The 144179-nt window shown below is 38.7% G+C and overlaps 2 protein-coding genes across 2 annotated transcripts; both read left to right on the top strand.

Annotated features, from left to right (window-relative positions):
- The first annotated feature begins 32684 nt into the window (after positions 1-32684).
- On the top strand, positions 32685-43193 carry ARGLU1 (arginine and glutamate rich 1). The gene is made up of 4 exons (XM_066545163.1): positions 32685-33276; positions 37255-37480; positions 39824-39907; positions 41161-43193. The coding sequence occupies exons 1-4, from the start codon at positions 32921-32923 to the stop codon at positions 41323-41325; spliced, it is 831 nt and encodes a 276-aa protein (XP_066401260.1). The 5' UTR covers positions 32685-32920; the 3' UTR covers positions 41326-43193.
- Positions 43194-49122: 5929 nt separating this feature from the next.
- On the top strand, positions 49123-98233 carry EFNB2 (ephrin B2). Its single transcript, XM_066545162.1, has 5 exons — positions 49123-50240; positions 71452-71735; positions 88147-88239; positions 88995-89108; positions 90709-98233. The coding sequence occupies exons 1-5, from the start codon at positions 50113-50115 to the stop codon at positions 91089-91091; spliced, it is 1002 nt and encodes a 333-aa protein (XP_066401259.1). The 5' UTR covers positions 49123-50112; the 3' UTR covers positions 91092-98233.
- The last annotated feature ends 45946 nt before the right edge of the window (positions 98234-144179 follow it).

Genomic DNA, 144179 nt, shown 5'->3' with positions numbered 1-144179 from the left:
CCGTGGTTCTCCTTTTCTGCATAAGCCATGATTTTTTTAAGTACAAAATTGTCTGCTAAATTGTCCCCAGGTTACACAACATAAAACAGCATTTATGTATAATAAGGCATTACCTCCACCTGCTATAGACAGTGTTTATTCTGCACATTTTGTTTTCTCTGTTGGATTGCAGCCAGTGAACTCAATAGTTTGTTGGAAAGCAACGGATCTTACATGTCAAATTGCCTGATTTATTTTACATAAGTTTAATCATCTGTCAGCCTTTTTTCAAAGGAATAGAAGGGAAGTTCTTCCATGCTTTTTAAGAGATATTTCTCCAGTGAGGTTTTTCCATGCTTTTAAATGGATATTTCTCCAGTGAAAAAGTCATTTTTAATATCTTTGTCATATTCTAACTCACACATGTGTGTGTTTAAATCAGGCCACAGGGTGTGAGCTGATTTAGGCATTGAGCTACAGGACTGCTGCACTCACATTAATCACACACTTGAAAATACTCATCAGTTGTGCCAAACACCTGCTCATTCTGATTTATACAATGTCTTCTAGACAACTTGGATTACACCTATGCCCATCCTTATGCTTACAGCTGTATGCCTCAGGGCATCACAGCTCCTTGGACCAGTGGATCAGCCTAATCAAGAGAACTTTATCACACAGAAGCTAAATCTTTTGACTGACTGTCCATTTGGATCAGTCAGTTGCGAACAAAGCAGTAAGTGACATAACATTTTTTTCTCTTCTGTGCAGGAGAGAACTGTGCTTAATAAGGCATTTAAGAGTGACTTCACTTCTATAGTTCCTACCACATGTTATTTTCAAGCAGCTCAATGATCTGAAACACCAATTAGTTTCAATTCACACCTATTATCCTCCTTTAGTGCACTGTTAATTCAAAGTCCAAATTCCCATCCTTGTCAAAAAGTGGTAATTTTCTCTCTTTGTAAGTGTTTCCTCTGAAGTTCTGAAACATATAGTGCCAAATGCCATTACTTAAAACTTCACACGGAGGCCTTATACCACTTGCCAAGTTTCCAGTTTTCATGTTTTTTGGGCCCAGCATATTCTCTTGCTGTCTCTCCAATGATGAACATATTGTTTCAACTCCCTAGAAACATTCTCTCTTCAAAATTTTTCCTTCTAAACCAGTTATGGATTTTAGAGGACAACAGTGGTATTGCCAAAGACTATTAAAATGACTGCAGTCTCATAAAGCACTGCAAACAAACGTAATATATGATAGAAAGGTTGAAACATAAGGGCTTCATCCTTTTCACATATCACACCCCATTCTGCAGTAACATCAGAAAAACATTCAATGCTTAATTAAAAAAAAAAAAAAAACCCAGATGCTTTCAGGTAAGAATGCCTAAAAAAGAAAAATGTCCATTATTTACCAATCAGTTTTCAGATCAGTCATTTTCACCAGGCCATAGTCCAAAGAGAGGAAAATTCTTAGCCATGTTTTTACCATATATGATTACAAGCCTGTACAATCAGTGATCCCTACAGCTCTATGGGCATAGCTGATAGTAGTCCCTTATTTGTTCCAAATATTTCTATTTACATAGCAGATGAAAGAAATGGGGGGAATAACTTATTGCATAAATATGGCTTTTGTTTGAATATCTTCAATGCAACTTAATTCAGGTCATGCTTAGAAGAAGAATCAGAAAAAAAAAATTACCAAGTATCAAAATAAGCACTTAAAAAATGCATTTGTTACTTTACCTTTTCCTTTAGAAAACTGATGCTCAGAAATGCTGATGACTGATTCTATTAATTGCCCTTATTAATTTTTGAATAACAATAATAATTTTTAAGGTGTTCCTTAATTTTGAGTGCTTATTTTGAATTTTGGGAGAAAAATAAGAGGTGGGATAACATTTCCAATCTCCTGCTTATATGTTGACAGTACAGGATTACCCATCAATATGTAATAACTTTCCTTCCATATAGAAAGTTACTTACCTGTGCACCTGCTGATGTTCTTTCATGCATGCTGTCTTAACAAATTAGCATGTTTCACAAACTGCTTCCAGCTACTACAAGCCAAAATATCAGTTACACATTAATGTTTTCAGTTAAGCTGCCAATGTTGCTCAAAATCTGTTGGAGTGCTTTGTCAGTCCAGCCTACCATCAAATATCTGGACATTTCACATCTATCTGACTAGTTTTACATGTGATCCTTTTAATTTTGGTGGCAGATTGCATAAAAATTTATTGTGTTTGTAGGTAAGAAAAAAAAGCCAAAACCTTTTTTTCCCCAAAAGCTGGAGAGACAGATCTAGACTTCTTGATTGCATTTTCAGAAAAAATATGATGTAAATCCATATTTACAATGATGTAAATCCATTGGTTTGGATGGAAATCTGGAATTACCTCTGATATGAACTATGGGCATGTTTTATTTCAACACAAATGTAAATCTCAGTTTATATATATGCATGGTATATGCTACTGCCAGAAAAATCTCTGAACTCAATTTTGTACACTTCAACTCAAATGTACATATGAAAACGACTCAAAGAAAAAAAAAAAAGTTTCCCTCATATCAGCAGCTAAGAGATCTAGCATATGTACAAGGGTCAAAATTTGCAGCTAGCTGTATTAGAGACCCAAGTAACCACAATGCCAGACAAAATGTAAAAGCCAGACTAGAATGCATCCAAAAGAGACTATTCACTCGAGACCATTTTCATTTAGATTCATAGAACCACCTTCTCATACTCAAAATGAAAAGGCTAGACAGCACAGAGCACCAGAAAAACATTCAACTCCCCAAAAAAATGTTAAACAAGTCTTTCTCTGCATGTAAATTTGTACAGACCCTCCACAGAGTTTGAAGACATCATAACAAAGCGAGGACAAATCTCATCCACAAATGTAATTAAAAACCTTCAAATTTGTCTAAAGATGGTGAGCAAGGATTAACAAAAAAAAAGCAAAGCACAACTATGTGTCATAATTATTTCTCCAAACCAACAAGGAACATAACTGCACTTTCTTTGCCAAGGGTTAATTCTGGATAGCTCAATAGCACATTTTCTAGAGATTTTTGTTCCAGATTGCAGTTAAATCTGGCCAGAGATTCAGACTCTCAAACTTGAGGATGTTCAACCTCTAAACAGTCACAAATGCTCAGCTTTTCATCTACAGTTCCTATCAAATATAGAAACATCTTTCAAATGTTTAGTTTTTACACAGATTTCAGTACTCTTCAAACTTATTTTAAACCATTCCATTGCTATCCTTCCTGCCTGTTAAACACATCAAGTGCTTCAGTGCCAGCTGGTGTCAGAAAAGAAAGTCTAAAAACAAAAACCATACTGCTGGCTGTCTTCTACCCTTGCTGGCACCCACTGCTTGAAGGGAGATTATAACACTACTTGTAGCTCTTCCAGCTTTCCACAGACACCAGAATTTTATAGTGGGAGAGGCAATTAACAATACTGCTGTCCTGCAAGGGGCATTTTCTGAGTTCTTTTCCTTAGTTCCTTTATGACCTTCTATTTTGAACCCCTTTTGTTTGAAAAACAGCTTTCTAAAAAAATAAAAAAAAAACAAACCACACAACTAGAGAGAGAAATGCAAGGTAACTCTCATTTTTTTAAATTCTATTCTAGTGTGACCAGTGAACAGAGGGGAAAAAAAGCCATTGTATTGTGTGTATTCAAAACTTTCAGGAGATTTATGCATTCAATCCATAATGTCTTCACCTTCCCTTTCAGCTCCCTCACACTGTTCCCTCACAAAAAAGAGGCTCCAACCACCTTATTTTCCTCTGTGCTCACCTTAAGCTTTGGAAGAGATGCTAAACTACACCACCACATCAGATGAGACAGAGCCATACAGCTCCACATGTTCAAGAGTACAATAACATTGAAAAAAAAAAGGAAGATTGTATAAATCTTTTCAGACTAACAGGCTTGAGTTATGCCCTACTTTGGCATTTAGTTAAAAAGATAACTAGGAGATGTCTCATTTACTCCATACATTGTTCCTGGTTTCTTTGCAAAACCATAACTTTTTCGAGTCAGTGTGACAATTTTCCTACAAGCAGGAAGGTTTTGTACATACAAACATTTTGAAAACACACAGATTTGCAGTTCTTTTGGCTTTAATCAGCCCCATGTTGTGGAGCATCTTTAAGTGAAGATTATACATTTTCAAATAAACTCTTACAGGACCAAATTCTTATGCAGCAATTGTAGGAAGCTTTAATAAAGCAATTGCTTAATATTTTCAGTTATTATTTTAATGAGACAATTTATTATTTAAAACCATATAAAAATTAGATGGCAAGTGTATAACAGCTCTTTCACCATTAGAAATTTTTAAAAATACCTGCAATGCTAGTCTGATTAGAAGAACAAAGTCGAATTCAGTCAATGTTAATCAAGTTTGTGGAAAAATATCAACATATTAGAAATTACAGTATGTGAGTCTCCTAATTTTACCTCCTAGTAGTAAAATTGAAAGATCTGCATCTAATGTAGTCCTTTTTTCAATATAAGTAATGTGCACTTTTCTTCCAATAAAATGTTTTCTATCTTGATTAAAATATTTTTATCCCTATTGCTGCTACTTGTCATAGACTCATGGAATCATTAAGGCAGGAAAAGATCTCCCAGATAATCTGGTCCAACCTTTGACTGAACACCCCCACAACAACGAAAACAGCACAAACTGCCATGTCCTGCTGTTTCTTGTAACACAATACCTAACCTTTTTTACCAAATGCACTGAAAATAAGTGTATAAATAAACTGGTTAAAGTAGCTGCAACTGAATAGAAACATCACTTCATATAACTTTGGTTTTCATGACTACTACTTTTATGAGACACAAAAGCCTTTTTTACCTATAAATAGATGTTTTAAATGAAAAATTCAACCCAAAGCATTATTAAAAGTTTAAATCCAATGTCTTTGGTTATTATTCATTGCTGGAACAAAAAGAAACAATAGTAAAAACTTCCATTAGCTATGCCCATTTTGGCAGACAGATTATGAATCAAATTAATAACTCCTTTGTAAGTATAACTTTTGAACTTGCAAAATAATAGAGATTTTGGCACTATTCTAGATGTTCTGATAGAATTGCATTTGCTTCCAATCTCCAAATATCTAGATAAAGCAGAATAAACTTTATGGCTCAGTTCCACCTGAAGACAGCTAATTCTAAATAAACTGTCCAAATCAGGACAGAAAGTATAATTGTCTTATGGACATACTTCAGCCAGACTAACTTACCTCTCAGAGAAAATACCTGTTCCAGTATTTCTATAGTACAATTTACTGCCCTTTGTAGACAAAACTAAGAGTGAGGACCATGGGAGGATGCAGGCGCCTAAGGCAAAATATGGGCCAATGCAAAGGCCTGTGTACAAAAATGCCAGTTTCATATTGGAGGTGCTTACCAACAGCCCAGCAACAGGCAATAGAGAATAAAGGTTTTTAAATATATCACTGTACTCCCTGTTTTCCAGTTCACAGCTCTGTAAAACCCCTGGAAAGCCATGCCTTCTCTCAATGGCTATGTTTAAACAACCAAACTGAGAATTCCCAAGAACCAAAGCCCACTTACACTCAAAGTCATCTTTCATCCTTTTCCTTTCTCTCATTGCCAGGGATGGAAACCCTATTGCATAACCACAGTTACCTTCCTAAGGAACTTGAATCTCCCTGCACGTTGTATCGGAATATGAGGGGTCCAATTCTGGCACCTGAAATGGGGAGAGTTTCAGTGCCTAAATCTCAGTAGTGGACCTGTATCTGCAACTGGTTATATTACATATATAGTTATATGTATAGTTGCAGCCAACTGCACAATCCAATTGCATCTAAAAGAAACACTATAAATGTGCCACACTCTATAAAAATAATCAGCCTGAATGCCAATCTCAATCTGGTCTTGTAAACAAAGATTAGAGTGCCTATTTCTGAGTCAGTTAAAATAAAGCAAAGGGGCACTCTACAGTTACAGAATAAGATAACATTAGTCCTGTAAATACAATTCAGGAGTTTAAACTCAAATTGATTTAGTTAAAACTAAAACTAAACTTAAATCTGATTTAGCTTCCAAAAATCATTATTAGTAAGTGTAGAAATTTTAAAAGAAATATTTTAAATTAACAGATTAAGAATGCTCAAGAACATCTCAATTGAAGTGACACTGTCAAACTTTTGTGTGGTGTCAAAGTACAAAGCTAAGACATTCCAAACCAGAATGATGTACTGATTCCTGCTCCCTCCTCCCTCTTTTCATGTAACCCTTTCAACACTTAAAAAAGGAAAACACTTCTTATTGCAATAGTTGCTGATGGTTACTTACATCTGCTGTTTCTAAAAATATCCAACTTTGACAGAATAACTTGGACACAATGTCAGATGCTGATGTATTTTGAAGTAATCTTAAGGAAAACAAAAATATTTCATCCCAAAATATTCAAGCAATTTACAAACATGGTTCCTAGGTGATTACTTATGGCCTTGATATTACTTGCTATACCAATAAAAACAGTAACTCAAGACTTCAAACCTTTTTGAAACTGGTCCAAAAACACTTATGAAACTTTTTGAAAGAGAGGTCCAAACCCAAAAACATTAATCTTCAAAAGTATTATATAGATTTAATATAAAACCTAGACATGTACTCATATTCAGGTTGATGTTTAGCAAAATCACTTTTATAACAATAAATACTTGCAATAGTTCCAAATTGACTATTTCTTACAGTCCTCACTTAGAAATCATATTATTCTGGGATTTGCTATTGCTGTTTTGTGAGGACGGAGAAACTTTCTCTCTTCTATACTGTTTATTATTTTTTCACTGGTTTTAAATGTTAAGATTCCTCTTTCACAAAGGATTTTAGGTAAAGTTCTAGAAAATTATATTTAATTTCATTACTAACTCTTAAGTTCCAGCTTTTCAGAGACTGTTCATGTATAGACTATATGTAAAAATAACATAACCCAGACAGATTTAAAAACAAAACAAAGTCACTCAACTTCTGTGAACCAGACTAATGACATAGGTCTGTGATGTTTTTGTCCCTGTTTCTAGGCACTCTGTGGTGCCAAAAAGAATATATTTTATGCCAATCTTCATATGGCCATGGGAAAGAAACTGCCAAAGATATATAGCCAGAACTGTTTACGAGATAAACAAAAAGTTTACTGCTTCCCACATACTAGGGAAACAGTTGGATTACGCATCAGCATCTGGTTGCTCCAGACAATACTACCAGGAAGTTAATGAAATTGGAACAAGGAAATTACTATGACTCGGCACTCCATAAAAAAGTGTAATTTATCATCAGTAAAAAAACAATGGGAGCTTTGCTGATAAATTAACAAAAGAAAATAAAAAGGCTGTATTGCTGTAAAACAATAAATCAATTTTTTTTCTGGATATGTTAGTTCAGTTCCAAAAGCTGATGTCACCTAATATTAGAAAAAGGGCAACCTCGTTCTGATGAGAACTGGTGACCTTTTTGGGTTACAAGTAAGATGTTTATCTGAAGTTTCAAGATATTAATGACATGATATTCAAATAAAAACTCTCTTTGTTCTATTCTAAAGGGGTTTGATTCCAGCAAGATGAGGAAACCAGAATACATTCAGTATTTAGGAAAGCTTGTTCCTCTCACTATAGGCAAAATAAGTTTTTAAATTAAAAGACTCATTTCCCAGGAATTAAATTTGAGCTGGCAGTTTGGTCACCTGACAGGAAAAATATTCTGAAACTCTGGCATTTCATCGCCTGAAATTTCTCTACTTTAATTTTTCAACCTTTACTCAATCCACATTGGCTGTGGAGTACTACAAAATGTCCTGTATGAAAGTTCCTAAGAAATAGTTTCCTTCAGAGCCAGGAAATTTCTCTGTTGGGAATGTACCTTTCATTCTCTTTGGCCGTTTCCACAGCAGATTTATTCCTGAATAAGATCTCAGTTATGGCACTACAATGGAGAGGACTATTTCCACTTCAGGCTCTTAAGTGTGTCTTCAGATGACTGTGGGCAGAGCACACCTATGTCAGTACACCCTGAAGGACAGCACTTATCCACTAGCTCTGGCCCAGCAAGATTTTCTCAGGCTGGTCCATCCCCTCTCCTGCATCTGCGTGCCAGCAAGCTGGCATACCCATGGCCTACACAAAATCCCCTGTCTGACTTACATCAGCAACTGGCAGCACTTCTCAACAAAAGGAGGAAACTTCAGCCCTGGTCTGGGTTCCTTACTCATAAGGCTTATTTGTCCATGTGCCAACACAGGAGCAGGCAGCAAGAAGTCACCCTACAGGCTCAGTCTTCTCCCATTAGCAAATTCATTATTTAAAGACAGCCCGAAGAGGATGGTGTGCCTTCTCCACTGATTTCTCATGCACAGGCCTAAGAACATAAGTGCCCCATATCAGGTCAAAACCCTCCTTTGGATCAGTATGAGCAGATAACAGCAGCAGGCAGAAACACAGCTCTTTATTCTATCCCTTTATTCTGGAGGGAATAAGGGATAGCACCACACATATGCATGCTGGGGGCAGAAAATTGAGTTAATGGTGGAGAATCACAGTTCTCTAGGAGTTTCTATTACAACACAAGTATAAAATGAAATGTTACTCCCTTCAACTTAATAAGAATAATAATTAAAAATCCTATTGTCTTTGTTTGGTTGGGGTTTTTTTTTGAGCAAAAACATTGCTTCTCCTATTCTGGTAACTCCTGAGGAACAGGCATCGCTGCTAGCCCCCAAACTACATCTTCATGTAGTTATCTTGAAAACCTATAGCAGCAGACAGGATAGCCTCTTCCTCTGAGCAACCTTTACTCTAAAATAATGCCCACCTAGAGTCAGGCCTGTGTTCTTTTGCACTACACCAGTTAGAAAAGCCTGGCAATGTTACAAAATGCCTCTTTTTAAAAGACCCTCCAAAGATATTCTGAAAAGCAAAGATGTTGTAGCACCTACAGTCCTTGATTCCAAGCAGTACAGAACTGTACTAAAGACTCAACACGTGTCCCTTGGGCCTGCCTTCAAATCAAGATGAATGAGGCCTCTTTTCCTGATTATCCAACTGCCCAAAGTAAGTGATTTCACTCTACAAGGGAAATTCCAGTGGGAAAATGGCACTCTCAAAGACTTGTGGTTCGCCTCTACTTACATCCAGCATGTCTGTGTTCACCAAAACTGAGCCCAGGGACTCTTGGGAGAAGGTGGGCTGGGGGGAGGTTTGCTTCAGAGAGATGGCATAGTTTGTCAGAGCTCTTTTCTCAGACAGTTGTCAGTATGGAAAGTAAGCTGTCATCAGATCCTTTTGCAAGCCAATGTATTTTACTAATCTGGCAGAAAAATACAGCAGCAGAAAACCTGACTAGCTTCCTGCCAGACTAGTAAGACGAATTTGTCTTACTGCAAAAGCTGACACAGGGGAAGGGGTGGAACCATATGGCTAGAAATCGGAGTAGGGGTACAAACAAATATGGGGAAAAGATTACCCAGTTTTCTTGGCAACAACTACGTCAGCCACTTACCCACAGTCTGGGTACTCACACAGTTCACAGCACAAGATGGTAAGAGCTTTACAGAATGTGCAGTTGATGGATGGCAAAGGGCAGGAAGATGCAGCAGCATTTCAATGAGACACTAAGGTTCAGGGACTTGGCCCTGGCCCCCCTCAAGTCAGTGGAACAACTACAGTGATCTCCATCTGGCTAGGCTTACTATCTGTCTGTCCCATCAAAAACCCACTGCAGTGTTTCCAAAACAATAGCCACTCAGAGGAGTACTCATATATTGGATAAAAATACATGCAACTGCAGACAAAGGAGAAAAAAACCACAGTAGGATAGAAGTGCCTCTAGCATTTGAAGCTAGAGTGCTCAAGAAATATATTGCCTTGTTATGAAAAATACTGCTTATTGGCAAACTTTTACCAACATTTTGTCACTCCATAAAATTAGTACGCTGTGACTGTTCCCACCAAAACGGCAAAAAATTTCCACTGTATAAAAGTCACTGTATAAGTCATTACACGATTTAAGCCACAGATATGAAACTCTACAGTCTGGAAAATACAAACAGTAGCATTGTAACAACCCAGGAACTGTACTAAAAGTTAAACAATGCCTTTGGACATTAAAGATAAGACATAGAATAGGCTAACAAACTACACAGCTGATGAAAACAGTAATGAATTGAAGACTTGAACAAAAAGCATGAAAAGGAAGAACATCTGCAATTCTTAACTACTGGAGGAAACAAAGGACAAATATTCCTGTTTCTTTAGCTGCAATCTATATCCCCACAACAGTTAAGTTAAAATTGAATGTATCTAGGAGGTAGCACAGCCCAGCAGGAGAAGTGTACAGAAGCCAAGGATAACCAAATGCAGTTTTATAACCCCACAGGCAAAACACTAATTCTATAGCTATGTGAAAGAGAACAGATCAGTTTGAGATTCAGAATTTTTCAGAGAAAAATATAAAGTATCCTTATTATTGAGAATGCTTTGTGTTGTTACACACATGCACACACGCACTCTAAGCAGGAAGGACCACGCCATTTAATTGACTGATTTCTTGCATAAATTATGAAAATTTCTTAACAGCTCTATTTTCAACAAATTCCTAATTTCTAGAAACTGCCAAGAAGGTCATCCATATTGTAAAGCCTTCAAGGAATGGAAGTATACTATTAAATAAAGGTGAGCTAGGAGGGGGTCCAGGCATTAGATCTGATTTGTTGCTTAATTGTTATTCCAGTCCCTGGCTCTCTTTAGGGATTCTGCAACTAGTCATGTCCAGTACCATACTCCAAAATCCATAAATAATGGATTTTGGAGTATGGTACTGGACTTATTGCAATGACCGCTTATTGCAGCTTATTGCAATGACCGCTCCCAAAAACAAAATAGGGGCAGAAAAGCTGAGAAAAGCATGTCAGAATTCAAGTAAATTCTTTTTGCCATCAAAACCAAAGAAATATTAATACAGCAAACATTATTTCAAAAATGACAATTTTGTACGGTAGCTTTTAGTGAAATTTGAAGATCCTGACTCAAAATAACATGAGGAGGAAAAACTTCTGATTAGAAGACAAATTGATAGTGGGTGATTAGGTACTCAAGGTAGGTAGGAAGTTAGTAGGTACTGAAGAGTTTTTAAAGAAAGTGCTGCTGAATGTTGCATGCCACATAAAATCATCTTAAATCCTGATAAAAACCACAGGACATATATTCTCCCTATTAATGCAAAAGAAATGGACTAAAATTAAAAGAAACTCCAAGCCTCATAAATTCTGAGAACTTATGAGTAAAGAACTGTTAAGCTCTTTAAAATGTCTCTTTGTGAGACATTTTAAAAGGTCATAGAGAAATGGGCTGTGATCAAATTAATTATTAATGGTGGGCAGAGCCCAAATACTAAAGAGATTGAAACAGATATTAGACAGATGAAAATAAAGGCAGCCTACACCTGTATTGCTACCTAAGGAAGGCTCTACAATGTATATTTATATATAGATGATGTTAAAGTAATGTGAAGCTTAGAGAAGGATGTTGCAAGTCCAACATCTCAATCTTGAATACTGCATACTCTAAAGCCTAAGATAAAGGTTGGAAAGCCTAAGACTCCAATCCCTAAGTTAGTTCATTTGGCTAACACAGGATTAATACAGGGCACTGTTTGCTGATCACCATAATAAAATTGCTCCACATGGGATGCTGAGCCAAGGTAATTAATAAACTTAAGAATTTCTGGACCATGAATACTAGTGAGACATTTGACTCATGAGCACTTTTTTTCTTAAAAGGTTTTAGAGGAATGCAGATTTAGATGCGTCTACATACTGTATAAAAGACCAGTGCACTCAGGTGGATAATTAATCTGTAATTAGATCAATAAGGCTAAACAGACAGATAAACCAGGAATGCTGTTACATGTCCTGTATTACTTAACCAAGCTATTGCATTTTCATCTTTATTAAATTAAAGGATTACTGCTATAGAAGGCATGCAGATATTGGAACGGGGGAAAAAGATCATTTTCCCTGATAATGATGTGAAAGTCTTTCTTAAGGATTTGTAAAAGGTCTGCCTAAGGAAGGAATTGCTCAGGATTGTTGTAGTACAATGTGAAGCATGCTAAATCTGAAAAAAACAAAAAAAGGACAAGCAGCAGCGTAATTTGTCCAGTGCCATTAGAAGGGAATGAAGTAAGGAAAAAAAAATCAGACCAAAAAACCACTTAGAGATTTGTCATTCACTTTCTATCACTCTATTAATGCTGAACTTTTGACCAATAAAATATTTTGTGATCTGATAAAACAGTATTCAGTCTTACATAAAAATGTGAGCTGTTTTAGGTAGACATATGGATATGTGAGGGTGAAAAAAAATGTTTACATCTATTTACCAAATTTCACTGAGACTTTTGCATATCTGAACATGCATAGACTTACAAGTGTTTCAAATGACACATAAAATATTTTAAGTTACAAAAAGGATGCAAAAAATTGCAGCATCACCAAACCTAATTCAGATGGAGAAAACTAAAAAAAAAAATCATAGTGGGTTTAGATCCATAATATTTTACAGCTTGCTATCTCTCCCACTCTGTGCACAACAAGCAGAAATTCTTGTGAAACCTCTGATAATATTCGCACATATTTATCATGTAGACTGAATCTTTTTCCACAATCAGCAACCATTCCATAAACTCTGCAATTAACTGGGAAGCATTTTCCCTCAATGGGAAAAGATAATTATTTGAAAAGAATTTTCCCTCCAAATTTAGGATCTCAGAGGCACAGTAGCTTCCCTGTTTACTTGTACAGAATGGAAAAATGACCTGACAACACTTCTCCCCAAGTAAACAAGACTGTAACTAAAATTTGGAAGAACAAAATGTCACACCATGTAATTGTTCTTTGTTGTCAGTTGCACTAAAAGATTTTATTTGGAATGTGGCCTACAAGTAAAGTGTGAGAAGTGGTATCTCTGAAATAAAGCATATATTCCAGTGATGAGAACTGCACCTCCTGGGTGCAGGTAACAGTAACCTACTTTGTACAAAAGGCACAGAAGACTATAAGGAGTCACAAATTATATATTATTACATACCTAAATGTAAATGAATTACATAATTACTTTTACATTTGTAGTAAGATAGATTTTGTCTTCAGAACATAATGTGTTTGTTAATGTAACAAACCTCAAAGTCCTCTGCAGTAAATGCTTTTATGTACAGCAAGAAACAAATGTGAGATACTTCAAATGACAGCCTGAATGCTGCTTTAGTACCAGGGATAATTTAGTGGCCTCCCTCTGATTCAGTTGTTGTTTAGATCAGCGGAAGTTGTGAATCCCTTAACTGAGAACTGTGATCAAATGAAGTATAATTTTCTAATAAAAGCTAAGTTGTTGCAAAGCTATATTTTATGTACTAATTCCATCCAGCAGTTAAAACTCGGGTCCCTGAACAATAAAAAGCGTTTTGCTGAGCACAGTCCTTCCAGCTCCTAAGTTGCTCCTTCCCCCACTGTCTTCTATGTAACCAGGCGAATACAAAAGAGACCAATCAAACAAGATTTCTGTTTACCTTTCACTGGGAGATAGAAAGTGGCGAGCCTGCATATCCTCCTTTGTCCACAGAGGACATACACTAGATTTTGTTTGATACACATTTTTAAAGTTCCTTTTAAGTTTTCACTTCTTAGAGAATGGTTGTGTTGCTATAGTTTTTGGCCCCTTGCTAGCAGCAGCTTTTTCCCCCTCACCAGAATTTGAAGCTTTTGATCTCTTTTATCTGCTGCTTGCTCATAGCCTAAGAATTGCATCTGTGGCAAAGCTTGCTCTCTTAAGAGTCCATTGACTTATTGCTGGAAAACAAGGAAATAGCTTTCTTTTCACTCAAGTCTCTGTTGAGATAATACATTCTAAGAAACACAGCCTGTGTGGAGTAATCAGAGCTATTGTTCATCAGTGTTTGAAATGCTGCTGGGGAGATGTGGGGGGAAGGTGGAAATCCAAGAGGGCTTCTACCTAAGAAAAATAGAGAGATGGCAACCCTAAGAAGGCTTTTCTTAAATATCACACACCAGGCTATTCTACAACTTGGACATAGCAAATATTGAACATAAACAGAGCAAAAAAGCTAATAAATACATATATTTTATTTCATTTCTGTGCCACAGGGAAGGCAAGGCACTCATCTTTCCAATTCAGAACAAAATACAGTTCAGAAGACCATCTCATGGTAAGACTGGACCATGCTTTCAGGACGATTTTCTAAACACTGGTGACTCTCCATAACATCCCTACCAAGAAAAGAAAAAACAGTGCTGGCCTCCACTGTACTACTATGCCCAGAATTCACAGCAGCTTGGCCAGAGGGCTGACATTTCCCAGCCTCAGCTGGGAAAAAGTTCTTCACTTCCATACCACATTGTTGTACACTGCAAAGCAAGCAGCGGGACAGCTATCACCAGTGAAACAATGGTAGTGCTCCAAATGGTCAAGACTGAACACCTTCCTACCAAAATCCAGGCACAAAGATGCTCTAAATGTGACCTACTGACTCCCAGTCAGGGCTTCACTGCACAAGATCTGTGATGGTATGAAATGCTTTTGATACTGCCAGCTTATTGCACCACGAGAGTGGAACTATGCTCATGCAGCTCCTTATTCTGCTGCTTTCTTCTAAGGAAAGGGTTTTCCCAGAACAATTTCTTTATTTCCACTCAATAAGAGAGAAAAAGTGGGTTGAAACTATATTTATAGAGCTTCTCAGCTGTGATGTTCATTCCTTGCAACTGCAAATTTTATTTTTAAAAATCTTTGTGTAGAATTACACCCTACAAAAGCAGGCTATCATTATTTTAAGAGTGTTTTTTTTAAACTTCCTTTTCACTTGTTTACAGTGCTGTAAAGACTGTATAAACACCTAATGGAAAGAAATTTTTATATATCACTACTAAATTCTTAATTTAATCCATTAGCATGTAAAGGAAGCCCACACAATCATGTCTCAATTATTGAGTGGAAATTGTGTGTGTGTGTTTATATTTAACACTTTCTTTTTTTATTTTCTGCAAACGAGTTCATTTTCATTCAGGGGAACAGCACATTTCAACCTTGGAAGTAGAGAAACCCTCTGCAAAATTCTGCAAATGCAACTTCTACATTCTAGAAAATGAAATATTACAGGATAAAAATCATTAATTTTATTTGTTTCTGAGTTTGGCAAAAAGAGGATATGAAAGCATATTAAGTCATTAACTTCATGTTCTACATACAGTGGCATAAGGGAATGAAGATTTAAAAGTTAGCGGAGCAAGAAAGACGACAGCAGTGTTAAACCAAAAAAAAAAAAAAATCAGCAATCGTGCCGTCTTCAGAAAAAAATAAAAATTAGCGTAGCATGACCCTACCAAATGAGTTCTTCACACTTTACATAAAAAAACTGTAAAAAAGGTGCTTCTGGTCTTCTATTCCTTCCCAATTTATTGTCAAAAGCCATTTTTCTGCCTAAGGAAACTATACAAAGAATAGTCATTTGGCCCAGGGTTTTTTGTTTTGTTTTGTTTTGTTTTGTTTTTTACAGCACGTGATGTTATTTGACTTTATTTCACTTGCCAACTCTCTTTTCATAGTTCAAGACATCAAGCACTAAGGTCATTGGTGAAAAAAAATTAAGAAAAAAATGGCAGAGATATAAAACATTTGAACTCAGATTGCCCTTTCCCCTTGCAATTTCTACAGGACAAAATTTATTAGGTCCTGCATGAAAATTTTCTTACAAAGATTTGCCTCTGGAAATACATAATTTTGAGGAAAATTCCTCAGAGCAGTCCCATATCTACTTGAACTTTCATGGTTCCTTCAAGTGAAGCCATGCCACACGTATTCCCACCCTGGAGGGCTGTTACTCCAGTATCCACCGAAGAAATCAACGACAAATTCAACGTTGCCTGAAGTTGCATCGATCCGCAACAGGAACACTAAACATTTCCTCTACCAGCTCCCATCATAACTGAGAGAAAACTGACACAGCGAGGTAGCTTGTGCCACAGCTTTCCACAAGAATAGAGGGAATGGGGAAAAGCCATTATGGTAAGGAGGTGAGATGAAGCTCTATGCCCTGCAGGTTGTTTCCTACAGAGAAGTTAACCTAGACTAGACCTTCAGCTGCAGTGACAACAACAAGTGAGAATTTTGCTGCTTTTTTGTTTTGTTTTGTTTTGTTTGTAAAGAATTAGCTTTTCTAAGACATGCACTTAAAATAATGTCATCAATTACAAATTAATTTTGTAAAATATAGTTCAGCAACTATGATATAAATTCTCAGCAGTAGTACTGAATATCTCTTCACAATACTTTTGAAGTCCAAAAACACCCTCAGTAATTTTTTCAGCCAGGCCTTCAGGCTGCATATCAGTTGCTGTTTTGAATACTATATTGCAAATGTATTAAATGCATTTATTTATTGCCTAATTCCCTTTAGATTCTGTTATGTATGGACAACAATTTTATACAGCAATTCTGACAAAAGCTTTAAATAAACTTAATTTGTAACATTATAGCTCTACTAAGCTTTTCAAGATTGCAAAACAAATAGTTTCCAGGCTTAACACAAGGCTTAATCAAGAAAAAAAATATCCCAAATCAACCATTAAACAAATAAAAATCTTATCATATAAAGTCCGTTTCTGTTTCCACAAGAGATCTTTTCTTGCATAGTCAGCTGCAAAAAAAAAAAAAAAAAAGTCCAGCTTCCCTTGAACTTAATAAGGTCTGCAATGATGTGTTACTACCAGCAATGAGAACACCACCAGTATCAGTAAGAATGATACCAGTGAGGAAAAAAATAATCACAGTTACATGATCAATCAAAAAGCTGTTTCTGCCTACCAGTATGGGCAGTCTTCACAATTTCCTCTTGGTACATGGAGTATTTAATATCTTTTTCTTGAAAGTGTAGTCCCAATGTTTGTGATGATACTGCAGCCATCAATTTTAATTTTTAAAAGTTTCTATCCCATGAAACTTTTAATAAACATTTAAAAACTAAACTCCATGCAATCAGAGGAAAACAAACAAAAACAAAAAAGCAACAAAAAAATAATCAAACAACCTAAGCAATTTAAACAAAAACCCAGAGGTAATATTTCTTTTTTGTTTGTTTGTTTGGTTTTTTATCTTCACTTTTAAACTTTCTCCCAGATTCTGTACATTTGGAAAGGGATTCAAACATCAGCTTAAGATCCTGCTCACTGTAGACACCAGTTGCCCACAGTAGCCCTTGCAGACAAAAGAAAGACAGGCACCTGCCAGGGATAAGGGACTGCCATACATTTGCTAAAATAGGAGTGAGCAGGTCTCCTTCACTTCTCATCAGCTATTTAGGGGGACTTTAGGGTTGATCCCTAAAGTTAGATGAGAATTCTTTCACTCCAAGTTCTAAACTAAGCTATGCATTGATTAACTAATATTAAAAAAGAGATCAAAGTTCAGAAATATTTGAATTCTTAGGGACATATTTAGTTCTATTAAATGTAGGGTACAAGGATACTCATGTAGGATATAAGCATTACAATATATCCCAATAAAACAAACCCAAATAATTAATCTTTGACACTAAATCAGGGCTATGAAATCAATATAATTTTCTCTTACTATAAAACCAAAATGATTTCAGGAAAAATGCTACATCATCTTTTCACCACCAGTGGTCCAAGGGTAGCTACAACAACCAAACCACAGAAAGGTTTAATTTCTTGTGCAGGTTATCATATGGCAATAAACATCTCTGATATGTCAGCCTCAGAAACAACAAATTCCCTAAACTGAGATGACTGCCAAGAACCAAGTTCTGTGTAATGAGCTTGCCCGTTCTCTGATGTATCATATGTTCTTCTTTTTACTTCATATCAGGAGAAATCAGCATGACTTTAATACAGGCTTTTTAAAAAGTTATATGCTTTATGTTATGATTGTTTTTAAAGGAGATCAGTGCATAAAATATTTAATATCTCCAGTCACATTGTATTATACTAAGTTTTGTTTTTACAAACGAGGGAGTCATTTTACTGGAATAATTCTTTTCCACTAGGGTTTGCCGGTTCAGAGATAACTACTGTAAGGTTACCCAAGAAGATCTTAAATCCCTGTGGCTTGACACAAGTAACACAGTCAGAAAGTCTCACCCCTCACAGAGCTCTATTATTATACATGTTTGTAGTCCAGCAGGGAAGGATGACAGTGAGTCAGCCACAGCCAGTGCCCCAGGGAGATGATCCCTTCTTGATGTCAATCACAGTGAAGATTCTCTCCCTCTTTCACTTGCAGAAAGGCTGTGATGGCCAAGAGAGGGTTCAGGAATGCAGTTAGGAATTCAGGTTAGCACTGAGCCACAAGAGGTTCTGCTCAAACGTGCTCATTTAGGGCTTAAATGCTATTAGAATGATGCTATTGAGACAATGTTTTACTAACCCAAACATTTCACTTAAAGGAAAATTTTACTAAGCTTTATAGAAGACCAAGGACAAGTAGGACAAGTAGATTCCCCTTCTGCTGCTACACAAAACATATTCTTTGAGTCTGAATTAGTGAAAGCAGCCTCTGCCTTTCCTAAACCCAAGACAGTTGGCTTCATTTTTTACTATGGTAGCTTAAACTAATTACATACACAAGAACAAAAAGGGTGGTTGGAGGAACATAAGAGGAAACATTGATGCCTTCAGCCATGGAATAACACAGATTTTCATCTGCAACATCTTCCCCAGAACTGTCAGGATTACTCAGTCTGAGGCCTTATTTTGAACTCTTCATAATGATGATGATTCTAATAGTAATAATGTGTTTGGAACAGGCAAATGCATCCAAAGAAGTAATGCTGGAGTCAAAATTAAACTTACTGTGTGTTCCTGACATTAGACCATTAGCAGGATTACCAGGGATTGCTGGTACACTTTGGTTTCTCCAAAAATCTGCTCAGTAGGGGCATACAAAATGCTGCTCCCATAGGTATTTGTACCAGTAGAGCTTATTAACATCAGCTAAAAAGACAGGCACACAGCAAAGCATCTTACATGGCTTTTTCAGACCCATCCTTTGTTGAAGTTCCCCAATTTCACAAGGATTCAGGTGCATTAAAAACACATATATAAAACAGAGTATCATTCTTCATTTGTTCACTGAATACACTTGCTTTCCCAAGTTTTTGGTTAGTGAGACATCGTATTTTTATTAAGATCCATTATTACTTTCATTGTCATTGCTGTTACCATTATCACTCATTAGTAAAATGAAGCACAGAAATTGGATGAGCAAAGAAAACACTCTGATCAGAGAAAAAGTGCCAATTTTAAATATGCAGTTGCATTTACAGACTTACTTGATGTTACAAATGCACTTTGTTTCTATAAATTGAAAACTAATTTTAACCAGTGATGAAGTTATTTCTTCATCAAGGAAGTTAATATGCTTTTCAGAGAATTGTGGATTATATTGTGTGGACAATGAAGGGAAAAGAACTTACTGCTGTGAATTGTAAACTTGCTGGTGGTTCTGCTCTAACATTAATGCTCTGCAGGTATTGCTTACAAGGAGGTTTATGGTACAAAGAACATATATTGAAATATATAATATATATTGAAAACTTTGCTTTTAATGAAAAATTCATTTTTAACTAATTAAACTTACAGGAATACAGTAAGGCACCTGAAGCCATAAAAACATTTATGATCTCCTATAGAACTTAATAATGGACAAATTGATTTGTCTCACAAAAATAACTGGACTGAGAAGTTACATGCCAGGTTTCCACTTTAAAAAAATAAATAGTGATTCCTGCTACTACAAAATATTGAAAATGAAGGTTCATAATGGAAATGCTGACCAACTATTTACTTCACCCATGCTAGCTAGACATATAAATGCTCTCAGACATTGTAAAAATCTGAAGCTTTCTTTGATAAAATTCTGCTTCCATAAGCAAAAATGCAAAACCACCTTTCCCAGCTTTTCAGATCAGTACAGATATAAGCACAGAAATTCCTATCTTGCAAGTTTCCTGACTTCCCAGAATACTCTGGAAGCAGGAATTACTGTAAGACATCAGTGAAGATGTATTATAAGAAGCACTACAAAAAACATTAATTACACCTTTTTTTTTCTTTTTTTTTTGTTTTGTTTTGTTTTGTTTGTTTGTTCAAGACACCATCCTATGAAGAGGTCACCAAAGCCAAAATATAACTGCAAAGTTAATATTCTCTTTTCAGGGCAAATTGAAGGAATTTGTTTCAGATTATCTGTCCCATAAAAGCTGGGGAAATAGCAATCTAATCAAATCAAGCATGGTTTCTATTACAGTTCAGCAAAAGACACTGTATCTGACACTTCCAGAAATGAATCAGATATCTGGGTACAGTAATTTCTGATCAGCAGTAGACCAAGGCCAAACATGAAATGAAACTCATCACTAATGTAAAATCCTTTAGCCTATGCTTCTCTTGAGTCTTTTTCACTAGATCCTTTCAACAGGAAATCAAACAGCTTATTTGTGATTCATGTTTTTGCCTTTTCTGGGAGCAGTTCCCAGTATAATAATCTTTGCCAACGGGACCAAATCACAGACTTCAGGAGCATGTTCCAGATTTAGCCCTGTGATTCAAGCTCCCACCTGCTTTTAAAGGGGAAAACCCTTCTCTGTGGAACTATTAACCTGACAGGTTCTCCAGTCTAGACTAATAATTATGTTAAGAATTGAGTGAGTCCATTATCCACATGGAATGGGTGGAGGTTTTGATAAACCAGTAATAATAGGCGTCAGACTAGTCACCAAGGATTGTTCTTACTTGCCTTCCTATAAAAGGGAACTTTAGGCTCATTCAAGAATTCTGCTTCCATTGGGACTGACAAACACTGTGTTTATTTCCATCAAAGGCAAGGGACTGCCCTGTAGTGCCTATAAAATGGGAAATGGAATATTGTTCAACAAAGGTTGACCTGCTCATGTAGATTTTTGTCAACATTGCTTTTGTTCAAAATGGGAAGCCGTGTTCCTCTAATTGTACCATTCCAATTCTTCCCATTGCGCTATTCTAACGGATTAATTAATTTAATATATTATATGCTTTGGGGAGAAAAAAAAATGCACAAGCAAGTGTTGAGAATGGGAAAGAAACTGGTCATCCTCAGTATAAAAAAAAGTAATGTAGAGTTCACAGGGCGACAGTTGTGAAAAACGCAAGTTGCCCAGGCCCCATTTCAGCAGCGGGCCGGGCTGAGTTTTCACCAGGCAAAGCAGGGAAGGAGTTTCAGTTCTGGCAGGAATCGGCGGAGTGGGGGCGGCGCCCTCGGGTGCCCTCTACTGGCAGCGGGAGCGCGCACTGCGGGTACCATCGCGCCGTCAGCAACGCGCGCAGCTTGCCCACTGCCCGATACCCACGAGCATCAGCGCAAATCCTTCTGCCAGCCTCCCTCAGTCTATCCGGAGCCCCTAAAATGGTTTTTCCAAATGAAGAGTGTTAACCAAAGTATCTAGCTATACAGAAAACTCTTTATCCCCTTTTGAAACAGGTTAGAAGCACTCTTCAAGACAAAGGAAAATAAACTACATAGAGGACTATTATAAAATATTTTGAATTATTTTCTTGCATTTTCCTTTCAAATATCTCAAAGATTTGCAAGGAGATTGAGACGCGTTGTTAAAAACAAATGAGGAAACTAAAATGCGGCTGTTTTATTTCTTACAAGCAATGCTGTACACTAAAAAGGTAAATAAAATATTTCAGGAATTCTCACTTCTACATGCTGTTTTTCATATCACTCTTAAAAATAGGGTATTTGAACTGATTGCTTTCATATTAATTCAGGAGTTTGACATTTTTAAATAGCTGCACACAAATGTCTAATGAAAGATAAATGTATGACCTCTTTGAAAAAATATTGCTGATATCTAGCTTTGCAGAGTTATGTCAGAAGTTAGAACAGTTACTTTCATTTAGAGTATAAATTCCTTTCATAAATGAGCACCACAGAATGAAGCACAGTCAGTTTCACACACAGACATATACAAAGGTCCCAGCATAATGACCACTCAACAACTATTAGTCTTCAGCTATCATGGTAGTTTCAGGTTTGGCTTTCTTTCAATAAAAAAATATATATTTAACATAAAGCTTCAGCCTACTTTAAAAAAAAAAATATATATGATTAGAAACAGAAATTTGCATGGTATGTTTCAACCAATCAGGAAAGAAGATCTAGCCACAGGGCTTTGTTTTCCTGCAGATGAGAAGCAGTGTGCTACAGTCCCTATAGAAGTGCACTTATTGGTGTGTTGGGAACATCCAACCCATCCATTCTCCAGCCCAGAGAACTCAGTATTTGTTACACAATCTAACCCTTCCCAGCAGCATTAGCCTGGACTCTTTCTGGAGTAGTGCCTCTCAGTCACTTCCAGCATTGCACTGAGGTTTGAGAAAGGGATACTTGCCATAGCACGTTTTTTTTATGTAAGCTCTGGTGATCGAGGAACAAACCTTCCCACAAATCACTGCTCATAAAGATAAGATCACTGAGAATGCAGAACAACTGCTTGCAGCGTGACAGAGCTAAACTAGATGGTGTCATTCAGCGAGGTTACCTCTGAGGAAGGGCAGAGTAAGAGCTGTAGCCACATTGTCAGGCAGGCTGGGAACATGACCAGAGCACTGCACAGCCTCCTTTTGTCAAGCTCATCATACACCTATCTGTTAACAAAAAACAATGGCTGTTACGATTTGGCTTTAACAGGCTTTGCCAGTTTTAACTTCAAATGAAATTGCATTCCTTTTAAACAGAGTCTTGCTGCAATGCAAACAGACATTTCATTATTAACGTATTTTTCAAGGCTATATGGATCTCCTATTGAAATTGCTGAAGTGATGATTTGAGGATTTTTTTAAATTTTCATTTTCAATAGCATGCTTTGTTCATTTAGTTTCTGGTAGGTAAACTTGACTGCTCAAGAAAAACCATTTTGCTTGCCCTCCCAGTACAAATATTCTACTACTGATTCTGTCACCTCAGAAAGTGAGCAAAGAAAGCTACTGGCCTGTGATTTGCAAAGGCCCTTGCCTGCCATGGGCTGTGCAGCTGCAAGCACTGCTCTCCTGCAGGCTCTGTCGCTCATTTGTGAAGCAGAGATAATAGCTACTCCTTGCTTGCTGCACAATAGCTATGAGAAGTCAAACACAATAAAGCCTCGGGAACACGGTGGTCATAAGAGTAAAGCAGCAAAAGTGAAAAGTCAGGACATATTTATTCTCCTGGCAGAGGACTGCTCTCAGAACAGTAAGGCAAACAGGCAAACGACCCTGGTATAAAAACAGGTAGGGTTGGTTGCAAGTAAGATGCATTTGGCCTGTTGCTTTTAACTGGTATTGTTTCTGTTGCTAGCATTGTAGAACACTGTGATCAAATAATTATTGCTACCTTGGTTGCCAACTATTTTTCTTTTATTAGTAATACCAACCTTTGTTTATTCTTCTTCCTCCCATGGGAAATTTCAACACATCTCCAGAAGGGATGTCGTATGACTCTCAGTTATAATGGGATCCCTCCCTTTCTTCCCAGGCAAGGCTCTCTATTTTTTTCCCCCTCTATATTTGTAGAGAGGAACACCAAGTCAAATCTCTAATGTGTTCACATTCATCTGATCTGAACAAGATGAACAGATCAGCAGTTCTCACACATTTGCCTAGGAGACGTACAGCTGAAGAGAATTCATCTCAGACATCATTCCATTTGAACTGTTTAACATTTATTCTGACATTAGCAACAGACCATAAAGAAAATTAGTGTACATATATGTATGCAGTATATATACATTTTTGTGGGTTTGTTTTCTTCCCTCAATGAGGTAAGTGTTTTCAGGGATTCTGCATCCTTCATTTCTTGCCTCTTTTGCTCTTAATTTCCTATTTGTTCTCCCACCACGTTCTTTCCTGGCTCACCAATGCATGCATTTTACTATCTGTCCCCAATATTGCTTGCTCACAGCCTATATCTTGGTGTTGCTTTGTCTGCTTTAGTTACCCCTCCACCCCCTACCTGATCATCTTCTACGTGGTTGATTTTGCCTTCTTATCATGAACTACTACCCTTTGTCCTAGAAAATTCTTTTCTTTCACTAGGTCATCATGTACTTCTGTCATTCTCATTTGTAGCCCCCAGCTCCACTACTGGCAGCTCCTGCTGATGACAGATGTCTCACAATCAGCTGCAAGCCTGCTCTTGGCTCCAAGCCTGAGGGAAGCTCCAGACTTTTGCTCACAATTTCTCTTTGCAGCAGCACTTTTATACAGATGCAGCAAAGTCACCTTTTCCTGAAGTACAGCTTCTTAGAGAATTCCAGGTCTCTCTGCACCACCAAGACTGAATACCCGTAGAAACAATCTGAGAAAAATTGCAGACAATGCTATCCAGCAGGGTGAGTAAGCATGGATGGCATTTTGCCCTGGAAGTCCTGTTTTGAGCAGTCAGAGCATGTCGGTGCATTATTTCATTGCCTAATATACACAGCAGGACCTCCAGAACTGAGTGTGCAGATGAACCTGCATCATACCAACCCTAGGCTGCATACATCCTCCCCCACCATCTAGTGCAATACTTTCATCTCTTCCCATGACTCCTGTGCCATTCAACCTCAGTATTATTTTCCTCTACTCATTTCTTCTACTTACCTTTGGCAAGCCATAAAGAATACATAATTATCCAACAGGGAGCTAAATGAAGAGAGTCTAGGATGTGCTAAGTCATCAAACAACTAGCAGGAAAGTCTATACACTCAGATTAACTAGATATTCCAATGCTATACACATTTAGATTGGCTTGGTGCCTATCTATCAGGTGCTGGCAGCCAAGTACCACAGTCTTGTAGCCTGTAAAAAAATGTCTTAAGGGGCTACATCTGTACAGATCCAATATATAAAGTAATTGTATCAACTTTTGGCCTTTTTGCCCTATGTGCTCCAAAGCAAAGAAACCAACACCAAAGGACTTGCTAACTCAGCTATACGTGATGTTACCACATTGGCAAGTAGCACTTTGCAATAAAAAGTCTGTTAACTAAGACAGTGGCTGCTGAGAACTGGATGCCCATGTGACCTGCTTTTGGCAAGAGGTTTACTTTCCACTAGTTCCAGACTAGTCCTGCAGACTGCAGCCCCAATAGCAGAGACAGTTCTAGAACACATCATCAGATTTCACAGAAATAGCGGCTGAAAGGGATCTTTGGAGGTCAGCTTGTCCAATCTGCCCTGTTCAAGCAGGGCCACCTAGAGCAGGTTGCCCAGCACCATGCCCAGAATATCTCCAAGTATGAATACTCTAAAACCTTCCATGACAACCTGTGCTGAGTCATCCTCACAGAAAAAAAAGTGTTTATGTTCAAACAGAACATACCATGTTTCAGTTGTTATTTTAGATTTAGTCTTATCCAAAAATAACCCAGTTCACCCAGTTTGAGACCACTCCAAATGAAATTAAATTGATGTGTGAGAGATTTGCTTCAACAGAAAAACTAAGATTTTATTCTAGCTGAAATGTCATTGTATATTTTTTCACTGTTTCATCTATACAACCATGTTCTGCCACTCTTATTCATAACCAGCAGTACCTGCCTTTAAAAAGTGGTGTTTAACACAGTATTTCTTCAAATGTTTTAACATTGTATGGCCAACTTTTTCTTCTTCCCTTAGACGCTTCCTCGTCTCCAAAAAAAAGGACACAAAGCAAAATACAGAGACCTGTCCAAATGCAAATATACCACCACACTACACATTGCAATGATTTCAACAATAGAAGCATATGTTTCATCCATTCAAATGTTGGTAATAATGCAGGTAAGAAATACAGAAGAGATGTGCTTTCCATTCCACATTTACTTTGTTTCCCACATTACCAAGATTATATCCTGAGACTTCTTAAAGCCACAATTAGCATCTGTGATAAAAATGTGAAAACAACTTTACCAAACTTGTATGTCAACACAAAACACTGTCAATGACCAGAAACCACACAGACATTGATGCCAGGTATATCTCTGGAATAGTACATCTAGGCAGTAGATACTCCATGCATTTAGAAGCTGGTTTTGTTCTAACACTGCCATCTTAGACCCAAATCAATCAAACCTGTTGTGAAATCAGTGCCCAGCTGGGCTGACAGCTGATGAAAGAGACTGTGCAGAGACACTACAGAGTGTGTAGCTATGTGCAGTGTGGCAGCACACTATGTAAGCAGTGGGCTGGATGCTACATATGCTGAGGGTGCCCAGTGTTCGGAGCTTTGAAAATCAAGACAGCCCTGTTCCAGTACTGTTGAGGTCACGGTTACAGCTCTGTGGCACATCATCAGCAGGGACAAGTCATCCATATCACTCATGAAAAATATTTTTCAGTTTGACCTGCAGAATTGCTATCATTGCAGTTTAAAAATTATCCAATAATCTGCAAACAACTACTAATGATAGAATTTAGGAATAAAACATAAGGAAGAATACTAGAGGAAAATAACACATGCCACAGTATTTTGGTCTTCCAAAAAGAGTGAAGAGACACACAGATGAAAACTCCCAGAAGAGCAGACTTCAAAATTTCTATCTCCTCCTCAGTATTTTATTACTCTTCAGATCATAGAAAGACTTCTACAAGTACAAGGTCTCAGCTTTTGTCATTCTAGTGAGATTTTTCTCAAAGAGTTTCAAAAGTAAAATTTCTGTTAAAACAAAACTGTACAATAAAATTGCATAATATCCCAAAACTTTATTCCTTCAACCTTTAACCTAACAAGTCAGGGAAATTAATTAACAAATCAACTTGCAAAACAAAGCACTACTTTCATGAATACAGGAGGCAGAAACTGGCACTCAGAAGACTTCCTGCTAGACTAGCTTTCTCATGTCTTATATTTTTTAACTAAGCAGAACTGTTATTTTCTGCCCACTCTAATATGTACAAGTTTTAAAGTTCATCAATTTGCATGGTGAGTAGAAAAAAAAAAAAGGTTTCATCTGACCTTTTTTTGATAAAATTTTAACAGAATAGCCGTAAACATTAAATAATGCTTCAGGGTCAATTCTCATTAATTGTGGTAACACTGATTTAATTTTGAAGTGTAGGTAGGATGCTTTTCCCAAATCTGCAACCCTATTTTTATCATAATATCATAAACAAGTTGCTTCTTGACTACTTAGAGAAAAAAAAAAAAAGTAATCACTCTCAGTCATTTTCATACAAAGAAGTGGTACTACTAGAGATATTAGTGTGTTTAAAGAAATAAGCAGGAAAAAAAAAAAACCCAGGAAAAATCATAGTTGCAGATAAAATATGCAAAACATTCTGGATATAACATTTCCACAGCCAGTATTTAATCCAAATACTTTTTTCAGAATTAAACATAATTTAGGAACTCATCAAATACACATGCTAACTCGGAGACACAAAGCCAAGAGGAAGTGCTGTACAAGGAGGCGTGGCTGTCGCCGTGTCAAAGCTGAAGTGTCTGAGTCAGCACCACAAAGGTGGCATCTTCATCTATTCAGGAGCCAAAAACTGGGAGTCCTCTCCTTAGGGCAGTGCCTACGGTAGCCTTTGAAGAACAGAACACGCTCAGTCCTTTTGAAACGCAGCTGCCGTGGGAGGGGAAATGTTATACAACACCCGAGCAGTCACAGCACCTGCCAAGTTTTGTGATCCAGCTCTCAGGGTTAGCCCTTGTCTCTTTTCTCATGATTATGGAACAAAATTTAAAACTAGTCTGTTGAATAGACTTAAATCCAGAGCAACTCGCTCCCCCACTTCCAGAGTGCCACTGACATTAGGTTACAACATGTTGCCTCTTGCCTCTGAACATTAATTTTCTGTTTTGTGAAATCTGTGAGGACACGGAGGGGAACTTTGCCCCCAGCTCCCTTCTCACCTTCCTCCAGCCTAGACATTGGCCTGGTGATTAACATACGGTCATGGGAAGGAAGAGATATTGATATGAATGAGGACACACCTGAATCCCATTTTCCTGCTTGTCCAACAAGTCTAACCACTATGTTAACCACTGAATCATCAGCAACCTGGTTTTGAATAACAGTGTTCGTTGCTACTCTGGTTTGATTTGTTCGTGGTTTTTGGGTTTTTTTTAAAGGCATTATTCCAGTATTCACATTGGATCAGTCCCTCATGAGGCTTAGATGACACCTCAACTCATTGCTGATTGGCTTAAATCCCTAGTCACACATACCAGAACTATAATTGCTATTAAATCCTTCAGATAAAAAAGAGCATGCCTACAGAGTTAAAGTAGCTCTATGATTGTGCAGCTGCTCAGGAAGGTTGGTTGAACTTCTTTTATTGCCAAACTTTGATGGACCAAGTCATAGGTCCATATATAAATAATTATATGTGACCTTAAATGTGCATACTTCACATGGTATCAATGATATTGAAAAAAAATTCTGAGAAAACGGTGCATGACTATGATTTGCAGATCAGTGTCTCAAGTTGAGATCAGAACTTATGTTCACCACTTCTAATAGCATTCAAGAGCTTTTGTTTAGGACATAAATAGACCAGGCACTGCAAACAAAGCATGCAAATGAACATGCCTTTCCCTTTTACCATGTAGACAGAATAAAAGCAGTCCAAATGTTAAAAAAGTGGTTAGTGGGCTTACATAAAGCAAAAAAAAATTAAATGCCCTCTAACATTGATAATTAATGTAATTTTAAATTCCCACATTGATGATTAATTTTTAAATTCCCACATTGACCTACATTTGGCAATTTTATTTTTTTTCTAAAACTAAATCCACACAGGAAAGAAACCAGATATTGTTTTAAATTAATTTGAATCTCGTATATACACACACTAGTCCTGATTACTCAAGCTGTGCCTTTTTGCATATTCAAATTACAAAACACTTTCAACAGCATTCTGTACAGTATTGCTCATTTCCAAGGACATGATTATCATCTGAACATATGGAAAAGAGGAAAATAGTTATTTTACCTAATAACTATACTTATGTATACAATCTGCTCAACTTTCCTTTATAGGTACCATGTGAAAATTCTTTCCATTTATTTAATTTCTCATTGTACAGCATTTCCTCTACATTCTTTCTGTTAAAGTGATTTTCCCCTTTCTCACAGTCCTTTGAAGCAGAGTTTTGGTGACTTGTACTCTCAAGTTTTAGAAAGAATATTTCTCTTTCTGCCAACTGTTCCATGCTTCTGCCATGCCTTCCTCACAGCTGTTCTGCCAGTCTCCCGGGTGCTTCATCTCCCTACCTCTGCAGCTTAGCAGCTCAGAACTCCACCGAGCTGCTCAAAGAGAAACAAAGCACCTGACAGAAAATGCATAAGCACAAGCAACTCCAGCATTAGGTATAAAAAAATCATTATAAACTGACTAAGTGATACAACTTCTACTCCTGTACAGCTTCTGTGATCTACATGACATGAATCCCAGTGCTGACTCACGTAAAATAAAAAATAAAAATTAAAACCCCTAACCTGTATTCACAGTTTCTGACCTTGTAATAAACTCTGGCTTGAAACAGCTACTTTGAAAGAACCAATACACATTTAAACCACCTTTTCTTCCTTAGCTCTTCTGTGCTACTTCTGCCTACTATTGTGAGGCAGACTATACCAGATGACAGCAAATTACATACCAAACACCTTATCCTATTATGCTCTTACTTTCTTCCCCTGCTTGCCCTCTAGAGTTCTTCTATTTTAGACCTATTGCAAAGATCTCACATCCAGCTGTGCCACACTAGCACAACCCAAAATAATCCACCTTTAATCTCCCAAGATCCCTCTTGACCCAGCTAATGACAGAAGTGGTGGTGCAAGCAGGAGCAGGTACAATTTGGAGATTATGAGAACACAGTATCACCATGGAGCTACCCCCAAATGCCTATGGGTTGAGAGATTTCATGTGATGACAGTAGCCAAGGTAAAGAAGGGTGAGGTGCTTTAATTATGCCACCATTTGGCTGTCAAATAAGGTATTTTCCAACTCCAAGGCAACCATTTTAAGAAGCAAATTATGCATTTTAATATAGTGAGATACATTAAAATGGAAAAAAATGCAAAAACACAAGAGTGCGTGGAAATTCAGTATGTCTTGCAAACTGGGAATAAAACATGCACTTATATGGGATTAAAAACTTCAAAATTCTAATATTATTTAATAAAAAGAAATTGAATTACTTTAATCAAATATTGAAAATTTTGAATGGAAACTGACAAGGGAAATTACCATCTTTTTTAATTAATTGAAAAGAAGAAATTAAACTATGTAATTAAACAAAGCTTTTATATTAAGTATTTACTAAAAAATTCCTTTTGGTACTGTAATTCCATATCAATTGTAATTATATCCAGAAAAAAACACCTAAATATTTATATTTTACTAATATTAAATATTTTACTACTAGTAGGCTAGGAAAAATAAGGTGATATAATTAAAAAAAAAAAAAAGCAGCAATCAAACAACTACCAAACTAAAGAAAAAAGAACTCATAGATAGAAATGTTCTTCTACTAATTTTTCATCTATTAGGAATATTAGGAATCTATTTTTAAGAGGACAAGCAGCTTTTTCCAGAAGAGCTAGAATTTAGTCCTCATAAATAACAAACTAAATAGACTAATGACCTTAAACTATTACAGGTATTAAAAATCTTGTGTTCTTATTAATCTTGAAACTTTAAAAAAAATGAGATGGAACAATGCAATATTGGATTGGAGAAAATTATTGCATTAATCTATATAATTCCTTAATTCTACACAATAGATCATAATGAATTGTTCTCACAAAATATTGCATATTACATTTTCTAGTTCTGATGAGTCAATATCACTAAATAGGAATAAAATAACAATAAACACAGGTCCAGGTTATAGTGACTTACCAAGGAGAAAACTCGGTTTATGAGAAATATTTTTTAAACACATTTATAGTTAGTTATAAGTGACTATAAAACAATTAATTCTGCCCCTTCCTCCCTGCTACATTTCAGGTCAAGTTTAGTACATCCACTATGACATGTAGTACTAAAAACATTATGATCCATTTTACATCCAGAACCTGATGCACCGTGTGAATTTAAAAGCTCCAGTACACACTTGCAGACAAGTTGCTGCAGGAAAGGTGCCAGCTACAAACTCACCTACCTGGTCAGGGGCTAAAAGGTCTGATTATCAACTTCCTTAGTTACCTGTTGCATAAGCTTCCCCCGGGCTAGGGACAAACAAGAGTGCCCAGGGCCTGTGGCACTGGAATTCCTGCCGTGCAGGTTTCACCATGTCCATTACTCCGCTGTTACTTGCACAGTGACCCGTCAGAAAGATGCTTCCATTTGATTCATTTCTGGTACTAGATAGACTGACTTTCAAAATAAGAAAGTCTTCCTTCGAGAAAAAGAAGGCAAGGCAATCAAATGATTAGAAGAAAAGACCTTTTAGTGAGACTGGATTATGTCCAGTGGCTACAGGAATGTTTTGCGAGCTTAGTAAAAGTACTTAGAAAAAATGCAGACCTATTAAAAAAAAAAAAAAAAAGGCATGCAAGTTGTGAAAGATATCAAGGAGCTAAAAGTAAAGAATGAGGTTAACTATCTATAGATTGTACCAGTTTACTGAAATAAAGAATAACACCAGTTCCAAATTTTGTCATCACAGAAACAGCTAACAATTACATGGGAGAACTGGGATAAAAACATCCTACACAGATGCCTATAGAACTCTGAGCTCATACTCTCTGCCTGACCTGGATACCACTGAGTTCATATTCCCCTATGCCTACACACCTGTAGTTAACAATGGACAATAATGTTTACAGGTAAATACATTTAAATGCGACCAAGACAGCCCTTCCCTGCGCCACACTGAAACCACCAGGACACAGACCCCTGGCACCCTGGGCATCTCATCGGCCAGACGGACACAGCTGGACTGACATCCCCTCAGCTGGGTCGATGCTGGAACCAGGACTGACTAACGACCTCTTTTTCATCTTTCTTTCTTTAATTCATTTTCCCCTCTTTAATTCTTCTCTTCCCTTTCACCCTGCTCCTTTATCCAAAACCCACTGCCGTGTGCTTCTACTGTAGGTCAAGGACTAACATACTAATTTTTGTCAAGTGTGTAATTCACTGATAAAACTTTCTGGTTGTTTGCAACCCCTCGGACTTTTGTCGTTCTTTTCTACTAATGACCATTTACGAATCTCAGGCGACTCTTTCCCTTTAAGGGTGGATTTTCACAGTGGTGCAACCGAGAATTCAAAAACTCATTTTCACAATTTAGTGGGGGTTCTAAGTGTTTTTCGCAACTTCCTTCACCTGCAGTGATAATTCTCTCTGTTCCCCGTATCAAAACAAAATAAAAAGAAGATAATCAATGTTTGAGAGACCTTCCAAAGGTAACACAGCAACTCTCTCTGAGGCGACTCCTCGGCCGGCGTGCTCTCCGCCACGGCTGCCGAGGGGCCCGCTCTGAGCGGCACTCGCCATTGGCTGCCGAATATTGCCGAGTGCTCTCGTGCTCCTCCGGCGCGGCGCCGGAGGCGGCGGGGAGGGGAGCGAAGGGCTCGAGCACGGCGCGGTGCATTGTGGGGCGGGAGAGGAGAGTCACTGCTCAGCCAGGGCCGCCATCTTGGCTGCGTCCGGACTCGCTCCCGCTCCCGGGGCCTGTTCCTTTTCCTCGCAGCGCAAAGCGGTGGAAAGGGAGAAGACGAAGGGCCCGCCAGGGCGGTGCTGATGCGCGCAGAGCCTCCTCGCACCTCTCCCAGGCGCCGCTAGCAAAGGGGGCGGGGGTGGTCGAGCGGTGACCGGCGCGGCCTCTTCTCTCCTCTGCCGGGATGGGTCGGTCCCGCAGCCGGAGCTCGTCCCGCTCCAAGCACACCAAGAGCTCCAAGCACAACAAGAAGAACCGGAGCCGATCGCGGTCCCGATCCCGAGAAAAGGAGCGGGCAAGGAAGCGCTCCAAGTCCCGGGAGAGCAAGCGGAACCGGCGCCGGGAGTCCCGCTCCCGCTCGCGCTCTAATACGGCCCCTTCCTCCCGGCGCGACCGGGACCGGGACCGCGACCGCGCCTCCTCCCCCCCCGACCGTATCGACATCTTCGGGCGCACGGTGAGCAAGCGCAGCAGCCTGGATGAGAAACAGAAGCGGGAGGAGGAGGAGAAAAAAGCAGAGTTCGAGCGGCAGCGGAAAATGTGAGCCCCGGGCCTGCGCTGGGGACGAGGGGGTGGTGAGGGGATGGGGGAGGAAGGGAAGCGCTCGGTGCCTCTCTCTCCGCGCCTTGTCTCTGTGAGCTAGGGCCGCCTGCGGCTGGCTGCCGTCGTTTGGGCCTCGCTGAGGCCGGAGCAATGCCTGTTTTCCCGCCATCCGCCCCTCTCTCAAAGCCCGGCTCCCTCAGGTGCGTTAGGAGCCGCCCACTCGGGTGCGAGCCCCCCGCACGCCTCCTCCCTGGGGCCGGCTCTGCCCGCTTCCCGTCCGCTGGCGCTGGTCGCTCCTTGCTGCACTGCTCTTAAACTTCCCTGTGCGGCGGAGGCCTCGGCGCCCCTGAGGCTTTGTGCTGCACTGCCGCACGCCCGCCCCTCCCCTTCGTGGCGTGGAGCTTGTTACGCGTCGAGCGGAGGCATCTGGAGGTGCTTGAGTGAGGGTTTCAAGAAACTCTGCAGCTGCTGTATTAACACTGTGGGATTACTTTCTTGCCAAATGGGACAGTGAGATCCGGTGACTTGTTTCATTTGAAACCTTGCCCTTTTTTCAGTTTATGTTATGTTTATGGGGAGTGTGGTTATTTATTAAGTCTGCAGATGTAAATACTATTTTAATAAACGATGGGGATGCATTAATATGTTTAGCAGCATATAAAGTTATAAAACAGACCTTTATGCAGCAGAGAGAAGAATGGTTTCTAATCAGGTGATTCCGTTTTTTTGAATACTACCCTTGCTCATTGGACCACCTTATCCAGAAAAAGCACTTATTTGTACATATGAAGCCAAGTGGTGCTGTTAATTCTCAGGTGGAGCTTTACTTAAACCATATCGTTCTCAGGAAATACTAGTTGGGCTTGGTGAGCCCAAGCTGTCACTTTCATTTTCCTTTGAAGATAATCACCTTTGCAAACTTCAGAGTTTTGACAATCAAAAACTTCCACAGTAACACAAACATGTGAAAACTGACATATTTTGACATACTGATCCTAGTTTTGTGGTTTAGAATTTCATTCAGTACCCAAATTAAGAAAAACACTGTGTGCATATCTACAGTGAAGAACTGGAATGTGCTTAAAACTTTGAGACTAGAATGAGTAGTTTATTCTAGTACATAGGAGCTGGTTTAATTCATGTGTAAGTAAATTTTTAACGTAAGTTAGCTTTGAAATAATAAAAAGCTCATAAAGTCTCTATAGATAGCATATGATATTTCAGCAGTATTTGCTACAGAATAGTAGACATTTGAGGAAGAACCAGTATTGGGAAAGATTGGGTATGGATCGAATTTTGATACTTCTACAACACATAAAACTAAACTAAAAAAAAAAAAAAACTAAAAAAAACCCCAAAAAACAATAAAACTTAGAGTAGAAAAGTATGGTATTTTAGTAAGCCATCTGTAAATTGTGTTAGGTATGTTAGTATAGATTCATGTTAGATAAGGAAAGAAGTACTTCCTGTCTGACTGAATCCATTAGCGGACATTTCATACATTGGAACTGAGTTTCTTCTTCTCATGTCTTGTTCAAATCTCACTCAGTACACAGCCTAACTTCAGCCCTTTCCTATAGTGCTCATTTCCTTGCCTTGCAAGTACGACTTTTTTCCCCTCAGAAATTTGGTAAAATGTAAGTTGTTTCTTTTCTGCAGATTTCATAGAGTGAGTATTTGAGAAGTAAATGGATCATACGAAAAATAGTTTTTACATTAGTGACTTATTTGTTGCTCTGGTATCATAACTCAGTAGGCCAGGATGATAAAATTATAAAATACTGTAAGTTCGTGTGATTTAAAAAAAAAAAAAATAGTTGGTATGCTACAGAATAAATCACTAAGACTTATATCTATGTTTATAATTTTATTTTCTTAATAAGGTCTAAGCCATTGTAATATCATTGCCTATAAGTCTAAAAATACATTTGATTCATTTAATTAAATTTGAATGGAGTTGGTTGGAGTGAGAAGAATGGAACGTGTGCAGGCACAGTGTTTAATTTTGAGTGCATCATCAATTGCTGAGGATATTTGAAAATCTATTTCAGATATGAATGCAATGGTATTTGTGTAACTATGCACTCTTTATTCAATTAGCTAACTTTTTTCCTAGATTTCCTGATGTTAAATGTAAAGCTATGATAGTTTAATAAAACATGAGAATATGAACTTCGTGACAATTTCTTTCTCTGGAACTCTAGCCTCCAATGTATACTAAGCAGTATTGGTTCAGGATGATGAGAGTACTCGCTGCTGAATAAGAGGGAAGGGAAACCTTTTAAAATAAAATCATATTTATTTGAGTGGGGTTGATGCATTTTTCTGGTACTGGTCTATGTTTTCTGTTTGCCTTACATTGCTTTGGGGTTTTTTCTGAAAAAAAAAAATCACTTCAAGATATTTTGTGTCCATTTTGGAAAAAATTAATGCTGGTCTAATGTGCCCCCAGCTAAATTTGCTATCTCTTGAGGATTGTAAGACTAAAATTGGTGTTCTCTGGCTGAATTATTGAGTTGGGGATTCCAAAACTTTCTACTGAAGGAGATCCACTTAGTTCAGTAAGTGTAGTAGGTCGATGTAGCTCAGTAGTTTAGAAATGATGACACATGACTAGGGGAAACTGGGAGCCTGTCACCTTTATATTTCCCATGGTTATCTAGATAAGTAATCCATACTTCACATCTCTTATTGCATATTTGCAAGTTGTGCCGTGAGTCATCTAAAAGTTGGTAAATTATGTAACTTTTTTTTTAATTAGTTGTTTTTCAAATAAGATAGCTTAGGAAAGATTTTCCAAATGAGATAAGAAAATGCAGTCATTCTGAAAATGACAGGATATTAAGATACTACAACAGTAGTTGTTCTTCTAAATCTTGGATTTGTGTTGCTGGCAGGCCAGAACAGAAGAAAAGTTTCAAAAGACTGTTCTGTACTTAATGGAATATTTGAAATGGAAGTTCAATATCAAGTTTAAAACCAAGAGTCTTCTCCCCAAAACCCATAATAACTCCAGATGAATTGTGCTACATGAAATATAGAGGATTCACTGCTGTTCATCCTTGGATATCTAATTGCCATGTTGCACTTGTGATTACTACCTGGAGTTTTTTCTGTGTGGTAATTAACCTGCAAATTTACCTGATTTTTGTATCATTTTTAATGAAAAATTAAAACAGTGATCAGGCTGAGCGATAACACTGTTTCTCAACTGAAATAAAGACAAGACATTTGAAAATATTTCCAAAATTCTGAACATAGAAAGATGCAGTTTGCAAGGATTTATTTAGTGCTTCGTATTGATATAATTTGGTTTTGATAATTATGGTAGAAACAGAGTCCTGCAATTAAAAAAAAAAGTTAAGATCTGAAGTTATTGAAATTTGTTAAGATAAATGATTGGATAACTAGATTACAGGTATAGCACTTGGAATACTAGGTAAAATCATAAATTTGAAATCACAAATTTTATTTCTTCTGTCTTCTGTTTTAAGATACTGGATATAGTTTGGTGCCTTTCAGGTGGTGGCTTTAAGGCAAGATTTTACAGGATATTATTGCTATATGTGGCTTAAAATGGAGACCATATAAACTCCTGAAGGATGAATGATGGTCAAAGTTGGGTGGGGTTTGGATTTTTTGGAGGAGGGCATGGTGTTGTAGTTGTTGGTTTTGGTTGGGTTTTTTCTCCTCCCTCCCCAGCTGTGATGAAGAAATAGTATGAAAAGTTGTCCTCAATTTAGTCTGTTGTTATATAGAAAGATACTAAATATGGAATGGTCTGAGTGGATTCCCTGTTATAGGAACACTTTCTGAATATTCATTTTCTTTAAATGTAGGGCAAAATATTCTTTAAATATATAATCTATGTGTAAAACTTATTCAGTAGCATAGCTGATGCTGCGTGTTGAAGGAGTTTGTTTCAGTGCCAACGTTATTGATTAAAAATGTAATCCTCATGTTTGCATTTTGCAGTCGTCAACAAGAAATTGAAGAGAAACTCATAGAGGAAGAAACTGCTCGAAGGGTGGAAGAACTTGTAGCTAAACGCGTAGAAGAAGAGTTGGAGAAAAGAAAGGATGAGATTGAGCGAGAGGTTCTGCGCAGGGTGGAGGAGGCTAAGCGCATCATGGAAAAACAGTTGCTCGAAGAACTCGAGCGACAGCGACAAGCTGAACTTGCAGCACAAAAAGCCAGAGAGGTAACGCTCGGTCGTTTGGAAAGTAGAGACAGTCCATGGCAAAACTTTCAGTGTCGGTTTGTGCCTCCTGTTCGGTTCACAAAGAGATGGAATACAGCAAATCTAATTCCCTTCTCATATAAACTTGCATTGCTGCGAAACTTAATTTCTAGCCTATTCAGAGGAGCTCACTGATATTTAAACAGTTACTCTCCTAAAACCTGAACAAGGATACTTGATTCTTAATGGAACTGACCTACATATATTTCAGAATTGTTTGAAACTTTTGCCATGGCTGCAGGATTTATCAGCAGTCCTTTCATTTTGGGGAAGGGTATTAAAAAATATGTAATTATGTATCCTTCATTTGTTTCATTTTGTTTACCTAGACTGTAAGAGGCTTTTGCCTTCAGCCAGGCAAAAAGCAGGGTCCAGCAGTGAGCTGCAGTACCTGTCTTTAACAAATAGGTTTCTTATTCTTCATTTAAAATGAACATTTTCCTTGAGCATACATTGGACTAATTCTGGGACTTCAAGCATAAGCCCATCCACGTCTTCACGAAGGATCTCTGTCCAAATCATTATATCCATTTTTAATAACTACTAACAACGCCTTTTTTTCTCCCTAGAAGTTATAAAAGAGCAGGTTGCCCTTGTCTGAAGTCAAGCTGAACGTGTGACTTGGGTTTTTGGGGCCTTTTTTTGTTGTTTTGTTTTGTTTTTTAATCAGCAGCTGGAGCAGAAGCTGAAAATGTCTTTCTGTGAGACAGTAATTTGCTACTAAAGGCTTTGATGCCTGCCTGCACCAATCATTCCAGGATCCAGAAATTTCAAGACAAACTTCAAACCATAGAGGAAATTTGTGCTAAATAGTCATAAGTGTTAAATGCTTTTTTCACTCTGTACATCCTACACAGTTTATTTTAAATTAATATTTTGATTGGCTTGCGAAAGGAGAGACAGTAGCATTGCAGCTTTCCCCTTCATACTAGATGTGACTTGTCAGTCACATAGTATCAAATTAAATGGAAACAAATGGAATGCTGAGTAACCATAAATACTAAAAAGAACGAATTAATTATACTTTTCTTGCAAATTCAGACTTTAATATCAGAGTTTAAGTTGAATTTACATGTTTGTAGTCAGCAAATTCTTCATATGTAGAGGTTTTCATTTGATCAGATGGATGACTTGTTTTTTTAAAAAAAGTATTTTTGGTATTGTCCTCATGTTGAGAAGTCCCACCAGTTCCTTGTAATGCAGAATGAACCTCCGTGCCTGGAGTGAAGTGTGCTAGCTAGTAGCTGGTTACTAGTCATAGTAAGAAGTTTTCATATGCTTGCTTTGTTCGTATTAACTTTTTTTTCTTACACAGACACAAACCTCTGGCTAACTTTAAATCCTCCAAATATAAAAATAATTTGGATATATATTATGTGAACTGAAACACTTCAAAATTTTTCACGCAGTCTTCATATTTGAGTTGCATAACAGAGTTCCATAAAATTCACCAAGAAAACAACAATTACAAGGCTTTATTTCCTGATCTTGCCTTCCCTGGACTCCTGAATTCCAAGTTCATACTGCAGACAGTTTCAGCTGTCTTAAAATTGTCAAAATACTGAATGTTAAGTCCATTCTCCCCATGAAAGAAGCCCATAGCTCCATGAAGTATGGATTACCATTTGTATTTTTCACTAACAGTAAATGTATTTTTCTTATTAACTGTTTGCCTTAGGAATGATTTACATATTTTTGTTCCTTCTTACCATAAACATCTGCATTCCTCAGCTCAGCCTTCCTTGTATGTTGTTTCTTTATAAATGGTTGAGCTGCTGATGCAGGTATTGCCAAGCTAACAGTACAAATCATTTTAAAGAGGAAGCTGGCGCGTATGGCAGCCGAGGAGCACACTCTGCAGGACACTGGACAAGACAGTAAATATTCAACTTTTAATGCTGATTAAAGGAGTATAGGTAAAGAATACGTAGGTATACTTAATTGGTGAGACAAACTATTCACTTTATTTATATTTTCTATATTACTTTTTAATTTGGTAAATACTATCCAGTTTTTGTAGTTGTCCTTGTTGATTTGTGTGATATTAAAATTCTAGTAATAAATTGTCAGGATTCTATGATTAGGGAGGGTTTAGTTGGTTGCTGTTTGGACTGGGCGGGATGATTTAAATTGAGTGCTAGAAACCAGTTTTAGTGGCTGCACAGTTTACCGTTGTGAGGCAAAATAGGTGGCTGTAAAGCTGCCACTTTAAGTCAGTTCACAAAAGAATTCTGAGAAAGATTAGTGAACGTGCAGAAATGAGTATTTTACTTTACTAACATCTTGCCCTGTCCTCCCCTTTAGGAAGAAGAGCGTGCAAAGCGTGAGGAACTAGAGCGAATACTAGAAGAGAATAATCGAAAAATTGCAGAAGCACAAGCTAAACTGGTATGTGAAGGTGTAGTTAACTGTTCTGTAGGGAAATACACGTGTCTCTGCCAGATTTGCAACACAATTAAAATAAACAAATCAACCTTTTCTAGAGTTTAACTTGCCTATTGCTGGTTCCATCGGTAACATTGCTCTCCTTCCCCTGAGCATGAAAGACCAGATCCTTAGCAGTAACACTAGGCTGGTAAAATATTTCGGATACACTTAGAGGGGAAATCGCTGCCTTCAGAATTTAAAAAGTATGTTTTAACTATATCTCATGAGGAGGGTTGAAGTAAGTTTGCCAACATGTTCAGCTTTGTGTGACTGATTCTGTTTTGTTGAGCAGGACAAGTACAAACTAGATTTGATTCTAGTATAATGTTGATGTAGAAGTGCTGAAAGGGACTTTCAGCATAAGCTTAAGATGTGTAAGTTAGAAAAGTCTAACTTACCTTGGTCTTCTTAAGCCCTTTTAAATCAGGTGCTTGCCACATGAAAACATTCAACATGATTTAGCTGATTCTAATCAATTGATGATAAGACAAACTAAGCTGCTTCTAAATCCTGATTGGACTCTGTCAGTTTCAATTGCCCAAGTAATTACACCTCTTTCATATAAAAATGAGGCTTCTTAAATCTTTTTGCTTGAACTACATCTGCTTTAGATTTCTTTCTGTTTTACCCTTTTTGAAACCTCTAATGGTAGAAACAGGACAAATGGAAAATTTAAAGTATTGACTGATGTAATGAACTAAATAAGCATCTTTAGAAGACCACTGGGAAAGCTGTAAGAACCATAGGCCAATGTAAGGATTGAGTAGTTGCAAATCAAGTGAAGATGGTTTTGGATTAGGAGGGGTTTTTAGATGGGTTTTGGAGCAGGGAGACCTCGGCCTGAAGATATGTGACTTCATTATGTATGTTACTTCAGCTTACATGTGACAAGTGTTTGGGACAATTTCACGATGCGTCTAATGTCTTCCTTAATTAAAATGTGTTGTTTGCAAAGCAATGCTGAAAAGCTTGGCATTTAAGCACTCCAGATTTCGATACACTAGCCATAGAAAGTTCTCAGTGTTTCTTTTAAACTCAATTCAAATAACTATTTTATAAATGGTTTCACTGAAACCAACTATGGCACCCAGCTCAGGCAGAACTGTTTACATACTTATGCAGGATTCGACCTGCTTGGAAGTTAATATGGACTTGTAAATTGCTTTCATGACTACAAAATATGCTGGCCTAAATTTTACCTTTTTCCTATATAGGCTGAAGAACAATTGAAAATTGTTGAAGAACAAAGAAAGATTCATGAGGAGAGGATGAAACTAGAACAAGAGAGACAGCGTCAGCAAAAGGAAGAGCAAAAAATTATCCTGGGCAAAGGAAAGTCTAGGCCAAAACTGTCCTTCTCCCTAAAAAGCCAGGATTAAATTTCAACTCTGAACTCTTAAAAGAAAAAAAAAGAAACAAACAAAAAACAACAAAAAAAGGAAAACAAACAAAAACTTTGTATGGTAGCTTCATGTTGAAGTGTTTTTTGTTTTTTTTTTTCTTTCTCTCAAATTTTTTTTGTCTTTTTTGAAAGTTGGAAAGTTAGCTTGTTCTAATAGGGGCTGTGCTCTGCAATTCTTATTTTTTTTAAACTTCCATTAAGTTAAACCCTTATCAGATCATCGTTGCCTTTTAGAGGATAATCTGTTTTCATCAATTTTGTTTCTGTATTGGTGGTCTGAAGCAACTCATGTCACTTTATGAACTGTGGATGATCTGATAAGGTTTTACTGACCTACTCATCAGAGTTTGACTCTGATAATCGACAGAACTTTTTACTAGGTATTGCTGACTTTTAATGTTTTTATTTTAAAGTCAGTAAATACATGAGTAAATTGCCATAGTATTACTGGACCTCTGTGGTTTATTGTTAAATCAGTGTCCTATGATACTGTCCCGTTGTTGCGCTTGATGTTCCTGATACAGGTAAGGAAATAGTTTGTCATTTCTGCTATGAATACATAGAGAGAGTTCAGTATTGTCTCTGTTAGATTTGTTTTTATTACATTGACAGCATTCAACCAGCGTTCCCCATTGTGTAAATAAACCAATTTGCTGAATAAAGTGAAAGTCTTAAATTCATATGTTTAAGCAAATTTTTTTAGTACACTTCTATAAACAGCTATAAGAGTGACAATTCACATTATTAAATTCAAGACTATAGTAATATTTTTTTAAATTTTGCTTTTAACTATTGTGGCTTCTACTTATAATGCAAAATCACACACAGTAAAAAATCCCTGCAGTTGTGAATGTTATTGATGGCTGCTGCTGTTTTTTTGAATGTTGGTTTTTGTTCTGACAGAGACTTCTTTCAGCTGTAGTATCATGTTTAAACAGCTGTTTGGCTTACTGCACCCAGACCGATACTTCCAATATCTAAACCCCTTCAGTTCACCTCATAATATAATATATTGTATAAGTTAAGGTCATTAGTATATAATGAATCTGATGGATCCTAAAGGATTTAAAAATGGAAGTTTCTTCTCCCAAAGGACTGGACTGGCTAGTATATTTGAACTGAAAAACAAAAAGTGAGATTCTGTCTAAGTACATTGCTTTAGCCAGAAAGCAACTGTTATACAGATCTTGAATATTATCCATTTATATATACAGGTTTTATTTTGAAAAATGAAACTACAGATTGAAAACTATATATATAAAGTCCCCGTTTTTTGTATGTAATTCCTCTACCAAAATCTAGATTACTATAGCTTGTCCAGTTCTAAAACTCTTTTTCCTGTCAGCGTGCAACATCTGTAGTAACCATAAAATGACAGTAACCATAAAATTACCAGTAGTTGGCCTGAGCATTTGAATGTCACTGGACAAAGTTGGAAGTAATTCCTGATATTCCCAAAGGGTCTGTTTCTGTAGATTTAGCAAATTAAATGTGGGAGCAAGTTGAATGTGCCACTGAAAGCAGTATTCAACAAGCTTTGTCTGAAACTGGGGCTTGGGGATAGACTGATGTGTATCACTTTATCCAGTATGTCAAAATGTGAAGATGGTGAAATACCTACACTATTACTGTACTTAAATTTGTCTATATATTGTATGACAGAAGAAGGTTGAAAGTTGCTTAATGCATAAAAACAAAAGCTGAAGCCAAATAAATCATGTACATGACCTGTTGGCAGGAGCAGGCTGTATTTAAAGATCAACTGATAACTGTATTTCTAAAGCAGAAAACATCCCCTGTTCCCTTATGAGAAACAAGCTATTAAAAGTCAATACTCAAAACAGACCTATGCAGTTTTGTTTCCTCTTCTAAAAGCAAGAAGCTAAGTAATCATACATACAGCTGTGGTATCAAGCATTTTGTTCTGCATCACGTAATTTGCTGCTAAAGAGCAACATTTGTTCTCTGCATGTAACATTGTGTAGGCTTAGATGTTGCCAGGTTATTGTCAGTCCCACCTCTAGGATTATTTTAGGGACAAAATGCCCATCCCTAATGAGATTGCCCTGCTTACCATACCGCATTTCACTACCTGTTTCTCTTTCCCCTGCCCTCAAAAAAAAAAAAAAAAAAAAAAAAAGAAAAGCAGCGAGGTCTTTGCTTTGCTTTGGTTTGATTTCCTCTGTTGGGGTAGAAGTTCAGTTGGTGGAATCTGCTGTCTCTTTGCTAAGGCATTCTCTGTGTCTTAGATCTTTGTAGACCTGGTTTTCTTTTTAAAATTATTTTAGGACTTCAGAGATACTGTTGATTTCTAGGAAAAATATGGATGCATATAGTTTGGAAAGGGGGCAAGTTGACATTTGATGGTAAGAACTCAGGATATTCTTGTATTCCCGTAGGACTTCACACGCTTTTAACACAAAGTATGCAGGAACATAGACTGCATACTTTGTTTAAACCGTGAGCTCCCTGCATGTGTCTGCATAGAGAAAATGCTGTTGGTGATTGTATTCAGTGTTTTATTTTATTACAGTTTGAAGTTTGTACTTCAAATTTTGGTTAGACAAGTTCTGGATTGATCTGGGATTTTGTGTGTCGTTGACCACCCCAGGGAGGCAGGTAGACATTTTTGTTGCCACCTACCTTGAGCAGTATTCATTTCCCTTATATGGTAACAGAAGAGATCTTAGTTTTCCCAAACTTGTTCATAAATGTCCTGGATAATTATTTTAATATGAAACAGTGCATCTGTCTGGCAAAGGTAGGAGCGTGGAAGGCCTTAGAACAGCACGTTAAACATGTGCTCTTACTTTGGTGATTTGCTAAACTGCCCTTTGAACTTTGCATGTTCATTTATCATCACTTTTTCCAAGCCCAAGTGGAAAGCTGACTCCTGAGAAATGTATTGGAGGGATGGCATCCGTGCAGCTTAGCAAAGCAGAGAGAATTACATTAGTGAGATGTCTAAACTGCAAAGCAACTGCATTCGTATGTATAATCTCACTAAAGTATCAACAGTTCATCCATTCCTATCTTGTCTTGAAAAAGAAGGACTCACCTTTGATGTCTCCTTTTCTCTTGAGCTACGTGCCACCTCATACACCTCACTCTATTGTCCTTCCTTACCTGAAGCTGATATCTCCCTCTTTGTGATGCTATTAACATATCGGGAAAATGCTCTCAGGATCGTGTTTCTGCTGTTTTTTGCATGTACACCAAATGTGGAGATGTTGGTTATTATTCACTTTTAACTGCATGCAGTATTTCATTAAACATTTTCAGAGCATTTGGGATCTTAGCTCTGTCATTACAAGGTCTCAACTTGGTGCAAGTGCAGGTGAAATTCAAGTCAATAAACACCTTCCAGGTTGTGTTAGAGGGGGAATTTATTTCAGAAGAGAGCTGTGGAGCTGTCTGTGTGCCTAAGGCTCATTGCAAGACAGGAGGATATGGTTGAAGTGCCCAGGGTGGTATGGTTTCAGGCTGACAGGCCAGTCTAGCAGGAGCTGAACAAGGACTTCCATGCACCTCTGTTTCATTCTCATGCTGGTATTGCCACATGTGCATTTCAGGGTTATTCCACTCATTCCATCCCACCCTTCTGTTAGCTTGCAGAAGGGTGCTGAGTTTCTGTTGATACTTCCATACTATACAGCCTCATGCGTACAATCATCTTCCATGGACTGACACTTAGAATCAAGGGTTATGCTAGCTCAGCATCAGCTCTGCTTGAAAGGACATAGATCCCCTTTGACAATAAAAGGTCTGTTCTGTAGCAGAAGCTTGATCCCAGGTCATTTTTCCTACCCTTCATATCACAGACCATAGAATAATGTAAATATTTTTGTTTTCAGGGAGTGGTACAGAGAACCAGCATAAGTCAAGTCAAACGCAATTAAAAGACATGGTTTGGATGTATGAATGTCTTCTCTGATTTTTATTACAAGGCTGCTTGAATTCTATTCTGCATCTAGGAGAAGCTAAACTCATTTTCTAAGAAGCTATGTTGACCAAAACTACAGTTCTAAAACAGACCTGGTGAAGACAAATTAACATCTAGACGTGTACTTACTCTACCATAAGTGCAGAAAATGCACTGTTGCAATGTGAATTGTGTATTAAGAACTGTTGCAGGTATCTGGCACACTTGGCCTTTTGTACAAACGATAAACAATCCATTTACGTGAATAAGCATCAGTCATGATCATTTCTCTTTATTGAATTTAGCAGTAATTGTATCCGTTGAGTTATATCTTTTTGACTTTCAAAACTGGTATATTTTCATATAATGATGAATTATGATGAGCTTTTCCACTTCAAAAATTTCATGTTTAGGCTGATGTTTAAGAGAGAATCAGGGATTGTGGGCCCAATCTTGTATCCATTCAGATTATCTGCCCTTCATTGTAGATTTTGTAGGACCATAGCCCGTATTTACCTAATTATTGCTGTCATCACTGTTGGAAAGAATGTGAAAGAGGTTATTCAGTGATGAACAGAATTTTCTTTTTTTTTAAGCTAGTGTGAGGTACAGGAATAAAGGTTTAAGCGGCACAAACAGCAAAGTCCCAGTTTTTCAGTGAAGGCAAGGGATAGGCAGGTCTCACCTGCTCGCTGGCAGCGCTCATCCACCATCCGTCCATTTGTGCGTCCATCCCCGTCCGCCGAGCCGGGCCGCCCGGGCGCCGTGGGACGGCGGCAGGATTTCCCCCCGAAGCCTGTTCCCTGTGCGCTCGTCTGTCAGGAAACCGCGCTCCTTGCGAAACCCGAAATGTCTGCCGGGACCTCCTCCTGAAATAGCCCCCAGAGAAGCGGCGGCTGAAGCCGATTTCTAACTTCCGAGCACTCGTCGGCTTTTCTGCTTTGAAACCCCAGTCCCCAGCCTTTACTCTCACGTTTCTCCCGTGTCCGAGGCGCTTCTCGGAGGCGGGAAGGCTGGAGGCCGATGCAGCGGGCGCAGGGGTCGGGACCGGGGAAGGATTGCGGTCGCAGCGCGGCTGCCCAGGGGCTCCGCGCCGCCGCAGCCCCTCCGAGCGCCGCCTGCCCCCGCCCGGCCCCCTCTTAGCTCGGCCCGGCCCGGCCCTGCCCTGCTCGGAGCCGTCAGTAACTCCGCGGCTCTGGAAGGGCCCTGCGGCCCGACCCAACCGCAGGGACCGGTTCCTCGGCCAAAAAAGGGTGACCTGAGCAGAGTAGCCACTGAGCCCGCGTTTCTGTGGATATCTTAATCTTTGTTGATTAGGTTATCTCGGAAGCAAGCGCCCAGTTTTGTCTTAGTTTTTACTGAAAAAATATTTTATTAACTTGGATTTTTTATACTCTTACAGTGTGCATAGGTAGGATGCTGGACAGTAGAGTAAAACAGCTGTATTTGCGTAAAAATGATTAGGCACTGGACAATAGGAGCCGTGTGATATATTTAGCTACAAGAGGATATTTTCAGACAATACCAGGGCTCTTCATTTCCTCTGGTTTACTTTAAGCAAGGATACGAAGAGTTAGAGGTCACAGTTTACTCACCACTTCTACAAAACACCGCTCATAACCTTTTGCTTCTAAACAAACAGAAGCAGCAGCATCACAAAATTGAGGTAGACCTATTTTACACGTCTGTGTTGCTGGAAGCATTTGTCAGGCTCCGTGTTTACATTGCCTCACGACCGGCTAAACACCACACATTTGTTTAAAAGTTTAATAATTAAGTACTTTCCTCCCCTCACTGGTGAAGTTCTCCTTTGATGCCCCTCGGTGTGCGTAGATACCTAAGCTCCCACTTGAGTGCTAAGTTTCCGTCCCGGGAATCAGATCCTTTTCCACCAAATTGCGTCGCCGGATCTGCAATTCCTTCCTCACTGCAAATTAAATTTAATTAAGCAGTTTACTTAAAGCGTATTCGATGTTTTGTGTGAAAAGCAAACTGATTTCCTTGTTTTCTTGAGTGGTAGATTTCATTAGAGAACTAGCGAACACAATTAACACAAAATCTATGGGGCTTCGAGCGCGCTTCCAATTTCTTTCCTCTCCGTTGCGAGCGGGAGGAGCGGGCTCTGCCAGGCTGAAACACCCGTTTAGTTCCAAAGGGGTCGAAAAAGAACACTGGGTTCCAAAATTTATCCTGGAAATAAATTACAGTGCCAGTTGTTTTCCTTATAAGAGCTTCTTGGCGCTCGTCTAAAAGTCGGACGAGTACCATCACGAAACCGATTTTTAAGCGAATATACATATTTCTTTAGGAATAAAATTATGCGAAATTGGCTCTTTATTAGGGTTTTTGGTAGGATGTTCTTTGCATGCTTCGACTAATAGGTAGGGAAATGGCAGAAAAGAGCGCGGTAATTTACTGGGATTTAACTTTTAATCCTTTCTGCAGATACTATTTTGGCAGGAAATCCCTACTGGAAGAAATTCGGTAACCCCCTTAATTTCACAGGAGCGACTATGCCATTTACACCACCCCTGTTTAGCCTCGGTACAGCTCTTGTCGCAGACCCCTCGCGTGTGCCGTCTCCCCAGCCCGGTACCACCTCCCGGGGCAGCGGTACCGCCGCCCCGCTTGGCTTTTGCGGTGGAACGGCGTGGGCGCCGGAGCGGCGGAGGGGACAGCCGCGGGGGAGCGCTCCCCCGGCGGAGGGCAGCCGCTGGCCGCTAGTGGGAGCTGTGGCCCCGTGGAAGTGCCGCGGCTGCCGCGGCGTGTCGGGCTCCGAGCGCGGCGTCGGGAGCGCCCGCGACCCCCCAGCGCCCTCCGCACCTCCCGGGGGACCTGCGAGGCCGCGGGGAAAGCATCTCCAGTGCTGCCCGCAGGTAGCTCCCTCTGGCCAGAAATTAATGATAGAATGAAATAAAACGGCAAGGTGCCGTGACATTGGGATACGCGGCGTCTGGAAACGAATTGTGTCCGAACCCTTTGCCCACGAAAATCTAGAGGGGAAGAAAGAGTCTCTGAGCAATCGCCAGAGAAAGGCGAGGGAATCCGCGGCCAGCCCCGGAGCCCCGCATTGTCCGCCGTTCTGCATCCCTCTGAAGGGCTCCGCATGTCTGACTCTAATTCAGACAGCCCATGGCTAATTGTCGCGCAACCAGAAAAACTTAGAAAACTCACAGAAGCCGTGGGAAGGGCCAGTGGGAAGCTAGCGCGGAAGCACCCCCGAGCCTCCTTCCCAGCAAGGAACCCGCAGAAAGTTGTGCACGGAGCTCCGCGCCAGCGGGAACACGGCCCGGCCCTCTCCCGCACCGCGGCGCGGAGGTGGCCGCTGCCGCGCAGCGCCTGCAGCCGCGCTGCCCCGGGGTGCTGCGCTCGCAGCGGCGGGCAGGGTGAGAGGGAGCCCCGCGCCTCCCGGCCCTGCTGCTGCTCCCCGCACTTTGAACGGCAGCGTACTTGAGAAACAGTTTTAGCAAAGGCTGGGCTTTAGTGCTTATTCCTTTTTTTGTTCCCTCTGATCTCACTCCATCTGGGCCCGCCGCACTCCCCGCACAGCCCCGCTGTGAGTCAGAACGAGTGGACTCGCCCCGCACGCCGGGCAGCGGCCGCCCGCGGCGCGGTGGGGCCGGGGGGTGTTACCTGCCGGCCCGCTCGGCCGGGCTCGGCGCGGCCCCGCCCGCCGCTCGGCGGTAAGTGACAGGCACGGCGCCCAACCAGCGCGGCGGCCCGCCGGCGGCCCTATGAGCGGCGGCGGCGGGGCAGCGGGGCCGCGCTTATATGGCTACGGCAGCGCGCTGCCGCCGGCCGCGCTCCTGCGCCGGGGACTCGCAGCGGCGGCGTCGGAGGTTGGAAGCGCCGCGCTGGGAACGACAGTGGCTGGCGCCGCTTCTCTTCCCTCGCTCTATTCCTTCTCCTCCGCGGTGGGTTGCGCGTCGGCGCAAGTCCCGCGCCCGTCGTGCCTCCTTCTCAGTCAGTCGCCGCGGCGCGCACTGCAGGTCGCTCAACGGGAGAGGGACGATTTGACGCTGCGGCCCCCCCGCCCCCCCCGTTTTGGTTTATTTTATTTTTTACTTTTGTAATCATTATTGTCCGCCCCTGTTTCTTTCCTTGCTCCGCTCCGTGGTCTTTGCCGGCGACAAGGACAGCAGTGCCCCTCGGGAAGCCGGAGCCCTGCGGATGCGCCTCCCCGGGACTGGGGGAGCTGACTCGGAGTGGATTTATTGACTCGCGGTTGCTTCCGAGCTGCCCGAAACAGCCCGAGCTGGTGCCTGTGCGGATTGCGAACTGCGGGGAGCAGTGAGAGACATACAGGAGGAGCCGCCTGCTGAAGCTGTGTCCTTTTCCCCCCGACCCTTTTATTTCTCCCGGCACCCTTTATTTTACCTCTTTTTAATTTATTTTTTGTTTTACTCCTTTTCACGCGGGCCTTAGACACTGTGAACGCGTATGGCGCTCTGGATCCAAATGGGAGTTGGCAGTTTGAGTGGCATCTTCCAAGGCAGCCGGGAGACCCCCACTAAGAGGAAGGACTAAGGCGTTTGTTTTTTGTTTTGTTTTTTTTTTTGCTGTTGCTGTTACTTCGGAGGTAGCTTGGATCTGACCTCACAGGAGATATTCCTACATGCGAGTGGCATACATGACTCAGTAGATCTGCTTGCAGCTCTCGCCAAGTGCATCGTCGATTCTTACTGATTTTTTTTAATTTTTTTTTAATTATTTTTTTTCCTATCAATCATCCCGGCTGTTGGGATACCGGGCACCTACCCTGCTGTTGCCGCTCAGGTGCGTGGGAAGGCGCACGGCGGAGTTGGCGAGGCTCCGGGGAGGGACTCGGTGCCGCCTGCGACCATGGCAGCGCGGAGGCGAGATGCCTCCGCCTGGAAGTACTGCTGGGGAGCCGTGATGGTTTTATGCAGAACTGCACTGGCGCGGTCCATCGTTTTAGACCCCATATATTGGAATTCCTCTAACCCCAAGTAAGTTTCCATCCCGCTCCCGCCCGCCGTCTCCCCGGGGACCGGCGCTGTCCTCCGTGCGCGGGGGAGGGACGGGACGGTGCCGCAGGTCGGCCGCGGCCGCCGGCAGACACGGGGACGGGGCGGAGTGCACTAGCGGTGAGCGGCGGGGGCTCCGGGCCTGGCCGGCAGCGGGATCCGGCTCTTCCCGGGGCGGCTGTTTCGTGTGACGGCGGAGCTGCCCCGTCGCCCCCTGCCCCTGGCGGGAGGGTCTCGGGAGGGAGGAGGGAGGACCGGGGCGGCGGACCGGTAGCGGGCTGGGGAGTGGTGCGGCGGTAGCAGGATAAAATCTGCGGGCAAAGTCCGGGCTCGCCCGGGCTGGAGCAGCGGAGGAACCGGGCTGCGCTGAGCTGCCAGGAAAGGGTGATACTCTCCAACTTCTCCGTCTGCAGATGCAAACTCATCCCATTGACTCCAGCGAAGTTACATCTGCTTATAACAGGGCTAAATTTGGTTGTGGAGTTGATGGTATCAAGGCACATGTCAGTGAGTAATGAACTAAGCATTACCCATCACACAACCATATAGTGTCATTCTTCATTAACAAACCAAAGCGAAAATGTACATGCGTTCCCAGGACCTCACTTTTAAAAGCTCACTCTTTCAAAAGAGATGAGTTATCTTAAAAAAAGAAACAAACCTCTTTATTTAAACTTACAAAATTATTGCTGTTAGAAAGAGGAACTTTTTGAAAAGTGGGCTGTTCTAAAGAAAAGTCTGAGACGGTGATGTAAAGCTACTTACACTTCTCTTTTGTCTCCTTGGATTTTTGACATAAAAAATGGAAGTTGGCTTTGTTCACTTGTGAGAGCCTCTGAACTTCTGTGGTTAGAATCACTAGTTTAGAGAACAAAAATCACGATAGGAAGAAGTAGAACTCTAATGAGTTAAGGGAATTTTAAAGCAGAAGTGGGTTAAAATAATATTTATATGCATGCTCCATCTTCAGTTATATATGTTTAAAATGAAATAATATGCAATATGTTAATTGAATTTAGCGTTTCCCATTAACTCCAGTAAGTACATGTTTTGTTTTCCCGGGGGAGTTTGTAAAGGAAATGTTAGGTGGTGATGAGACAAGTATGAATGGAGTATTTCCTGGATCAGGGATTAATCCTGCACAGGTGGCAGAATCTCTAGGAGTTTGGTGAAGATTTCAAAGTTTTGAATTAGGAGTAGCATCTCAAGTTTACCAAGTTATCTTGCCTTACAGTCATCATCTACTGTTGCTTTCACTAAATGAAAAAAATCAGTATAGATTTCTGCCTGCATTATTTTTTAATACTTGCTCTGTTTCTCTTTACCGAGAAGTTTCCTAATCTTTCTTAAAGAAAAAGAACTAAAAATAAAAGAAACTGGCAGGAGAGCGCCGGACTGCTCAGTTCAGAGTCTTTATTTGTAATATTGATTGACAAATACTTATTTTGTATATGCATCAGGTGGGAAGCCTGTTAAAATTTACCTCCAGTCCCTGGCTCAGCGCTTGCATGATGTTGCACAGCTGAAGCCTTTCTTTGGCTTAAGAAAGGCACGGCGTCACTTGGGAGGATGAAGCGGCCTGGCCGGTTATAAAGCGGGCTTTATAAGGCTGTTTAGGCTCTCGAAAGGCAAAGGCTGAGAGCCGGGGTTGCATTGCAGGAGTGGGCCTGCTGTGCTGGTGGAAAACAGCCTTGGCTCGGCCTAGGAGGAAGGGGAATGCTTTTGCATCCCAGGCCTCGCTGGGTTTGTGCCTACAGAGGTCACTCTTCCAAAGCAGAAGAGCCGGCTGCTCGGGGCTCTCCTCTGCCAGCCCCAACCTGCTTTCGCTTCTTTTTTAACTTACCTTGATCGCTTTTATTAGCCATCAGTGAAACGAAAGCATCCGAGCAGCTGAATTCAGCCCATCTCACGGAGCCTGGGGATATGCTTCTTTTGTCAAACACGATTTGTGTTTCCATTTAGTTAATTCTAAACTGTTTGATTACAAAAAAGGTTTGAATGTTGTTAATGGTAGATCTAATGATAATATCTAATTACTTTTTCAACTTAAATGCACGCTTAAAAATAGGTTGTGTTGCTGATGTAATTGAATTTTCTTGAGTGATTCATTGAGGCTTAATCACCACAGTGAAGAAGTACACTATTAAAATTAGTCTTTTCAATTGCTGGGGCTAGTGATTTATAGGCCTCTTGGAGGCCTGGAGTTTGAGGAGGCTTGCAAATGCATTCCTGACACTGCTGCTGGTGAGGCAGCTCTACTTCTCCAAGCAGAATTTCTTACTAATTCTTCTCACACTTGTTTGCCTGAAGGATCCTGAATAATTTCTCCTTAGAGAAGGTTGTCCTCACTCTGGATTCAAGCTGATTGTTAGCTTGGGAAGTAAAGCTGTTGAATAGATCTTGGCATGGTATAATAATAAAGCTCCTTTCTCGATTTGAAATAATAACTATCTTTGATGCTGGTTAATTTATTCAGGGAAGCTGTGCATTTAACTCTATTGAAAGTCTCAAGGTAAAAATCTGCTGAACAGGTAGGCAGTTAAAATGGGAGAAGTTGTTAGGTTAATATAAGGTATGAAATAATAAATTTTAGGTTAAGGGGATCGTATAAACTGAATTGGTTTTGCACTGAAGTCTAGGGGTTATAATTTCTAGCAGGTGGCTGGAATGGAGAGCATGCAGTAGCTATTGGAACACAGAGCTCCCCTCCCTGGTCCCCCCTTATCTCTTTAGACATCTGCTTTATTGCCTTGACCAAATAATGAGATTGAAGTGACCTCCATAAAATAACTATACCTATGACTATATTGCTTGGGAGTTTAAACATCATTGTTTTAGATGGTCTTGGCATACTTTATAGACTTATCATCTGAAGAACTTTTAGATCACCTGATCTTAAAAACACAGAGGAAAAATTACTCTAGGTTTAACTCCTGTTGACACCTTTTAACAGGAGACTTTTTCTGCCTGTGTTGTTTCTGCCAAGACAAGCAATGTATGCAGATAGCATGGATTACCTCAGTTTCACCTCACAAGGGCTCTGCACTGCCTTTGACATGCAGGACCAGAGTAATGTTATGGGGCACCTTTCAGTGAAGCAGTAAAGAAATCTCATTCAAAAAAATGTCTTAAGCGTCACTATTTCCCTGCATGCTATAGGCCAGCGATCAAGGTGGGTCTCCTTAGTGACATGTGGAAGGTTATCCTCATAAGTGGTGCCTTTGACACTGATTAAGTTAGATTATATAGCTGTTTTTCTCTCCCTCTGATAACCAGTTATATATGGGATATTTCACAGCCTGCCTCTGAACAAATGCTACCATGTCAGAAACTGATAAAATAAACTACAATTGATGACCCTGCTAAATGTTCTATTCAGTAGCGTATAGACTAGTCTGCTTCTCATTGTATCTGAAATTCTTATTTTTGTAGGTAAACAAATGCACATTCACTACCGATTGAATAGCCCCTTGAACTATGCTCTGCAGTTTGCATTTGGGTTAATCTTGTCGGTTTTAATACAGAGGGAAAAAAAGGAGAAAGCACCAGGGGTGGAATTGTTAGTGCTTTCACATCCACATTCCTCACATTTTGTCAGGATGATAAACTGTAGGTAATGGACAGCCCTTGTTTCACAGGACAGGCAAGCCAGCCAGAGCACAAAGAGCTTGCTAAAACGATATCACACAACATGTTTGGGAGGCTCTCAGCTAGACAGGAATTTATTTGGGAGTCCTGTGCTGTGGGACTACACTTTCTAACCTATGCAATTACAGCTTCAAGCTGAAGAAACAGGAGTGGAAGGTTAAAATTGTTTAAACACATGCTCCTAAATTGCATCCAAAACATAGCTGTTGACACTTGGTGTGCTAATAGATAGAACAAGTGGTGACTTCCAGTCAGTCCATTTGATAGTTCTGGCATTTGTAGCCAGGTCTCTGAAGCACAGGTGACTTAGCAAAATGATTTCAGAATAAACTAAAGGCCGATTTCTTGAGCTGGTTATTTTCCCCAGCCTTTTATAGGTAGAGTATAATTGCTATATTATTTGTAGTAATTATGTTAAAGCATGTTATCTGTAAGCTGTGCTACGTTATTTCACTTGGTTTAATGAAGTAATTGCCTTTAGAAAGGCTGTGACTAAAATGTGACTAAAAGTCATAAAATCACTTAAGTTCTCCCTCTTCCCACACATGAGAATGCCTTCCTCTTGTTTTTTTTCTTCCCTTTTTTTTTTTTTCCCCCCTCTTACGTGTTTTATTGTAAGATCACATTGCTTGAGGTGTGACACTCTGGATCCCCTCAAATTCGGCCAACGTTCCTGGCATGAGAAATCAGGAGCTGAGGTGGCTGCTCTGGCACAGACAGGCCTTTCAGCCCTGCGCAGCAGCCACAGGCAGGCCTCCTTTGGGGACCTTTTTTCCTTTATGATCTGGTCTTCATGCATCGTGCAAACCTGCAGTACTTGAAATTGCTTGTTGCAAATGAGAAGAAAGTGTTCTTCTGAGAAAAAAATAGTGATTAAAATGTTATTCATGTGTGCCTAATGTCTGTCTGCCTTGGCTTCTGACATAAAGAAACCTGTTTTTCTGGTCATTTATCATACATCTACATGGATTTGCTTATGAGCTCATTCTTTGTGAGGCGTTGTGGAAACTTACATAGGAATGTTAAACTGCTTGAAATATTTTGATTAAAATACGGAGTGCCACAGTACGAAGACTTTTAACTGACACACTGTTGTCTTGAAGGAGGGGAAGTTTTTGTGGGGAGGGGTGGAGAAGGGAGCAGCAAGGGATAAGAGTTTTTGGGGGAGTTGCATGAAAAAGCAGAGGAAGGGAGGATGGCAAATGGACAGTGTTAGAAGGGCTTGGAAAAATCTCCCGTGGCTTCATTGTCTCCTTAAAGCCAGAGAGCACAAAGACAAATGCAGTTCAGCCTTTCTCCCATGATGGAAAATGTAAACCGTTGACACAGCTCCCATGTTTAACTTGTTTAATTCTCATTTTAAATTCAGTACTATACCAGCCGTGTGAACTCTGAAGATTTCTTTAGTAATCCATTTTGTAGTTCCGAATCAAAAACAAAGTGAAAAGGTCTGACACAATTTGCTTTTATTTTTAGGCAAATCAACCCTGGTCATAGTTAATAAGGGGATTACAACCCAGACTAGGTCTTTACAGATGTAATGTAAATCAAGGGCAGAGTATAAAGAAACTGATCCCTTTTGATTGAAGTATGGTAAAAAGGCATAGAGAAACTAGCAGCAGTAATCTGATTGTATGGCAATAAAACCACCATTTTCTGTCTTTCAGATAAAAATAATGTGGTAAATCCATGCAGTTCATAAGATGTAAAGGCAGATAAAGGGTGATGCCATGGCAACATATAGATTAGCTTGATGTTAGAAATGACACGTCTCTGAAAGGGGTGTTATAAACTAAGGGCCTTGCTCCGGGCTGTAAGGTATTATGTGAAAACCGCACAAAACTTGGGGGCCGGGATTAGGAACTATGAAAGGCCTACTTGTGGCTTGGGGTGGTTGGAGCGGTGAAGAAAAGCTGCTCAGTTCTTGCTCATTGGTGGTGTATAATATGGTAAAGATAGATTTCATTTACTGCTTTTTGCCGAGATGGGGGCCGATTAAAACTCGAGATGGCTGCAGTTGTGAGGTGTGGAAGATTCTCATTTTTAACTCCTGCCCTAGCAGCAGCCTTTCTGAAGAATTGGCTGCACTTGGGATTTGTTGCCTTAATCTATTTGGGCTTCGGGCAGGAGCATGCTGGCAAGGCACAGAGAACAGAGGGGAGAGCTAGTATTGGGGTTATCTGGAAGGAAAACAGAGAGCTTTTGATTTCAGCTGTGTTTTACTTTGTGGTCTCCATCTCACACTCCATGGCAGCAGCAAAGATAAACATGCTGCATTGTCTGTGCCTAGGCCAGGTGATTCTTTAGCATCTCTTGTGTTTCCCATCCTGCAAAAATATAAAAGAAAAAAAAACCTGAAAAACCAAAAACCGAACAACCACAAACAAACCAGCATCCATTCCTATTTACCAGTCAAGCTACAGATAACCAAATGTTTCTGGCTCAGTCTCTAGGTGGTGTTTATTTCCGAAAGGCTGGCTGAAATCTAGAAATGAATGAGATAAGCATCTGCCTCCCCCCCCCTCCCCCCCAGCCAATTTACAATCACTGGGATGAGTTTGCCGTCAGGTCCTTGAGTTTAGCCGGCAGACAATATAGCTATTGTTTAATCATTTATTTTAAGTGATCTGCAGCTGTAAAGGTGGTGATATACCTCTCCTAGTGCAGGTTGGATGTGGTTTTTCTTGCTTTTTCTCTTAAAGAGCCTTTAAATAGTTAATACTTGCTTTTCTACCCAACTGACAAACCTTAACGCCCACAACTTAGAGTCAGCATTACATTGCAAATCAGGGGTACGATTCAAATGAGAAATATCTACTTTATTGCCTGTTCATTTGTCTGCGAAGGGGGGAGAAGAAAGCATTCTGCCTTTGTTAAGCACAGTCTAGACACAAGGGGAAAAAACACCGAAGCCTACAATAACAGTTGTGTCTTTCTTTACTGGGAAGGAGCCTGGGATGAGCTCGGCAAAATGGAATTCATGCTGTTTGTTTGGCAGTGGCTTGGACACTTCTAAAGTGGATTGGGTTGGGGGGTTTTTTGTTTGTTTGATTATTCCAGGGTTTTTTATATAAAGATGTTAATTACATGCTTGACTTTATCATTCTTACCCTATCCAATAGTATGCTGGAAATCTTCACGATTGTGACTGAAAAGGGGACTCCAGACCCCAAACTGTCAAGCTGCTGATGTGATTTAACAAATAAAAAATAAACAAGTGCATATAGGGAGCCGAACGGATTGGCAGAATTCACAGGACCTGAAGTGCTCAGATGGGTTTCCTGTGTTGAAACTTAACCTTCACAAATCTATAGCAAAAGATCCAATTCATTTGCTGAAATTCTCCAAAGCATAGGGGCAACCTCATCTAATTTACAGGCCGGTCACATTCAAGCACCTTGCATTCTGCATTTGACAATGATTGCTAATGGGCCATTCAACTAAAGTATTTGCTTGTTAACAGGGAACAGAGCATGATAAATGTCCAGCAAGCTTGCAGCCTCCTTCAGCTTTTCAAATGCAGACTGGTGCATATTTATGGCAGGCAAATGACAAAGGGGGAAGCTGAATTACTCTGGCCTTATGCTTTCTGTTCGAACAAGGGTTAAAGTAATTAAAGAAATAATGCAAAAACCGATGTCTTTTGTTTGCCCACCATTATCCAAAGTTTAGCTTTCGAACCTGCCTGTCATGTCACATTTCAGAAATGTCCCAGATAAGGCAGGACAGGTTTGGCAGGGCACAGAGAGAGATGGAGAATCATCTACGAAGAGCATCCTGGACAGCAGACCTCAGCTCTCCCTGCATCCAGAGTCTTTCCCCTCCAGGTTCCCCTCACTTTGAGGAGTTTTCACTGATAGAAGCTCGAAGGTGTATTTAAAACAGAGATTTTTCAATTTTCGATGCTGTTCCCTAAATGGGGCGAAAAAACCCCTAACACTGAAGTGTGGACAGGCTTTGAGAAAACATGTACATTGAGCTCAGTATGTTTCTGGAAGCCAGGTATGAAAACAAAATGGCAGAACAAAAACCAGTTTTGCATTGCTCCTCCACCCTCAGATAGACTTAAGACACAAAAAGGATAAAACATTCACACAGAAATTTTCTAAACTTGAAGTGTCTTCAGTGTAATTTTGAATTATCTGGATTGGGTTTTTTTTTGTTGTTATCATTTTTGTCCCTGTAAATTCAGGTTTAATCTTAGCATATCTAGTGGTCATTCGTGAAAATACCTCCAGGGATTTCAGTGAGTACTGCAAGGTCCTGCAAGCCTGAAAGGGCTTTACATTATAATTATTTTTCATATAGGCAAAATTTAAATTTTCTTGTTAGGAAAAAATTCTATCATTTTACTCTAGGAAAGAGAATGTACAGATGATTTCTTTTCTGTTAGCTGTGATGCAGAGAACTTTCCTTTGATGTGATTATATACATGGTGAAAGACAGCAAATAAGGGCAGGACCTCTATCTTTTTTGGCAATCCTGGCCAGCCAACACCCAGTGTTTATTGAGGTATCAGCATGATAATTATAATGCAGCTGATTTAAACTTTGATGTAATAGTCTATGCTTTCTTCTGGTTTTAAACATAAGTTCCAAGCCAAAAAAGATAAAGGTTGGTAGAGGATTGTGTTGCTAGGTGAATCATTCCTGATGTATGACATATACATAACTATAAGATGGGTTTCCTACCTGTAGTGTTCTTTTAAAATGTCTCATGGGTGATGGCTAAAATAGGATTTACAAAACTTTATTTGGTAGGATAAGAGCTTTGTACGCTTTAAAGGAAAGTCAAGTTTTACATGTGTCAACGGAAAACATGAAATTATTTGGCTTGTTTTACACAGCAGGATAGGTTAGATGGTGCAATTATGTTAGGCTGAAAAATTTGTGATGCTGCAAATTGCTTCTCACTGTTTTCTTAGCTTCTGTTTGAATAGGGCTTTTATTTATATACCCAAACCAGAGAACAGCAGTGGGGAAGGTGAACACTGCACTGTAAAGAGAAATATGTTTTAAAGCTAATAAGGGTGATTTGAAATATTATTATTATTATTATTATTATTATTGTTAGTTAAAACCCAGTCTCACTTGAATGCTGTTTTGGATTGGGAGTTCTGCCAGACTCCAGCCTGTCAGAGCTAAGAAGACTCAAATCAAGTCCAGGCCTATTTCTGCAGCAAACAGGAATCCTGGCTCCTTGCCTGCAGATTCATTCAGGAAGACCCATCTGGCTTTTGATGTTCTCCAAGTTTGAAGCAGTTTGTTTAAGGAACCTATGCAGTGAGCACTGGTGGAAGCACACATAACTGCGCTTCTTCTGACTCCTCGTCAGTGGTGCATCGTTTCACAGTTTCATTTTTGCTTGGTGCTTGCCATCTGCTTACCTACTGCCTGAGCAGCAGTTGGTTTCTATACCTGACTAGATGAAAGTGTAAATTTGGAGTTGGGAACATCTTGACTCCTTTTGAGGATTTGCAGTCCCATAGCATTCTCTGTCCACACTTCAGTTGCTTTCTTCATGTTTAATTAATTTCAGTTTAGTTCAGAAGCTGGCAGCTTAATCACTGCACAACACTTTACCTTCAGGTTTTTGGGGGAGTTTCTTTTTCCGGGATGTTTTTCTGAGCTGAACAGATTAGCTGAAGGGAAAGTCACATTGGCGTAGAGATTACTTCACTGCCTGAAAAAGATATTAAAAAGGTGTAATCATTCTTTGTATCAGACAGTTTTCAGGCACCTTTTGAAGAAAACCAAAAGCCACGTATTAGATTTGTAACGTATTGTAGTCTTCCATTCTGTGGATCAGTGTGTGGACACCAAGGCAAGCAGGATTGCACTGTGCTCCTACAGCCTGACTTGGGAAACTGTCCTTATTCAGAAAAGCTCATGTCGAACATGTGCTGAATGCTGAATATTTTTGCTGAAGCAGGACGAATTAAGCATGAGCTGTCTTGAACCAAGGCCAGTGTAAGAGGGTTTTTGGGGTTGGACAAATACAGATCTCTCCAAAGCTTTGTTGCCTTTTTTTAAATCAGAAAATTATGTCAGAAACTACTTCCCTGTCTGCATTTGGAAAGAGATACATAGCTTGCCAGTAGTCAGTGTGTCCCTTGTGCCAGCTGGGAGCTCAAGCAGGTCTATCACCTGTGCCTCTGGAGTCTGGGTGCGCAGGTAGCCATGCTTCAACTGAACTTTCTGTGCGTTTTTTAGCTCACTGTTTGGTGTAATGCCAAACTGATCTCTGAGAGTGACCTGAGAGCCAAGGTTTCCCCCTACAAGAGAGGGCCTGGTTTGTGAGGGGTGCACTGGCTGAGCCTCCCTGCAGTGGAGGAAGGGCAGTGGGTTAAAACTGACTGGCTGGATCTCCTGTTAGCCCCAGCTTTCTGCTGAACCCCTCCAGTGGACTCTTCCATCTGGGGCCAGGGATGTTGTGTCAAATGCACATTTTTGATGTTTACAGAATTTTTTAAACTACTCTGTCAGTTAGGTTCATTTCAGAGGCTCAGATGTTGTAGTGGGCCAAAATCTTGTTTCTTCATAGGTCAGATAGTACTAGTGCCTTGAAGGTGGCTGTGGCCACCTGGTTTTATTCTGCTTCTGCACGTCGGTCAAACCTTGGAAAAGTTGGTACTTCATGTAAGAACATAGAATCTTTGTGCTTGCAAGTGGCTGAATCTTGGGTTTAATGTAAGAAGCAAGTGCAGATTGATTATAGGTCTCCCATTTGGATTTATGCTCAAGGCCATTTTCTCCTTGGCATAAAAATGATTTTCCAAAAAAGGTTTGTTTGTTATACAATTCTGCTACTGATTTGGCATAACTTTTCCCGAAAGTTGTGAGTTAACAATTTGTTCTACTTCCAGTGTTTACTTATTCAGGCAAATGGTATGCAATAATACATTTTCTAACAACTGCAAAGTAGATGAAATTCTGTCTTTGAATTGGAGATACAATCACCGATTATTAATGTCTCATCAACTAACAAGACAGTCCCCGCCCTCTTTTATAGACTTTGCTTGGAGCATGTCTTGAAACAAGACTGTACAGGTGTGAGCAAACTGTAGTTAAGAGAAGGAAGATTGCAAACTTTGGTTGGCATCCTTATATTGTGGCTGACATAAGAAGTTTGTTTTTCTAACAGGAATAGTAGAGAAGAGCACAGAATAGCACAGCAATAGAACAATCTGGTTTGCACTTTTCAAAAAGTAGTTCTTTGGCAAATGCCAGCTGCTCTCTGTTAGCTTTCTAAAGGCGAAGGCTTTAGTGACTTGTGTAAGAAACACACATGCTTTGGTTTGACTTTCTGTTCCATGCTAACTACTGCTCTGCATCTTTTCCATAAAGTGCCATCTCTTGGGTTTGGCACACCCCGCCTCTGTGAGCACAAGTCAAGTAGAGCAGTGGTTTTGTGTTGAGCTGAATTCATGGCACAGATTTTTTTTTTTTTTTTTTTTTTTTTTGGTTTTTCCCCAAAATTCAAACCATATAAACACCTGATTATCTTTGCCATAAGAGCAAAGAACTACTTTAATATTCCCAATAGCATATTTTGAACAACAATTCTTTAATTAAAACAACATTGGTCTCTTCCTGTGTTTCATGGCTAGCAAATGAGAGAAAACACCAGTGTTAATATCAAAGGGAGTCAGTTTTCATTACAGTAATGGTTCAATTGTGCAATGCTGTAGGCACTGAAATTTAATATTATTGTGACTTGTATTGTAATTGTAGGATGACAGAGGAAAATGGATTAAGTTTAAATGTAAGTGTACACAGCAGCACATGGACTTTTTCAATTGGAAGCCGAGGGTTGGTACAGGATGGGTCCGGTCCCCCTCTGGCTCTGTCATAACGAATTAGTATTTTGTAAATAACTGGCCACTAGACCATAGATTTATTTCCTTTTGCAGATCTATGTGGACACACAGACGTACATCGATTCTGTAGTGACTGTAATTGCAGTGCAGAGTTGCAGAACGGGTTTATGCCTCTAGGCTTGCAGGGTATTTGAATGTCTAGGCTTCTTGTCTTCACCTTTCATGGAAATATTCTTGCCTGCCAGTTTGTGAAGTTTTGTTCTGAAGGATACACCCATCCTTTTAGTTCAGGCATTGCTAACATATGCATGGCCTCAGACTGGAAAGCCCTTTGTCATCCTGATGAATAAACTGAATTCAAGTTGCAGATGATCTTTGCTTTAGAAAATTATGCTAGAGACAACAAGTCTTAATGAGCAATATCCCCCTCTTTTCCAGTCACCCATAAACATTCAGATTGCAATGGAAGACAGCAATTTAAACCATCCATTACTGATCTCTCCCATGCAAGATTAAGGACAATGAAAGCTAAATGTTTCATTTGTTTGCAATGTAGGCAAGTGGAAGATGTCCCTAAAGCAATGCCTGAGAGTGTATTAGTGACTAAACATGATGCCCTGTAGTTTTACCCCATATCTTCACACTCTTCCTCATATGTATGCTCACACTGAAACCTGTTCTAATGTTAAAGTGCAAAAGGGGGCAGTAAAGTGCTATCCAAAAAAAAATGTTTATTTTTATGGGTACTTTTTGTGGCAAAAGTTGCATTTCTCAATAGGCTTATAATTGCCATATTAAAGTAATGATCACGAGAATATCTTCTGTTTGAAAGGCTTACAAACGTTGCCAAAATGTATCATTAAGTCTTGTGGAAGTAGTGTTTGTCCTGTGTATTTCCATGTACTTCTGTCCTTGAATAGAGCCCTGAAACATGCTACATATTTGGAAGGAATCAAAGGCAGGAAACTTTCTTCAGATATATTTAGACGTAGCTATATGAAGCGCTTCTGAAAGAATTCCAGCTTTGCTAATCATCTCTGATTCTCATGTTGTACATTACTTAGCACCACGTTTCTGGAAAAAGCAAAATGAAAAGAATGCTGAGGCTAGGGGTTTCTGCCTGAAGTACTAAAGTGTGTAGTGGTGGCATGGGTCAAGAGTTGGGCTCTCATCCAGACTCGCATGCATCATTTGTCAAGAGGTAACTAGAAAGAGCAACTAATTACAATGCACCTACTGAGTGTTTTTTCTTTCAGAAATTTCTCAGAGTAAGCCATTTATACGGACTGGCTGCTGCTTTCCACTGCAGCCAGTTGCAGTTTTTAAACTCTACACAGAAAGCACATTTCTGTTGAAATGAAATTAAATAGGAAGGAGAATGTGCCTCTGTGTTTCCTTGCTTTTGTATGAGAGCAAGTGAGCAATGATTCCATTTGCTGAAGCTGAATAAGTCCAGCACTGTTGTGAGGTTCATATTTCTGTAAATGCTGATGAAATATTAATATAATACACTCTTAAAATAGAAAAATAGAACATTGGTCATACTCATCCTTTTTTTTTTTTTTTTTTTTGCTCCTTACTTAAAAGAGTGTCGTGAAGCACATTAGTGGTTCTTTTGTGGTAACAGGAATTGATTTAGCAAATGGATCAGAATTCTCTGGTGCTTTAAGTACTTTAAGCAGAGCAGTAATGGCTTTTTGCATATAATACAAAAAGTTAATTGCTATTAATAGTGCCTTATGTGGAGGTCATATATGAAAACGGAATATAAAATCTATAATTTTTTTTTTAAATCCTTAGATTTAGTAAAGGATTGGATTGTGTATCTTTGCAATATTTCAGGCCTTACCCTTGTGGCAAATGTTCTGAGCCAGGTTTCACATTCTTGTGCAAAAAGCCCATTGCACAGGAAAAGACAAATAAGTGTTTGTTCTCATAAGTTTTTTAAGGTAGGGAAAAACATGACTGACTTTTATGTGGGGAAACACAAGTATCCACTTTTGCACTCTGGATTTAGTGGGGATGGAGAGGTAAAACACAAGTTGGTTTGAAGGTTTTAGTTACTTACATAGGTTTTTTTGCTTTTTTCTGTGAGTGGGAGCCAAAGCAGAAAGGGAAAGGGCAACTTTCCAGCAAAACTGAACCACCTCTCGCACACGGAGATTGACATCCCATTGGAAAAGATACGCTTCCTAACAGCAAAACCCTTCTGGCAGCTGCACACCAGGTGGCTGAAGGCAGGATGCTGCCTTGGCTCCACGTGGTGGGCTGGGGAAAGGGGGCTCTCGGTGCCTCTGCGTTTGTGGTCACTCCAAGATGCCATGGTCCCAGCCTGAGGTGACATGATTCCCTGGAGAGGGACTGCACAGTGACCTGCCTCTGCTGCAACCCAGGACTGGGGTAGCCTTGACGGGGAGTCTGCAGCGTTTGCTTTGGCTTGCTTACTTTGTATGAGGAACAAGATCACATCTGTAACCTTGTACATCACAGATTTTAAGGAAACAGATTTTCTCCTTGAGTGTCTCCAATAAGATGTGCTTGGTGCTGGGTTGCAGGTGACCTTCCATATACGTGAAGGGTGAAAGGGGAACGCTTTTGCCAAATATCACCTCTTGGCTGCAGGGTTTGTGCTCTCTCAAGTGCAAGGCACCTTTAGACTTGGGACAATTCTACGCTGAGTGGAATGAAAAAGTGTCTGTATTTCTGCAACAGCACTAGTCATAAGAGTTATTTGTTGAAGGAAGCTCATGACAGATCTAGGAGACCAGCTAGGGCATTTTCTGATGTGTTTGAAGACAAATGGTGTCTGTGGGTATCTCTGTACAGTAGAAGCTCTGTGCCTTTAGAACTGTGATGTGATGGTACAATTTGACTGTCAAATCCAGCAGGTCCATGCAAAAGAATATTTCTTTTGGAGAGAAGCATATGCACTTTAAGCCCATCCTTGGTTTACACGTATTAGAAATCCCTTGTATTTTAAATGCTTTCCTCTATTATTTTGCTAAAGGTAGTGCAATGAATGGATAAATGAAATAGCTAAAATTTCATACATGTTCCTAATTCCCTGTCCACTAAAAATTTTGAGAAAATATAATAATGCTACAGAATCATTCTTGTGTTGGTTATTAAGATTTCACTTGCAAACATACTGCTTCATTTTGCCCTACTGAAGTAAATGGAAGTCCTGAAACTGATGTCAGAATAGGTCCAGAAAAAGGCACCAAGACCAGTGCCCATTTGCATGGCTACTTGTGGCACATGAAATGGTGGCACCACTGACATACCATGTCCAGCGTTGTGATTAAACAACGTAAAACCTTTACCATTCCCTTTTTCAGTGCACTGCAAGCATTTGGCCCAGGTAGTCTGAAAAAAGATGGGCTCTTTTAGAGGTGAGGAAGAGTGAGGAGAATAAGGTACCCCGAATCCTGGAATGGAGATCAGCTGTGGTTTCAGGGAACTGTTTCAAAGCACTTGAGTTTACTGTGGGTTTATTTCAGGGGAGCCTGAACATAGGTTTTTCCCTTACAGTAGAAGTGAGAAATACAGGACTCACTGCTTTACCAACTAATGTTTTAATATTTTATAATTTGGCTCTGTATAATGTGGTGCTTGCCATTAAAGATCTTAAGGGATGAGTGTGAATATATTTGTTTATTTATTTGTTTGAATTCCTTTTAGTTTCTAGCCTGCAAGTCCCATTAATGCCAGCAGCTATTCCTTACATAAATTGTTTCATTAACTGTGTGGAAAAATGTTACATATAAATAAAGGTTAGCAGATTAAACTTCTTCAATTTTATTTAAATTCAAAAACATCCCTGTTTAGCATATTGTGTAAAACTTTCCTGTAGTATTAAAATGATTTAATAAGACTGCACTGGTAAAGAAAAGTAGCTTCCAAAACTCACTTAAAAGAATTCTAATAATATGAAATGCTATGCTTTTTTTGCTCTCAAAGTTTCATTTGCTAGTCTGTGTATAAAGCCAGTCTGTCATCTTGCTGTGTCACACTATGGTTTTTTTCTTGCAGAGCTTTTGCAGAAGCATAGTGCCTTTTTTCCTCATAAAATTATGTACCCATTTTAAGACAGACTCCACATTAATCTTTTTTTGATGAAGCTTGTTTTTCTGTCTGTCCACAGAAGTTACTGATCATGTTCTCATTGAATTCATGATCACTTAATCTATTTAAAGTTGAGAGAGATGAGTCCGATAAAATCACTGCTTATGCACAAAAAGCATTTACAGCCAGGTGTATACCTTATATGCACGTGCATATTCTTGTGCATGGTATTGAATATGACAAAAACTAATGTGAAAGTTTTGTGTAGAGCTTTTGCAGAGAGCTCTGGTCTTTGTTTTTGGATTTTATGCGGTGCAGTTTTTTTGGGAAACAGGAAACTGTTTTTCTGCTACTTCACTGAAATCACTAGCTTTTTCCTGAAAATTCAATTTGCTTTGCATCAAGATGGTAGGACTTTGGCCTTGCTTAAATCTCTCTCCTGTGGACTAAGTGATATTTGAAATACCAATGTTGTTTTCTCAAAAGTCAGATGATTAATACATATACTAATTAAAAAAACATTCTTTTTAGACAGTAAGGACTCGATGTGGAATGTAATTCTGTATTCTGTTTCAGTTTGCAGTTTTATAAGTAACGGACTAACATACTGTGTTATTAATATTCATGATATTTCCTTAATAAACTTTTCAATGAATAACTTTAGAGTCAGGCTCGTAGTTAAAACTTCATAAAGTTAAGTGGGTAGGATTCCCCAACAGTAGGTTTCAGACTGCATTTTAAGAAGCGTCTTGATTGTTCACATTTTTAGGATTATTTTTGTGACATTAATTTAAAGCTAACTGCCTACACCAATTAGTTCGGGTAAGTTATTAAAGCACAGAAATTTGGCACTGCCTCTCCAGTTAAATATACAAGCCTTGCATCAAGTACTAACATGCTTTCTAAAATCATATTTATTTTATAATTACTAGAATATAGTTAAAGCTAAGTATGCATATATATTTATAGTATATGTACATATATGTATGTGTCTAGTTTCACAAGTTGGAAAAACCCGGACAAAATATAGGGTTCCATCACTCAATACTGATTAACAAAAACACTTAAGAATTTATTTCTCTAAGATTTTTTTTCTGTAGATAATTTTACAATTTCAGAATTTTCTGCATACTAAGAAATTATAGAATATTCTCACTGAATGAGAGTGTGGGCAGGTTAAGTTCTACTTTTTTTTGAGAGAGAGTTTGCTATTATGAGGTTAGGCAAGTTTGAGTGGTTATCATTAAGCAAAATTTCTTGGTAAATTAATATGGTTGAATGTGTAAGTTTGTTTCTCTAAAAAATAAGTAGATTCTTAAGAAATTCTTTGGAAACTAATATAGTTTTTAAAAAAATGTCACAATCAAATTTAACTTCTTGAAGACTTTGACAAGTAAGGTTGCATTATTGCCAGGAGCGGCTGCTGAGACTCAAAATAAGTGTGGTAAATAAAATCATTGAAGTGTTGGTGTGAGTCGGGAATTAACTACTCTGTTCCCAATTTCTGTTTGTAACTCTGTGACTTTTTGGTCAAGTACGACAATTATTTTAAAAAAGGTTTGGGAACTCTGCAAGGTGTTGTTATTTGATGAGCTGCATGACTAGTTGGACATGTGGGAGGGATTCACATCCATGGGCTTTTGCACAGATGTCAAATGTCGCCCACAATGCACCAGTTTTGGGCTGACAGTAAAAATGCCATCTGTATCGAAAAGTGCCAGACAGAAAGTGCATGAATTTCATCATACAGCTTATATGGTACTTAATATACTTTTCTCTGCTTTCTCACAGCAGGCACCAGGATTATTTATTGTGAGCAGGATTTTTCAAATGCTCCAAGAGTCTCTTTGTATCTGACTGCTGACAGAAATGAGTTGGGAAGCTTGCTAAGCTTTTCTCTTAAGTTTTTGTTGGGATCCAGGGGCCTATGTTGGTATTTAAGTTTTGCAGTAAATCATACTTAGAGCTGAAATGCAGAAAGTTAGAAGGCTTTTTATAGAAAGCAATGGTTCCAGTGCTGTGGCTACCCTGACTACTTGGAGAGCATGTCACTGTCCCAAGCCACCATTGAAGTAACAGCCTCCACAGGATCAGTCCCAGAATTCTGGAAACACCTTGCTTCATCTTTATTATATCTCTGTTTTGATGTGAAAAAAAAAAGCTTTCTAATTAGTTGAAGGCACATTTTGATCAGACTTTTAAAGCCATTTTGTTAACTTAATTTTTATAGACACCATCCTGCAAACATTTCATCAGTCTTGATGCTACTTTGGAATACTTAAGTCAACATCAACACTTGCTGATGTTGAAGAAATGAAGACTCAGGATTAATCCTGATGCTTTTTAACCTCCACCAAGGCTGAATGTACATTGTCTTTTCTTTTTTCTTTTTTTATCAGATAGAAGGTCTTCAAAAATTGGATCATAAAACAGTAGTCTTAATCCTCCTGACATTTCATAAATAGCTTCAGAAAATGCTTAGTACCCAGCAAATTATTTATTTAAAGTCTTTATAAAAAGTATAGTAGAAAAAGTACTACACAAATGCAGGGATAATAATCATGCCTACGACTCATCAGCCACTGTAAGTTTTGTGGTTGAACTGAAATGCATGAGGTGAAACTTTTTTATTAACTCCATCCATATTTGGGCTTTGTTGTTGTAAGAAAATAAGGAAAGTAAATTGGAAAAATATCTCTCCTAGCAAAGGTTATGATCAAAACTGCAAAGTGTGGAAAAATTTCAATACAATCAAATTCTCAGATTAATCCTTGCATTTTAAGCCTTTTTTCTTCCCTAATCCCATCAGTGTTAGATCCTACAAGTTCAGACACTCAAGTAGAAGGAGATTGAGATTTATTGAGTTTAGTTCTAAAACTGTACAGACTTCAGAGTCATAGCAAGAACACTCCCTGCCATAAAGTCTAACAAGTGCATTCATTTAAAGCTCTTGTAAAATGTAGTTTTGACTGTCTGTTGGGGACAGTTCTGTCCGCTCCCTTTTATGGGACAATTCCTGGCTGAAACTAAGGCTTACAAGTGTGCCCTCTTTCCTGTAGATGTTTCTGAGGATTGCCTGGCATACCATCTCTCAACCCATCCTATTTGTGCTCAGAGTTTGCATGGAGAACATATACTGTGGCTGTTACATGTATATACACAAAGTCCAAAATTAGAATCAGTGTCTTTTGTTGCTCAGGACAGATTCTAGGTTATATTATTGATAATGATGGACAGGTACATTTATCTAACCTTAAGAATTTCATATTTGTTATGTGTGGGAATCTAACTTGATTAACTTACAAGCAAAGATTCAGTCCTTTGAAATCTCGCGTTTCCTATTACACAGTTCTGTTACGTGAAGAAGAATTGCTGTCAAGAAGAAGTATTTGCAGCAATGGGATCACACAGTGACCGGCCTTTGTCCTGGCATGCAGATAGGGGAATAGGAGCGATTGTCATCTTCCTGATACAGCTGTGCTGCACAGGGGCAAAGTTAAAATGGGGCTGTGGTCAGACAAGGTGGAAAGTCAGTCACAGGTGACACAGGTTGGCTTGGAAACTCTGTCCCTTTGCTTTTGCCTGGTCAGAGTTGATCCCTCAGGAGAGCCAAAATCAGAGTGAGTACATGCTGCTCACTTGGGAATATTTGCTGGCTGGGATCCCCCTCAGTCATAGGATCATGGTATGGTTCAGGTTGGAATAGACCTGTAAGACCATCAAGTTGAGCTGTTAACCTAGCACTTCTGTGTACACCACTAAACCACATCTCTAGGTGCCATATCTACACACACTTCTGGTTGTCCTTCAGCAGGCTGGTAATTCCGAGGATGCATTCCCACCTTTCCATTTGTTTGACCATTTCAGCTTTCCGGAGGCGGTAGTTGCTGCATTCCTTTGGCATGTCTGAAAACTGGAGGAGGAGGTGCAGCTTTGCCCTGTCTCCACTTCAATCTCGGTTTGAGCAGCCGTGGCCAAGCCCAGTTTCTGCAGTCTGGAAATTACACTGCAGAGCACAAAAGAGCGCAGTGATTTATACATCAACAGTCGCTTTTCTTGCCATAACATTTCATTGTTCTAGTTCCCTAAATCTGTAATTACACGTCTTTGTCCTGCTATGTGCTGCTTCATAACAAATACAATTCTTACACTGGCTTTGTGAGTGAAAATAATCCTGCTTCAATTAGCACAGATCATAAACTTGAATTGTGTGGAGCAAGCAGTTGTAAATGATGGATTTGAAATTTGGGGCGTTGCATCATGCTTTAATTTAGTGGGTTCTCCCCCACCAGTACTTCATGCTGGTGGCTCCTTTTGCCAAGCCAGAGGTTGGAGGTCACTGACGCCTACAGCTTTGTTCTGCGTAGGCCTTGATACTCTAATTTAAAGTTTCCAGGAAGGCTGCCTGTGAATAAGCTAGATTTACTACGTGTGCTGTTTAAATATTAGCACTTGGAGAAGGGCGTTCATTAGACAGGAATTGTTTCACTTGGTTTTTCAGGCCGATTCTCCATTAAGGAAGATCTTTGGAAAATGCTGGCAGGCAGGAAAAAGAGGAAAGAAAGTCTTTTAGGTCTGTGCATTCGAGTACATTGGTCGTGTTTCTGGCTGTTGTTCTAAAACATGCACTTCTTGGCCTTAATTGAAACAAATATGTCTTAATGGAGAGAGAAACAAACAAACCTGCTGTGGCTTTTGTCCTTGTGAGAACACGACTCCTTATTTTGTGCATGAATCAATACTATAAGTAATTATTTGTATTTTTCTTCCATGAAGAAGTGGTCATGTTTGCCTGTTAATTAATATGAGTAGGAAAGACAAAATACTGTGTCTAACTGCAAATATTAAAGCTCCCTGCCAGTTTGTGTAAGAAGTCTTCCCATAATAAGAAAAAACACACACCTATCTTTAACTACTAGCACCAAAAAAAAAAAAAAAATCAAAAAAGAGCTGAAATAATGACAGTAATGGTGGAGTTTCTGAAGAGAAATCATTGTAGTGGAATGGTCACACTGTCCTGGATATAAGTATTTTTCCTAAAAACATGTGTGGTCCATGGATCAGGTAAATCTCTGTCCATCGCAGAGATCTGTAAACATGGTCCTGGTTGAGTGTCTGATGTTTCTTTGTGTTACACTAGTAATATAACAATATTTATCTGCATGTTGATACATTGTTAAAGTCTTACATTTTTTCTTGTCCCACATGGCTGTTAAAGGGGGTTGAAAGATTATTTTTGTCATCCTTCTATATTCAAAATTAGCAAAATATGTGCAAGAATAGTAGAAATATGAGCAAAACAGAATCATAGCTCACCAGGTATTGTATTAGCCACTCTGCATGGCTAAATGCAGTGCAAAAAACAGCAGTGCCTGCCAGAGAGAGATGTAAAATCTGCTAGTGTGCCCAAAACTGGGATTAGGACTAAAAGACTCAATCCATCTATAATTTCCAGGATCTAAATAAACATCCTGTTGATATTGAATCAAGCCCAAACTATTAAGATTTGGTTTGCTCAGTCTGTCATTTTGGTTTTGGAAACTGTTTATTCCTGTCTGTTCACTGCAGTTGCTACTTTTCTGCATGCAATTTTATTAAATACTTTAAATTTTATCTTTTCTTCTCTTCCCCCATCCCCCCTTTTTCTTTCCTTCCTTTTAGATTCCTTCCTGGACAAGGATTGGTACTATATCCACAAATTGGAGACAAACTGGATATTATATGCCCGAAGGTGGACTCTAAAACTATTGGCCAATATGAATATTATAAGGTCTACATGGTTGATAAAGACCAAGCAGATAGCTGTGCTATTAAAAAGGACAATACACCTCTACTTAACTGTGCCAAGCCAGATCAAGATGTTAAGTTTACCATCAAGTTTCAAGAGTTCAGTCCTAATCTCTGGGGCCTGGAATTTCAGAAGAACAAAGATTATTACGTCATATGTAAGTTCAAACTTTCAGTTGTTCATTCTTTAAATATAATTGTTCCTTATTTTGCATGCTGTCTTATGTATTATAAGCAAGCTAAGAGGAATATGAATGGGTTTATGTATTTTTATCTGAAAATGATTTCTTGCCAGCGTATTTTCAATATTGTTTATGATTTTCTAAGGGTCTCTGTCTCTTTTTTCCTTGGTTTGTATAAACCACGATTGATTGTACTTCTATGCCTGTAAAAGGCTTTTTTTCCTTCTTCTTCTTCTTTTTTTTTTTTTTTTTGTGCACAGTATTGTGTCCTGTATTTGCATTAGAAGTTGTGTGCAACTAAACTGTGATGTGTTTCCCACTCACAGCCCTAGTAATATGCTGTGCTGTTGGCCTTGTCCTTGGCTTCTCTTATGCCAGGAGCAGGAGTACAGTGACCCAGCTGTTCTCAGATGAGGCATCCTGTGTGACAGGGCTAGCCATTGCTCCAGGTGCTCTGGGGACTCTCACAGGAAGCATCTTTTGGCCACTTCAGTGCCAATTTTGTCAGTACAAGGGTTACTGGTAAGGGCCTGTAATTGAACATGCCTTTCCTCAAAACGTACCTACTATGTCCATAAGTAGCTAGGAGAGTTCTTGGGTTAAACCTAGACTAGCATGGTCTTGAATTTTATCCTTTTTCATGGTCCTGGCTTGCTAAACAAATACGCATGGCACAGGCCTCTGTGCAGCCATACAAACTTTGTGTGAGTTTCTGATCAGGGATTTATGGCTGAAAGCAAGTCTGGAGGTAGCCACTGTGTTCAGTGATTCAAATTACTTATGATGTGTGAAGTTAATGATGTGAATCAGGAGTTAGCATAAGCTGAGACCGCAGCAGTATAACAACAATTTACATTAGTTTAGGTTTATCATTGTAATATTATGTCCTGTGGATCTCATTTAGCCCCATGGGCACTTTTGAAGTCTTGAACAAGTATCTGCAGTTATTAGGTGACGGAACAAATTCTTCAAATACCTGGCTTTTCTGCAGTTACAAACAAGTTAGATACTTGTTTGTCTTATTTCACAGAATCATAGAATAATTTGGGTTGGAAGGGACCTTTAAAGCTCATCTAGTCCAAACCTCATTCAGTGTGCTGGGACATCTTCAACTAGATCAGGTTGCTCAGAGCTCTGTTCCCAGGTATGGAGCATCTACCACCCCTCTAGGCATCGTGTTCCTGTATTTTGCACACTCACTGTAAAACATTTATTCACCATACCTGGTCTAAATCTACCCTCTCTCTGTTAGTTTAAGACCATTAACCCATGTCCTGTCACAACAGGTCCTGCTAAAAGATTAGTCCCTGAACATGTTTCTGCCACCTCTGTGAAAACTGGAGGATTGATAATTATTTTGTGTAATGTCTGCCAGTGTGATTATTTCTCAATTTCTGATTTAAAAATATTGGCACTTTTAAAAAAGTGCTCTGATCAAGTACTTTTGAAATGGAAATGGAAATTAATTCAGTATAAATTAATGCTCACTTCCCTGGTATATCCATAATGGTACATGGTAATGTATAAAACAAGGTTGTATGTCACAGCAGCTAAAGTAAGAATTCACTGCATTATTAATATTAATTACTAGTTTTAGAAATTATTAAGTAAGAGTTACAGGAGATACAAACCACCATTTTTTTTGTTTTAAAGATTGCTAAATATGGGCACTTTCTCTGTTTAGCTGGGGAGTATATAAAAATGTGATCCCACTTAAACAATATTAACTTTGACAAACTTCCTACTGAAATACAGTGAGATATTTACCAGGGTGAAAGCAAGAAAATTACTTGTTGAGAGATAGTTAGTAGTATAGAGAGATAGTGACTCCTGTGAAAATGTGTAGCATAAAAATGACCATGCTCAAATATTTGGCTTAAATGAGGAAATGTGCTCATTATTTAGTGCTGCTTTTAAAAACATCCACAGAAGACCAACTGTAGTGGAACAAATGGCACTGTTACAATTATTACCTGAAAATTATGGGCACAAATGGAGCTTTCTGATGCACTGTCAGTTCTGTCATATCTATGTCATGGATTTACCCAGAGAATTATTAAGTACGTCTCATTTTCATTAGTTTGGTATAATTATTTCATTATAGCAATAAGACATAATAGACATTGCATTTCCTGGAAGATTACAGCATAACTTGGTTGAAAGAACTTACTCAGCCTTCAGTCTAATGCCTCAAAAATCACACTGGCCTAGCAGTAATACTGGAGTGCCTCAGGGTATTATTTTTCCTACTCATTGTGGCATAAACAAATGGCTAACTTATCACTCTAGCATACTGACTGAGCTTCAGCAAGGGTACCCATACATTTTAATAGGCTGGACAAAAAAGCACCCCACCCTTGAAAACCCAGCCATCCTGAAGCTAAAACCCTCACCTTCCTGTCATTCAAGGAGAAAACAAACTCAGTGATGCTGCTCTCAGAAGCACTAAGAGGCCTAGTAGAAAACTAGGCCAGTGCTCAGCTAGGACACCATTTTATAGAGTACTGGAGCTAGATAGGGTTTTATTAGTTTGTATTCAAAAGGTTATGACACAGCCTTGTCAGTGCAAGTTCTGGTAGTCGGGACAGTTGCTGTCATTTTTATAAGTAATAAAATGTATCTTAGTCATGTATGCAAATCAGGCTTTAAATTGTTTGCATACATTCCTATTCACAGACCTGTAATTCTTTCTTTTCCTTCCTTCCTTCCTTCCTTCCTTCCTTCCTTCCTTCCTTCCTTCCTTCCTTCCGTCCGTCCGTCCGTCCGTCCGTCCGTCCGTCCCTCTGTTTTGCCTTGCTTGTTTTGTTGGGTTTTTTCGAGAGGTGGAAAAGCTGTGAAATGAAGGCAATGATACATTTTATGTGCCAGCTTTTGATTTTAAAGTATTTTAGGATCTTGCATTCTCTCAACTAAGTGGCATCAAACAAACCTAACACAAGAGCTCACTGAGCTCAGCATCTTTGCAGCGCCTGCTGTGGCTGCGCCTACAGCCTAATCTCACGCTGTTTATGCTGGCAGGCTGTTGTCAGCCCCTTTAAATGTTTTGTGCATCGTCATGCACCTTTATTATCTTGCCATTATTTGAAAACAGAGTTTATTTTTCTAAGGTAATAGTATGTGGTTTGTGGAGCTGTATTAAAAATCAAATCGCTATTCATATTAGGGGGTTAGTCATTTTGGGATGAGGAATTGCAACACAGGATGAAGCAGCTTCCTGAGCCCTTTAGAGACATATGATTGCACAGGAGTTTTTCAAGCCATAATTTTTATATCATCCAGATGTATTCATGAAAAGTATAGCAGGAGGAGATCTTTTCTGTTCAGTGCTTCCCTAAACCTAAGCATATAAAATCTTCTCATTTCACAATTCCCAATTTTTTAAAAGTAAAAGTGTGGGTAAGTTTCTCATATCTGTTTTCACATTTAGTGGTACTTTATTAAATAAAAAAAAAAGGTAACCCATTTCTTGGCGAGATATTCCTCAATATGACTATCAGTGTCCAAAGAGTTAATTCTATGAACAGAAGTAATTGGAAAGATGATACTAAATGGTATTGTGAAAGTGAATAAATGATGTAACAGAGTGTCCTTGCTTTTCTCTTCTTTGCTATCATCAATTTTTCGTTCCTGGGAAATGAATAGATTCATTTTCCTACAGTTACCTGATTTCTTTTCAGCAGAACTGGAGAAGGTCAAATGTACTTGAGATCTCAGAAGTATTAATGTTTGATTGTCCTAAAATATGTGACCATTTAGCTAACATATCATAAGTCTCTAAGGAAGTCCTTAATCACATGCATGAAGGAAGAAGATACATCATGACCAACAAAGCTTGACCAACGAAGGGCAAATTTGAGCAGAAGGGTGTGAAGATTGCAACTCTGATGTTTGCATTAAAAGTTATTTTATGTCTTTGCGTGGTTAGGGAATAATTTTCTACTGTTACAAATTGCTCAGAAAAAGCAGTTGAGTATATTCTTTCTCACTGCTGAGGGAGATACTCAGTTCTTGATCTGCAAGTGCTTGGGTCATGATGTCACTGCTTCAGTACCCCTCTCAGATGCAGATTCTTCTTGTTTGTGAGAGAGACATATTAGCATAGTTCAAGCGCACTTCATATACCAAAGATGTTTACTCTTGGTGTACAGGAGTCATCCTGAACCCTTCCCAGTAAACTTGGTCTTTAGTCAGAGGGCCTAGAGCACCTGGTGATAGCCTGGGTTTGTGCTGAGGGAGCTCTGGGGGAAGGAAGCCTGTGGGAAGCTGTGCTGGAGGGAAGGGAGCAGTGCCGCCTGCCTCCAAGCCACCATCAAGCTCCTTAGGTAGTTTGGCCAAGTGAGCACATATTTCACGCCATCTCTTCTTTTGCATAAGTGAAGTTTATGGGCTGACATCATCAACATTAAAAAATAAGTCACCTGCAATGAAGGCTTCACCTGTTCCAAATTTGTAGTAGAGTGACTTGGGACTTGGGAAGGGGCTACAGAATGGCTCTCTGAAAGATTCCTCTATAAGGCTTGTTCTGCCTGGACCTCATTAGCTGAGCTTGCTGAGCTAATGATGCTCATTGGCTTTGACATTGGCAAAATTGAATATGCAGCTTTCCTTAAATGTTTTTTGTCAACTTTTTTTCAAATGACCCACTTACATAATTGGCTTCTGGCTTAAATTAAAAAACGTGTATTTATATATATTTGATCCCTGACTGATTTAAAGGTTTATACTGGCTAGTAGCACTATATTTTGGATAACTGCTTTAATAGTACTGTGGCTTTTAAAATCAAAACAGTCATTCTGAAACTTTAGCATTAGCTGTGTTTGAAAAAAATCACAAGGCTTTTTATGTTTCACTTTGTCATTCTGTTACAATTAAAGGGCAATAACTGTCTGAGGAAGAACATATTAAAGGACAATATAGATTGTGCCCTGAAATATGGCCCAGCTGGGAAGAATAAATCTCTTTGCATGGCCAAACAGATTTACATTAAAATGTTATTTTAGTATTCTGACCAGTTTAAGTGCTGGCTAATCTGTCTGGCTGGACATTCTGAAAAATTCTGAAATTCTGAGGCAGATTTCAGCCTGCAGCCCCCTGCAACCTCCAAATCACCTAGTGAAAGCTGCCCAAAAGGGTACAGTAAACAGGTTTTCCTTTGTTAATGCCAAACTAGCCAAAACAGGAACAAATACTGTTTCAGAAATTCAATCCCTTTATTTTTGCAGCAAAGACATTTTTCCTGGTTTCTGTTAAAGAGTCTGTGGTCCAGAAATCTACTGGGTTTTTGTGGCGTTGGTGATGGTGTTAATGAAAGCCAGTGTAATAATAGTCACTCTGATTCCATTTGCACAAAGATCACTTTTTTCTTTCCTTTCTCCTTCCTCAGAAAATTAGATAAATAATTTCTCCTTGTGTAAAATGATATCCAGAGGTCAGTCTTTGACTTTGCTGAAGAGTCTTTTAAGGGATGTATCAGCAATACCACTTAGCTCTTGTTGAATGAAATATAAATACAGCTTATACAAATAATATTATTAGAGAGAAAAATCACTGTCTGTGCAGCTTCAGATTTCCAACAGAGTCTAAGACCTGCAGGATTAATGGAGTCGTGGTCCTTTGGGGTTTTGTCCCAGACCACACAGGTCTTGTAAGAGAATAAGGCTATTTTATATTGATGGACTTTGTTCATATTCGGTGCCATTACCTAGGCAATACCAATCGTTTATCTCTTTTAAAGTAGACAGAGATAGTTCAGCAGGAAATCTGTTATTATGTCTCTATTCCTAAGGGAGGGAAATGAAAGACAGGAATTCTCAGTTTTTTAATTGATGGCATGTTGTGAAAAAAATACAGTTATCTTCCCCCACACCCCCGCAAGTATTCTGAATAGATATGGAATCAGATGAAAATGAAGAATAATTGTTCAGACTGGAAGAAAAAATTATTCAGGAAATACTCATGAGTTGAACAGATTTTAAAATTTCATAAGAAGCTGTTTAATAGTTTTAGTTGCTGTTTTTATATCTCGCTTTCATAGTTCCTCAGAAGCAGTTTATAAATACGGGAAATATAATAGATTCACAAAGAAGGATACAGTATTCTCCCTTAGAAGTCTTTATGTATGTAGCATTTGTAGTGCTTTGCAAAAATAAAAAAAAGCTTAAACTCTGATCTTCTCCAAAATGTGTATATTCTTAGATTTGCATAAACATCCTTAACAGGACTACATGCAGAAGAAGAATGTGCTGAGTGTGTATTTTATCCTTTATATTCAGGATATGAGTAACTGTTTAAATCAGGGGGGTGTTGTGGATTGGAAAGATGTGCCACGCTATGAGGAAAGCATGAAGAAAATATCTGTCTAAACTGAAACTTGAGAGTGCACTGTCACACTGAAACACATTTAATTTCTATTTTGTATGTAAGTTTGATGATGATCATTTAGCTCATCAAATGGAATGATTATTTTTTGCTTTATAGAGTTGCTTGTATCATATGTGTTACATATGACAGTATTTGAAGTCCTAAAATTAAAGATGAGGAGCTGCATAAGGATTTATAAGGACTTTAATGAAACTAATTTTAAAGACTTGAAATTGTTTACCTCATTAAAGTCTTTACGTAGCTGGAATGGAGGGAAATGTACTTTTGTCTGAGAACTGCATTAGCTAAAACAAAAGTCTGGAATGGTTGAAAACCAGGGTTAAATGTAGTTTGGATTTTCTTTCCTGACTTCAGTCCATCCTGAAAACCTTGGATGAAGAATTTTTCAGGATTTATTTCTGATAAATCAGACTGAAAAACTAAGTCCTAATGGGCAGTCTTCCAGTATTTTTTTTTCAGTCCCAAGGAAATCATGCAAATTTTTCTGGAAGTAAAAGCAGGATTAAGCTTAAGGTAGTCTTAGCTGTTCTTGGAGAAGACTCCGTATTAAGCTGATAAGGCTGGTTTTTAAAAGCATGTTTGGATCTTTGTTAGCATGATTTATCTGTTTCCTGTTCGGTAGATGAAGACAGCAAAAATCACTAAACCGCAGCAGCAGAGTAGTCCTTATGAGCTCACTGGGCTGCTGTGAGAGAAACAGAGCTATGAATCTAGATCCTGGCAGGAAAACTTAAAATTATCTGGTTTTCAAGTATTTCATCTTAGCACATGAATGCATTAGACTACAACAGCCCAGCTGTTTGCGGAATCCCAGAATGGATTGGTTTGGATGGCATTCTGAAGCTCATCTAATCCCCTGCTCAAACCTTTGCTCAAGCAGGCCCACCTGCAGGCAGTTGCCCAGAACTGTGTCCAGCTGAGTTTTGAGTATCCCCGAGGATGCAGCCCCTCCTTCTATGCAGGTGCTCCCATTCCTTCAGCATCTCCATGAGCATTTACTTCACTTGCTCCTGTGAGTCCACATCTGTCTTGTCTTGAGGAGCCTGTGACTGCACCCATCTCTGCAGGTGTGGCCTCACCAGTTCAGAGTGGGGTGGAAGGATCACCTCCCCAAACCGACTGCCACTTACAGATCGAGCCCAAGAGCTGTTTGCTTCCTTTGCCACGAGGGCACGTTGCTGCCTCATGGTCAACTTGGTGTCCACCAGGACCCTCAAGGCTTTTTTGCAGAGTTGCTTTCCATGTCTTTGGTCCCAGCTTTTGCTGAAAGTTGATTCCACATGCCATCCAGAGGCTGCTACAGCAACTTTGGTAGCAGTCAAGACATTAGCAAAATAATTTTCATATTGCAACAGGAAAAAAACCAAACAACTAAATAATGTTATACTGCTAAAACCCCGGTGAACATTTAAAAACTATGAACATAAGTATTAAAAGTATCAGTTCGCCAGTCTAGTTGTGACTTTTCAAAATTCCAAACACTGGCAGAATTTGCATATCCCACTGGAGTTCGTTAAAATGAACCAAGATGTGCCTATGTGATAATTTCTAAAGAAGCTAAACCTCTTAATTTCTTAATGGCAAGTATTTGAACAGGAGATCCTGGAGAACCGTGGAAATTCAGATTGCTTAATTTCTGCAGTGTTCCCTCATTAAGGTTTACTTTGAGGGTATTTTACAGCTCTAAACACAAACATAAGCATACTGCAGTCAAAACAGTGCTTAACTTCTGATCATCTTTGCCAAGTGTACAGTCATCCAATAGTATCATAATTGATCTCAGTACTAAGGTGCCAAACTCTGTGTTGCTGAAGGATAGTTAGATGATGTAAATAGCTTTTTGTGTTTTGCAATAAAGCACACTTTTGTTGTGCTACATGTAAAAGCAGGAGATGAAGGTATTCTTTTATTGAAGCAAACATGTGGAAAATTGCTCTAGATTGTTATAGTACAGAGCATCTCCCCTGAAAGGAATGAGGTTCATCTACAGGGCAAAGTCTGACTGTGGTACTTTATTGGGGTTACTCCTAGACTCTGTGTGGTCAAAGCAAATAACATCATGTCCATCTAAACTGTTATAACCGTGAGACTGGCACATTTTCTCATCTGTAGTGTTATATTCTAAACTGTCACTAGGCATTAACTCAGTCACTGGTGAAGTCCTACCACCTAGAGATGAACTCTGCCTCAAAATGATGTTTTCCACTTCAGTGCTACTCGTACAGCAATTACTGGGTCATTAATATCATTGCATGCAATTAGTGACAGTAGACTGAGCAAGAGGTTTGTTATTTATTTAATATGAACTTTCACTATAACCCTTTCTTATCCAAGTGCCACAGACAAAAAAAAGAGATTTTCAAGGCAGGTGAACATGCTTGTAGAGTGAGGTTGAATTTGTATGACACAGAAAGTAGGTCCTCATTTAATGTTGAAGCTTCTGCTTTTGTTTCCATCAAGCCCTCTTGTCATTAGCAACAATCAGTGTAACTTGAATGCTAACTAATTCTATTAGTTCTGTTCAGCTGAACTGTAAAGCAAAGCTTGCTGTGGTGGTGGGAGACACTTCTCTCCATCCATGAAAAGCTTTTCTCAGTAGCATGCTGGGAGAGAGGATAAATTTGAGTAAAATACCTGTCTGTGAATGGTGAAGTCAACTAACTAGTAATCTGTTTTAGATGCATACTTTTGGGTATACACTAAATACATCATAATTAGTGGGCTTACATCTGCCACAGTTACTTCAGCACTCACAAATATATAATTTGTTTATGTAAACTAGAAGCAACCATGTGTGCAGTGGATCATTATCTGACAACATTTCTCAGAGTATGTGAAATATAAAACTGAAATTCTTTTAGAAATGCTTAACTGTAATGAAAGACTCGTCGTTCATAGGGATACAGTATTGAGATGGGTTGGTTTTATATATCTCTAAATCATTCCCAGGGAGTTTTGGAACAGGGTGCACTGCACTTGACAGCAGTAAAGCAATGAGGATTTTGTTGTGGGTGGGTGGAATCTGTGACCTTCAGTAATGGATAATAATTCAGCAAATAGTTTACTGTTCAGTACACTTCAGCTGTGGTATTCCTTAACTCAGTGAGAAAGTGGTGGTGTTTTTAAAATGATAGGCAGCAGCAACCAGTCAGAATTCACAGCTTTTATTTATATTTTCCAGCTCTCTCACTGTCTCTTTTTCCCTTTATGGAAAGACTTTGTTGACAGAAGCAGCTTTTTTTTTTTTTTACTGCGTATATTTTTCTTGCTTGGTGCCATGCCTCCCTGGAATTAATAAAATAATCCTGATAGGAATTATTTTATTAAAGTTATATAAAGTTTCTGTAGGAAACTTTACAACTCTGTCCCTGTTTTGTGCTGTTGGATGACATGAGATGTGGGAAGGAGAGTCTGTGGATTTCCAGAGATGTCCCTGGAATCATACAGCTGGTATATACCAAAATATATTACAGTAAAAAACTGATTGGCTCTGTCTTGATTGTGTCCTCCACATTGCACCCTCAAAACAACATTGAAACAGGAATAGAATCTGTTCCTCTCTTAACATATGAATACGAGTGGAGACTTTAATGGGGAATTATATAAATACCCTTGTATCATGAGTCCCATCTAAGTACCTCAGGTCGCGCTATTCACAGTTGGACAAAACACATTTCAGAGCAGTGGTTAGAAAAGTGACTTACAAAGTTTTGCTGCAGAGGCTTTGCTTCTTCCTGGCAAAAAGAGGCTTGTTCTTTATTTTGCTTTATTTTGTTCTGGTTTTAGCTTGACTGGGGAGGGCATTGTTGCTTACTTGCTGTAGAAAATATAATTTGTGGGTCCTCTTTATATATAAATCCTGAGACACGCAGTATAGGACTTAATTTAAAAAGCAAGAATGCAGAGTGAAAAAGTAGAGAATTCTTGTCCTTTCCCTCTCATTGAAGCTCTGCCTCACATGTGGATAGACAGGAAAAAAGGCTGGCATCAGGAGTATTTGTAAACACTTCATGAGCCCTAGTTTAAGGGAAAAAATCTATCTTAATTTGAAACAATTCACGGAGTAAGGTAGAATGAGAGGGTTTTTTAATGGTTTTTAGGCTGAGAAACTCCTCAAAATTCTGCCACCTTGCCTTTGCAAATAAAAAACCAGACCTTAAGAAAAAGCAAAATTATTGGTAAGCTGCTTTTATACGTTTTTCATTACAGTCTTGGAGTCCTAAATTATATTGGGCAAATTAAGTAGGTTTTTTATTTGTTGGGCCTTTTGGTTGTTTATTTTTAGGATCATTTCTTTGTCTCTAGAAGATCAGTAGAAAGTTTTGATTTTATTGTCTGCTGATAAAAAACAGTCAACACATAACAGCACTCCATTCAAATGTTCATAATGCATTTACATTTTAGTACTTACGGTCCAGGTTTGGGACTGCTGACAGTTAAATTTCAGAAGACCGTTTAATTTTTTAAAAAAAGTGAAGGTTTCAGTGTCAATCTTTTCATCACTACAAGAGAAGGGGAAGCATTAGTTGCTAGTATTTGAAACTAGCGTATTTCTCTTCTCTCTAAATATTTTTCAGCTCACCCAGAGTAATGTGTGCCAAGTTTACCTGTTCTTTGGTGAGAGGCCTGAACAAATTTTTTTTTGTTGTTTCAGATGACCATGCAGATCTGGCATTGTTACTGGGGGGGCAGAATTAAATTTCATTTAATTAAAACACTTTCTATTCTCTTAGCTATCTTGTTCTTTCATCCATGGGTAGTTTCAAAACAACTTCCCTGTTGTGATCAGTGATTTGTGGTTTTGCAGTGTGTGATTTCTGGTGTTCTTAAACCTCTCCCATAAATTATCTAAATTTATGGAAAAGAAGAATTATTTATTCAGCGCTTTACTAAGAGGATCATTAAAAGGACCAAAAGCAGATGAAAGCAGAGCACAGACAATGATGCCTGGCCAAAATAGTGTTCTATTACTTGATAAAATAAAAAACTCTCAAAAACTTTTCATGTATTAGTAATCCTGAGAGTGCATGTGAGATGGAGTGCAACTTTGCTTTAAGAATAACTTCTTACTGCTGTTGGATCTAAAGCTTGTGTGGATTTTTGTTGTTTTTTTCATTCTTTTTCTAAGTACAGCAGGGGAAAAGTAGAAATGGGTAGTATTAATTGATTTGATTTTATTCTGATTTTGAGAAATTTATTTTCTGATGCAGTATTCAAGCAGTATTTAATGAACAAAAACTGTGAAAATCACTACTACTGGATACTACTGATCTGCCCCTAAAAAACTTGTAATTCTCAATTTGCTATTAAAAGATCCACATCAGCAGTAATTAATTCTTCACGACCTCATCAGAGATGTGTCTTTATTATATTGCCAAATGACTTTTTTTGACCAGCACACTAAGGAGGGACAAAATCAATTTTGCCCTTGCCCATCAGTTGACATCACTCATTTATTCCTATAGTCTGTGGTTTAGGGTCCATTTAGTTTTCACAGGAAAATTAAATACGATGATCATTTCTCTCATCAGCTATGTAGTCCATTTCATGTTCAAGCTCTAGAAATAGATGTGTTTTAAAGTTGTGTTGGTTCAAAGCATATGTCATTTAATTTGCAAATAGGTAATGTTTTTCATAATCCTAAAACATGAAACTGTGGGTAATAAGTGCAGCAGAATTAAAAGACTGAGATTTTTGTCTGCTGCTGTTTTAAGTAATTGTGATAGCATTTTTTCATTTTTTAACTAATGTGTGTTTTTAGGAGTGAAGGAAGTTGAATTTTTGTGACTATGCCTTCATTGCTAATCTCTTTGTGAATGAAAAGCTATATGCAGGCACAAATCCAGCAGCTTAATTCTCTGTCTGATTAGAGCAATGTTACCAACCTGGTAGGTTGAAAACAGCCATGATCCATGCAGTGGCGTGGCCTCCTGGGAGGCAGAGTAATAACAATCAAATGAAGACATATTAAAATGTAATATTACTTCCTCTCCATGGGGACAGTATAAGAATCATAGCCAGGAACTGTTCTTGTCAGCTGACTCTGCTATGCTCACTGACTCCCTTCCTCTGCATTTATGACTAATGCACTTTGTACAATAAACAGCACTTGTGGAGTTTTAAAAGCTAATAAATGTAAAACATTATACATTGATTTACATGAGTTCCAGCCTTTTTTGTTTATTTGTTTGTTTTGTTGGGGGTTTTGTTTGTTTTTATACAATTCATGTATTTCAAAGAGGGGGAGGCAGATCAGAATGAGGTTTTTTGGTCTGAATAATTTAATTTCTCCCGTGTGTATGGAGGAGGAGATGTTAAAGTAGTGTGTTATGAACCTGCAAATGTATACTAGCTTCTCTAAAGTAGGTATGTATCAGCAAGACTCTTAAACCATAATTTCATAACAGATAAGTGTTTTCTGAATGTTGAAAAGCTAAACTTGCATTCCTTATAAAATGGCAGGTGATGTTGTATTGAAGCAATACAGACAAACAGTGTCTGATAAACTGCTGTAAAAATGGCCTATAAGTTATTACAATTTTTGTTAGAAAGTCTTAAAATTAGTAGAGATTTTAGCACAAATACATATGGGTTTTTTTAGGTATAGACAAACTGTTGAATAATTTAATGTGGTTTTGGCTGTAATTATTAGTTTTGCAGTTGACACCAGTGGAGCAGGACAGGTCTCAGAAAATCAGAGGTATTTAACCATCAAAAGATTTAAAAATACTTTGCTACCTGTTTAGCAACATTTTACTTACTTCTATGTTCATTTGTATTGCTGTATTAATAGAAAGTGAAGTGTGGGATCCTGAGAACATACTAATATTAATGAGAAACTTCATATTAATAATTAGTTATGCTTATTAATGTTAATATTTAAGTATTTAGTCTTCTTAGCAGAGGGCTTTGTATGGTAACTCATCTAAGTAATTGACTTTTAAATATATCCATATTTAGACCAAAATGTAAAAAAACCTTGTTCTTTTACACATATAGATATGGATAGATAGATAGATGCATATAAGAATAAATTGGATAGAAAGTTTAAAATCTGATTATATAAACACACTGGAGGATAACATTTCCATTTTGGTACCAAAACTTGTGTTACATTTGTGTTTAAATCCAAAACTCCTATCGGGGGCACTTTTTTTTTTTTTTTGGATATCCTTTCAGTGTGAGCAGAGCTGCAAGTTCTGGGTCACTTTCCCACAGAGGTGTGGATGCAGTGGAGGAGCTAAAATGACAGTGGGTGTAATTTTCATTTGGAAATCAATATAGAAAGGCCGCAGCAAGTGTTTGAGGAATATTTCATACTCACTCCCTTGTTTGACTTCTGCACACTGCACTGTCAAGGGGCATTAGCAGTATGAAACTGTGTTTTCTCTGCTGTCCCAGATTACTTCTTTTTCTCAGTGAAGCTTGTCAAAGCTTAAAACGATGTGTTTAAAGCTACCCACTTTCTTCCTGGTACACTAGGGATACGCAAGGTTGTATTTCGGTAGTCTTAATGAATTTCGAAAAATAATTTCCTCCAGTGGCCTTGGGTAATTGTCAGTTTAATTACAGGAAAAGCTGAGAAGGAGACTTGCTTTGTCACTGAAATGCTTCTCTTTGAAAATTCCCTGTTCCTCAGGACGTAGCAGTCTGTACTCTGAGCTACAACGTAGGCTTTCCTAAAATCCCTTGAAGAACTGTGGAAAAAGTGAATACTTCTGCAAATTCATTCATCTGACATCAAAGCTCTGAAAGCATTCTTTTAGCAAGCAAGCGAGGCGGATTGCGCTGGCGTAGGCACACAACCAGACTCATTGTACATCTGGGTCTTCCCATTTGGAGACTGTATTTGAAGTAATTTTTGCATTCTTTTTTTTCATCTTACTTTCTTATTCTGTTCTGTGGTCAGACTGCATCCTCTGCATCCTGGTGAGGTCTCCTGCTCCATGGGTTAAGTGGATAGGCCTTTAAAGAATAAAAAGGCATTGGTGTTCAGAAGAAGCAGCATTCTAGTCAATTAAAATCAAGTAGAAGGTGTTTAAGGAGATGTGATTCCCTTCGGCTCTATTAAAAAAAGAATCAAATAACAAAACCATAAGACAAAGTCAGTGTTTATTATTTGTATGTTCAGTTGGTGCTCAGCTTTGGTATTTCTATTTACTGCATTTTTTCTCTGTGTCCTTGTGCTGGTACATTGGCAAATAGATCATAAAAAACACTTTCAGCAAAGACATGTTTGATTTATGTCCAGGATGGGTTCTTGGTATTGATTTTTTTTTCCCCTCTGGAAAAAAAAACCAAAAGAAAACAAAACTATATGTCTCCATTATTTTCCAAGCCTGGCAATGCAGTGACACATTTCAGATCAGCTTTTATCTTAAATTACTCAATGTGCTCTTTTGTATTTTGAAAAGTCTTTTTGCCATACAGCTATTGTCATGTTTTTACAGGGGGGAGGGAACAAGAGGAGGAACTGGGAGGGACCACGAATTAGGAGAGGGGAGTTTTAGGAAAAAAAAGCACAGTTTGGGAAGTTTGTATGGTGGCTGTAATTTGAGTTGGTCACAAAAGAGTCAGAAGTGGAACAAAAACAAGACTCAGATCAAAGGCTAGGAAGCAGGGTTCAGCAGTATGGGGTTTATATCTTTACGGCTAGAGAGAAGATTAGAGCAAGAAAAATACTGCCATGGGGGTAGGAAGACATTGTGAAGGAAAAAGGAAATATACATAGACTGCATTTGAAAGAAAATCCCCAAGGAAGGTGAAAGAGAAGGAGCGAGACTTAAAAACAAAGACCTGAAGAGTGTAAAGCCCACAGGCTGAAAGGAGAGGGGCAGAGGGAGGCATGTGCTGCTTAAGCAGTTCACCACCACCACCACCACGCCAAGCCAAGCAGCGAGCTCCCTGACATCCCATTTTCCATTTGTTTTCTCCAGTTGGCGGCCCAGTGTGCCCTCTCATAAGTTTATTTTGGGCCTCAGATAAACAACTCCAAGAAATGACAGTGAAATTTCCATCCCCAGGACAACCAGGGCAGGAAACCCCCGGTGCATTCCCTGCATAGTGAATCCAGAGCCCACCGTTTGCAGCTGTGCCCCGCTCATGGTGGCTGGAGGCCCAGTGCAGTGCAGTGGATGCAATACCAACTGCTGAGGAGCTGCTGAATCCTTTGCCAGCAGCTGTTTTGCAACCAGCAGCTGGCTGGGGCGGCAGCGGCGCACCCATGCGCCATGATTCAGCCTTGTGGGTTCTCCAAGGGAGTGGAGCATGGCACGGCAGTGTCAGCCTGCACCCGGATCGCGTGGCTCCAGCTGGCACCTAGATAAGCCAGAACAATGCGGACACAGGGGAAAGCAGCCCGTTGTTTGTGGGAGCTGAAAGGTTTCCCTGAGAGTAGAGCGTACTCCCCTTTGCCACCCGCCCCCACAGAGGCTCCTCAGTGCTGAGAAAAGTGAGATTGTGCTTTAAAATATTAAATGGTTTTCCAATCAGTTCAGAATCTTAGCTTTCACCTGGGTCTTTTGTATGCGTTCACTTATTCCAGCAGGAGATTTGTAATAGAGGAAGCAGGTGTAACGTGGTGATTATAAAGATATTGTTGGGAGGGGGAAAAAAAGAGTGATTTTTTTCAGTGCTTTTCTCCTCTGAGCCTGCCAGAGCTTCCTTTTCAACTGACTCCATCACCTTTTAGCAAGATGGTGTGTTTTTGTCCAAGTCAGTCAGTCAGTGAATTGTGCATAGGAAAATAAAAGGCTGCTGGGTAAATTTGAAACCTTGATAACACATTCCTCCATTTGTATATATTGTACAGCTTACCAGTGTATTCATTCCTTTGGCTTTCAACATTTCACAACTTTCCATAGGTCAGCCCGAGCAACAAAAACAGGTCCTGGTAGATTGAAAGATCCCTGCTTTCAGACACTCATATTCACATCACTTTGCCTGTTGATTTCCTGATTTTTATTTATTTTTATTTTTATTTATTTTTCTTTTATTTTTAATCAGCAACATCAAATGGGTCTTTGGAGGGCCTGGATAACCAGGAGGGAGGGGTGTGCCAGACAAAAACCATGAAGATCCTCATGAAAGTTGGACAAGGTAAAGACCATCTGCTGTTTCATGAAATCACTTTGATCGGTCTCAATGTCCTTTTTAGTTTTCAGGCTTCTTTAGGCAGCGTAGAGCAGAGAGGCAGTCAAGCCTAGTGTGGTCATTCCTCCCTTATAGTCTGAAAGCACAGCCTATTTTCTCTTCCTCGGCTACTGACAGATTTCTACAGAAGGAGGGTTAGTGTAATAAGATCTCTTCATTGGAGAGATCCCTAGAAGGAAAGGTCACCTGGGAGTAGTGTGTTTCAGTCATTTTTATTTTTATTTTAAAAACAAAAGCCACAACTCTGCTGCTCAGAATTATTTAAAATACATGAAAAGAGGGAAGCTAATATTTCTATAGTTTGCTTGTTATGAATTCTGATTACAGAGAGGTTTTTGTTCATTGTCTCTTTTCACATATAGATAACCTATTGTGCAGGAAGAAAGCATTATTCTTCTAAGTAGAAGTTGGTTTAGTAGTCAATCAACTTCCTCATTTAAACTGAAATGTCATCTGCTAAGCTTTTCTTGCCAATTACAGGAGACCCTATAGTTTCTGCAGATGGCCTCACAATTTAAACCTGAAATAACTAATATAACCATTTTGCTTTAAAAGGGAAATTACGTTCTTATATCTCCCAGTCCTTTGCATAAAGGTTCTTCTGTTTAAACCATTTGTGTCTCACGAGGTACCTAGAGCCAGCTTGTGAGGCTCCATACCATCAAGTGCCAAAGCTGCATGAGTCCTCTTTCTCTCCCCAGATCCCAACTCAGCAGGGCAGCCCCGGTACACGGATCCCACCAAGCGCCCCGAGCAGGAAGCTGGCACCAACGGGAAGAGTTCCACCACCAGCCCCTTTGTGAAGGACCACTCAGGTAGGTGTGGTGGGACTTTGCCCTGGAGCATCTTCTCCTCCTTTGTCCCCAAATGTTTTATTTTACTATTAACATCCTAGAAAAGCAAATGTTTTCATCGTGAGATGAAGCAAAAGCCAGTTCTGATTGCCCCGGTGGATAGTGTGTGGGAGCTGCAAGTTATGGCAACAGCTGCTCTCTCCCCTCTTCCACTCTGCTGTAGAAGTTAATTACATCTTGTCACAGTGTCTCTCATTTACAGGAAAATTTCTGGATAGGGCATTTGCTAAGCAGCTTTACAGTGGTCAGTGCTGCCTTACATTTAGTACTCTGGCAGATGATCGAGTCTCTTTCTCTTCCCGCATAATACATTATCAAGTGGTTCTTGACAGCCATTTATAAAGTATATTTCAGGGCATCTATAATTAATGTCCTGATGTTTTAGCTGACCATATGAAGTCTAGACATGTATGGCTGGTCTTCTACTAAATGTAAAGTTTTGGGGTTTTGTTTTATTTTTTTTCAATAATTATCTAAGCAAAATAAATAGATTATTCAAAAAAAATATCTTCAGGATGTATTTCACTCATAGGGTGAACAAGAGAAAGCCTAACTCTTAAGACTCAAACTGTCCAGAATAAAATTCAGTAATTAGTAATGCTACAAAGCAAAACTTTGCTGACAGGTGATTCTGGGTTTCCCAAAAAAGGCCACAAGATTTTCTTGCCAGCTGGGTCTTTAATTACTGCGCTAGTGAATCTTTGATACAGTAAGTGGCTTCAGCTGATCCCTGCAGAGGCTTTGGTGGGAAGAGTTAACAATTATGTGAATATAGTATCTGCATCATTTTTCCGTTGTGAGTGAACATCAAGAGAGGGAAATATGTTAAAACTTAAAAGTGAAAAAGTGTCAATGAGCATTCATGTAATTTTTGTGACAAATAATATGATGGTGTGATAAGCAGCAAATATTCAACAGGCTGTTCAGCATGTAAGCTTTTCCTGACTACCAAATGAGTGGTGTTGTTTTCTTTTAAGTAAATGTAAGCTAATACTAACAGACATGCCATAAGCATTCTGCCTGTCTCCCATGCTGCCTCAAGCTCCTTAGTTTCATTTCCAAGCAAGAGGAGTCCCTGTAAAGAGGCACTAAGGATGGTTTAACTTAAATCAATATGTGAAAGATAAAATAGCAGAGGGAACAGCGTGGCTCTGAACAGTACCAGTTGTTCTGAGAATTGTAATTTCCCTGTGTTATTTTCCCTTCCAGTCCTATCCCACCCCTCTCTTGTGCCTGGGGCTGGCCTGCATCTGTTAAAAGATGCTGTGTGCATCAAAGGCTGCCTTGTCAGTGACAGTTCTCGCCGCTGATGGATGATGATGTATGAAACAGGGTGGTTTGGGAGCAACACAAAAGTGAGACCAACAGGCACAAAGTCTTGCTTTATATCGATTGCTGACTTTGGCTGTTTGCATTTAGCTATCTAACAGGGTAATTGGTTTGTCAAAGTTTAGCTGTCAGTTAATTCTTCCAGTCTTGCTTACTCTACACATTTTTAAGCAACGTAAATGGGTCACAGGATGGCAATAACTTTTGTCTATTGTATTTCCGTTCTTTCCAGGATCTAGCACAGATGGCAGTAAGGCTGGGCATTCCAGTATACTGGGTTCAGAGGTGGCCTTATTTGCAGGGATTGCATCAGGGTGCATCATTTTCATCGTCATCATCATCACTTTGGTGGTTCTTTTGTTGAAGTACCGGAGAAGACACAGGAAGCATTCCCCGCAACACACGACAACTCTATCACTTAGTACATTAGCCACCCCAAAACGCAGTGGCAACAACAATGGTTCTGAGCCCAGTGACATTATCATTCCTCTAAGGACTGCAGACAGTGTCTTTTGCCCCCACTATGAAAAGGTCAGCGGCGACTATGGACATCCGGTGTACATAGTTCAAGAGATGCCTCCTCAGAGTCCAGCAAACATTTATTACAAGGTCTGAGGAACACACAACCAGCTCTGTGGTACAGTTGAGTCGTAGAGGAAACTCACTGGTCAAATGCTTTCTGTTGGGGTTTGTGATGACGCCTTGTGCGCTAGCATTGACTTAAGCACAGGGGGGAGAGGCAACAGCTCTTTCTCCAGGAACCGACGCGAGCTGGACAGCTTACCTAGTCTGTAGAATCCCTATCTCGGTGAATAAGTATTCACTAAAAGCTGGAAGACTTTTCTGTAGAAGATGCCCATTCTGATTGCTGTACTCTTGTTACATTCATCATCCTCAAAGCCATGTGCTGTGGGCATTCAGGCATGTACAAAAGCCAAGGGAAGATGGAGCAATCCGTGGATGTTAATAGCTCTAGGCATCCTGGGAAGGTGCTCTAGGATATATCAAGCTTGAAATGCAATCTTCTGACTTTTGTGTGTCTCTCTCAGTGCGTATTGGATTTGTCACACAGACCTTGGTGTCTAAGTAAGACTTGTTAAAGTTCTCTTGCTTTTAGTCCGTCACTGTTCCATTTGTTTCTGTTAACCGGGGCTCTGCCATCCTTCACATAAGATTTCCTTTCACTCCACCTCCTGAATCACTAATGGAACATTAATGTTTGGAGATCCGCACTCCATCCATCTGCTACAGCAGCCTCACTCGAATGGGTAATGCATTTATAAAAATTGTGTTTGATAGTAAGGAGCCTTCCAGCCAAAAAGTTAGGCTGTCAACAAAGTCAAGAGCAGGACTGGGTGGTGGAGGGAAGGGCTGATTGAGGTTGCAATTGAATATTGCTGCCTCAGAAATAGAAGCTGGGAAGAAAAAAAAATGCATTTAGGTAGCACAGCACTTTGGTATGCTAAGTTTTAAGAGGCAAGCAGGAAACACAATAACATGTGCAGTGGATTAAGGCTGCATTTGAAGGAATTCACGGTTATCAAATACCACTGTGCAGAAAAAAATAGTACCTTCAATACAGTAGAACAAAGGGGTATTGTTAGTAAGTCAACAAGCCTGGAGAAGACAAGACAATAGCAGGCCACTGAGGATGTATTAGGGCAGGGCTGTTGTGGTACTGGCAATAAAATGCACAGCTTTGAAGCTGTAGCAAAAACATAGTCTGCCTTGGATGACTTTTAAGCAGACTCAGCTGCTATACGATCACATTATACTAAACACAGGGAAAGCATTTAAGAAAACAACTGAGAGCCAAGTGCCTAAGATGATTATAAGCCAGTGGGTCAAATGAGCTGTAATTCTATCACTGATAAAGTTGTAGGGAAAACAACAAAACAACAAACCACAAAACCTTGCTCATCTCTAAAAGTAAGGCAGAATTTCTTTGTGACCGACCCTTTTGGCACTTTGGCTTATTGTAGTGCTGTCCCTGCACAGTGAGTGTAGGTACTGACTGACACAGCAGTTCATTGGTGCTCTGTTGCAAAGTTAAAGCACATATGGCAAACCTCTGGCAGTCCATAAGGGTAAAATAAATTATGACACTGAGATGGAGAAGGAAAATATGTCTTATTTATAATAGGTGTATAGAACACAAGGGATATAAAGTGAGAGTTTTTCTTTTGTTCATTCTTTCTTACCTTTGGTTTGGATTTTTTTACTAATATATATTTTGAGATTGCACAGAATCTACACCAGAAGATGTGAAATTCATTTGCGGCAATTGCATAGTCTTAACTTGTCATCATTTTCCATATATGTGTGTGTGTGTGTCTATGTATATACACACATATATAAGTATATATGCATACGTATGTATATATATGTATGCATATGCGCACATTTTTTTTAAAAATAAACTACTTCTGGAAAAAAAAAAAAACAGCTATCCTAAACCACCAGTGGGAGCATAGTTTAAAAAAAAATTCCAAAGCATCTTGTAAGAAGAAAGTAGAAAATATAAGGTCCAAAATATCAGGAATTCAGTGTTACTGCATCACATATTTAACAGCAACAAGATGTGCCGGCATTTATTTTATGTGTTGTGTTTTCCCTTGCCTTACAGGCTGATGTGTTCTGTAGATTTTGTTGAGGTTCGTAGAGGGGGGTTTCAGGTTAAAGTTTTCTCTTTAGCGTGGCTATTCCCCTAAAGCTCCCACCCTAGGGAGGAAATAAAAAAAAAAAAACCTCTACTTTTATATGTGCTATGCAAATAGACATTTCTAACATAGTCATGTTACTATGGTAACACTTCGCTTTCTGATTTGGAAAGAAAATGTAGCAACAGCATTTTAGGGTTCTCAGACCTCTGGTGAGCACCTGCAAGAAAAAAAAAAAGAAAAAAAAAGAGAAAGAAAAGAAAAATATCTGTCATAGAAATGATCACTCTCTTTGTTTTCTGAACCTGAAGATAATGTTGGGATGTTGGCCCAAAAGAGAGAAACAAAAAACAAAAAAAATTCCAACCCATGGTTCTGTGGAAGGTTACCATGGTGACTAACTACAGTACATATGTAATTCTTTTCAACAACCCTTCTTTTCTATGAATCCATCCATACAAGGTTCTCTTGTAAGTCATTAAGATTTTATTTTGGGGGAGGGGAAGGGAAAAGATGGGCTTACTGATCCTTATTTTTATTAAATCATATCTATGCTTCATCAGTTGGCTACATTCTAGTTATATACTAAACTGTGAAAAAAAATCAGACTAATTGCTCAAGAGCAACCTGCAACCAATGGAAAAAAAAAAAAGTACTGTGCGTCTGTTTTGTGTCTGGTGCAGAATTATGACAATCTACCAACTGTTCCTTTCTTTGACGTTGGTCCAGCTTTGAAAAGTTACTGTAAATGCCTTGCTTGTATGATCATCCCTAGTCACCCAAATTGGAATTTGCACCATCATGTCTAAGTGAAGATGCTGTAAATAGGTTCAGATTTACTGTATATGGATTTGGGGTGTTACAGTAGCCTTATTCACATTTTTAAATAATTTAAAAACCCACATTAAAACAAGATAAAAAAGGCTTTTCTTAACCAGATTGTGTATATAGAGCAATGTTGGTTTTTTATAAAGTCTGAGCAAGATGTTTTGTATAAAATTTGAATTTTGCAATGTATTTAGCTACAGCTTGTTTAAAGGCAGTGTCATTCCCCTTTGCACTGTATTGAGGAAAAAATTATATAAAAGGTTGCCAAATTGCCGCATATTTGTGCTGAAATTGTGTACCATGAATATTTATTTAAGAATTTCTTTGTCCAGTTTGTAAGTAACACAGTATTATGCTTGAGTTATAAATAATTTCTTCTTTCTTTTTCTTTTTTTTTTTAATTTTATTTTTTGGTTTCGTTTGTTTGTTTGTTTCATTCTGTATTAAAACTAGCCGGTCATAAGTTTGAAATCTGCTTTAGTTCCACATTGCAATTAGTTCCCAGAAAATGAAAATTATGAAAATCACATTCCACATCTGTTTCAAACTGAATTTGTTCTTAAAAAAATAAAATATTTTTTTCCTATGGAAACCTTGCCTTCTAAGTATTTTCTTCTTTAGTTTTGCAATTTTTTTCTTTTTTAAAGGATGAAAATAAATAAGAAAGTCACCAAGCTTGCCTGCCTGCCTCCCCCCGTCTCTCTCTTCCTTCTCTCCCCCCTCTCTCCAACCTGATTGCTAGTGGTTTATAGGAAATCTCCTTAGAGTACACTGACTTCTGTTAGCCTACTTCTTTCAAATTCTCTCTTCCATATATCAGCAGATTTTAGGAATCACCTTGGCATCTTATGCCCTTGGAAGGCAGTGAACTGCAGTTAGATGCAGTAGCCAGGTTTCTTGGATGATCTTGGAGTTGAGAGTACAACCACATAAATAATTCCCAGACATTATGTGGTGGATGTACTCTGTGGGCAGAATCAGAGGAAAAAAAAAAAACACCTGAAGCTTTCTCCTGAGGAGGGCCAATGGTGAGCCTGGGGTGACAGGGCTGAGCAAGAAGGGACAGGAGATGAAAGACATTGGGAAGATAAGAAAGGATTGGAAGTGCTGCAAAGTCAAGACATCTCTTCATGGTTCTTTTACTGCAGCCTGGGGGAGATGGGGGCCAACGTGCAGGTAGCATGAGCCTTAATACAACTCCTGTGATTCTGCTGCCCTAATTTTCACTAGGCTAACAAATTCACTTATAAAATAATACCTTCATTTTCTGACAAAGCCCAGTCACCCTGAAAGTGAAGCACCTTTCCGTTTGTTAGCAGCACATAAATGGTATGATGGTCCATGGAGTAACAGGTGGGAAGGTCTACAGAGGGCAAATATGCATTTGTCACTTTAACAATAGATGCCAGTTAGCCATAGAAATTTCACAGTTAGCTATTTGTAGTATGGGTCATGCAATTCCCATTTGTCAAACTATTTATTTTTTTCTGAATAATCAGAGAAAAATGACAGTATAGCTAGCACACTTGGCATGTCACAATGACGCAAGTACTCTGAAATGGGATGTACAGAAACCCCTGGACTGGAAGATGGTTGAACTAGTATGACTTCTTGCAGTTGGAGCTCCTTTTGGAGATCCAGGTCACAGAATCTGTGCTGGAAGTTGACCTTAAAGGGAAAGTAACAGTGACGCTTTGGTTCACCTCCTGGCTCTGGTACAGATGACCTTGGAGATTTGGTCCAGCAGAAGGTATAAGTGAAATATGTGAGCATCCTCTGGCATCTCAGTAAATCTTGGGCCTAATCCTCTATTTAGGTCTGTAAGCCACTTCAAAGGAGGTAGCCTTGTGTTCTCTGAGCACACAGCTACTCAGCTGGATTGTGGTTTCACTCCCTGCTCCATGGCTGCACACGGCAATTCCCCTTGCTGGTCTCGGTGGGTTGTCGTGAGGGCTCCCACGTCGTCATCTGCTGTGAGGTGCTCAGGTCTGGTCTGTGCTGAGAGCCTGTCTGGCACAGCCATCTGTTAGAGCTGTGGCTCTAGCTTAGTTAAGGCCAAGGCTATTGTTTGTATTTTAATCCTTGTTAAATACTGGAAGCTGTTGATAAACAAATACTTCAATAGTGTCAAGTTTACACGGCATTTCCATTACTGTGCCTCTTTTTTCCAAGTATATTATAATATATATTTATAACTAGCATGTATACTGACACCCATGGACACCTATTTTTGCCACTGCCTTAGCAACAAGGGAAAATTGCTGTTGCTAAAAAACTGTGTCTCCACTGGGAGGGAAAAATCCTTACCAGTGTAATAACTATCTGTATATTTATGCCTGGGGCCAAGGATGCTTGGTTAACAGGAGTGCCTTGCACGCATACCTTCCCAAACAGAGCAGAACCTCCACTGAGTTGCTGAACTCATTTTAGTAAAAGATGCCTTAGACACTCAGCATAAAGTCATTGTCTTACAACCCATCTTCTATAACTTGCAGAGGAAAAAAATACTTTCATTTTTTCCTGCTGCTGACATCTCACTATTAATTATCAAACAAGCACAAAATCAGAATTTACTGCCTTTATTACAAAACTGGTTCTCTGGCAAGAGCTAGTCCAAATCAATAGGCTGCACTAAGTGGAAAATAAAATTATAATTCACAGTAGTTATCCACCTAGAGTGGAATTAGGATCTGTTATATAAAATAGTGCCTCACAAAGTAAGCATAACAATGTTACTGCCTTGGTTTAAAACCTTGTACCTCTTGTTCAGCCTGTCTCTTTAGCTTTGCTGTGATGCATTGATCAAATGCTCACTCAGTCAGCAGCACTCGTGTTTTGATTCTATGGGCACCATAAACTTTCTTTTTGCAGAAAAGCTTAAAATTTTGTAGTGGTTAGCAAAATAAAGGACAATGAAAATGCAGTCTTTCTAACTGCTGCTCTCCATCTTCACAGCCACAATACAAATTTTGGTGGGGAAAATACCCAAGGTTTGAAAACACCAAACAAACTCCTTATACAATTGGTATGTCATTACATGAAGCATCAGACCAGAAATCAAGTAATATTTGTTTTGGAAAAAAAAATGGATGTTGGAGCGTATAGCACAGTGTATTAATGGTTGTGCTATTCATAATCCAAATGGTGCTGGATTCAGCTGACTGAGCTATCGTCTATGAAACAAAATAATAACACTCGTCTTTCACATGAGTCATGCAAATACTTTGATGCGTAATAAAGGCATAATGCAATCCATAGGAAACTCTCTTGAGAAGGAGGGGCAAGAGCCTGCCCATACACAGTGAGGATGAGGAGGTGGAGCTGCTGGTGGCTGCTTCTGGAGGAAGGACTGTGGAACTGTGGGATGAGGCAAGAGAGGGAAAGTGTGTGAGAGGGCAGTGACTTTCTGAGCAGTGACTTCCTTCAGGGAGATCTGCAATGACAAAATCCAGGCAGAAATCAGAGCAAGGTGGCAGCTGTGGAGGTAGAGAAACAGGGTCTTCACAGCTCTGGGAAAGGCTTTGGTGGAAAACACGTGCAGAAGAAAAGTGTTGACAGATGAAAAGCAAGTGTAGTGTTTGATAAGTATTGGTTGTTGTTTCAGGTAGGTGAGGAGATCAGGCCAGGTTGTTCTATTAGACACGGAGAGGAGACTGAGCCTAAATAAGGAGAACCCAGGCCAAAACTCAGTGCTTTCTGCAACCTCGGATCCTGTGAAAAAGAAATCAAGGATCTGCAAGAACTGTAGGACAAGTCAAACTCCAGAAAGCAGAGAACCTTGTGCAGAACTGTCATAGACAGCTGGAATACAACTTGTGTTTTCATAAGTGCATTGAAAAACCCTCATGTGCTTAGACTGCTGAAGAAGTGCAATTATTAAATTAATAATATGGGGAATTCTTGGAGGGTGGGAGGATAGTTGCTTCTAGATCAGACCTTCAGTGGCTATAAATTAGCATAGTTCAGTTTGATATCTGATCCTACGTATCACAGTTCAGAGTTGCACATGCATAAGCAATACTCATACAGATTTTACTATAGCCCTCAACTATGAGGAAATGCTTTATAAGAGTGTTGTTCTGAATATTATGAAGATCATACTCAAAAACATACCAACAGTGACTTGCTTTTATAAAATACTGCTATCAATGCCATAAAAATTGTATTTTGTATTTTACTGAACATTGTCAGCAATTTGCTGTATCTGTTCATTAAAAGTAGGTTGGATTACTAGCAAATGTGTAATAAAAATTGTTCATGTTTTAATGAGTCTTTTTGGCCTCTCTTTAATATTTAAACTCATTCCTTCCTACTCCTGCATTCAATTGTATTTCTTATGCTTAACAGGCAGGTCAGCTGTGCAGTGTTATTACATTATCTGTTCATGCCCACATGCTATGTTTCTAGTCTTTCCAAATCTCTTAATTTGTTCAACATACCTAATTCTGACTGTCTTTAAACTCAGCTGTTGGACATGTATGACCACATGAATAATTTAGTAATCATTCGGAATCAATAGCACTTCAGCTTTCATTGCCATGAGAAAAATGGGAGGATGAGAGGCCAGGAGGCCAGAAGAGCCCTTTGTTTGTCACACTAAAAGATCCTGAGATTTGGGGAAATCCAAATGATGATGAAAGAGTTAAAAATCATGCATGTGCTGCCTTTGCTTCACACTTTCCCTTCATTATGTGTTATGTTTTCTTTATATACATAACCAACAAAGCATATCTGAATTTTCCAGGTCTCAAAACAGGGTCCAAGCTGTAGAGATGCATATGGCTGGGTCTGTAGGTCTTTTCTCAAATTCCCACTGTTGAGTAAATGCTGGCTGCTTTCCTTCAGCCTGTTTATTGCACACCCAGATGCCTTGCCCTGATCACCTGCTCATCACACCAGCCCTGCCCATCACACCAGCCCTCGCTGGGGCTTCATATGTTCCCAAATGAGGTTTAATTTCTGCACAAAGCTTTTGTTACTCACCCTGAAACTTTCTTTTCAAATATTGCCCTAGGCTTTCCTCCCTTTATATGCCTGTCTCTGGATTTCAGCTGGTGATGACATTTCCTGAAAAAAAATAAGGTTCTGATGGAACACAGGAACCGTCCCTGTACCAAGAGTGTGTTTTCTTATAAGCCCCTTATTTTTCAATCAGCTTTAGTTTGAATTTTTATATGGCTTTATCGCTTCCTTTTGTATTTATGCAGTTGCATCTGAAGGAAAATAGCATGCTGTAAAATCCCTAAATACAATTTAAATATAGCTTGTTTCAATCCACTTGGTTTTACATTTCCATTTATCAATACATTACACTAAAAATATCTCAGATTGCTTTGTCCTGCTTCTTGTAATTTAAGAAAAGTTATTGAATACGTTATGATTTCTTCTCAGAAAAGTGTAAGCAGTTCACTTTGGAAAGCATCATTTGAGCAGAATTAAGAAGAAGTTATCAATGTGCAGCACAAAACTGAGTGAGCATATTTGAAAAAGACAGAATGACTTTTGGCAATAACCAATACTTGGTTTTGGTTTGTTTCCTTAAGCCAGCTCAAAACTGGAGAGGAGAAAGTGCTGTTGGTTTTACTGCCAGTGCCCCAGTCTGGTGGCAGCCAGCTTCTTTATGTAGCTTTGTCCTTTCAGTCTCTTATGACAAGCTTAGTGATAAAACTGAATTCTGGATGCTTTGGCCACCGAAAGGTGTAACCTATGTGATTACACACAATACAAGGGATTTATACTAGGACATTGTTCCTGCAGAAGAGACATAAATCCCTTTTGCCAGCTTCCCTCCACTCCCTTCTAGTGCTGCATTTCAAACCAGCAGACGTTTTTACTTTGGATTTTTTACTCAGCCTAAATATTTCAAAGATAGCATCAGAACTATATTTATCAAGTTATACAACTGTGTAGCTGGCTGCTTGCAATGTTTCCACAGCATCCTCTTCACACAAGACACCATTAATAGACTGGTGCCTACAAGCATCCAGATGAGACTTGGGAGACTCATTTTTGCACCAGCTTTTTGAGACATCTTACCACTGCACTTTAGCTGTGTCACGCTACTGATGGATTGAAAAACCAACACACTTTGCTGCAGAAAGGCCCCATCAGTGCTGACCAAAGTCAGACAGGCCGCTTTTATTTTCTCTTTCGGCAGCAGTCAGGGAGGGATTTGCAGTCGAGGCTCTCGCAGGGAGGCGGAGAGGAGGTGGCGAGGTCCCACTGCCCAGCACTTTGATAAATCCCGCTCGAAGGGCAGAGCTGCTCCGTGGTGCACAAGGCAGGAGTTTGACCCAGCTCTGGCCGGGCTCCGAGCGCGGCAGACGCAGGGCTGGAGCTGCCAGCCATGAGATTGGGCCATTCAGCTCTCTGTGCACGGCCGGCAGAGAAAGCGCTTGGAATCCCAAAGATCCCTTGGCAGTGGGCTGAGCCTGTGAGGGAGGCACGTGGGGGCCGAGCCCGGGCTCTTGGTGTGCCTTAGCTCAGCTGCTGCACCGCTCTGCCAGACGCGCTTTGCAAGGAACAATGAGGAGGATCCGCCTTAATTAAACCCTTGGAAGCTTCCCGGGCGGTGAGAATCACGGATGCAGGGACGAGCAGCTGTGACTGCCGCAGCAGCATCTTCTGCAGACCCGGAGGTCGGCACCTCTCTGGAGAGGCTGTTTGTGGGCCGCGGGCGGAGATCTGGGAAGGTTTACACTTCCCGCTTATTCTTTGATGGCTCCACTTAACATTACTGCCGGCTCCTGGAACAGCGGCTGACCCAAACGTGATTTCTTAAGCCTAAAGTGAAGTTTCTCGTTGGTGCAGCCGATTGATTTCGGTGCCCTGAAGAATTTGGCCCCTGATTACCAACCAGCTGACAGACATTAATCAGGTGGCAATTAAATCCCTATAAAATATAAGGCCCATTCAGTAACGTTTCCAAGTCCCCTAGAAATACTGGCTCTTGGAAATATCCTACCGATTGCCAGCTGTTCTAAGATAAACATAATTGTTAAGTGTACTGAGGGGTTTTTTTTTTTCTTTAGGGGAGGTGAAAAATTAGAACTCTAAGCACTTTTAATGCATGTTGAAATTATGATTTTTTTTTTAAATCTCCCTGAATTCCAGGCCTATGTGGCTTTTTGTGGAGGTGAGTTTTACAGTTCAGTCACACATCATATGAAAGAGTGTTTTCTTTGATCAATTTTTAGCTTTCCACTTTTGAATCTCTCTATTCCTTTCTTCTGAGACAGGAAAATCAACTTCTAAATTCTATCACTTGTTAGCATATTTCTACCTTAAAGAAAAGTTAAAATTCATTCATCTCATTCTCTTTCTTGTGGTATCCATGCTTCCCTGTCTATTTCCATTTAGTGAATTTTCCATGCTCCAAACACTTTTTTTTCCTGTACTTTGAACTTCCCTTAGTTCTGCTTTGTCCCTTAAAAGAAAGAGAGAGGAGTCCCTAGTTTACTAGTCAAAATTGCATGGCTCTTTCTTAATGTATAACCTTAGTAAAGCTGAGGAGGAACTGCATTAGAAACAGTTTGGATGCCATCCTGGCCAGTTATTGTGTCCCCAGCATTTTAGGAAACTACTCCTGTAAAACATCCTGGATGGTGATAAAGCACTTTAAGCTTGCATTAATAGTAGCAGGATTTGAAACTGCTCAGCACCTCTTAGCTATCCTATCCAGAAAGAAAGGATTATATTTTTGGCTGCAGTTGCAAAGCTTAAGAGGTTTCTACCTCTGTTTCTCTATGGCAAAATCAGGATATTTCCTTTATAATATATTAACAGGAAATATTTCTCTGAATACTCTGTTGTTGTATCTTCCAACCAGATGCATAAAACTCCTTTCTCAAATAGCCCTCTTAATCCATTCTTTTCCTCACAAACCACATGAATCACCCATGTACTAACAAATTGCCTCATTTCTCAATCCATCTTTTTTAGACAGACCACACCCTGAGCTAAGTCTGGGTCCTTTCCCACGTCCTAAAAGTCCCTGCTAGCAACCAGACTGTGACCATCTCCATGACCTCTGAAAACATGCAGTTTAGGTCATTCACCAGGGATGTAGGAGTCCTGGGTTGAAACACACAGCTAGCATGACTCAGAACAGAGCTATGATTTCAGGTTAGTACCCTGTCAGTTATTTTCTGTTGCAGTTTTATCACTTTTGGTAGGTGAAACAGCTGTTGCTCAGAAAAGCCTCTAAAAGTCATGAACCAGCAGCCTAGGGCTGCAATTCTGCTCACCAGTCACTTGCAGAGGCATTATCCTGTTGTTGCTCAGTGAGAAAGGTGGATCAAGGTTATCCCCAATCCTGACATTTAGGGAGTTCCCCTTTAACATGGAGGGCATGGTTCACATCTCAGAGAAGACTGCAAGCCCACTTGCACAGCCTAAATCTTGTTTGATTTGACCCTCACATTGTCCCAATTTGCCACATCCTAAAGACAGAGATTGGGTCTTACTGGCAATGCACTCTCCTCTGAGCTTTTGTCTTGGGCTGAGATGCCAAACATTTCCCTAAAGGTGGACAGTAGACTCCTTCAGGAGGTTTCTTTTTTCAGAAATCAAGGGGCCAATGTCAGGGAGAGGTGTCAGCAGCACCAATCAGAGAGATTCAGATGAGAAAATGCAGAACAAAGAGCCTGACTGCTTCTGAAGATCCAAAAAAAGATGAATCTGTCAATTTTTGCTCTAAACGGGAAGCTGAACTTTAAGTCATGGCTTAAGCAAAGGGCAGCATATGGCAGCACTACAGCTGTTTGAAATCCGCATGCACTTCACACTGGCACTTTGACAAACGCTATTGTGTTACAAACACTGGATGACACAGTGAGTCTGGCGCTGCATTCAGCTCTGCCCTACGCAGCCATAATTCCCACTGACTTCGTACACCATAATTCCCACTGATTTTGTCTATACCAAAAAATGTATGGAAGTGCGTAGGACCGAAACAAATACCCAGTGCTTGTAAGGAATCCTTCTGGCAGACTGAGCAACATTTGATATGGTTAGACCCCTGTAGCAGGAAGCGTGAATGCTATAATATGGAACTGGAGGAAAAATTAGGGAATCCATGAGGTCTAGAAGACGCCTGGTGATTTTAAAGACAAAACTTGAATTTCTGCACTGGAGCCACAGACATGCTGGCTGGTCATTATAAGGGGAGCAGGGCTCCTCCTGCTGAGATCCATCTACTGTCTTTCATACTCTGCTTTTTGTCTCTCTGCCAGTTTCTACAGGGAAAGAAAGAATTCAGAGGGTTGTTGGTTTTTTTTTTTCTGGAGTGAAAGCCTACAGGAGGCCTAAAAAGAGCTCTACACAAATATATCAGAGAGGAGATCATGTTGCAGGGAAGCTGTGGCTGCCAATGATGAGATGTTCAGTTTCTTAGCCACTTTAGGTCAGAAACCAGGTGTTGTGTTGTTGATCCCATGGCTGCTTGCCATCCCCTGCCTCCTCCTGTAACAAACAGTCTCAGACGAACAGCTTTCACAGCTCCAGATGTTTAAAAATACACTTTTAGGGTACTTGAACAAGAAAGTGCTCTTTGCAAAGTGCTGCTTTCTATGCTCAGTGGCAGAGCCGGTGCTGACTCCTCTACACTGATTTTTAGATGGCATTTTAAAAGCTTCAACAAGTCTGGACACATATTTTCTTTGCTTAAAACATGCTTAACTCTTTCAGCACTGTGGTTTTAGATCCCCCTGATGTTCATACAACTACAAAGGGCTTAAAATCCAAACAGTGGAAAATAAATGGGAAATCAATGGTCTTTTTTTTCAGAAAGAGTAAAGGCAGAAAGGAACAATGTTACAAACATATCTATGAAATCAACTTTCTTGTGCATTTTTTAACACTTAGGGAGAGAACAAGCTGGCTTATGCCAAATGGTCAGGCAGCAGGGACAATTTTTGCAAAGGGTACAATACTTGCAGAAAATACCATCCCACTGGAGCATTTGGGGCACTTTATAACAGTCACAGTTCCAAATTTATTAAGCCAAACATTAACAACTGTGGGAAAAACAGAGCAAGAGTTAAAAATCATTTAAAATTTAGGTAAAAATCTATCCTCATGTTAAAGACAAGTACTTTATGCTAAAAGAGGCAGAGCTGGTGCTGGCATCAAAGACAAGGATGTCAGCAGGAAGTGCCAAGGAAACAGCTGAGGCCTTGCACTTCAAAAAGCTTAACTCTGGGTGAGGGATGTTCCCACCAACAGTCAAGATTCACAGATGACATTTTCAGATGTCTTCGGTTTTTTGCATCCAGGCAGTCACATGATGGATCCTATGCCATATGTCTTTTCTATGGGCTTCAGTTTCTTAGGTGTCTACAACTGCTTTCAGTTCTCCACTATAAGGTGGAAAAGAAAGCCTGGCTGGTTTGCCTTGTTATTTTAGAATTAGTTCCGTGAGATTTCGACGGATTCCTACTTCTCTTCCATTAGCAGAGACAATTTTTAGCTGCTAAATGCAGTGTTAACCAGTTTCTCTGACAAGGACATGGCTGACCCCTCAGATCTTTGACAAATGATTGATTCAATCTAGAAATGTCTATTTATAAACTAATAAAAAAAAAAAAGTTAAGGATGAATAAACTAATTAATAAGCAGTGTATTCCTGTTGGCAACATGAAAATTACTGCTAGGTCAACAGAGAATTCAACATTGCTCCATATGCTTCTTTTAGTGATGTTCAAACAGCACAGGTGTAAACTTTGAGTGACCTTATTTATTTCATGTTTAAGTGGGTCATTAAAGGAAACTGTTACATATTAAACAAATTTTGATTCCTTCCTTCTACTATGAAGAGGAATAGTAAGCTTCTTATCTTGTTGATACATCTAGAGTTCTTATCAAATTTTCCTGCATTTGGAAAAACTCTGTATCCTCAGAAATGAAGCTGAATTTCCCTTAAAATCAGAGGCACAATCTTAAACATTTATAATCTGAATGAGGGAAAGAGACACTCTGACTTTATGTGTTTAATACCCTTAATTCATTTATTTGCTGAGGTAGGGTGGGAAACCTCAGTCTGAAGGGGTGGGGAAAGGACAAGCAGCCTCAGGCAGAGCTGAGTTACATCTCTGTGCCCCAGATGCAGAAAGACTTGTGGGCATTGCAATTCTCAAACTTAAATTTTAGGTGTCTGACTTCTGTTGTGGAGTCCAAGACCCAAATGGTGCATGAATTCTCCACTGGATGCCTAGGGAGAAGAATTAGGTGGATCATAGCCTATCCAGCTAAATTCATCTATTATGCACAAGCTCTGAAGCCAGTAGTGTTAAATTAAAAATTACATGGGAAACACTTAGCCTGTGGTTTACTTGAAAGAAAAAAAAAAAAGACAAAACGAGTGAAAGTGTGTATTTCTTTAAATTTTCTGCTGACAGACCAGAGATAATTAGCCTACAGCTGCAGACTGGGGCAAACAGCTCTTTTTTCTGCCTAGAAGCAGCAGGTGAAAACCCTGAGAGAGAAGCTGGGTGCCACTGACTTAATTTAGTTGCTTAGATTGAAGGCAGCACACAACAAGAGAAAGAAACAGGGAGGTGGCAAATCTTGAAGCCCAGGATTTCTAAAGAGTGGCAGTTAATAAACAGAAACGGGAGTAGGAATGGAAAGAAGAAAGGATTAAAAATATGTACTTGTGACACCCCTGTAGTATCACAGATGCCTTTGAGATGTGTCAGCTAGACACAAGCCCAGACTCAAACACTGCACTCTGATGAGAGCTGTGATACGGCAATAGAGAATTGTAAACAATAGAAGATGGAGGAGTGTTACAAAAAAACATCATGAACCTATACACTGCTAGACACATATCTTATGCAAAAATAACCTTTCCCAGTTGTCTGATGTGCTCCTCCCACACATGGTTCTGCACTTTACCAAGGTCTGCTGTTTTGCACTCCTTGTGACCCCCAGATACTCACTTCTGTAGTGAGCCAAAACACAATCATGCATTGCTTGCAACGTTTCTTGTATTGTGAGTACCTTTATTTTAGAAATGTATTAACATGAAGATTATTTAATTTTTGTGAAGGGGAAATTGCTTATCTGTTTTAATAAGCAACAGTTTAGTAATAATAAAAGGCAATAATAAAAATGACAACAAATTAACATAACTATCTCCCCACATAAATTGTTATGATACCTGTTCTATTGGGCATTTGTTTGAAGAGGCTTTTTTTTATCTGCGTGAGATTATAAAATGTATAGAGATAAAATGGCTCCATTTTTTTTCCAGGAAGGATCTTCAAAGTAGACTGATCACTGTATGGCATTTTAATAACATCAATGGGATGTCTTGTGGAGTAAGCCTAAGTAAGTGTGGCAAAGTAAAGTACATTATATAAATATATTAAAATGAAAGGGTAAAAGTTGTCTTCTACCACTTTCAACACTTTCATTTGAAGGTAAGAAAGAGCAGTGTCAAAGAATATTGTGCTGCTTTGAGAATCAGGAGATAAAGAATACTGGCCACTGACAACCACCAGTCTCTCTTTCTTCCCATGTGCTGTGGACACACATAGTCAGGAAGTCTAAGGAAGTGAGAGAAATCCTTGTTTTGGGCTCTTAGTAGGTACAGTGACTACAGCCGTGATGTAAAGCCAGGTATGACTCCACAAAAGAACCGTAGCTCTAGCCGTACTTAATAGATTAGGCAAGGTGTTGCACAAATACTTGGAGTAATTGTCCAGAAACAACAAAGTCACATTTGAACAGCCTTTCCCCAGAAATAATATTCTGGCTATGAGAGGGCTCTCTAGGTAAGGCACATAAACAGGTGGAAAAAAAGCCACAAGTACCCCTTAGTGGCCTAAGTTTTCTCTCTGTACCCACATTCTGCTCTACCTGAGCAAACAACCAGAGCAGCAGGTAACCAGGAGTAGGTGCAGAGACAGTACCATGAAGGTCAAATCAGGAAACAATTACTCCTGTTTGTTTTGTTTATTATTTCCCCATTTTTAAATTTCTCATTATGTCAAGTTATAGAGGATTTGTTTCTTGAGATGCCATAATGAAGTATGTACGTCATCCAGTGCAATGTATGTTGTGGGTTTTCTTTAAAGCCTACTCTAGCAGCCATTGTATTTGATATATCATCACATCAGCAAATTTATATGCTTTTGATTAAACTTTTTTTTGGTTTAGAATGGCACCTCTTACTAACACATAAGAGCAGAGCCAAGTAGAATAGCAAACAGAAGGAGGAAGAATGCTGGAGGAAAAAACCTGCAGTTCTTGGATAGCTGCTTACAGATTTTGTATAAAAACCTGTGAAGATCTCTTGTCACTGAGCAAAAAAAAAATGTTTTAGAGGTTTACAGAAAGTGTTAACAACTGCATACTAGGCATTATTTTCCTCTTGTTAAGCAAAATAAATAATTAAAGTATCAAGGCTTTTCAAAGATTCTACCAAGAGGCAAGTGCCAGCTCTTTGTTTATTTATTTACGTTTATAAATTAGTGATATATTGGATGCAAAATCATTTGAAGGGTTGCATATTTATCCAGTGTGAATAAATCTCAAGGCCTGTGTTAAATTTATGGCAGCACAGTGAAACTCAGCCATGCCCACGCACCTGCATGAAGTGGGTGTTTTTGTTCCTTGGATCATGTGGATCATCTCCACTGTAAACTATGCATTAATAAAGAGCAGAGCAGGCATTTACCATATTCCCTTTTGGAACTAAGAAATAAAAGGTAACTTGCATACTTGGCTGCCTTTGAGGAGGCTTCTAGAAAAAAATGTTCAGAAGGTAAATGAGAGGAATATAATGACTAACAAAATAAGGAAAAATACTGTGCCATTTTAAGTGTAAATGTATCTTGGAAACACCACCCCAAAGTGCTACTGAATAGCTATGTCTATGCAAAGTGTCTTTTGCTGGCCATTTGAAAAAATAAACACAATCACCAAACCTGAAAAACCTCTTTTGTAGAGACATCAAATATAAACTATAACTTTCTGGTAATCTTACACCTGTCAACCAGTTTGATTTTTTCCAGCCATTCTGGCCTCAGAAAAGGAAACAATTCAGAGAACCGGTCCCCCACCTGACACCTATCTCATCATCAGTTTTCACAGCAGAGTGTGCTGGCAAGAAACACTTTCATCAGGAGATCAGGAGTTTGAAGAGCTGCTTGTCCAGAGGGCAGGTATTCCTCAAGAAGGACAGGAAGCAAGATTGGGGTGGTTTTAGCAAGTGGGGTCAATAATGTACAGGTCCAGCAAGAAAAATGCAGGAGGGAATGCTGGTAGGCAGGGAGCAATGCTCTGCAGAAATCCACAGCATCTCCACTCAGTTCCCTATTCCCTGTATGGGCAGCTTGAAATCAGCATGGCTGTTCACAGAGTGTGGTAAAAAAGATATTAAAAACTAGTCTCAACTAATCAGAAATATCCTGAAGATTTTTAATGCATTTTCCATACCTCTTTTTTTTTTTTTTTTTTTTTTTTTTTTTTTTACCAGAAGTGTCACTGTCACAGTAGTCTATATTAGTGCCACCTTGTTTCAAGGAAACATATTTACATTGCCACAAGAATAATCACATGATTCAAAAGCCCTTCAGTGCTTTGTGGCTGTAGGCTTACATTGCATCTTGCAGGAGGATTGTGATTGTTGGGGTCTTTTTGTACAACTTCTCTCAATTTTCTTAAGGCAAAAGAAAACTTCTGTGGATAGATGTGGCACTATCTTCCTTTTGTCTCTTCATTTTTAGGTGTGCTCACAATATAAAATACTGTGTAATTTCAGAAGGATATAAATGAAAGAATTAATTGAAAAATAAGTACCTTCATCTATGTCTCTTTTTAAACTTCCTGCATAGCCAAAAATTAGATAGTGGAATATGTTTTTTTCCTCTTTAGATTTTTATTTGAATATTTGTGTTAAAAAATCAAATTCAAACAAATCAAGTCCACAGCTTTGTGCATATACCTTTTCCCTGAGGCAGAATTATTAGATTGTTGTACTATTGATTTGGGGGGGGGGGGGGGGGGGGGAGACACCAAAAAAAAAAAAATAAGAAAACACAACTTTTTTTTCAGTTTTTTTTTTGCAGATGGGTCAGGATAAATACCATCTCTTCTTATGTGTTTGACTGCTCAGTCTTATCTGATTTAGTTCAATGAGCTTTCATGCCAATTTACTCATGGGCCAACTTTGCTTGCAAAGTGCTAATTGAGAGAAGGCACCATTGCTCAGGGCTATCTGCTTTCTGGCTAGGACAGCTGATTTTACTGACGACATTACAGCCAATGTTTCCAACCCAGATGATGAAAATGGGAAGATTTGAACTGGGTCATCATTTTGATACAATTAAAATGAAAATGTTTGTGGCATTGCCAGGGTTTAAGTAATCTGCAAGTGGACACTGAAGTTTTAGCATGGAGCATATCTGTGTCAGATTCAATTCAGGTAATCACAGGTAAGTTTAAACACCACAATTTCAATGTTTTTATCTCTTTGTAGTAGACCTCATTTAGGAACTCATTTGGGCTTTATTGACACCAGGCTCTTGTGCAAGAATTAAGGCAGAAGAGGCTCCTGGAGTACTTCATAACTGTGAAGGCCTTGGTCAGATTTAAAAGAACGGTTTACAAAAGCTCCTCAGAGTGAAAGTCTGGAGGTATCCTAACCTCACACAGTGAGGGTGCCAGTCAGTCATTGGGGTGGGTCACAGAGGTTACTGGAGATAAAGGAATTTTGCAAACCCTGCACAGATACTTCATGATTCAACGCACCAAGAGGGCAATGTGCTCACTCCACTGAGCAATTTAATGTCCTGGAGTAATGAAACGATAAGTCTGTTCCACACAATGGGCTGTCAAAAAAAAGACAATAATAACGATGATGTGATTCCTGTAGAAGAACTCCAGAAAGTTTTACTTCAAAGACTTAAAATTGTTTGTTTGTTTTGTTTTGTTTTGTTTTTGTTTTCTTGTTTTTGTTTTTGTTTTTTTAATGCAAAATCATAATTAACTCAAATAAGCTCCCATAGCGCAGGGTGAAATAAAGATAATCACTAACATTGAGAAATACTGATTCAGCCATTTTCATCCATTACACGTGGCTGACATAGTTAATTCCTGTTGTCCCTGTGAAACATTGTAGATTGCTGGACAGGAAAACATAGCTTGGTCCAGAAAATGTGTACTTAATTTTACCCTAACTTATGTTTCATTTATTTATTGGTTTAGCCTCAAATTAGATGGAACTTAGAACCCTCAAATTAGACCTTATCTTTTACTTGCAGATGTACTGAGCCTCTCCTAAAAGTAATGTGTACACATGGATGTGCCACAGTATGTGCTTTCATGTCCACACTCCTGTAATCTTCAGATGCTTGTATTTAATTAATACTTATTAAATTAATACTTGGGGGGGGGGAAAGGTGGTTAATATGTAACAACTGCTCTTTCTCAGAACAAAAGTCATTTATAAAAAGTATGCAGAATATTTGAAACTAGTAAACCCAAGTGGCCTATTATATATTCTTCGTATTATACATTCACACTCTACAAGAAGGTCTGTATACCCAGACTTTGACAGGTTGCAACATTTTTTTTCTCTAGTTACAGTTCATTTTTACAAGCTTTGCTCAGGTAGAACAAGATGAAGGATGACTCTGCTTCTATCTAATGAGCACAGCTACAGTTAAGCCCTCAATATACTGGTTTAAATTTAAACAGTAAAATGGAGCCTCTGTAAATGTGAATAAAGGCATTTTATTATCACTACTGATAGCATATAAGCTTTAGATAACTAATTATCTCCATTTTTTTCTTGCATCATGCACCAAGTTTTGCTTTGTTTAACCACAAATTTAGGGTAAGCTTGTCACTACCACAGCAAATACATTAATAATAGCCATTTCATTTTCAGCAGTAACTGGGCTGTATTATATTCAGTAATGTACACTACAGAATGACTTGGAATGGAGCCATTTCTAGAATACAGCTTTCAAACTTTTTTCAGAAATCATGCATAATGGGGGAATGAAATATGGTTGCAATACAGGAATAATGTTTGGACAGTTATATTGTAATTGTATGCTGTATTTCCTGAAGTGAAATCCATACTTGAGTACTTGCAAATGTGAACCTAAGTTCCAAAACTTGCTGATTTTCTACCAAGAATCCTTGTCTGCTTTCTATGGTACTTGGTTCTAGTCTTATGTCAGAAAATTTGATGTCACTGTAAAACAAAAGGAAGGTAATTCACAAGCATATATATTACCTTGTTAAGCTGAATTGCATTTCATACTGAACAATGAAGTTTTAGAGAAAATGCTCAATGTTTCTCAGTTTCATAAAGGATTTTGCAAGCAATGTTACATCTGTCCTGACACTTATGGATAAAGTGTCTTTGTCATCTGACTTAGCAAAAGAATCGGTCAATTACTTGATTATTTTTCTCTCTGTATAAAACCCTTAACCTTTTACTATGAAATACTCATTTCTAAGTGCAGTGCCAGCTTGTGGAAGGCTTGATAACAGCTCATAGGCCCAGATAAATATGATAATTCATTTAACTTTTATTTCAAATCCACTTATTTGTTACAGGCATCAATCACATCTAAAAGCTTGAAGATGAGTGTACAAGCTGCACTTAGATGTGTAGTTTGTGTGGTCAGGAGCCTAAAGAGATGAAGCACAGATGTAGTGCAAGCTGAAGCTGGCAGCACAGACAAGGTGTGAAATAGCAGCCTTGCAGATCAAATACCAGGTCAATGAAACATTTTTAAGCTACTTTAAGGTATCTGCTACTAGCTTTTTGCTGTTTGCATTAAATATTTGTTGTTTTGATAGTTACTAATGTTTAGCTCATACAACTCAACATTTTTAGCTTTCTTCAGCTAGAGACCTGGAGGGTTTTGTGTTCTATATCACAGAGATTCCATGTCATACTATAGTCTTCTAATCCTATTAGAGCTGCATCTGTTATGATATTAATTGTTGGAAAATGGTATTTAATAGTTATCCTATTATACAGTCTTTTCCTTTATCACTGATTTGTTTCATATCTCTAGAGCTCAGATTTTCTTCTGGCTTTAGTTCAGTATGTTTGAAAAATTAGAGCCCCAACAAAGGCATGAATGGAAGCATGATATCCTCACTCCCTCTTCTTGGCTAACACAAAGAAAGTGTAGTATATCTCTCCTTTGTTTCTAGGTAAGGATTTAGAATGGCTTTTAAAATATCTCACATTACTTTTCTCACATTGTTTATCCAATATGACCAATCATAGCAGGCTCTCTTCCAATCCTCTTGTTTAACTTATCAGCTTGTTAGTTCTGTGGAATCTTTCTCATACATTTTTTTCCCTTCACACAACACTCACCACAGGTGAAATTCATTCCTGTTTCTGTAACCAATTCAAGGATCACATGATAAATTATTGCTTAAATTTATAGCAATATTCTGAAGACATAAATTAATTTTTAAGGACCTGGTATGGTCCTCTGAACAGGTGTGAGTTTAAACTAATAAGATAGAGTTCTTTTCCACTGGAAAACTTGCAGCTTTGCTGCTACTTTCAAACCATTTAAACTTTCAGTCTCCTTGACTATAAATGCAGTTTGCAGTGAGTGAAGCCCATGGTAATGTGATGCTTAAGCCTCATTTGTATGGAAGGCAAACAATGGCTGTTACAGAGTTTCTGAATGGTGTGGGGGACCAAATTATCCAGTAGCTTCAGTATGAGCGATTCAATGAAAATATTTTAAAATTTCAGAAAAAAGAACTGACACCTGCATGCTTGGTATTATCTACAGCTGAATTAACTGGGAGAAGCAGCTATGAAGAAAGTGATTATCATAATGATAAGAAAAAGAATGAACTAATTTCAGTGCTTGACTAATTTCTGTAGATTAATAATTAATATTACATTTGGTGTAAGAAAGATCAAGAAAATAGGATTTTTTTCACTCTAGAGAGAAAGGAAAAAAAGACAAACTTACATAGGTCTAACAGGGTTTTTTTGCTATTTTCAACCAACAAACAAATTTTCTGTCAGAAAACTAAACATTCTCATAGCACATTCTCTGTTCTATATCTCAGTCAAAAATTCAAGAAGATTAATTAATGCACAATATGATAAGTTTGATTTAATTCTATATACAGGGCCATGGTTTCTGATACATTTAATATAAAGTATTATGTAAAGTCCTCTACATAATATAAAGTTGAGATCTGTGCTGGAGACCTTAAGCTGTATATAGACCTTTTCTTGTGGACCTGCAATGCAAAACCTAGCATATTTAAAATATCATATTGTGTTTTATTTTTGGAAGTTCAATAAGAGTGTTTATAAATAAAGGGGAAAAAAAAACCTCAGTGCAGCTTTCACACCTCATGTTTTGAGCAAATCTGTATTTTGCAAATACAAATGGAGTGTATCTTCTTCATGTGAAAAGAACTTCCCCTAGAATAGTCACTGCATGGCTGTGGCTTTGTGGACCAGGCATTCTTCCATGATGTGTCTTTTACTTATTCCTCTTGAGTACCTTTCTTCCACTTTCGGTGACATGAATCTGCCATGAAGGTGTGCCACATGTCCTGGTATGTTGACTGGCATTGTTTGTCACACAGTGGAATGTCTGCCTGCTTTACCCAGACTTGTCATTTGCTGAGGTTGTGCAGTTCTACCAACCTACAGGAGGAGAATACCTGAGGGGTAGATTTGGCACTGAGCATGCCTGCTAACAGAGGTAGTCTTTATGAAATGCTTCCCAGCAACAATGTGCCTGTGAAACAAAGGCAGCTATTAACTAAACATGACTTTGTAATAATATTAATACTCCTCCAATACAATATAAATAAAATTCAGAAATAAGCAGCACCTACTGCTGACTGAGACAAAAAAGTAGAGATAAACTTTAATTAAAGGGAAAAAATCACAATGTTTTTGCTTCAATATTTTTTCTGCTTTGAAAGGTCGCTCTCTTTCTCGGTGTTCCTTTCTATAATTTCCTTTTTCCTCTAGTGAAAAATATTTTAGCCTGCATTTAATTCTTTTGTCCATCCTTTTCTTACTTATTTTTGCATGTTGTATTAAAGCTTGTGATTCACTATGATATCCAATAGTTGATATATTAGACCCTGTTACTGCAGTCACTGTTCTTGCCATGCTTCCTTCCTCTCTTAATATCTGTCTTCACAATTACTCAATCATTATCTTTGTTATTATCCTGTTTCTCTTGTGCCTTATCTCTGTTTCACTCATCCTTTCCATCCCTGCAGCTGGTCTCCCTCTCCTGTCACCTCTTTGGAGTCTAAAACTAGGCGTGTGTCATCAAAGAAATATTTCATATGCATTGATTTTTCCCTAAGTGCATCTGGTTGTCTCTTTAGTTTTACTACTTGATATTTCAGTACCACAAATGATAATATTTTTAAATGTTCTGTTTTGGTTTACCATTTCATTCCTTCACAGAGAAAAAAAAAAATTTATTGCATACCTGAAAAACTGACACCACTTGAAAAATCCCCAGTAGATTACACAAATGTTCATGATGATTTACTGTATCCACATTAAAAGCTGACTTCAAGAAGAGGTTGTACACCATGTCTATGGAAACTAGCAATTTCTTATTCTGTGACTATCTCCTCTAAAGTTAGAGCAATTTGCTCTGTTGAGGAAAAGAAATTAACTCGGACTACTTGCACTGCAGTGGTAATGATGTCTGAGCTAACTATGTTAAGATAGTCGAGATAGCTCTGTGCTTCAGGGAACTCACTTCTGAGCAGCCATATCCCAGGAATAGTGAGATAATTAGGAAGCAGTTTCAGATAACTGATGGCAGTGCTTCACATTGTAGAAGTATTGCTATATATGCTAGAAAAATGAGATTTTTGGATTAGTGGTTTCACATACTACAACTCCATCCTCTAAAAATCAAGCCCTTTAAAGCCAGGATGGTTATGTGAAGTGAGAGCAATCAAAGTCACACAACACTGTTAAACAGAGTGCTACTATGAATGTTCTAAAGGGCATGTTTGGAATTACATTACCTCCTGATTAGCAGTGGCTTTTCTGTCTTCCTTCGTTGTGAGGATGACGAAAAATTTCTGTCTTGAATGTGTGCAAAAATCCCTTGGGCGGCCAAACCTTAATAGTACCTCCATTTTCAACTTCTGGTTGTGAGATTCTTTTCTGTAGTGTTTCAGAGGGTGGGAAGATTTTTTTTTCTTTCTTTTCATCTCAGAAAGCCTAATGGTGTGTCCAAGAAATCCCTAGAGAAATAAATCTAGACCTTCAGGATCTCTTCCTTTTCTCTCTTCCAGACCCCTGTTGAATATCTGGAACAATGATCAGTGAATGCTTAAAGTAAATGATTAGTGTATCAGTCTCTACCATATTAATCAATGATGTTTCTTTAAATGCTGTTTCACAGCTATTAAACAATGAGTTCTTATGAAACAGGATTTTCATAAACAGCATATGGAGCTGACTGCAAACCAGATTTGCTTCTTACTTCGCTCAAAAAAGAGTCAAGCTGATTCTGCCAATATTAGGCAAAGTCGGTCATCTCCATGAGATCTTTCTGGAACAAACAATAAGATATTTTTATGAATTTTTTCCCCTTTTTTCCCCTCCCTCACAGCAGTATTTTTCTCCTTAAATGTTATATTTATGGCTGTATTATAGCCTTAATTTAAAATGAACAAAAATAATTGGGGATGACCTACCTAGACTGTTTTGAAAGGTTTCCATGTCTATACCTCACATATTTGAGGGTTTTCATGTGTATCCTGCCATTAAATGAATAGCAGAGAATAAATAAAATATACTGTATTTTTTCCACCTGAAATCAGCACAGAGTTGAGTAAAGGCTACACTGTGTGTGTGTGAAGTGCTTCCTTATTCCTGTTTCAGGGTGCTATACCTAAAGTAAGACCATGCAAAGGCAGAACAAAGAAACCTGGAAGAACAGAAAACCAGTTACCTCAGGTGGGAACAGTGACTTGTCCTCTTCTGCCCTGCCCGGTCATGAAAACGTCTTGAAGAAGGGCAGAGTTCTTATGGATATAAAGGAGCAAGCAAGAGAAATGAAAAGCATAAGAATTTACCTCTTCCTCCACATAGTTTTTATTATTATTTTAATCTCCTTTTACTCTTAAGGGGAGGTACTATACAATCCATCAGATTGTAATGTGAAACATTTGTGCACATATTAAATCTTGCGATTGCTACTTGCCCAGCTCTATTGAGTAACGATGTGAATGATGGCTATCTGCATATTCTATACCCTAAAATTATAATAAAACCTCTGAATATTGCATTTTGCTGTCATTCTCCCCTCTATCTGAGTAAATATATATTGAAATGAAGTAGAGTTCAAAAACATTACACTGGACTATGATTAAACCAAGATGTAAGGACATCTGTCAGAAACAACCTCACGGCTAATATTTTCACAGTAAAATTTCTCTTTATTTTTATATAGAGTGAGAAAATGATTCTAAAATATGATTTCCCCTTGTCTCAACTACAGGCTTTTCCTGAGGAAAGGCAGTTGGCTCAGATTTTGACCCTTTGTCCCCTTTCGTTGTTTTCTTTGGCTACTTGTATAGCAAAAATTATTATTTTTTAAATTAGAGTCAATTATGTTACTGGCTGCACATGTCTGACAGACCATCAAAATTTAATTGCCACAAAAATTGCTTTCAAAAAATCAAAGTTACCTACATAGTCTGAAAGATAAAGACTTACTCTGATTCTGCAAGCCTATTTGATAACAATAGGTCGCAAAATAGGGAAAATCCAAGGAAACTAGAGGTGATAATTTCTTATTATTGGTGCAGCAGCACCAGCATTCTTGTAAATCCTCCCTCAAAGATTAATGCAAGAATGTCGGCTGTAAATATTTTAGTTTAATAGAAATCTGATTTATTTATGATTTGTTCTTCCCAGAACCAATACATACAAAACTAAGCTATATATAAACCTATGAAACTAAAGGGATGCAAAACAAGATTAGTATCTCTTTGTGCCAGAAAAGTATTCAATATTAAGTATTTTGTTATCCCACTTTATTGACAAGTGCTTTATACATTTGACAATCTTGTTGAATGAATAACGTTTTAGATAACTCAATGTGTTTTCTCCTCCAATCAACATTGTCAGAATCAGAATAGTGTCATGGGGATTGGCTAAAAAAATAAAATTAATGATAAACATGAAATTATTTAGTCATAAGAATATTTTTCAGCTGATAAAATAATTGAGCCTGGAAAGTAGATAAAACAATCAAATAATATATTCTCCCCCTACTTCACATATGTGAAGAATTAAAAGTCCACAATTAAAAATACATTTAAATATACCTACAGGAGTATCTTTTTAACACGATGTTGGCAAGAGTCAATTTGTCATTTTACAGATAAATTGCTTTTGTTATTATTTTACTCTTGCAAAAAAAAGATTAGTGCTTGATTGAAGTGGAATTCTGACACCTGTGAAGCCCATTTTGTTTTTTAGCTGAAGTAGGTCATGGCTTCAACCTTAAACTTTGCGGGTGGGGATTCTGTTCTTTATAGCTATAACCTGCCTCGACTCAAACAGTCTTTGATGTGTTGGATGGACATTAATAGAAAGAAGGAGAAATGCCATTCAAAACAAGAGGATACAATGTGGCTGCCTTACATGAACCTGTTTAGGTTTGGATCCAACACCCTCTGTGCTTAATGGCAAAGTTGCTCCTGATGCCAGTGGAGCAGGAAATATGAGGAGAATAGACATAACAATTAGTTTTGCTTGCTTTTCACACAGAATAGGACTCATGACAGAGAAGGGAACCTCTGTGAAAATAGAGAAACTTGTATAGATGAAAAATCATCTGTAAAGTAAACCATAGCCCCTGAAAATAGTTAAACCCTCGTGGGACATTTTGTGATTAATTTTATTTAAGGTAAAGAAAATGAAGCTTATGAATTACTGATTGCAGACTCTATGAATCAGTAGCAAGAAGCAATAGATCAGACTCTGACCTGCATTGGGAAGGAGCAGAGGTGGATTGTACTACATAATTTAGGTGTTCTCTCTGGCTTTCCAGAACGAGAGTCTGTGGGACCTCCTGCACCTGTGCCTGTATGTGTGCCTGCATCCAGGGGTGTGAGGAAGCAAAATGGATGAGTAATTCCCATCCGACTGGAAGGAAATCTGAACTATGGGGAGATAATTGAAATAAATGGCAGATGGCTTGAGCTTGTACAATAGAAATCCCAATCTTATATGCTATGTAGGGAAATTAAGACTGTTTGTGACTGTCTCAGATCATTTCAAGAAAGCTAAATAAATGCTTTTTTGAACTGGAAGTTCATACTAAAAAAAGATCTAGGCAAGTATTCGTATCTATATTTTAGCTGGAGCTGTTGTCTTTGAAGAAAACTGAGACACATGAGCAGGGAAGGTCCTGACACAAATGCCAATAAGTCCCTCCAGTCTGGGTGGTTAGGGGCCTCTCTTTATGAGGTGTACCACAGATAGTGACAGTCCTGTGGTCAGGGGTTGGTAGTCACCTGAAATTAGTGATCACACTTCCAGTCACACCTGCCCCACAGGCCAGAACAGCCCTTATCAACTGCTGGGAACATCAGCATTTCCTTCAGTGAGGTCCTTTGTAAATGGGATGCAGGATTCACTCACTGTCTTTTCTGCAGCAGAAGGGGATGCTCAAAAATTACTGTTAAACACTCCTTCCTCTATCTAAGCCTAAAAGAAACCTTGATTTTCCAACATAATTTCAGTTTAATACATTTTTTTACCTGACTTAAATGGGTCCAGACCCTATAGAAATGAAAATGAAGCATCAAAGTGAAGGAAGCTAAGGGAGTTTCTACTTTAACTCTGAAACTGACCTCACTGAAAAAAGTATTGTTGTAATTACAGCTAATGGAATTGGAAAATTCTTTTTTTTTTTTTTTTTTTTTGGCAGGGGGATTTGTGGGGGTTTTGGCAGGGGGGTATTGGGGAGATTTTTTTGTGTTTTTTTTTCTTTTTTGTGGTTTTGTTTTGTTTTGTTTGTTTGTTTTCTGTGAACATCTCCCACATTTTCCTAGTGCAAATAATTGTATAATTCACTAGGGAAACCAAAGCTATGAACATCTTACCTTTGTTAAAAAAAAAAAGGCACAAATATATAAAAATATATATATACATATACATATATAAAAATATTATATGTATATGTACATAAATACATATATTCAATTGTATGCCTCAGAGTCTGCAGCCAGATTTCACAAGCACTTTAAATCTTAAGTCAGAATTATCATTTCAGCCATAAAATCAAATTATTTTGCTGACCTGTTTTAATTAGTTTACAAAGATAATCTGTGTTTACAATAAACCTTCCATGGCAGTTAACTATAGGAAAGATAGAGCTGGTTGATAAGTATTGATTTCTTTTTAAATAAAATACTGTGGTTTTTAGCTTTTAGTTGAAACCCAAAGTAATATGTTGTTTTGTTTTCAGAAGCCATAAATATGAATGTTAGTCTATAAAAAGCAAAACTCCTTCTATAAGTGCATGATCAATTTTCATGTGTTTAGTGAAAAAGTGAGCAATTTTAGATTTTTTTTTGTGGGTAACATAGCAGCCTTAAGAAAAGAAGAAAACAGCCACAAAAGAAATTGAAAAATAACCTTTTTGTTTCTGTGTTCTTCTGCATGAGTATTTAAAGAGCATCTATCAACTCATACAATTTTATCGAATAACAGGACCACCGTTGTTTGTGATTTGTACGATCGTCTCTTTGAACTTTCTCTGTCAATAAGTCATCTTTAAAGATGCAGATGCTACAAAGGTTAATATATTTGACCAACATGCTTTTACAATCTCCTATAGAGGCAGAATGTCTGCAGCATATTATGTGCAGTAGAGCATCACAGGCGATTAATATACAGGCAGAACTTTCAGAGAAAGGCACTCCTCATTGACTAGCTATACTAACAAAAGAGAATCAAATTACAGGAGCCATCAAACCTCCTGCTTGGGGAAATAGGTAGATAACCATCTGTACTCTGGCAGAAATTTAGCTTTATCATACAGAAATCTAGGGCTGTATACAGTGTAAGGAGTTTACAGCGTCTTCTGAAATATCCAGGTTTGACTATTGTAAAACACACGGAAAAACTGTTTGAAATTGATTGGTGTAAGAACTTCTGTGATCCTTCAAAAAAAAATTCCTGCGTTATGCTGTGTAGCTGCTGAGCCTATTATAATATGTATAGCACAATCCATCCATTCAGTGAGATGGACTTAAGCTTACTGCAAAGTTATATTAATTAACAAATGTTTTGAGGGCTGAGAAGCAAGAACTTTTTTCCTAGTGAATAGGACTTTTGTTCTCAGATTTTGTTTTGTTGCACTCTTGATAAAAGTCTTTTAAAACCTGCTGATAATTCAGATTCAGTGGTGTTATATTTTATAGCTTTTAAAAATATATCTATGGTTAAAAGTTATAACATGCTATTATGTTTTTTTTTTTCTGAAACATATTGTGTTCAAAAATACTGGTTCTTTGTCAGAAAGTATAATTTAGTGTTTCCAGCTTGTCTGTTGTATATGTGAACATTCATGTAAATTACATGCTGGCTGGATGGGTTTACACTATGCCAAGGACAAATCGGCTTGTAGACAAGGCAAAATGAAACTCTGTATACAATATCCTGATTCATACCGCACTGGTTACAGTTTTATCTTCTTAATTTCATTGAGGAATAACTGTATGGGATTAGATCAAGTGTACCTGATTGCCTACTAGACACAGATGAGAGGAAACAAGATAACAAAAACATTAGTAAAGATGCACATGATTTGTGGATAATTGTCTTAAGCACCAAACATTTCACCAGAACACTAAAGTGTCCTGTAAGATCAGCTTGCCTTCTATTGTTCTTTCCATTCATTCCATCGTATTCTGTTCATTTAGGATTGACCCAATATGATTCCTGTGCAATGTATCAATGCTTTAATAAATCTGATTTAGGAAGTTATTTGCAATTTTGCATCTCATAGAAGTATGACATCGGATTTCACGGTCTTATCCTATTTTACCACACGTTCCTGGGTTGCTGTAGCAACGCTGTTGCTATGGATTACACAATGGGAGTCAGTAGGGTCAGCAAAGATCAGAGCCCCGCCATTCTTCATTCAAAGGCAATTGTCCCTGAAAAATGTGACTTACTTCAATATTTAAGGCCTGGGTAGTGATATTAAACCAGAATGATACTTCTGTTAAAAACCCATAATTAACCTTGTCTTCAACTCTAGGTCACACATTAATAGCAATTTCATAAAGTGGACATTCCTCTGTCTTTCATTCTCAAAAGCCGAGACAGGTTTTAAATAATATGTCTCTTGGAAAAATACATGGGTAATCGTTGCAATTTATTTTATGTCATTATCTAAGCCCTTGAGACCTCACATTCCCAGCTCCTCTCCCTGAGGTAATTGCATACATCTTGGGAATGTGTGAAATGGTGTTAATATTCAGTGCACCATGCCTCTTCAGAGGATCTGCAGCCTACAATGGCACACTGTCTAGATGTTTCTCTGCAGGAACTATGTTTGGGCAAGCATAATACGAAGCAGTTCTTCACAAAATGGAGTCCTGGAATATTTTATGATTCCCTGGATCCCAACAAAGTTCTTAGCAATTTCTATTGTAAAGGTATCCTGTGCAATTTGGTGGTGCAACTGACACCAACTGATACATTCCATCAATAATTTTTTCTTTCATCAGAGAAGAATCAGCAGTATCATTTCTATCTGTAAATCATTCTGTGTGTTTAATAATATTTATGCCCTCTATGAATATTCTGTGAGAAAGAATTGCTCATAGAGGGACTTTTTCAGAGTCAAAGCTTTAGGATTTAATAACTGAACTCCACTGTTGTGTCTTGTATTGTCATTACCTTGCACAAACTGCATGTAAAACAGTACCACCATTCAAGGGCAAGGCAATGAACAGTCAAGTCCTGGGTCTAAAAAACATTAGAATTTACTTTATTTTATGTGGAATTTAACTTGAAAATAGTATGTGACCTAATTTCTTACTTTCTTCACAGTATCAGTTACAACTACATAAGATACAGCAGCTTCTTGAGAAAGGCAGAACAAACTTTGTCTTCTCAGTATTTTTATTTGTTGTTTCTTGATTACAGTCTTTGATAAATAATACACTCCCATGTCTCAAACACACAGCAGCTAATAGCATTTCTTTCTAAAGTAGTTAATTAGCTAATAAACTTTTAAAATTAGCCATGAACAGCCCAGAGAACCTCAAGGTACACACATTTAGCAGAGAAAGCAGCTGTTGCATACCACAGATGCAATTTTAAAAAAAGCATAATTTACATTTCTAATAGCCAAATACATTGTCTGCACAAGAGAAGCAGTACTTTCACACATTTGTTCAATCAAGTTGAAGCTTTGCCTGTGGTTTTCAAACCCCACATAAGCCAGTTATTAAAAACTAACACATTCTCTTATTCTTTATAGATCCTGAGCAGCTAACTGAATGTTGGTGACTTGCTGCAAAACCCCCCCAAAAGAGCTCAGAGCACTCAGAATTCATCTCACCCATTGGCTGTGCAGAAATGAGGAGTCTGGTTGAAGTTTGTTATCTAAAATTTCTGTAGAGTAGTGGAGTGAGATATGCCATTTATTCTGTTCCAGCAAGGTGTTCAGGATGGATAGATTTTGGAGGGGAACTCGCAGCCCTATTGCCCACCTGTACTCAAAAGTGTTATGTAGTTTGCGGAGGAAGTAGATTTTATTCAGCATATGTTCCTTCTGTAATCCAATCTCCATAGGCTGAAATCCAGCTGTAGGTTTCAGAGGAGATCTCTTTTTGACTCGGTATTCTCCTTTTTCCCTTGCATTTACCTTTCCTGCTTATTTTTGGGTATCTTAAATGTTAACCTATGAGTGTTCCAATTGCAGCAATACCTTCTTATTACAGTTGAAAAGACAAAGCTTGCTTTCCTCTGAAAAGGTAAGGATTGTACGTGATAGTAAATTCTGTGAATCTTAATCAGAAGTGTGGTTTCTGTGAGGTGTGGAGGGCTATTCAAACAATATTTGCCTATCACGAGTTAAAGAAAGCACAGTACTCTGTTGACATTAGTTATGCAGATGAAACATGAAAAATAATTACTTTCTCCAGCTACCATTTTTTCCTCTAATTCAGTTCAAAAGGGGTATCAGTGACGTGACATGCTCAATCCAGAAATCATATGAAGAATATGACTGATGCTGAAAAATTAAGTGATTCAACACTTGTTTGGTTATTAGATACATCGACTTCTAAACAGTCAATTACTTTCCTGGGTAATTCATACTCAGAAACTCAAATGTAATTTTGAAAAATGTAAATTATTCCAACATCACACAGTTAAATGAAAGTTGTTATAACTGAGGGACTTGTTAATGTCATAACATCACACAAACTATTGCACATGGGAAAACAAATTGTTACACATTTTCTTTGGCTCTGAACTTGGATCCAAACTTCAGTCATACGTCAACTCATCTTTTCCAATTAGCAACACTGTTTGGAATGACTTTCCTTTTTTTTATGCAATCATTTTTAATGAACCTTCTGATCAAATACACCTCATTATCTTTCATGAAGAACCGAGACAGGCAAGCTGATTATTTAAAACAGTTAAAACTGCTTTACATTCATTTAGCTTTGATGGGGTAAAAAAATATGAAGGAAAATAGAAATATTTACTTTGTCAAATTCTTAAAGACCTTTATGCCTGTTCAAGTCAGATTATCTTTTGGACTATAGGTAGCAGAATATAAATAATAGTTTTTATCTTCAGTTTGTAGAAGGTGATGCACTTAAATATAGTACTTTTTATTCCAATCTATTTTTTTTTGTAACATCCAAACAGGATAGAAATGTATAAGAAAATCGGAAGCCAAAGGCAAAGTCTATCCCTATTTGATACACCAGTGTTATTATGTCCAAATTCTCTATTTCTTTTTCAGCAAACACTTCTTTTTCTTTGGTTTGGTTGTCTTGGTTTTGTAGCAGTCAGCTAGGGTAATTACTGATCCTTCTATCTGGTGAACGTCACCTGTAACTCCAAATTAAAATACACCATTGTAATTAGATTTTAAATACATTTCTGCTAAAAGGGTGAAATGACCAGTTCTTACTAGCTAAATTATCATAATGCTGTTATAATCAGTTTAACCTTTCCTGCACCCTTGTGATTTCTGTAGAAGAATATTTTACAAGTAGACCAATTCAGTTCAAAATAAGTAGGCATAGCAGAATTTAGCTCTATGAAAAGTGTGTTATAAATAGGATCTAATTTCTTGTGTGTGTCTCTCCCTCTTTCCCCTCCTCTTCCCATTTTCCCATCTCTTTTGTAATTATCTGAATTTAATTAGAAATAATATAAAATTGAGTCACAGCTTTCCTTTCACCACACAGGTCACTTAATATTGTCCTCTCTTTTTGTGTGTCAAGGGAAGCTGAATGGTATTTCCTGAATGACATTTCAATAGAAACCTACAAATACAGTTTAACAAAGAGATCAAGGGATACTGTAAAGACTAGGCAGATTCTTTTTCTTTTTTGAAGGTGTGAAGAGTCCCACTAATTACACACCTACATACTCATGCACAGTTTTTTCCTCACTGTCCGTGCCTGCTCTTCCATCCTTCCCTCACCTCTGTACCGAGGGGGGTTCACAGCCCACGCAGGCACCAGGAAGGTATTCTGTTTATTCTCCCTGTAAACAAAGCGTGGGGCTCGTCCTCTGCCAGCTCACTGTTGAGTGAGATAAGCAGACCTCCTATTGCTGAATTATGATCTTTCTTTCAGGCATATGCCCCCAGGATCTATAGCAATCCTTCTAACAGCTTGAAAAATGGAAGCGTTTTCAAAGACAAGCTTGCTGGTACTGAGAGTGACAGACTATGAAACCTTGTTGTTATTCACACTCTGAGAAAAGACCATTCGTTGGCTTTCAGCTCGTCTTTTCATCCAATTGTTTCCCTAGCAGTTATTTAAGTGGTGATAACATTTTTTTAATTGCAGGTTTAATTACAGGAAAAGTCAATTATCTCATAGGTACAGCATTATACATAACGAAGGAGCCAATTTTAAAACATCAACAACAGCAACTCAGTTATGGCTCTCTCAAACATTTCGTTATTGAAATTTTATAGTGTGATTTTTTTCAAATAATCTTTGATGTGGACATTAGAAATTGTTTATTCTATTTAAGATGTTCAGGAGTTGATGATAAAAGTTGCAGCAGCAACTTTTCAGAAAAAAATAAATAAATTATTTCTTGATATATTTACTGATCTCTGCTTCTGGATCAAATCTCCCACTGATGTAAACCAAGCCAGCTTCCAGAAGGGCTGTGAAGTCATCTTTATTTCAAAATGACATTTGGTCAATTTTGTCAGGCATATTTCTCAGGTTGAGTAAAATTTGTGAACAATAGGTAGCAGTACAGAAATATTTGTTCAAACAAAAGTCGCATTGACCTCCTCACATAAAAAATATAGTGCTTCACTGAAGTTTTTCTTAAATACAGGTTGAGCCCAAATTTTATGCAATATTGGACCATAAGTATATTTAGTTACAGCTTTTGATGTTGGTCTCACAGGGAAAATCCCAGTCATTTTTCAAAATTTTTTCCAGATCACTGCTACAATAGCTGTCTGTTTTTCAATACAGTAAATATTTATAAGGAAAACTGCCTGTTCAAAATAATATAGCAGCTGTCTGCTCCAACATCCCCCTAGTGATTCCCTCCATTACTGTACTGTTGTTGCAGTCAATCATCCTGGTCTCTTGAAACAGCAAAGTCCTCAAAGTCTCTCATTCACACAGCCAGATATGGAGAAACCTGTTAACAGAGGATCCACTCCTAAGAGAAAAGGAGGAAAGAATGATCTCCAAAGAAGTTTAATGCTAACAAAATGGAAAAATGCCTTTAAAAGCATTATCGGCACAAGCGCTGTGTGAAGTGCTGCTGGTGGGGATGCAGGGCAGATTCAGCAAATATGTTCAAGGTGCATCTACCCAAACAGGAGAATGAAGGGGCCTTGTTCTCCCGTGGAAATCCAAACATTCAGCTTCAGTCTTGCTATGGCTTTGCTGGTGGTAATCCCTGATAGTACATCATGTGATGGGTCTGATGCTCTGCTGTGACTGCTACCACTGCCCAGGGCTGATGGAGTGGGTGCCCTTCTCATTCCTACCACAGTCCATCATAAGCTATGTGAAAAGCTGGGAAAGTATGCACAGAGAATGGCCACAGAAAATGCCTTTGCAGTGATCTCAGTATTTGACTCGGATACCTACGCAAGTCCAGCCTCTGGAGCAGCCTAAGGCAAAGCAGAGCAGACTGGAAGCAGTGTGCTCAGGCATGACTGGGCATGCTCATGGAGCCTTTCCCAGCCTCAGCATAAAGCGGTTGAATATTGATTTTTTTGTGAGATCACGGGTGGAAGGTTGTAGTTTGCCTTTGCATCCCCTCAGGGGGAAACTCTCAGTGCCCTTTCAAAAAGAGAGTACAGTGGTGCTTTCTAATAGAAAGTAAGGTGGAGGATTTTTGTTAAATTAGGGTTCAGAGGTTCAGATTTAATATCAGTCTTTCAGTAATAACTTTCTTCTTTCAAAAAGAGGTATAAGTGCTGTGCTTAACCTAAGGTACTAGAGAAAGGACCCCAGACATGGAGTATCTCCCAGTGCTCCTGATTTCTGACCACAGCTGTTTAGAAGGAGACTGGGTGCATTTCAGGGCTTATCACCTGGAATGCAGGTGATGTACTTCACTGCCTATTTAGCCACCTGTTTAACACCAGGTTTTCATAATAGCCCTTAGGTTTCTTATTATATGGTCTACCCAGACAACCCCAAAAATGAAAGTCAGATGGAGTCTGAAAGGTCTCAATTATAAAGACTGAAAGCAAAAATGTTTAATTTTTTTACATGCTTTTTTTTACAGGGCAGATATGCACCTTCCAGCCATGATTAAGCAACGTGTCTAATAATTATTACTTGTTTTCTTTCTCTCTCTCAGGAATTAATGTAGTCAATGCTATGGGCCAAGAATTGTACCGATTATGTGTCATTTTTTGTTGTACAGTGAAAACTGCAATGTTGGTCACTCTTGACTTTTGATTAAAAAAATTTAAACCACTGATTTTTTACCAGTTTTCCTCCTAGTGTTATTGGGTTGGAGCATCGGGGGGTAGGACGGTCGGGACAGACGGAGACGAGAGGTCTCTGAAGCCAGGTCATGGAACTTGGGGTTTATTGCAAAGGGTCTGGGTGCAGGGCCCTGCTGGGAGCTGCCAGCCACAGCTCGGAGCAGGCCCGAGAGAAGAGAGGGGTAGAGAGAGGATGAGAGGGTAAGAGAGTAAGAGGGTAAGAGCGTAAGGGAGTAAAAAAGATAAGAGCGTAAAAGGGTAAGAGAGAGAAGCTCTCGTTACAATACAATAAATCTTCTTTTGTGTTGAATATTCTAATTCTCACTAACCAATCTAGTACAATATACAAATCTTATAGCATTTACATACAGTCTATAAGAATCACTACATTACCATACTGTGTTACATTTTAAACCCTAAAAACTACTCTTTGGACCCCTTCTACCAAGCTGGCAGGGTATGCTCGGACTCTTGGACTTGCCTGCTTGCAGAGGGTCTTGTTTCATCAAAAGGGGATTACCTTCAGTCCAGCCACACCATTGTTTTCCAGTTGTTCAGTAGCTAAGGTATCTCAAAGCTTGCTTTCATTTCAATCTCGCTTACAGTTTCTATTTGCCAGACAATCATATTTATAAGGCTTTCCTGTTTCATCTTCCCCAACAGTATTGACCATGAAGAAAATGTAGGGCTCTTATCTTAAGCTATGTGGTATTCAGAGGAGTAATTATGCCACTGATGTATTTTATGAATGTCAAGTTGAGACCTGAAAACAGAGATGATACTAGTTACAGACATTACAGCAGCCACAGAAATGAGATTTTAGAAGTTTACCTTTCCAGTTGTCATTTGGTTAGCATGTTTAGTAGGGTTGCCAAAATTTGAATTTCTAGACAAGAAAGATGTCATTTTGCCTGCTCAAGATTTCAGGGCACAATGGATATCTTCTTCTGAAGGTTCTTTTTATTTTCTTTTTTAAAATTAGTTTTTTTTTTAAATTAGTTCTTTTTTAAAATTAGTCTCTAAGTTATTTCTGTGAAGAAATGAGCCTAAAGAAGTCCTTTAGCCTATTTATACCGTATGGATTCGGACAAAATGCTGAAAATGCCCTATAGTATAACATTCTTTCCTTCAGAGGATGTCTGAAACTCTGTAGCAATCTTTGGCTGCCCTCATAGTTCTGCCATAAATGGTGGGAAAACATGGGTAATATAGAAAAATAGACTATAATTACAACTGTAACTAAAATTAACTAATTTTCTCTAAATGCAATCTCTGAAAACAATTACCATCTACATAATTGTGTGTGTGTGTGTTAATTCATTGCCTGTGGAAATTCACACAAGAATTTGACTCAAACTAATATTCTAATAAATTCTTCGCTAAGAAGTATGCATGGTACATAGTGTTGTCTTTCCTGGGACTTAAGAAGTCAAGTGTAAAGAATTTTACAAATCTTTCAAAAGCTTCCCCTGATCCATTGAACTTAAAATAGATTAGTCTCAAGGGAAAGGCAACTTTCCAGACACTGCAATTATAGTGAATGATAGCAAGCCAGAGACATCTGTTTAATGGAAACCTACAGACCAGTACAGCTAACTACATAATTCACTTTTTCTTCCTCCTTGCAACAGGGATTCTGTCACGTGCTGCTGATCTACTCAATACCAACATCTCTGCCCAGGCCAAAAGAAAAAAAAAAAGTAATAAGAGATATATTTGACATGCAGTGGGAAAATGAAAAATTACAGGTGATTGAAATTAGCTCTTCACTCACCAGAGGGACTTGCAACAGAACACCATGAAGAGACATTTTACTCTGCTCCTGGAGGTAATCACCCAGATATTAATAAAACTGCTATGCAGTGCCTCGAGGATTCAACATCATAACTTTCACCAGGCAACTTGCTGAAGAGAATAATTATATACAAAGCATGTATTCCTCTCTACAGCCTTTGAAGCAGTGGGATTAGCTCTTCTAAGCACAAGAAAGCTCCAAATAGAAGCAATTTCAGGGGATAAACCTAATGCTAAGAATTCCAAACCCCACCTATGCAATGACTAAGGCTCTGCAGACATACTATGTTGTGCTGTACTCCTTCAGTTGTCAAAAAAACTGCCATGGTTAGGTTCTGCATCTCAAGGAGCATGACTGCTACTTGGAAGAGATCTTAAAATAGGCCAGAAAACACTTATAGGGTAGGAAGCACTAGTAAGTTCAGTGAGCCATTGCCTGTGTTAGGGAAAATTCCCCATGCAGGAGCCCCTCTGGCAGTCACACCCACCCACCTGAGCTGGGACCAAGCCCCCTTCCCAGCTACACACCCCACACCCACTCAGTCACACCAGGTTTCCTCACTGGCTCAACCCCAGGTTTCCCTGGGGTATAGCTTGGTCACAGTTAGAACATGTAATTCAGATTGCTGAAGTGTGCAGAGAAAGACATCACAGCTGTACTTGGCTTAACACTCAGTTTTAAATGGGCATAGAAAATGGCTTCCCTGAGTAGTTCCAAACATGGCTTATTTTTGGGCTTTCTGTGCAGTACTGTTCTAATGTTATGTCATGGTGATTTTTTTTCTTTACCTTCCTGTAGGGATGGTGCAGAATTTAGCATGATCCAAGGATGAAACAGTAGCAACTGATGAATAACTCTCAAAAAACCCCCATTCTTAGGTTCACTTCATTTATTAGAAGAGTATATCCTGAAATGATCTGAAGCAACTGTAAATTCATAAAGTAAATAATAGAAGAAAAAGGATTCCGGGTAATTTTTTTTGCAGCTATATATCACAAGAAAAACTGCATAACCAAGAGGCTTCCATTGGAAAACTCTTGAGCAAACTTATGATGTAGAACTACTGCTTCTGGAATATAAATTCTCACCTATAGCAGCTGCTAGTACATAAATTTTGTTATGTCACTGGCTGCTCATAAACCCTCATCATGATTTAGCCTACTCTCTCCTTTATGCAGTAGCCCTTTCCCACTGAATCCTTTTTAAAAATACTGAGATAAGCAATTTGCTGGGAAGTATTAGGAACTCTCCATATTAATATACGGTCCAGAGAACTTCTAACCATAAAAAATATTAGGAATTAAGAATTGTATTTTCCAGCATGCGAGTTTGTTGGCTTCTCCAGAGACCCATCTCATTTCATGGCCATTTCATGCATAAACTAAAATCATCAGCCATATCTTGGCTCTTCAAGGTGCCCACCTTTCTTCACTCTGTTTCTGGACTACTGGTTTTCAAAAGAAGATGTTAATCTGAACTCAGGTAGCAAATAAAGGGAATCAGAAATAATATTCCTGGGCTTGTCTGTTGATTTTCAGGACTTGTGATTCTACTAAGTTTTTGAGCTTAATGTGCTGCCTTAATTTTTACAATTTTGAGCAAGGAAGGAATGTAGTTATCATTAATCCTTCGCAGCCCTTAAAAAATCAAGTTGGGGTGATCTGGCTGCCCAGATTCAACACAGGAGTTTTGGTGTTAATAGGGGAATGTGCTACAGACCCTATGGTGCCTCCTTAAATCAACCCATGATTTTAGATCTTTCAGAAATACATCTATTTAACCAGTGTTTAAATTTAGATATTTGTTTGTGTAAGAGGCTGATGTTTGAATTCCAACTGAACTATTTTATCTTCCTTAAAATAATTTAAAATAAAATCTTTAAATTATCCATTTTCACTGTGCCCCTTAAAGTATGCATTTAATGACAGATTTGTAATGCCACATAACAATCTATTCTATAACTTATATCTAACACATTTTCTTTTTCCTCAGACCATCTAAATTTGCTTTCTAAATATTTCAAACATATTTTATTCCCTGACCTATATCTTATCAATCTTTGATCCATAACAATTTCTCACACCTGTGTGGCTTAATCAGAATCTGTCTGGATGAGGCAGTAACGTTGCTCCAAAGCTTTTTAATCTTTGCATAGAATTAATACAATTACATGCCTGATGCATGAGAAATATCACCTCTGGTCTCCATATTTGCAGCTCCTTTTGAGCCTTTTGCAGGCTTTTCTCCCCCTTATTGTGGAGGCAGGGTTTCCAGACTCCACAGGCTTATCTGTTAATGTTACCAAACAGAGCAGTGCATACAGAGATGTTTGCAGTAGAAAGAAGGAAGAGAAAGAATAAATAGCACACTAGCAAATAAAATAAGTGTTGCTTTATTTTCTGAACTAAATAGAGTCACTATATGTATAATTGAAATGGGTTATGTATTCAAGAAAGAACTTTCACAGTTTCAATACCGCGCTCTCAAGGTTTGAGATCCAAGTGCTTAGTTATACATTTAAATTGCATAAAGGAATTGTTCCTTGCAATAATGAAACACTGGGATCCCTGCATTTCAAAGGGCAAAGGCTCCAAGGGAGTTAAAGGTAACTCAGAAAGAAATAATCACAAGAATAAGAATTTAATATAAATCTACAAAGAAATAACTTCCTTTCGTAAGCAAAGTGGATTCTGATAAGACACAGGTCTGTGTTTTTCAGTGTCACTTCTGGCTGCAGGATGTAGTACTACTTTTCAGAAAATTCTCAGCAGAGCTGGATCAATAAAACCTTAATGGTATCAGTGAAATAACAATAACAATTTTTGTTATCTGAAGATCTGTCCTTCATATTTAATGCTTAACCTATTCAATTTTGTCCTCAATTTTTAATGGTTGCTATTCCCAAAGAGAATTTCACAATCCAATATTGCTTTAACTTATTTTAAATCAAAATGCATGAAATCCTGGCAGATATCTCTATAGGAAAAAAAAAATTCAACCCTGTCACTCCTAGAGCAGTACTGACAAATGAATTGGCAAGGTCTAATTAGAAATGCAATGCTGATACAAACCAGATGCAGAATGATATGGGCACTCTATCAGTAGGGGTTTAGCTGATGTCCTGTTGTAAAGCTGATTGCCTGTTGTTTCACAAACTTCATCAGAACTACTCATTTTTTCCCAGTGTATTAAAAAAAAATTTATTCTAAATTTAGCTCTGTATAGCTAGGTAAAACTCAGATTAAACCTATTGTTGCTATAATACATGGTTGGGGTTTAGTTTTAATAAAAAATGTTTTTTCAGTTAATGACATCAGTAATAAACTTAACAATTTAGCTTTGGCTGTTTTCTGTAGGTTTTGGTAAGGATGACCTTTTAGTATTATGAGGGGATTTAATTAGGAACATTCAACAAGTTGTTTTTAAATATATGATATTTACAATTGGAGGCTTTCAATTAGAAGCTGTTCCTTATTTTTTTGTTCCAGCTGTTTGGCGTAAGATGTGAGAGGGAGGATTTAGGAAACCACAGAAATATGTGAAGAAGATGAAAAGACACATGTCTGGTGGACAGTGAAGAGCATTGTGATCAGGATATTGCAAGGATGCAAATGGAGCATGAGGGAACTGAGATCACTGGAGGAGGTAGAAGAGGTCACAGCAAATGGGAGACATCCACAGGGTCAGAGAGACAGAAGGTGTGAGTGCATACAGTGATTAGGGAGATGGAGAACTGAGGTAACAGGAAGAAAAAAGAAATGAAAAAATGTTAATTTCCCTCATGTATTCTTACCATATCCTTTAAAGGCTTAACTCCCACACTCAGAAAGGTCCTTTTGCATGGTTACCATCCTCAGTGCATGATCTCTGGTTGGGTCAGGTTTGTATAAAATATGCTGGGGTTTAACCTTTCTCCAGCAGACTTTATGATTAGCCCAGTTTAAACTGGTGTTCATTAAAACAAATCATAAGCAGAAACTGCTGCCAATAGGGAGTTAATGTTGAAAGTATGCTTCAGTGGAGTCCAGCCAACAAAATACCCTTTTCCACGCAGAAAATCATCACCTTTTGAAAACCCAAATGTTAGGGAGTCTGGTAATGAATGGTTCAAGAGATGCAGCCAGTTCACAACTGAAATTTAATCTTTCCTTACTCACTGCTACCCTACTCAGCATATGCCCACCCATCCCAACTTAAATGGTCCCAGAGTAAAGCTTGCAAAAAATGTATGCAAAGGTCAGAATAGCAAATTGCTATAAAAGGTCCACTGTGGGAATCAAGTATGACAGGTGATCAGTGTTAAGGAAACAAAGAATGTACTGTAAAGGCATTGCTCTCTCTCCCTGCCCCAAATGGCCTTGAAATGCTCTAGCTCAATAAGAAAATCTAATACTGTTCTGCCTTATTAATAAACACACCATTTTTATATTGCAATAGATTTCATTAGGAGACTAGATTTGGCTTTTCCAATGTTAGTACAGGCTGCATATCAAATTGTTTCATAGTTTTTGCCCATCTTGCAATGAAAAAGCAATATTCATGCTATTATAATAAGGGCAGGAGGATGACTCAATTATCTTTTCATGCTACACATGTAGGTATAAGGACCCTTTCCAAATCTGTTCTCTTTTTAGGGAGGATCTTACAGATCTCCTAAGATTGAACATGCTTTACGTTGTTCTCCTCTGGACAGAAATCAGACAAATCAGAACAGACCTTTTTTTTTTTTTTTCCTAAGTAAAAAGCAAATACTTCTGGCCAGCAGTAATTGCATTTGCAGCTCTGAAGTTGCCTCTGGGTCTGTCATGCATCTAACTAAATATCCTTTTTCTCAGTGAATCACAGGGTTTCTTTGTTTTCAGCTAGTTACAAATGTCTTGTGCAATGCCTGTCCTGCAAAGCTATGAAAAATACTTCATACATCGTGAATAAAGATGGCAAATTTAAAGCTCATACAGCCAGGTGCAGACTGCCCACTTTATGCACCTCATTTAGGAAATGCGATCCATTTTTCTATTAATTGTTGCCAGGTGACTCTCTGTTTAGTCTGTACAGTCAATGGAGAGAAGGAGACACCTCATTTACACATCTTGACTTGCTCTTAACAGTGGACTCTACTCAAACCAGCTGGTTTTGGAGGCCATACTTAGATTCTGGATTCTTTTCCTGGAGTCATGAATCACAATATTACAGAAAACCTTTCCTATTTCAGTCCCAGTTCTAACTTTAAATACACAAGGAGACAGGATCTTATAGTGATCCTGGCTGAAGCCTCCTGGGAGTTTCTCCTACCCTTGTAGTAGAGGTTGTTTTTTCCAAGAGGGGAGAGAGGACCACACAACAGCTGTCTGGCTTCAACAAAAATCAAGTGATCTCATTGTGCTTGTAATCCTCTGCTGGGACACTTCAAAAATGAGTGATAGCTGCCCCAGGTTTTGATTTTGTGGGCCTCTAAATTCCAAAAAGGAGAGGCAGAAATGATTCTGCACCTCTGAAGGAAAAATATTTCCTAGAATGTGTGACTCATGCTCATGGCTATGGTCATCCCTTTCAAACAAAGCAAAGGAGCAAAGCAGCCTCATAGTGCCGAAAAACAGCAGTAAGCTTCATTTTAAAAATAAATTAATTCACAAAAAATGAATATCTGGAAAACTCTGAGGGTCTGGCCTTCTCAAAATGTTCAGTCTTTTAGGTAGATAAAACCATTCCCTAAATGCTATCCACATAGTGTCAGCCAGTAGCACGCCATCGTCTTCTGTGTGGAGAGTGATTTACAGCAGTAATTGCATACAGTTGTCAGGAGAGAGAAAATTTAAGACCGTTGATATGAATTTAACCCATTTTCTCATTTGATAAAAAAGTCATCTCTGCTGAGTAGAATTCAGTCTTCAACACAAACAAACAGTTTTCATTTTGTATAAAAAAGATACTTAACGATACAGCGCTACACTTCTTAGAATTCAAGATAGAGCATTTGTCAACTGCTTGATATAAATGACAGATGTTTATATGTAATAGAGCAGTGGAACAAATTTTGTTAAGAAGGGTATGAACCAGATGTTCACAATATTGGCTTTTTAAGAGGAAAATGTCTTTTTACATTGTCTATGAGTCATGAGCCAAAAGAAAATGTGTTTATCATAGGAACTCACACTTGAGACTTTATCCTTTCAGCAGCAACATAAAAATGATAAAGCATTGGACATAAGAAAGTATCTAAACAGCTCCTACATTTTATACATACTTGTAGGACCATGATACGAAATTTTTCACACTTTCTTTATCTGCATTATATCAGATTTAAATCTAAGCACAAGGGGTTTAAAAGCACTACTGCCTGTAACATCTGCTCAATTATTTTTAATCAATCATTATGAAATCTAAAGGATTTTGAGGAGCAAACATGACACAGTCCTTTGTTTTTTCTTCAGCTTTATTATTCTGTACAAAGAAATCAAAGCATTTTAAATTGTCTGTGTTCCTTCTAAGTGATACCTGCTCACTATGGTGAAAAAGGGTTAAAAGACTTAATTTTCCTTAGTCCTTGTGGTACTTCTGGCAAAGTTTTCCTCCTCTGTTAATCGAAATGTGAATAGTAATCCAGAAACTGCAGATTTTGCCCCAATTAACACTCAGAGTAGCTTGAAAAACAACCAAGACCACTTTAATTTCAACTTGCAGAATGTTGGATTTAATCCCCTGTTTTAGAGATTGAATTGGGGCCATAGAATAGGGAGAGGGTCCCTCGTTAAAATAGATTAATTCTTTGAAAGTATGCAAGAGGTGGATGGAATGGAAGAGAGTCCCCTTTGATAAACATTCAGCATTCAGTTCCTCATTAGTCTGCTAAGGTTATGCGTTTTGAGAGTCAAATGAATGTTGTTGGGCTTGAGAGACTTATTAACAGATGTCCATGACAACCTTGAGACAGCATATTAGTCCAAGACCAGCAGTGTATCTAAAATCTTTCAGAAAATTGGCTGCATTTTGCGATCTTTTCACAATATTCTTTATGTCTTTTCTAACCCCTGTGTTGCTTATGGTCACATTCCACACCAAAAATAGGATTTTAAAACCTCTGAGACCACCTTTTTTTTGGCAAAAAATGGTTATATGAAAGCTGAATTTGTCTTCCAATACACTTGACATAAATGGAGAACATTTTTCTTTGCACTTAGGGCAGCTTTCACAGGTGTTTAAAGGAATCTTAATCCCAAATAGTGGCGAAATAAATTCAAACTTTCTGATTATTGTGTGCAAGGTTTAATATGATAGATGAAAAAAAAAAAAAGAAAGAGAGAGGAATGTCTTGTTAATTGCAAGATTATCTTTTTTATATATGACTAAGTAAATCCTTCCTAGGACATATGATTATTTTAGTAATTTGATGCTACCCTGTAATGCTTAGGGAAAAATCAATGATGTAGATGCCAAGACAGAGTACAGGCTCCTTGAAAGGTTCTTTCCAATCTGCAGGAAACAAAAATGAATTATCAGTGATAGTGATAGCCCATGTGATGAAAAACAATAAAAGAACAAGTTATAGCTGAACACAGTTCATTTAAACATTTAAGGTCCTTATGAAAGTATAAGAAATGGGAAGAACATATGATTTTCTTAGATCACTTTCACTGCATGGGGCATTGGCACTGCACTTCACTGGAGTGCAAAAATGCCAGCAAAGCTATAAGTCAGGTATTTGTAGTTTATTTTATTAGTGCTACGCAGAACCGCAAAATAGATAAAACAGTTTTATGGCTTACATCTGGTTGAATAATAAAACATATGGCTCTGGAGTAAAGCATGTGCAGCTGTAATTTACTGTAAATATCCAACTCAAGATAGCTATGGAGATAAAAAACTTACGGCATGCACTCAGGGTTTATCCCACTATCAATCACTGCTTGAATATTTATGATACTCCAACATTTGTGGTTTATATGTTAATTAACTATGTTTTAGGAGTTTTCTTTAGGACTTTTTCTCCCAATATACTGATTTAGCACATCCTTCATTATAGAGTGATCATAATAATAGAGCTACTATTGATATTAAATGACATTTTCCAATGTAGACTAAAATGTGACATATTTCTACTGTTTTATTTTAAAAATCCTTCCTTAATCATATTTTCTGTGAGCATGGACAAAAGTTTTCAACTTCTTTTAGGTAGTACTGACAGTAACAAGAGATTAAATTAATCAGGCTTTATTGATTTGAGGGCAACTAAAATTTGAATTTTTTTAATTTTTATTTTTTTATATTTTGCATTCACAAATTAAGAACACTGAACCTTTTTGGTCCCTTTTATACAATACTCTGGGACTGGATGGATAGATAGTGTTTTGAGTCAAAGTTTGGATTTCTTTAATCTTTGGACTGATTAGATGAGTTGTGTCTGAATTATTCCATCCAGCTTTAGTTCTAGCCAGACTGCAGTTCTGAATTTGGCATCTTAGCTTCAGAGTTTATTTCTGTCTTTGGACAGGAACCTATGTCAAATCGAGGCTACAAAGGACTTTATTCCTGGTTTGCATCTAGATGTGGACAAAAGGGATTACACACCAGTGATACTACAATCACTGTGTCTGTATCATGGTGCAATGTGGCATCAGATTTTGAAAGTTGTATTGATATTGATGCAGCATTGATGCTAAAAGCTAGATTGAGCCTCTGTTAGTGCTAGACGTAGAAGACAGCTTTATTATTCCACTATCCCCTCCCAAGGACCTCTGGCAGACCTTTACTGTGCACCTAAACCTCCTTTCCAGTTCCTGAATGGTCTTAATGGACTTCTCTTAGCATCTAATATCTCCTGCAGGCATGTGTCATACCTGTGGATAAAGGAATTCCATAGACATATAGATGGACCTCCTTTCTTCCTCTTTCCTCTATAGAAAATAGTTATCCTCATTTTCAATACCCTTGCAGAATATTGACTTGAGTTTGACAGTTTCCACCTTTCCAGACACAGGAGTGAGTGGTGAGATTATCTCCAGGTTTCCTTAGTGTAAAAGATGTTTGTTTGAGAATACAGTTCTGCTTATGGAAACGGAGCTTGCTGATCCATTAGTCAGTGTCAGAAGGAATATCAGTGACTGAAGTAGTGAAAGTAATTGCAAGAGAAGTCTGGAACAAGTGAAAGATGAAACCCTGTATTTATCCAAAAAAGATTCCTGTAGTCAACACGAAACAGGGAGGCAACTGTCATCTCTTAGTTCGTCTGTAAAAAGGTTCATGGGTATGTTTCTGCTCCTGCAGAGAAAAAAAAAAAAAGAAAAAAAAAGAAAAAGAGAAATCAGAAGTCTTTATGAGACCCAGAGACACTGGTTCTGTTGTTGCAATTTATTTTCCTTTCCTCCTCTGAAAAATGCTTGTTCCAAGACTTTACTCCAATCAAAACTCCATACCTGGGGATAATTAATTATATAGTGCCGTCTTTTGGAGTTGTATCTGAAACGAGTTGCAGTTTTGAGAAAAGCAAAATGGAGTAGGGATCCTTTAGGTCCTTTAGGTGAATGGTAATAAGCAATACATACTTCCATAGGAATTCCATATGTGTAAGCAAGGACTTTCTGTTTTGTGGGACATTTAATGATACTTTCTATGAAATCTAATCAGTTAGTGTCAATGCTATTTCATGCACCAGTTCTTCTCTTCTGTTACTCTAAGGGATTTGCAACACCCTGTGTTTTAGATGGACCATGAGCTAGCCAAGGATACGCTCATGTGTGGCTCCAGTGAGTTGCAAACTGTGTAAAAACTGTTTGGTTTAACTTTAGATTCTCCTATGGAGTGATGTATTATTATGGGTTAGCCATGGGGTTGAAGTTGTTGCTACCCAGGATTTTTTTTTGTGTTTTCTGTATGTCTAAGTCCTGATGCAAATATTTTTCTCTTTCAAAAGAGATGGGCTTTAATTCAGTGATGTGTCTGGCCAGAGAAGTGCCAGGCACGTTTCAGAGTTGATGTTGTTGAATTACTGCTGCAATTTTTCTTCAACAGCTGGGGGGAGCAGCAGAGCCAGATTCTCTACCTGGCCCCATATTAGAATTCTCACCCCAATCATTTGCTATAAAGGAAAATAAGGGAATCAAGAGGATGAAAATTAATCAAACAAAGAAGAAAGACCTAACCCCCCCAAAAAGGCTTGAAAGCTTATCTTAAAGCAATTTCGCAAGAAAATAAGATCAAAACCAAATCAAATTGCATGCAACATGCGAACTCAGAAAAGCAACAATTACACAAGAGACTACACAAAGGACTATGCCCTATCATTAACTCTTCTTACTCAGCTTTGCTCTCAGTCAGTAATTATGACAGTCATGAACAGAAAATAGATTGATCACTGCAGAATCTCTTGGAAGACGAAGGAGAAAAAAAACAACACATAAACCCAAAACAAAACGATAAGAAAATTCCTTATCAATAAAATTTCTGCCAGGCTTCAGAAACAAATGAAATGCAAATTTAACAAATTAACCATGTGATTAACACACAGTGGGATCACTTCAGGCATTTTGCTCTGCTTCTCGCCAGAATGTAATCCTACTGAGAGTTATTGCTGCATCAATATTTCCACAGTGGTATTATAAAAAGAATTCAGTGACATTATAGGAACTGCAGCCCCCTACTTTCAAAACTGTAGTTTGAAACAAATTCGTGTTTTAAACATTAAGGCACTTTAATACTACTTGTTATATACCTTAAAGGACAGAAGAAAAAAAACCCCAGCAGTCTTCTGGAGCCAATTGTGGGCTTGAATTTGACATCACTTTCATTCTGTTCCTTTTGAAAGCTGTCTTTGAGCCTGTGTTAGGCTCAAACTCTTTAGAATGATAAAAGCCTCCCATCAGTATTGACTGGTCTGTAGGTTGGGATGCTAAAGCTTAAATGAAACGTATATAACCAAGTGTACACAGAATTCAGAATAAAACCGAAAAATCCCTTTCTGATGCATGCAGTTGTGGCCAGTGTTAAATAATCCAATTCTTGTGAAGATTTGTGGGAAGAAGGAGAGTATTCTCTGTGCACCTAGTATTTTAGGAATCAGAAGTTCATCTCCCTCCTCTGTGAAAGCAGATCTTTAAAAAGGGTTGAACAGCAAGCTATATTTAAATCAATGTCACCAATGCCATTTAATCACATGCAAGCTTAATAATTAAAAGCAATATTTGAAAATAATTTTCAAACTAAAAATGGACAGAGGATTTTATTAATAATAGGCTCTCACACTAATTTTTTTTCTTATTTCAGTCAGATGCAGGTTTGTGTCCTAAAAGTTTTTGCATGTAGATGTAAGGAAAATGTAGTGCTTACTCAAGCCAGTGGGGGATGATGTCTTAGACATTTTTGTGGCTGGTGTCAGGATTGCAAAACATCTGTAGTGCCACTTCACAGGATACTTCATTTCTTTTTTCAGACTTTCCCTATATAAAGTCCAATTATCAGATTTTATGTGAGTGAAGCGATTTTCACTCTGAATGCATATTAAAGAGAACACATGTTTTCATTTTATGGACCTGTAACACTGTATCTTTGCTAAAAGAGAACAAAATACTTATGAAAGGTTGTTACTGAGAGTGCACAGAAAAAGCAGTCTGGGTCTTATTTGCCAACTCCTTTGAGCAGTTACATTCCTCCTCCTATGTATCAATACACATGAATTTTCACTTTTCATAGTTGCTCTAAAAATTGCTGCTACACTGGTAATCAGTAGAATCAATAGAGCCTTAACATAGATGGAAAGAGGAATAAAGACCACACTCTCAGCCACAGGGAAATGCTGAGGAGTATGATGGTTTGAGAGGGGGTTCTTATACATGAATCTGAGAAAGGCTGCTGCCAACACAGACATAATTCAGCACAAAGCCATGGTTCCCATGCACTGTACTAGCTGGTGCTGACCGTTTTGGCTTTTTCTGCAGTAGCAAATTAAACATGTCTAGGACTGTTCTCTGGCCAGCTGACAGGGAACAGCTAATGCCAGTGCTATTAAATTCTTCTTTCTCTCCTGCTAGGAATTGTCTCTGGCCAAGGCTAACTTCTGAGCTATGCCCAGGCACAGACCAAAAACGCGTCACTGGATGCTGTGATCCTGCTACTCACTTAACAGCATTTATAGTTAATTTTCAGTGCCTAGATATGTCTCTGGGGGCAATTGATTTTATTAGCTGGGACATAACCTAAACACTAAACAAAAGAACTGGGTGCTGTCTTGATGTTTAACCTTGAGTTTATTAGGTGAAAATCTCTTATGTTTGTTTCTTATCTATGAAATGAACAAAAGCATTTCTTTACTTCACAGGCTACCAGGAGAATAATCATACTAAAGACTAGGAATGGTATGATAGTGAGGCCTCTGATTTCTGTGATCAGAATAACTACATCCCTTCCTGTCCCATGCTGTTTGTTCCATTCCAGAAGCTGAAAGGAATGAAGCAGATTAAAGCAGGATAACGAGTTGCCAGCTCAGAGAATTCCTTTGCCATCTGGGGAAATGCGTCAATTTTTCAGCTCTGCTTTCTCTACCAGATTGTGGTTACTGTTTTGGACCAATATGTGTAATACAAAAAAACAAACCCTGCCTTTCCCCCATACTGAAAAGTAAACATTTTATTAATAGTATAATTCTTTTAGTACAATTTGTAAAGGAAAATTCTCTTCTTTTTAATAGTCAGCCAGCCTAAATTCCAGTTTGGAATGTGCTCTTGTAGCCAAGGCATAAGTATAAAACCAGTGAAAAGGAGGGAAGAGATTTACAATGGAAATTCTGACAATCACTTTGCAATAATAAGGCTTGGAGAGACCTGCTTTAATCAAGGTGGTGTGAATATTTAAAGTGGTCTATTTCTTGATTTTCAGTTCAGCTGATGAAATCATAATTTCCAGTGAAATAATTTTTTTCTTAGGGATGCATGAGGGAAAAAGAAAGTGAAAGATCCTAATTTGCTATTCACTTGGTAGAAATAGATTATTGCTTCTTTAACCCTCTTGATTCCAGGGCTGGCAGATGGAGCTGAAGGAATTGCTTTCATTTTAGAAGTGATTTTTTTTGAGTGATAGTGCAGTGCAGATACAAGGCTAATTTGGGGTGACAGTAACTCATGTAGTATTACCACAGCATGGTTTCTCTTTAATGTGGGAATGATTTGTTAAACTTTCTTTGAATTTGGTAGCCACTATTGTGCTGTAAATAACTCAAATAATTAGGGCTTCTGAAGAAAGACAATTGTTCATTGGGGAGGCTGACTCACACCTCTTTGGGCTTTATTTCCATCAGTAGTGGAGTGGTACTGCTGATTTCAGGTGCTGTATACTGATTCTTGCCATGATGAATGAAGATATGATACTAAGGATAATATATCCAAAAGAATCCATAATGACAGGTGTACCTTTTGTCATGGTATAACTCCAGCTGGGCAGCTCAGCCCCACTCAGCTGCTCACTCACTGCTCCTGGTGGGATAGGGGAGAGAATTGAGAGAGTAAAAGGGAGAAGACTCATGGTTTGAGAGAAAGAAAGTTTAAAGGGAAAGTTGTGCATACACACAAAGCAAAACAAGGAATTAATTCACTGCTTCCCATGGGCAAGCAAGTGTTCAGCCATCTCCAGGAAAGTTGGACTCCTCACATGTAGTGGTGACTTGACAAACATTGTCAGTGTTCCCCCCCCAGCTTCTTCCTTCTTCCCCCAGCTTTACATGCTGAGCATGACAGGGTATGAAACATCCCTCTGTTCACTTGGGGTCAGCTGTCCCAGCTCTGTCCCCTCTCAGCCCCTTGTGCATTCTCAGCCTGCTCATGTGTGAGGAGGGTGAAAGGCAGGAAAGGCCTTGACACTGAACAAGTGCTGCTCAGCAATAGCAAAAGGCATCTACATGTAATCAACACTGGTTTCATTACAACTCTAAAACTCAGCCCCATACCAGTTACTCTGAAGAAAATTAATTCTACCTCAGCCAAAACCAGCACACCTTTTCAAACAATGAGTTATATCTCCATGCTGGATAGCTTAAGAAGGTCCACAAACTTCCAGAGTGCTGTGCCATTTAGTTTACCAAGGATTTGTTTCAGCACTGCAAAATAGTCAGCTTATTTTGAGAATCGCTCTGAAAAGACATATGACTGAAAAATCTATGTGAAGATTCACATGTGCCTTGCATCATTGTGAATTACATATCACATCCCATGAAGAAACTTGAGAAAAATGTATGACTGGGAAGAAGTATCATGAAGTCAAAATAAGGTGCCATAAAGAGTTAGTGTTATGAAATGTACCAACACTATCAATATTATAGGATATATACCATAATCATAATTATTATGTCAAAAGATTAGAAGGCTAAGAGTATAAAGCAAAGGAAACACTGCTTTACCTGTCTTGGTGGTTTAATTTTTTTCCAGTACTACCCTGTTTTAGTGCTGTGTTACATTCTTCATTTTTCTAGTAAACAAATAAATAAATAAATATGGTAAGACTCACCAATGTCCGCATTTCAAGTTCATCTAAGCTTTAATATAAATTACAATGTTATAATATTTAGCCAAGTGTCTTTTTAGCTGGTTTTCCCCAATTCATTCCCTGCTTCTCTGGCTTGTGTCTATTATTTAGATAATAATATAAAGTTCCAAGAAATAACATGCAATCTCTACTGGATGGAAAAATAATTACTTTTTGACTATGGCCTAATTGTGCTGTTCAGTTCTGCCCTGCTTTATTTGATCTGATTTGACCTTCTTATTCTGTGACCATAGAAACAACTTGAAACATGTGAAGCACGGCAGTTAAGGATGTCTTTCTCTAATTCCCTTTGCTGCTTTCTTGCTATTATTTCTTGCTATCATTTTATTTCACTAGATTTTCCTCCTGTTCAGGTCTTCTAGTTTCTCACCAAGGTTTAAAGTTCTCTTTCTCTTTCATCTTTCCTCATGCTTTTCCTTGCTTGGTGGCTGTTGACTCTTTAATTGGCATAAACATAGTTCTTCCAAACATCTGTGGTCAACCAACATTACCTTTTCTTTGGTGCCCCAAACTGTCATACTAAACACTTTTGTCTGCTTTGTTATCTGCAAATAATACTCGTTATGCAAGTAAACAATAGTGACTTGTCTATCCTGGACTTGGCTCAGCTTCATGGTTTAATTAAGAACTTGGATTTAAGAGGAAATGTAGTAGTGTCATAAACTGAAAAATGTGCAAACTC

This window comes from Molothrus aeneus, chromosome 2 (assembly GCF_037042795.1).
Source record: "Molothrus aeneus isolate 106 chromosome 2, BPBGC_Maene_1.0, whole genome shotgun sequence".
Taxonomy (NCBI): Eukaryota; Metazoa; Chordata; class Aves; order Passeriformes; family Icteridae; genus Molothrus; species Molothrus aeneus.
This window is presented reverse-complemented; position numbering and strand designations above follow the sequence as displayed.

Bases quoted from the DNA above. Each gene is read 5' to 3' on its own strand.
- ARGLU1 (XM_066545163.1), top strand. From the start codon at position 32,921: ATGGGTCGGTCCCGCAGCCGGAGCTCGTCCCGCTCCAAGCACACCAAG. The intron at 33,277-37,254 runs GTGAGCCCCGGG...TGCATTTTGCAG, and splicing joins TTCGAGCGGCAGCGGAAAAT to TCGTCAACAAGAAATTGAAG. The intron at 39,908-41,160 runs GTATGTGAAGGT...TTTCCTATATAG, and splicing joins CAGAAGCACAAGCTAAACTG to GCTGAAGAACAATTGAAAAT.
- EFNB2 (XM_066545162.1), top strand. From the start codon at position 50,113: ATGGCAGCGCGGAGGCGAGATGCCTCCGCCTGGAAGTACTGCTGGGGA. The intron at 71,736-88,146 runs GTAAGTTCAAAC...ATTTTTAATCAG, and splicing joins CAAAGATTATTACGTCATAT to CAACATCAAATGGGTCTTTG. The intron at 89,109-90,708 runs GTAGGTGTGGTG...CGTTCTTTCCAG, and splicing joins CTTTGTGAAGGACCACTCAG to GATCTAGCACAGATGGCAGT.